This window comes from Pecten maximus, chromosome 3 (genome assembly GCF_902652985.1).
Source record: "Pecten maximus chromosome 3, xPecMax1.1, whole genome shotgun sequence".
In the NCBI taxonomy this organism is placed as follows: Eukaryota; Metazoa; Mollusca; class Bivalvia; order Pectinida; family Pectinidae; genus Pecten; species Pecten maximus.
In genome coordinates, this window is record NC_047017.1 from 25,768,958 (window position 1) to 25,879,926 (window position 110,969).

Sequence of the window (110,969 nt, forward strand, 5' to 3'; positions counted from 1 at the left end):
GACCGTGTTCTATACGTGGTATCTCTGTAGTGACAGTGTTCTATACGTGGTATATCTATAGTGACAGTGTTCTATACGTGGTATCTCTGTAGTGAACGTGTTCTATACGTAGTATATATGTAGTGACATAGTTCTATACGTGGTATCTCTGTAGTGACAGTGTTCTATACGTGGTATATCTATAGTGACAGTGTTCTATACGTGGTATCTCTGTAGTGACACGATTCTATACGTGGTATCTCTGTAGTGACATAGTTCTATACGTGGTATCTCTGTAGTGACATAATTCTATACGTGGTATATCTGTAGTGAACGTGTTCTATACGTAGTATATATGTAGTGACATAGTTCTATACGTGGTATCTCTGTAGTGACAGTGTTCTATACGTGGTATATCTATAGTGACAGTGTTCTATACGTGGTATCTCTGTAGTGACACGATTCTATACGTGGTATCTCTGTAGTGACATAGTTCTATACGTGGTATCTCTGTAGTGACATAGTTCTATACGTGGTATCTCTGTAGTGAACGTGTTCTATACGTAGTATATATGTAGTGACATAGTTCTATACGTGGTATATCTATAGTGACAGTGTTCTATACGTGGTATCTCTGTAGTGACACGATTCTATACGTGGTATCTCTGTAGTGACCGTGTTCTATACATGTTATCTCTGTAGTGACATAGTTCTATACGTGGTATCTCTGTAGTGACAGTGTTCTATACGTGGTATCTCTGTAGTGACCATGTTCTATACGTGGTATCTCTGTAGTGACCGTGTTCTATACGTGTTATATCTGTAGTTACATTGTTCTATATGTGGTATCTCTGTAGTGACATAGTTCTATACGTGGTATCTCTGTAGTGACCGTATTCTATACGTGGTATCTCTGTAGTGACAGTGTTCTATACGTGGTATCTCTGTAGTGACAGTGTTCTATACGTGGTTTCTCTGTAGTGACCGTGTTCTATACGTGGTATCCCTGTAATGACATAGTTCTATACGTGGTATCTCTGTAGTGACCGTGTTCTATACGTGGTATCTCTGTAGTGACCGTGTTCTATACGTGGTATCCCTGTAATGACATAGTTCTATACGTGGTATCTCTGTAGTGACCGTGTTCTATACGTGGTATCTCTGTAGTGACCGTGTTCTATACGTGGTATCCCTGTAATGACATAGTTCTATACGTGGTATGTCTGTAGTGACCGTGTTCTATACGTGGTATCTCTGTAGTAACGTGGTTCTATACGTGGTGTCTCTGTAGTGACCGTGTTCTAAACGTGGTATATCTGTAGTGACAGTGTTCTATACGTGGTATCTCTGTAGTGACATAGTTCTATACGTGGTATATCTGTAGTGACAGTGTTCTATACGTGGTATGTCTGTAGTGACCGTGTTCTATACGTGGTATCTCTGTAGTGACATAGTTCTATACGTGGTATATCTGTAGTGACCGTGTTCTATACGTGGTATCTCTGTAGTGACATAGTTCTATACGTGGTATATCTGTAGTGACGTGGTTCTATACGCGGTATCTCTGTAGTGACCGTGTTCTATACGTGGTATGTCTGTAGTGACGTGGTTCTATACGTGGTATCTCTATAGTGACAGTGTTCTATACGTGGTATCTCTGTAGTGACCGTGTTCTATACATGTACGTGGTATCTCTGTAGTGGCATAGTTCTATACGTGGTATCTCTGTAGTGACATAGTTCTATACATGGTATCTCTGTAGTGACATAGTTCTATACGTGGTATATCTGTAGTGACGTGGTTCTATACGTGGTATCTCTGTAGTGACATAGTTCTATACGTGGTATCTCTGTAGTGACAGTGTTCTATACGTGGTATCTCTGTAGTGACATAGTTCTATACGTGGTATCTCTGTAGTGACATAGTTCTATACGTGGTATCTCTGTAGTGACTGTGTTCTATACATGGTATCTCTGTAGTGACCGTGTTCTATACGTGGTATCTCTGTAGTGACATAGTTCTATACGTGGTATCTCTGTAGTGACTGTGTTCTATACGTGGTATGTCTGTAGTGACAGTGTTCTATACGTGGTATCTCTGTAGTGACAGTGTTCTATACGCGGTATATCTGTAGTGACGTGGTTCTATACGTGGTATCTCTGTAGTGACGTGGTTCTATACGTGGTATCTCTATAGTGACAGTGTTCTATACGTGGTATCTCTGTAGTGACAGTGTTCTATACGTGGTATCTCTGTAGTGACGTGGTTCTATACGTGGTATCTCTGTAGTGACAGTGTTCTATACGTGGTATCTCTGTAGTGACAGTGTTCTATACGTGGTATCTCTGTAGTGACAGTGTTCTATACGTGGTATCTCTGTAGTGACCGTGTTCTATACTTGGTATATCTGTAGCGAACGTGTTCTATACGTAGTCTATATGTAGTGACATAGTTCTATACGTGGTATCTCTGTAGTGACATGATTCTATACGTGGTATCTCTGTAGTGACCGTGTTCTATACATGTTATCTCTGTATTGACATAGTTCTATACGTGGTATATCTGTAGTGACAGTGTTCTATACGTGGTATCTCTGTAGTGACCGTGTTCTATACGTGGTATCTCTGTAGTGACCGTGTTCTATACGTGTTATATCTGTAGTGAAATTGTTCTATATGTGGTATCTCTGTAGTGACATAGTTCTATACGTGGTATCTCTGTAGTGACAGTGTTCTATACGTGTTATCTCTGTAGTGACATAGTTCTATACGTGGTATCTCTGTAGTGACCTGGTTCTATACGTGGTATCTCTGTAGTGACATAGTTCTATACGTGGTATCTATGAACCATAGCGATCTATATCTACTGTGGGTATCACTTGGGTCACGTGATATTTTACCTGTATTTCTTTGACGGTCGCAAGATTAAGCCGCATCATATGACCATCGGATGAACTTATAATACAATAATACGTCGTCTAATATGATGTGCATGCTGTTTGCATTAACAGTAATAATATTCTCCCTATACCTGTACAGGGCGTTATAAAGACAAGTGATCTTTACAGGGAAGGCAGGTGTCCTTTATTAATGTTCCATGAATAACATTGGGTGGAGAAACAGGAGCTCTTTATAGGAGAGTTATATATATTTTTCTTTTGAAACAGGTTCGACTGTACGTACATCAAGCGTTATTAATTACAGAGAAAAAAAAGTCATTGAACTTATATTTCCGGATGGAAAAGCAACAAAGGAAACCATATCATTATAACGAAGTTTTAACATTTGATTTTTTTTCGTGATGTTAAACTTTGTCTTCGAAACAACAATGGGGTAATTTCATTGCTATTCAACCAAGATTCATTGTCATTTTTTGTTCAATTAAGACACCTTATATGACATTTCTGTTCCGTAATGGAATGACACTTGATCGTCGACCAGTCTTCTAGTAGAAATGTAAATCAATCACATGTCATAAACAGGAGATGATTAAACCCATACGAAGCTCTCACATTTCCCCTCTCCCCTCATTATTTAGTGTTGACTTCAAATCTCATAGTTCCTGTTGATATAGTTTTGTATAGAATCCTGCTCTAGGATTGTTTTTTTTATTGATTTCCTCGAGGTTTAATATCCATTTTCTCAAGAAAAATAATTCACTCTATTTTAATGGATATGCATTGCATTGCATTTGTTCTTAATTCAAGTTGAACGGCCTTGTGAGGATGCTAATTCTTAAAACTTCATCTCGAACTGTGAGCACTGTTTAAAAAACATAGAGATATGTGTTATATAAGAACATTTTGACTGAGAAAAGCAAAAAACGATGCAAGTAAGCGTCTGAACTACATAGAAACAAAGCGAGAAGCAATCATTTACAATCACATTACAATCATGTTAATTAAGGAATCGTCAATGACACTTGATACCAAGGCATATAATTACATGTCTTCAGGATTTCGAAAGATATGAAGACACGTCGTAAAATAGGAAATATTTGTTTACAAACCTTCAAAACGCAAAAGTGGTTTGGTTTCTTCATGCCAGTCAGATCATATCAAAGCTGTAAACTACTGACAAACCAGGACATTATATTCCGCCATCAAAATAAAGGTGTAATGTATAGGAAATTTAATTGATAAAGTTATAGTTTACAACACGTTATTACCTACTTTATCTATATAAATGGTGGCAGTTTTAGATAAGAAATGGCTTTTAAATTGTTGTTAGATTGATTCCCAATTGTCGGGTAAATGTATCAGAGCATTCCTTTACACTACCACAAAATCACAGTGCACTTTCCGGATATTTTGGACGCATTTTAATGCTTATTACGAATATCGAGGACGATAAATCAGTCAAATCGCCACAGCTCAGTGTTGTGTATCAGCAGCATGTCATATACTGGTAAACCACGTGTGTACGTTGTTTGTAATTGGGTGCTATGGCAGAATCAATAAACAGGTTTGTGAATAGCGGAAGGACTAAACTCCGACAGGTTTCTATAACATGCTATCTGTTTCAACACATTGCTAGTACAGAGAATTGCATGTTATTTACCATTTGTTTTACATGAAGCTGTATTCGCTAATGAAACTTTAACCCGTTGGGTAATTAGTTACATACCTTTAATAGTTGTAGAGATACCGGGTCACGACTCATAGGGGCATTTCGAGAGTTTCCAATCGCAATGGCATCTAAATTGTGGATTCAATGATAACACTTATATACATATATATTTTTGTATTTGTGTTGTTTAAAAAATGATAATTTTGATATCACGTTAATCGAGAATAGCATTAAGCAGATAGGTTAATAATAAAAAAAAAACAAAAAAAAACCAAACTTTTACTCATATTGGACAGCTTCCATTGCAAGCTTAAATATATGGGAAATACCTATACATGTACACAAAAGTCGTCATCCCTCCATAGGTTACCAACTCTTGACTTTATATTCAACCATCCCCCTATTTTTTTGTAACTAAACAGACAATATCGCCGTCGATCAAAATGTTAGCGTACTGCATGTCATTCTCTATACCATTACCTAATATTTCTAATAAGTTTCTTCCCCAAATCATCCCGCCGGATATTAAGCTGATTAATGTCGCACAAACAATGCATTCGATGATATCAATATTAAGAGAATATCTGCCTTTCACTTAACTCCTGAAAAAAACCCACAGTGATACACCAAAGTAAGATTTAACATATGAGTGGGGTTAATGTTACAATTACGTGGAGCGGTGAGATTATAGAATTGTTACACTGGTGTGGAGTGGTGAGATTATAGAATTGTTACACTGGTGTGGAGTGGTGAGGTTAGGGAATTGTTACACTGGTGTGGAGTGGTGAGATTATAGAATTGTTACACTGGTGTGGAGTGGTGAGATTAGAGAAGTGTTACACTGGTGTGGAGTTGTGAGATTAGGGAATTGTTACACTGGTTTGGAGTGGTGAGATTAGAGAATTGTTACACTGGTGTGGAGTGGTGAGATTAGAGAATTGTTACACTGGTGTGGAGTGGTGAGATTAGAGAATTGTTACACTGGTGTGGAGCGGTGAGATTAGAGGATTGTTACACTGGTGTTGAGTGGTAAGATTAGAGAAGTGTTACACTTGTGTGGAGTGGTGAGATTATAGAATTGTTACACTGGTGTGGAGTGATGAGATTAGAGGATTGCTACACTGGTGTGGAGTGGTGAGATTAGAGAATTGTTACACTGGTGTGGAGTGGTGAGATTAGGGAATTGTTACACTGGTGTGGAGTGGTGAGATTAGAGAATTGTTACACTTGTGTGGAGTGGTGAGATTAGAGAATTGTTACACTGGTGTGGAGTAGCGAGATTAGAGAATTGTTACACTGGTGTGGAGCGGTGATATTAGGGAATTGTTACACTGGTGTGGAGTGGTGATATTAGAGAATTGTTACACCGGTGTGGAGTGGTGATATTAGGGAATTGTTACACCGGTGTGGAGTGGTGAGATTAGAGAATTGTTACACTGGTGTGGAGCGGTGATATTAGAGAATTGTTACACCGGTGTGGAGTGGTGATATTAGAGAATTGTTACACTGGTGTGGAGCGGTGATATTAGGGAATTGTTACACTGGTGTGGAGCAGTGATATTAGAGAATTGTTACACTGGTGTGGAGCGGTGATATTAGAGAATTGTTACACTGGTGTGGAGTGGTGAGATAAGGGAATTGTATCACTGATGTGGAGTGGTGAGATTAGAGAATTGTTACACTGGTGTGGAGTGGTGAGATAAGGGAATTGTATCACTGATGTGGAGTGGTGAGATTAGGGAATTGTTACACTGGTGTGGAGCGGTGATATTAGAGAATTGTTACACCGGTGTGGAGTGGTGAGATTAGAGAAGTGTTACACTGGTGTGGAGCGGTGATTTTAGGGAATTGTTACACTGGTGTGGAGCGGTGATATTAGGGAATTGTTACACTGGTGTGGAGTGGTGATATTAGAGAATTGTTACACTGGTGTGGAGCGGTGATATTAGGGAATTGTTACACCGGTGTGGAGTGGTGATATTAGAGAATTGTTACACTGGTGTGGAGCGGTGATATTAGGGAATTGTTACACTGGTGTTGAGTGGTGATATTAGAGAATTGTTACACCGGTGTGGAGTGGTGATATTAGGGAATTGTTACACCGGTGTGGAGTGGTGAGATTAGAGAATTGTTACACTGGTGTGGAGCGGTGAGATTAGAGAATTGTTACACTGGTGTGGAGTGGTGAGATTAGAGAATTGTTACACTGGTGTGGAGTGGTGAGATTAGGGAATTGTTACACTGGTGTGGAGTGGTGAGATTAGAGAATTGTTACACTGGTGTGGAGCGGTGAGATTAGAGAATTGTTACACTGGTGTGGAGTGGTGAGATTAAGGGAATTGTTACACTGGTGTGGAGCGGTGAGATTAGAGAATTGTTACACTGGTGTGGAGTGGTGAGATTAGAGAATTGTTACACTGGTGTGGAGTGGTGAGATTAGGGAATTGTTACACTGGTGTGGAGTGGTGATATTAGGGAATTGTTACACTGGTGTGGAGTGGTGAGATTAGAGAATTGTTACACTGGTGTGGAGCGGTGAGATTAGGGAATTGTTACACTGGTGTGGAGTGGTGAGATTAGAGAATTGTTACACTGGTGTGGAGTGGTGAGATTAGGGAATTGTTACACTGGTGTGGAGTGGTGATATTAGAGAATTGTTACACCGGTGTGGAGTGGTGATATTAGGGAATTGTTACACTGGTGTGGAGCGGTGATATTAGAGAATTGTTACACCGGTGTGGAGTGGTGATATTAGAGAATTGTTACACTGGTGTGGAGCGGTGATATTAGGGAATTGTTACACTGGTGTGGAGCAGTGATATTAGAGAATTGTTACACTGGTGTGGAGCGGTGATATTAGAGAATTGTTACACTGGTGTGGAGTGGTGAGATAAGGGAATTGTATCACTGATGTGGAGTGGTGAGATTAGAGAATTGTTACACTGGTGTGGAGTGGTGAGATAAGGGAATTGTATCACTGATGTGGAGTGGTGAGATTAGGGAATTGTTACACTGGTGTGGAGCGGTGATATTAGAGAATTGTTACACTGGTGTGGAGTGGTGAGATTAGAGAAGTGTTACACTGGTGTGGAGCGGTGATTTTAGGGAATTGTTACACTGGTGTGGAGCGGTGATATTAGGGAATTGTTACACTGGTGTGGAGTGGTGATATTAGAGAATTGTTACACTGGTGTGGAGCGGTGATATTAGGGAATTGTTACACCGGTGTGGAGTGTTGAGATAAGGGAATTGTATCACTGATGTGGAGTGGTGATATTAGAGAATTGTTACACTGGTGTGGAGTGGTGAGATAAGGGAATTGTATCACTGATGTGGAGTGGTGAGATTAGGGAATTGTTACACTGGTGTGGAGCGGTGATATTAGAGAATTGTTACACTGGTGTGGAGTGGTAAGATTAAGGGATTGTTACTCTGGTGTGGAGGGTGATATTAGAGAATTGTTACACTGGTATTGAGCGGTGAGATTAGAGGATTCGTGAATACATCATTTTAAAGTTAATCCAAACGTAATAGGTAATTCAATGTGATCAAAAATACAATGTGTAATTCTGATTTTGAAAACATATGCGTATTTAAACGATGTTCCATTTTCTGCGTTAGATAAATTTCGCATTAACATTAAATTCATACGTGAATACTGAGCTTAAGGATTACGTTACAATTCTAACCGTCATTCACATATACGCCTTTACATTAGACCGCGTACAAACATATGTGTGAGCATGATTTATCTCAGATATGACAGCCATTTTTCTTTTTTTTTCTTTTTATCGATAACCATCTCCTTTTAAACCCACTCTCAGTCACGCTGAAATATTATCGTATTCGAAACAAAATCATGTAAAATACAATCTATTTAATTCCGAAAGACTTTTACTGAACCTGATAGATTATCTATGTATGCGTTACGTTTCTGTGATGATATAGTTTTTATCTTAGTAAACCATACGGCCATTATGATCAGATACTATAGCATTATCGCTTGTTACATCTCGCTCCAAGTGTACCTGATAACACGGACGTGGGGCGAGACTGTCTCCGGATTTGAGGATTTCTAGGCGGAAGTCAATAGCGGGAGCACGTGTCCGTGAACATGCATTTACTGCCACTCATAAATCTCGCATCCAGGACGGAAACGGTCGCCATTTTAACACAAACAGTTTTATCTGTGCTCTAGATTTCGTCGAGAAATCGTTATCAGACATCTTCCTTATCCAACACCTCCACTTCTCATTAAACATGTAGCATCCTTCCTGTGTGTGAGCAAGTTCCGAGAGCGCTCTATAACAGCCTTCTCGTCTTGTAAGTAGTGTAGGCCATGTAATGATAGTAGTATTTCTACGCCGCTTTTTGCTATCTTGAAAGATATGTGAGATGAGAAAAACTAAAATTGTTCTTCCACGCAGGGTTAAATAATTCTTCGTCAGAGTATCTAAACTCTTGGCATTAATTCAGTATTATACGTGTATGGACCAAATTCGATCGATGTCCATAATGCCGATCTACATGCTTTCATGTCTATCTTGTTTCCTTCAAAGCGATAATAACAATATATGTGCGTCCCTACTCTAAAATTAATGTAACAAATATGACAGTAGAGGGTATTTGATACCGATGATCAGGTGTGGATTGTCTTCAGACAGACGTTTGGTGTACGTGACAGTCGGCATGCTTGCTTGTTGGACAGCATGTTATCCCTTCCGTCCCCCTCCCAATAGGGGAGGACGATGGGCGTACAGACTGCTGGTGTGTTTACAGTCGATAAACACATTAACATCTCCTTTCGATTAGTATCGTCTTTTTAAGTTTACTGATTTCCATGGTCTTACCTATGCCATTTCTTTCATTCATGTGGATTACTAATTAATTAAACGCAGCGTAAAGGAAACCCAGTCTATTGACCGAGATACATGTTTTTTTTGGTCGAAAAGTCGAAAAAATTAACATAATCTGGGGAAATCCGAAAATTAAACAAAAACATGAGGTAGCATTGCATGTTTTTCATGCATGTTTAAATCTTTTCCTTTTTAACGAGAACACTGTTTTGTATATTATTTGGCCAAACTACTGACGGAGAAGCACACCTGGGATCCTTGTGTTATGATCTAACATCTATAGAACTGTGTATTGCAATGATAATACAAAGAGTCAAAATTCCAATATTTTGATACAAAGGGCACTTGCCGAGAAGGAACATTTCGCATGCCAATGGAATGTTAGGAACCTGTCAGAATCAAAGCATATGAAATTAGTCTATACATTTTCTTATCTCTACACTACTGATAAAAAACCATTATACAGGGATAGCAAAATGCTCAAACTGGACCTGCTTCATGTACAGCCGATACGACTGTTGATCTACACGCAGCTTACACATATCGTCTACCAGAATATCTGCTCTGTCTTTGCACGATGGAAATGCCAATCTATGAAAAAGGGTAAAAATATGCCCACAGTGCATGTTCTGTTAAATAACAGACATTTCTTTTTTCATTTTCATATAGATACGAAGAAATATTTACCAACGTGTCCTTGAGAAATATATTGATGTACGAGTGAAATTAATTACAGTCTACACGCTAGTTTGCCAGGAACATATCATATTATGAATATTCTAAAACAACGCTATGCTTGTCTGATTAAAAAGTCATGATAAAAGCATGCCATTCGCATATTTCGAAATAAATAATGCCTGTCTAATTGAAATTCCGTCGTAAAGTAATAAAGTCATACCTATCTATTTAATTTTCCGTAATATAACATACCTGTCAGATGTCTGTGAGATGCCAACAAGGTAGGTTTTTGGCGTTTATGATTATCATTCATGCCTCCAGCTCTGCCACTGCTGGAAGTGGTTCCCGCGAAAAGGACATCATTTCGCAAAGAAGAACTCTTGTGACCCAGACAATGAACCCTTTCTGAGGTGAGAGGCCGTATCTGGGGATTGCCTGGCGATACTACAAGGTACTGGAGGAGGTTTGACCTCTAGAAACACCGCAAGTTTAACATGGTCTGGTGGCGGCATATTCCCACAGCTTCATAACAATCCATAACTCAGACAGTATTCACTAACGAAGACGTATATCTCCATATATTACTACATATTATATCACTATACATCTACTTACAAATCAAGTTTACCCTTTGCTATTAAATTGGGATATGAAAGGTCCATTCCAAGATTTGAGTGTCAACATAAACACCGACACCGGAAGTAACCACATCGTTAAAGTGATCAAGATAATACCGAATATTCACAAAGTGGGGAAACGACTTCACGTTACGAAATGTGCAAACCAAATATAGTTGAGGTAAAAAAGAATATATACACTAGGTTTTCGATGTTCTGTACAAATGATAATAAAGATGATGGCTTCAAGTTCAATTCAAACCATCTATAGTGAAACCGCGAACGGCATATTTTGACAAAGAAAAGAGGTTTTTCGAATATACATAGTAGAATAATCTGTAAATCAAAAGACTAGGGGAAGGTCTTAAAGCCTGACAGTAATGCAGCTATGGAGGTTAAGAAAAATATGAGAAAAGAGAAAGGGTTGACCAGCTATCAAATAAAGACGAAATACTAGTGTTTTGTTTAATGAACAGAAATGGCTGGCAGATCGTGTGAAAGACAATGGAGGGAAACTCTTCACATATAAAAAAGGGTGCAAGCAAAATGTAGAAAGTTCTGACCATTGCTGACCCCCTTTAATTAACAGATGTTGATATAATGTAAATTCTCTAACAAAGAAGAGTATTGGTGTAACATTATATCCTATTACATATGCATACTAATAAAAGTGTATCCTATAAGTAGGCAATTAGAATTACTTCACTTGAAACAGATTTCGCCATTTTAAATAAAGCTGAAAAATGTGTATGAAGCACATCCATTGAGTTCCGATTGAGATGTCTACCATGTCGGACATGCTTTGAATGGGAAGAAACAATGGAAAGTGCCCGACCAGTTTATGTATTATGCGGAAACAGGTTAGGGATCAGATATCGAAGCGGAAAACGAAAATGAGATGAACTAGACTACCGAGGCGTAAATGCTACGTTTCTGTTTTTTTCTCTAAAGATTGTCAAAAACGTTTTCAAGCAAATGTCGTAAATTAATGACAATTGATTAGTTGACAATAAAATAATGTCATAACGAAGGCATGCGATTTTATATATTTTGTATAAATTTTGCATAATGAAATAAACACTGTATGTATATAAAAAAAATAAAATAAAATATAAAATGAGGTTTCAAGATTTGTGTGTATACATTATAACATATGTAATACAACTATTTACTGGTCAATTCTCGTTTCTTTAGGTTTTCAGAATGCAATAGTTATTCAGGAAACTTCAATAACTTGAAACAGTACAGATCAGAAACGACTCAGCAAGACAGGAATAGGAAAAGGAGCTTGGAGAAGGAGCAAAAAGGAAACAGGAATAAAATAAAGAAGGATTTATTCGCAGAATTCACGGGCCTCCATTGACAGACGAATAATCCGTCTTGAAAAACAGCTTCAGTTTTTGACTTTATGAAACGGACAATGGTTATCTAAGGAGGCATCTCTTAACGGCAAATCCAGTCACAACATTGATATTTTACAAGCCTATACATTCCTACTATAATGCAATTTATCAGAAATAACTTTATGAACTTTTAGTATGTATCATGGCAAACCTTGGGACTTTCTGTTGACATATAATTGATTTAGCTTTTTGCGTAACTCTATAGAAGAAACTGATAGCATCTATAGCAAATTTTTGATGATTGCAAGAAATTACATGTCCAAACAAACATTATGGTATGTTACATGACTATCTTTGTGCAAATCTTAAGATATTTATTCGTGTTTGAAATTCAACATTATTTTGTTTTATTACATAATGCGTTTGATTCTCCTTAGCTATACGCATAAGGTATATCATGAATTATTATACATTGTACCTTTCCTTATTTTACACTATATAAAAAGTAGACAATAGAAATGGAATTTGAACTACAATCTCCAAAAATGCTATTAACCAGGTTAATAGTCAAAAGTGCTATTTACCCGGAATGAGCGCATTCATATTTTCGTGGGGCTTTTTGCTTTATTCACTCTGATTGGACAATGCACAAGCGTTTTTGAGACCAAGACAAAGCAGACACAGTTTGTTTACTGAAATCGTTCAAGGGAATGCTATAGGAACATTTCGGAAAATGGTTTCATCTACATGTTTCGATAATCTGGAGCATGCTGAAAGACTATCTTCGGGCAAAAATCATTAGGATAAGTGGAGGATATGAACAATGGTTCTAGAGAAAAAATCGAATGATTTAAATGCTGGTACAATAAAACAATGATTATATGGGTATTTCTGGATATAGCACTTCGCCTCGGAAAATAGCTAATGTCTCGGGGGACAATAAAAGTGCTATTCCCCTCACACCCATACAATAACTCTATACTATTGCTAAAATGACTATTATACGATCACGTGCGAACTATTTAACATCTTTGACGCTTCGGCATTTGGTCACGTGCGAACTATTGAACACCTATGACGTTTCAGAATTTAGTCCATGTAGAGTGCATGCTCATCATTAACCGCTTCGTGGTTTAGTTTAGAGGATACTTCCTTCTTGTGACCTTACAGTTCTATAATAAACAATACGCGTAGATTAACTCAAGTCTTCCGTACAATGCTTTGAAATTATATAGGTATTATATTTTTAGTCAATCAAAAGCGTCTCTTATTTGCCTTTTTGACAGTATGTATTTGCAAATTGACCAGGCAATCGAAACAGTGTTTAACATGTTACTTAGCCTCTGATCCAATTGTTGTTTTGCTTCTTCCTTTCTTCCCGGGGCATTGTCCGTTACAACAATGGAAAATCCATAGACTACGCATTCTTTGTCTACTTTATACATCGTTTTAAGCGTGAAATGGTTGGCGATACGCACAGTCATTATAGTTTGGTTAACATTTGGGACACTCGGATATTATCTGTTCAATAAGGACCGACCATGAGGTTACCGAGAGGAGGCAGATTCTGTCAAAATTTGGCCTTATTGAGTTATGAATGATAGTTTGAAAGGTCATATGAACACGACCCCTTACCAGCCACCGTCAGATCTTCGTATAACGATGATATATATTTCAATCAGATTGGGGACACATTTACCATTGCAAAGAGTGTCCGATGTCTCACATCTCGCATTCGGCGTCTGTACAATTATTACCCCGAAGATAAAGGGAAGTCAAACAATTTATAACAAGAGTGGAAGTCAAAGTTTGTTTTCTACCTTGAATAATGTTGCCTTTGGCTTCACATTCAGAAGATATGATTCATACCTTGATTAATATAGGTATCATACTATTATATTATGTTTTACTACATGTACATAATTGGCTTCATTTCCCTTTACTATACACATATGCTATATTTTGAATTGTTATATTAGTGTGTAAAATTCCATATACAAACTCTAATAAAAAAATCAACAGTTTTGCTAGTAAATTTTGCAAACAGAAAAAAAACTTTCCCGGCCCGGTCTTTTAATTCTACTGCCCTGTCCACGCGTGATTGTCAAGGTAGCATTTCGATTTTCCCGCCATCCGGGGTAAACTTGCAATTTGACTGATTTTTCAAGAATCTCTGGGACCTTGCATGTAATGTTGAAGTCTGCCAGCTGGTTTCCGATTCCGGTGTAAACAAACATGGAAGGCTCATCCCAATTTGCTTATGATTAAGAACAGCTGACAAAAAATATTGAATGACAGAGACAGAAAAAAACACTGCCAATGTAATCTAGTTGCTGTTATAGGATACTGGAAGATTATTTGGCCAATTCCAATACATGTACGCCTACAACATTGTATGATCTGCGATCTTCAAGCAGTTTTTCGTTTAGGTGTTTTGTTCTCAACATTCCAGCTGATAAAAGTAAGAGTCTAATATCACAAAATAATTATTGACTAGGGCTGAGGGCAACAGCGATTGTGCTAGCAACCTCTACCCTAACTATTGCCTTCCGATTCGTGTCGGGCAATAGTCAGGATCTTGGGTGCTAACAAAATCGCTGTTGTCCTCAGACCCAATAAATTATTATTGTAAACTGCTGCACAGCAAAAATGACTTTTAAACGGTCACGTGCTGACTATTGAACATCTGTGACGTTTCGGAATTTGGACACTTGCGAGCGAACTATTGAACACCTGTGACGTTTCGGAATTTAGTCCTACCCTTTCAAGCGTCTAAGTCACTCTTATTAGATAAAAAGAATAAGATGTCGACACTACCTGAGCCCCACTCGATTTGCACTCTTCTCAGAAGAGAAGCTTTCTAAGAAGACCGCATTCCGTTATATGTTAATCGAGTAAACCGGGAGAATATAACCCATAATAAACAAGTTTTTAAGTTTTCTCAAACACTATGACAAAAACACATGCATGTATGTGTCATAAATCCTTCTCTAGTGAAACTAATCACTCGCGCACTCAAAACATGGTCACCACCATCTTGGAAGATAAATCTTCCAGTTTCGAGACGGAAAGAGGAAGAAGATCTTCCAGAAGCAGAAGAGCTACAAATCGAGTAACCGGAAGATATATTCTAGAAGAAGAAGAGTGCAAATCGAATGGGGCTCAGACGACAGTGACTTCTAGGCCTACAGGAAAGTCTAGATTTCAGTGATTCTAAGTGTGTTCGGCCTAGTGCAATAGAACATCGGTCGATTACCAGTACCTCGTGTCAAGTATTCCCATGATATATTTGTATTATAGTTAATATGATGTAGAAATTAATACCATAGCTGGATAGGTATATTTCACTCTGTATTCCTCTATTACTTTCCTATATTACATTCTTCTTTGTCTTTTGATGTATGATACAGTTCTAAACCTTGGTTAATCGTGTGTATCATTTGAATGTCTAGTAGTTATATATGGTGACACAATGACCAATGATCGACCTTCTAACATCTTGTATTGGACGACATCAGACCTAGAAATGTAGGTATTTAATTATCTACTATCATCCTATACCTGAACCACGGGGAAGTCGTTTGATACACCTGAGATATCTGTGGATACAAGAAATAATCGCCGGATGAACTAATTAAATCAGTCTATGTTGTTTACTTTACCAGCTGTCCGGCTTAAACAGTGACTAATTCTTCTTGTATTTCGACTTACATAGGAAAAACTACACATAGAAATACGTAAAAGTTTGATTGATAAAAGTTTTGTTTTGTTTTATGTCCTATTAGCTTTGGTCATTTAAGGACAGCTGTCTGTTTTTTGGAACATTAATGTACGTCAAGCATATTCAAGGATCTGGTTTGTACGTGTTTACATATCGTACAGTTTCATGTAGTTAGAAAATATAGATTGGAGGTATAAATTAGAGAAGTTGTATGTTATCCCAGTTCATGTAAGGTGGACACGTATCTCAGACGCATCTATTAGACCATGGTCGATGGCGGCTAGTTTATGAATTTACAATATATACGGACTTTTGATGTCATCCATTATTATTTTGCGCATCGCCCCTCAGACTCTTCAATATTTTACATAATACATTTGGAGGCTCATATCATTAATTCAATACACGAGATTTTCATGGTCTTGTACAACATGTGTTATATACTCAGTGGAATCGTCTCGCCCCTTGGCACCAAGCCAATTAATGAAATCTATAGATTGAATCCATAGCTTCAGGACAGTGAAACAGTCTTCAGAGTGTTAACATTTCCAACACCTGTGACGTTAGTTTACAGTCAGTTTTAACTGTTGGTACAATAATCAACTCTTTTTAGAATTAGTTCATCAACTTGATTTGGAATCGCCACGTTTTGGAGGTGGAGGAAAACCGAAGCACCCGGAGTAAAACAACCGGCCTACGGCCTTATTTAGATAAAAAGAATAAGACAAAGTCTACAATATGAGATTGTGAACACATTGTTTTTTCCTGATTCCAGGATTGCTCTTTAAGTTTAGATCAAAGGTCATGACGACGTACACTGTATCTGGTCTGTAGTCGAGGTCAAAGATCATGAAGCTGAACCTATTTTACGGTTGATGTATAATATCAGGTAATGTACCAGGTGCGCTGGTGGGGGTCTAATATAACAACATGTATAAGATTAGTAAGTTACTGAGGTAAAAAGTTCATAGGACGGCCTGATGTTGGAGCAACATCTGTTGTGTTATCTAGCCACAGGCCAGAAATGAAGTTAACACCTGTTTCAATAGTGATTGGTGATCGTGGAAACAAGATTCAAGCAGGTATTGTTTTAACACAGCAGTCGGTAGTCCTGGTTTGTTCAAACAGTTAAAGGAGAGACACGTTCCGTAGTGACGTCAACAAGCTGAACATATTTTACGGTTGTCGTGTTGCCACGTCATCACTATTTGTGTAGTTTACAAATAACAGGCCTGGGTTGACAATCTTCTTTTATTAACTTATTTAACATAATAAAAGAAAATTGATAAAGGAAACATCTTCCCTATCAAATAATTTTCTTTAAATCCTTAACTTCTGTACTAAGCTTTAGATTTTTATGTGATCTGAGATAGATTGTCGGTGGATATTTATGGTCCGAGATAGCCGAAATTCTCCATCTCAATTATTCCAATGGGAAGTAAATTTTGAGGCATTTCGCATGACCCTTTACTAGTGGTGATCACAAGATATACCAGTAATAGATAAAGAACAGTGAACTTCTGGTGTGACCATGTGACGTACGGGATAATCAGAGGTTAATATCTACACTGTACATGGTACCGTTGTAATGAGATTTCAAAGAGATTACCAAAGGTCACTTTTATACAGTGCAGTGATTCACGTATTCTTAAACATTATAAAAAAAGCATCTTATTGTGTACGGTCTTGACACATTAAGCCGTATTGTTATCACCCAGGCTAGCCAAAGGTTTCCACAAATAGTAATAATTATAAAGAAATAAAATCAAACTAAATGGTATATTTTGGAATTCAACAATTTAATAAACCAAATAATGTTTTCAAAGAGCAGACACATTAACGCGTCTCACAGCATGAGCTGAAACGGTATGGATAGACAGGGTAACTCTATCATCGATACAGACACTGTAAACTTCTATCATCAGTGTGAATAACTTATACGTGTGTCTTATATAGTCCAATATGTGGTGTCGATACAACAAACTAGAAAGGTTAAAATATCCTCCCGATCCAGGTTTGGATATTGCTTGTTAATTATTTCCATGCGCACACAACATTCGTACAACTTCCGGTACCAATAGTTCCAAATCATCTACATTTCCTTCTGTTCTCTATAAAGTAAAAATGTGTTGATACTTTTATGATTATTTATAATTTTCTCATCGTTATCAGTAATGACAATATGCGGAATATGTTGTAGCTTTTGACGATATGCGTTCTATTTGTTGTCCGCAACGACGAACAAGCCCAAACCTACAAAAGTGTAAGGCCACAACCTGCCACAGCTAAAAAAAAAAAAAAAACAACAACCCAAAAAGCGCGAAAAAAAAAAACTCACGCGAAATAACACAAAACCAGCCTAAAGGAAATGACAATCATCATATGGTATAAAATGTTTTCCTACTACAGTTAGGAATATCAGGTATCGGGTCTCATGGACTGATACTGATGGATGGGTATCGATATACATGTAATACACATTTTTTTCAGACATAAAGTAGATTACTATATTTACATGTACATCAGATAATTCTATTTGTTTGTTAAATATAATTATACAAAATGTTCTGATTAAGAAACACAATGCACAGATTTGTAAATCGATTTAGGTAATGATAAAGGTCGCGAACCACCTGTTACAGTTAAATACTTCGTATCTAGTTCGTTATTGGCTGACAATTTTTACTTACAAATAAAACCCCACAGAAGAACGCCTGCTGTTTGTAGGTAATATTGACGAAACGTCTTTGTTGTTTTTGTCGTATCGGGGTAATTAACGACAATAACAGCCTTCTGGGCAAAAACTGGTCCAATGTCAATACAATAGTTTAAACATCGATGCTTGTTAAAATATTTGTAAATTTTTGAATACACTATTGAATATGTACATATAAAAATTGATATTTCTCGCGGAGATATAACAAACAGGATGCATTGTCTATAGAATTTTCTGAGACGAGGACGAGGTCGCTACGTGTACATATATAATACGTACAATTATAGGGGCAACGGGATCGAAATTTGGTCTTGAAAGTGTCATTCAAACTCTGCTAATCTCGATCGATACTATATTGACAACACGCTCTAGTGACCCGTTTTCCAGCCAGTGAAACTTGCCTCATCTATTGCTATACATCCATTCAACCCTCTGTGACGTCGAAGCACTATATAGTACCAAATCAACGACCGACGCCGGCTTTACAGATAACGCTCAGCTGGTGGATCAAGGCGCTTGTAAAACACAAAAAGAGGAGCCGGGTGTGGGATCGATCCGTACTTCACGCTATAGATCACGCTGTTCCGTATATTCTACAGATGAGTGCTTCAGATGCTGGAGCGAGGCTATGACGGATCACTCAGTCAGTAACGAAGACGTCGAGCATATCACTCGTACCCTCATATCGTAGTGTCTCTCACTCGGAATTTCCCATAATTTTATTTTACTCTTAACAGAGTTTTAAAGTGGTTTTAGTGATAAGACAATTAGTTCTTTTAACAAAATAGTTAATCTTTCGTGATGCTGTGTTGGAGATTTATACGTGTTCAGTTTTGATATTGCTGTGACGGATACCTTTCTATTTGTGATATGTGTATATGTATGGAGGTGTAATTGTGCTATAATAACCGTCAAAATGGGATGTAGACAAACCAAGGAAACCAGTTGTGTTCAAGAAAGCAAGGAGTTCGACCCAATCACGGATAACGGTGTCACAGACATTGTTAGTGTTGACCCACGTTTGCCCCTTAATGCTCGACAGACTTTTAAACTTAAACAGTCTTGGAAAGGTATCAAACGAAAGATAGCCGAAACAGGGGTAGAGATGTTTGTAAGGTAAGTCCTTGGCGATTTAGATAATCTATTTCTCATTTTTGGAACTATTTGTTTTGATCATATGACATTTCTTGTTTGTCATTGTCATATTTAATTGAAACATATACACTTATATTGATTGTAATGGCGAATCATACAATGGACAACGAACGTTTATTGACGAGTGAAACACTATATGATGTGGTATTGAACAATAAAAGGTCATTTTAAGAAATAAATCATTATTTCTTTATTGACCATTGCAACATTGATGGGCCAATGGAAGATCGTTTTAGATAATAAAATGTTATCTTTTGTTTATTTAAACAAAGCTGTATTGACAAAATGTAAAAAAAAATCAATACTTGAAGTAATGACGCACTTTTGAATTGGATAATGAAAACACAATTTTACCGACCAATGAAAGATCGCCTTATTTGACGACCAGAGACTATTGACTATTCTAAACAGTAAAATCGTGCTCTGTGAAATAAAACGAGATTTATGCACCAATTATGTACCATTGTTTTAAATACAAAAACAATGTTTTAATGACTAATGAAGCAGATGTTATTATGTCGACCGTTAAAGAAGCCTCCATTTAGCGATTGGATTTAGTTGTGTTGACATATGACAATGCACATGTATAACCTGTAAAAGATATGTACATATTATGTCTAACCTAATGTAGAGACACTTGTGACTTCCGTACGAATATAAGGATGGATGGTAAGGCGATTTCTGCCGTTAAAACGTATTTATTGTGGGCAAGGGACGCATGATGCTTAGTTTATTTGCTGTGTTTATCGTCCTGTGAACAACATGGACTATTTTGAGGCGGGGGTCTCGATGTAGTAGCTGGCGAATACTACACCTAACAATAAAAGGAGACATACTATCCAGAACGATTGGGAAAAAAAATGTTGTAGCCAACTAAAAAGCCATAACCAAGCCCGCACTTTGGCGGTTTGTATGCTCAGCTTACTCAGGTTTTTCTCAGCTTGAACAATACAACTTAGAGGGTTAAACTAGAGACCTTGATTGATCATCTGATATTACAACGCCCAATGCTCTACCGCCCAAACCACCCTTCTCACTCATTATGAGTCGGCGTTTCCACATTTAATAGCGAAAAAAAAAAAAAAAAATGGGACAGAATGTGGTTTGCATCCTTGAACAAGATCCTTTAGCATTGTTGCTGAAACTTACATGGCAATAAAGGAAATTAATTTGGTGTTGATTGGGTAAACAGTTTCTACGTTTCAGCATTCAATGTGTGTCTAATTATATATGATCAGTTAGAAATACTGACACAGAAAGAGGCCATGTACAGGATACTTCCGTTCTATAGACAATGTAGCTGGGGGAAGTCTTCTTACCAGTGTATACTTTGACGCTCAAATTTAAGTAATTATCTTTAGGCTACAAAATGGGGTTTACAATTGTTTTACATAAATGATAAACAAATTATAACTTTATCATTAACAAAGGTACCAGTGAATCCCACTAATCAATAATCATAACATAGACCAAAATGACCTATACACGTACAGAAGTAGTTCTCAATTAGATTAATTGAATTCATCCCTTTGTTTCGATAGTCCCTTAGGGACTTTTTTCTATTTGGCCTGTATGTAATTGAAGTATACCAGATATATTTAATCCGAGCACTGGTTGAATTGTTTCCGTGTCGTATTTAACACTTATTTTGTTCTGGACGCTATTTAAAATTCAAACGACAGCTGGTACGCGATCAGCTCTTCAAGTGTTGATTGACTGCTGGCTTGACTGTGATTCTGTCGGTTTGGTAATGCCACACGCTAATAGGGGAATGCCACTTGTTGATGGTAATCTTCACAGCAATACTGATATACAATGATATATTTACATCTCTCCCTTCTTCAGCTTAGTTAACACTGACTGCGAATAAATTAGCGTATACGCAGTGAAAGCGGATTCAATAACGCGGGAATCGGTAACATAATTATGACGTCATCTAGTTGTTACGTTACGGATACGTCACTCTGGACGGCGCCATTTTGAAAGGACTGATCAACGCAATTTTAGCGTTTTCTCCTGTTACACCTGATGATCTAGCTAGCGTCGAGAGAGTATTTTGTCAAAAACTAAACTGAATATTGCGGAAATGGGTGCATATTTAACTTCTCCACGAGGCTAGCTAATGACAAATGGCTGAAGCCTACAGTTCCTTGAGAACACTGGACCACGTCACTACTAACTCTGTGTCAATGCATTCTGTGCATTACAACCATATTTATTCTGAGATGGAAATTGTGGATTGTGAATATATAAATTAATCAAAAACGTAAAGGTCCTAACCATAGGAAATGTTCGTTACCGACTGCGGGCATACTACCGTATACGCAGTCAAAATGAGATACAATCATTAAATATATAAGTTATATTCAACTTATTTGATGTTACTTTACCCCGAAATATAACCACAATGAACCTCTATATTCATTGTATTCATTGTAGCATTTCGGGAATTTTACCTCCTGTTTACATTTACCCGAACTCTTTATCGAGTCAAGATGTTTAAATAATTAATAGATCAATGATTTGAATTAACCTCATTTCAAAGTAAGTTTTAGGGGGAGCTGAAGGATTTGTTTGTTGGGTTTATCGCCTGGGCCAGGGTCAGTTTGAGACGTGGTCTCATTATAGTAGTTTGTGACCTTATCACTGAAAAACATATCAGAGGCCCGTCGCATGTCATCTTGAGGAGCAATTAGGGTCAAGAATCTTGCCAAAGGAAACAACCAAGACAGTACATACCCACCCATGTATCAGCTTCCCGAGAAATTCAAACCGACACGGGTAGGGAGAATCTAACCACTCACCTCCGAACCTCACCTCAGGCTACGTGGCCGGCACTCTAACCGACTGAGCTATTCCGCCTTTTCCCTTTAAAACAGATTTTGAGGAATATCAGAGAACTAAGCAAATTTATCGAACCCTGAGAGTAGAGTTTTTGAATTCTATAGAAGAACGTATTAGACCATTTTCAAGATAGTTTTGCGAATTCACTAAACCCCTTGATAATGTTGCGTATACAGAACGTCTATTAACCATCAATATACGACAACCTCCAACAATGGTACCAAGTAACACGCTATCCCATATCATTAAATGATACCAATTAACACGCTATCCCATATCATTAAATGATACCAATTAACACGCTATCCCATATCATTAAATGATACCAAGTAACACGCTATCCCATATCATTAAATGATACCAAGTAACACGCCATCCCATATCATTAAATGATACCAATTAACACGCTATCCCATATCATTAAATGATACCAAGTAACTCGCTATCCCATATCATTAAATGATACCAAGTAACACGCCATCCCATATCATTAAATGATACCAATTAACACGCTATCCCATATCATTAAATGATACCAATTAACACGCTATCCCATATCATTAAATGATACCAAGTAACACGCTTTCCCATATCATTAAATGATACCAATTAACACGCTATCCCATATCATTAAATGATACCAAGTAACTCGCCATCCCATATCATTAAATGATACCAAGTAACTCGCCATCCCATATCATTAAATGATACCAATTAACACGCTATCCCATATCATTAAATGATACCAATTAACACGCTATCCCATATCATTAAATGATACCAAGTAACACGCTATCACATATCATTAAATGATACCAAGTAACACGCTATCCCATATCATTAAATGATACCAAGTAACACGCTATCCCATATCATTAAATGATACCAAGTTACACGCTATCCCATATCATTTAATGATACCAAGTAACACGCTATCCCATATCATTAAATGATACCAAGTAACACGGTATCCCATATTATTAAATGATACCAAGTAACACGGTATCCCATATCATTAAATGATACCAAGTAACACGGTATCCCATATCATTAAATGATACCAAGTAACACGCTATCCCATATCATTAAATGATACCAAGTTACACGCTATCCCATATCATTTAATGATACCAAGTAACACGGTATCCCATATCATTTAATGATACCAAGTAACACGGTATCCCATAGCATTTAACGGTACACAGTAACACGGTAGCCCATAGTATTTAATGATACCAAGTAACACGCTATCCCATATCATTAAATGATACCAAGTAACACGGTATCCCATATTATTAAATGATACCAAGTAACACGGTATCCCATATCATTTAATGATACCAAGTAACACGGTATCCCATAGCATTTAACGGTACACAGTAACACGGTAGCCCATAGTATTTAATGATACCAAGTAACACGCCATCCCATAGTATTTAATGATACCAAGTAACACGTTATCCCATAGCATTTAATGGTACACAGTAACACGCTATCCCATAGCATTTAATGGTACACAGTAACACGCTATCCCATAGCATTTAATGGTACACAGTAACACGCTATCCCATAGCATTTAATGATACCAAGTAACACGCTATCCCATAGACTAAATTATACCCAGTAACACGCTAGCCCATAGTATTTAATGATACCAAGTAACACGCTAGCCCATAGACTAAATGATACCCAGTAACACGCTAGCCCATAGTATTTAATGATACCCAGTAACACGCTAGCCCATAGTATTTAATGATACCAAGTAACACGCCATCCCATAGTATTTAATGATACCAAGTAACACGCTATCCCATAGTATTTAATGATACCCAGTAACACGATATCCCATAGAGTAAATGATACCCAGTAACACGCTAGCCCATAGCACTTAATGAATAATAGGCATCAAATCCATCGAGTACTAGAATACACGGACAGAAGGTGCAAAGTCCCTGTAGCCATTGACGTATAAAGTGCAACATATACTGGTTGTTAGTGCTAAGGCAATATTTGAAGACATATTTTACGTAAATCTACCATCCAATCTTCCAGATGTAAAACTGAAGTGGCTTATAAAATTACCCAAAGTGGAATTGGTTCCGTAACACTCTACTTTCTATGTCTATTTTTTTGCGGATAAATCGACGACCCAACATTATTTTTTCCCACTATCCTACGCTAAATCGGCCTCACTTTTTACATATGCCTATAACACCGGGCGCCTCCCCTGTGAGCGATTCCGTATGAAACTATAAAGTCCGATGTCGTACGGGAGGTTCCTGGGTAGCTGGTCCCGAAACATAAACCGCATAAATTATGATTAATGGCGCCTGATTACACACCTTTTGATCCTTAACGATGATGGAATGGCAATATGTCTACTCCCTGAGAGTGGCCATGTTTTCACGGATGTATATATAAACAATATATGTGGAGGTATAAATCGTCAGAGTTTACACTAACGGCCCCCAATGGCGGCGGGATTTGATTCAGCACACTGGGGGTAGGAGATCTAAAGATAATAAACACAGCCTCATTCATCGTCCAATTCACACTTTGTCGTAATCTTATATCTATTCGCCAGCCTGCTCATCAATCTTTAACAAATGCTCGTGTACTTGTAGCTCCGTTGATGTGTTTCTGGGACTAAATCAGTGTTATTTCTTTGGTGAAAGTGTAATTAATTGTAATTAGAATGCAATAATTTGACAACCTTTCATATTGTCAAATATATTTCAAAACTGTAAAGTAGAAGGAAGGAGCTGTTTGCAGCCACAGGAGCAAGACTATAAGTATATCATTTAGCGATATTTATTCATTAACGAGATCCGTGAAGTCATATTATACACGGATACTATGTTAACGTCACAGGAGAAGAACGGCCACATGCTCATCGTGAAATATAACAGCATAATTTAAATTATGCATGTAAAAACGCTATAAAAACCGACAAGGCAACTAATCAGTATATAGTAGAAACAGTACTACGGCCAATCATTTTTCCCGAATCAAATGACCTCTATCAAATTGACGGATAGCATAGCCAGAACCCATATTCATCAATAAAACTCCTTAACTTATATTTCCCCGTAGGAAAGCATTACATAATTCCTTAGCTTAGAATTCTCCCTTACATACAATAATGCTTTCCTATGGACAATTTCAAGTTAAAGAATTCCCTTAAGTTTGGTAATGTTAATGAAGTCGGGGTTTGCAGTAAGGAATCGGAGACAATATGTACAACCAATCAGGTAAGCAGCCAACAGCTGTTTCGTTATAGAATATTAACTGTGTAAAAGTAATGTAAAACCAATTAAAATTTGGCTTTACATAATAAAGCAAACATATATATATCAATGGTGCAGCTGTTCCCGTCTGTGGTGTTTGCAGGACAATAGTCACGTGACAATGGTGTCTCTAGTCTATAGATATGTTATCGACTGCTGTGTACTGTCTTTCATCTGGTGTTGGTTCTCTCTGCCCTTTTTGCATATGTATAGATTGGTACGTCGTATCAACAGGTTGTCAATATCAGAAACAAAGTATACCATCAGTTGTAAATAAACTACGGAGGACAACTAGATAACACACGCATCTTTATGACTTGAGTGACAATTCGTAATTTATAACAATCCAATTTCCGCACGTCATCAGTAAGATAACCCTATTAACGTCACAAAGTTGTGTATATATGGTATTGGTGATGGGTGTAACTCTAAGGGATAGGGTTTAGTCACGGAATTCATCAACGACAGCTGTGCCAATTCACATTGAGGCCAATGAGCTAGTTAAATGTTGTCATAATCGACCCTCATAACACGACCTCACTATACTCGGGGCTAAATCCCGGAAACCATATATTCCTGCTGATCCCTACTGCGCATGATCATTACAACGATCGTCCTTCCGGGCATGGTCCCGGCATCCATCGTTACTAGCATGATACTGAACTGTGGACTGAAAACTACAATATATGTCTTACTTATGATTAATACATAGTATTATGATATTGCATTGCAAATTGTTGTAACCGATATTTAAAACTTCCAAAGAATTGCAATGATGTGAACAGTGTAATATTTCGCGCTTCCCTAATCTGAACCTGTTCCTCAACTAGTCCAGCGATAAACTGTCTCTCCTACATTCTATAAGCTCATTCATTTCTGATAGATTTTTGAATGGACGGCGAACACGTGATTGCTGTTCAATAAAGTGATGCAAAGTGCACGCCTGTATTTTTTTTTTGCTTTGTCATAATTATGTAGAAATCAATGACACCGCCAGTAAAACATTTTTGAATGAACAATGTATGTTTATATCATTATTGAACGCGTGAAACATATTGGTCGTGAGAATATGCAGATTTTTGAGAGCTTTAGTAGACGTTTGTCAGTGGGGTATGACTTATGACGAGTTCTATTACGTCATGGTCGGTGTGATAGTTTGCCTTGACCATTGGTTGTTCTTTACCATATTTAGTTCCAGTTCACATTGACCAGTTTTATTTCCTGTTGAACAGTATTGCAGTACACCTTGACCAATATTGCAGTACACTTTGACCAATATTGCAGTACACCTTGACCAATATTGCAGTACACCTTGACCAATATTGCAGTACACCTTGACCAATATTCCAGTACATCTTGACCAGTATTCCAGTACACCTTGACCAATATTCCAGCACACCTTGACCAATATTCCAGTACAGCTTGACCAGTATTCAAGTACACCTTGACCAGTATTCCAGTACAACTTGACCAGTATTACAGTACGCATTAATGAATGATTGACCTTTACCTTTTTAGTTTCTGCTGACCAGTATTGAAGAACGTCTTGACCAGTATTACAGTACGTCTTGACCAGTATTACAGAACACCTTGACCTGCATTCAAGTATGCCTTGACCCTTAATTGCCTTTTACCAGTTTTGGTTTTCGCTGACCAGTATTGCAGTACGTCTTGACTAGTTTTGCAGTACGTCTTGACAAGTATTGCAGAACACATTGACCAGTATTCCAGTATGGCTTGACTGGTGATCAGTTCGTCTAAACATCTTTCTATACATTACACATCGACATTTTTCTGTCCATTTTGACCAATATTTCATAGACTGTTACGAGTGTTTCAGTCCCCCTGTATACATGTATATGATTTTGTAATTGCTTAGCACATACAAATCATGCTATAGAAACATTTTAAGTTCAACAAGACGTTAGATTTCGAGACGAGATCGAGAGCAATAACAATAAGGTAATATCGTATTGGAGATCTGATAACTACCAAGTATGAATTATGAAGGAATTAATACGTGAAGGTATCCTGGTGTCGACATGACTATGTTTGCAAAACCGTCGTTGGATGACGATTACGAAATCTAGGTAGACTCTTAAAACATTAATAATGTAGATTTACCATGGGAACACCACCACGCCGTGTCGAAATAGGTAGGTAAAGTGTACTGATAGAGCTACTATGAAAAGGTGTTCAAATGATCAGATCAAATAAAATAAAAGAATTTCCCTATGATATCGCTGTTGTTGGTACAATTCCGGTGATGATGCTTTCATATAACTACGAGTTAATTTAAAGGAGAATGATAGATTGTATCTCTAAAACCAGACTCTATATATAGGACTACTGATCCCATATTGATAAATAGTTAATTGTCTTCAAGGTCGACAGAACCTATCTAACTCAAGATTAGCATCGTCTGATTGGCAGAACACCCATGTGTATACCTATTGGAAATGTAAAGAGATAAGTTGTTATTTCACCGGGTAAAAAATAAAAAAGCCTAGTACTACATGTCGGATGTTTACGTAATGGTGATAGATTCTCTCAGACTGTAGACATGTCTTTGTTATATTTCTCCGGTTTGTGTTCTCATACACTAAACAATATTTTTCAACTACGTCATAGTAAAACTAAAATTTAATGCTCTTTTCTTTCCATGTTTGGAGAGAGCTTACGCCTACTGAATATGCAAACATTGGGGGACCCTTATTTGGTGTTCACTGCAATTTATGTCTCTATGATGACATTTAAAGAAATGTACTGACGCCCTTTTCCTCATAACACATGTCTTCCTCTAACACTCATGTTCTTTTCGAGAGTGTTTCTCTATGTAAAGTCTTCCTATGACCAGATGCAGTGCCATGCTGGTACGTCTAGGATATGACACTACAGTGAGAGGTTATTTAAAAAGGCAGTTTGCTTCATATGAGGATGGTTAAAAAAAATAAACAAGCGGTGCTGTTGCTGAGCCACTATTTCTGAGCCACTGTCTCAACCACTCACTATCTGTACTAAATGGATCTTTTCTGGAGATTATGGTTGTAACCATGGCGATACATTTACAGCGCTTAACGAGTTGTTGAAAAACTTCCCAACCAATCCAAAACAAAAGAGTGCATCTCCCTCTTTTAAGGGTTAGGTGACAACAAAAATGTCGGTACAGGGATTATATAACCTCTGATAACTGTCAAAGGAGGCCTCTTGTGACAACCCCATTATACTGGACACTGTTGATAGGCACTATTTCCTGCATCACCAACACGCGGGTGTGGACACAGACGCGGCCATACGCTGTTAGCAAATAAAATGGATGCTTTTCTACGGCTTTTCCGACGTGTACTCTTTAGTGGGTATCACTTTTGACACATACTTGTGATAATCTAGGATTCGTTCTTTACAATCTGGAGTGGTTAAGCGTAATGTGTGAATTGGCCCTTGGCCACGTACTTTTTTGATGGATTGGGTATAGTTTTACTGGTACTACGTAAAACTTGAACAGTTCATATCGATATTGCTAGTACATATTGTGGCTTAGTGGTGTTTTGTCGAACAAGTTTTAGGGTTCTTCTTCCATGGTATCCTACTTTTACACCTCAGTAATATACAGTGCATACACAATGGACTATGGCTTTCAACACTTTGCAAGAGCTCAAATAGAGCATTATCTTTTAGGTGTTCTTTGTTAAAACGATTTTTTAAACTACAGTCGGTGAGTCAGGGGATACTTGACGAAAAGTTAGTTTATATATTGAACTCAAAATGTAAGAATATTTATTTTTTTTCGAAATCGGTTTTTATTGACGCTAAATGTCCAGAAAAATCTGGACGATACAGACCATGTATCCTTTTGGAATGCCCCCCCCCCCCCCCCCCCCCCGTTAAACATGGAAAAATGAGGGGAGGCTTTGACCAATCATGATGTAGACCCATCCTTAATAACCTTTTTCTATTCTTCGAGACCACCCTTCCAGGGCATTCACGTCTGTGTTGATATATATGACGTATGGTATATAGCGGTCGTGTTGATAGAACTAACAGCTTGATCTAAGACTTATTGATTGGTTGTTTATATTATAAGTCCTTTATCTGTGTCATTTAAGGAAGTTGTCTACATGAATGGTACTAACTTAAACGAACTTTTAAAATGTCTTTTTCACAGGAATATTGGCAAGCATCTCTGATATTGACAGCGGAATTGGACAGTTCTGATTCCTCGTGTATCTCCCTTTCAGTGTCGAAGTCTTGTATGGAGCACAAAGTACCATTTTAAATTAATTTGATTTGGTATACCATGATCTGGGGACAGGAATAATATCCTTTCTTACATTGGCGGATAGTCAACTCAGAGGCTTACCATATAGCAGTGACAGTCAGTGCCAAGATTAGCGAGATATATATCACGCCTTGAGTTGTCTCTTGAGACTCGTACAATGGAACAACATATTCAATTTTATGCGCTACCTGCAGAGAGAATCTTAGGATGAAAATCAACACCAGCAAATTGCAGCATTCATATAATCAGATATAAGCTTTAATGTTTTTACCTTAGGTCTCTTGACGTCAATATCTTCTATAACGAGCATAATTACCCCCTGTTGTGACTCTTCCTAGGTCATTCATGTCTATTACACATCTGCTTGCGTCAATGTCCTTACTGCAAAGTTGCACCACATATTTACTCGATATTAAACACGTAACGTTGACAAAGTGCATCAGACACGGCGTACACCTGTGTGTTACTGCCATTGTTAACAGGCTACGCTAAGTATCTCGTTACCATCACTAATCACAAACCACCACAGATAATATATCATTAGTTTACGTATATACGATCCTTGTACTGATCATTTTCTGAATCCATAAATGTCCTAGATTTGCATGGAGGAAGACGTCAATGAAGCAGGATACGCTTACTCTGTCGGAACACCTGGTCTGGTTATCATTGTACCTTTTCAATGGTCTTCATGTTAATTTATGTTTGTTCATATCTTACCCTCGTTTTATCCATATTGAGTTATCATTATGGATTCGTTGCATGTCGGTATTCTCTGTGGTAATGATATTGACCGGAATCTCGCGAACTTCGCGATCTATTATTTGTAGTGGATTGGATAATGTGTATTTCGAATACGTAAGTTGTAAATGAAATCGAGATATAATATAACATGAAGATGGACAAAGTCTAACAAAAACACTAAGGGGCTAATATTAAGTCTGGTTGAATTACCTGTAAAATGGTTAACACAAACGCTAGAAATAACGAGAAAGTCTCGTCAGACTGAGTAAATTGTATATGACAAATAAGACAACGATGACGCAAATTAATATGCAAATGTATTTATACACTTTATCCAATCCACTGTCCGTTTAGACTGGCTACCAGTACCCGAAGTGATTTTGTGAAGAATTGCTAAATTCTAATACTAGATTATCTGCCCTAGTTTAGAATCAGACATATCATGGAGACCAAAATCATAAAGCTCAATTTTATCTATAATTTCAATATTCTGATACAGGAGGCCAGTCTATTGTCCGCTTAGCGACATGGCATTGGTAAAATGGGATCATGTATACATCCTAGGCTAGTTCACTATCCATTTTACCTAACTCTCATTTGAGCGATTTAATCCGGATTTGTCCTGGATTTGTATGACGGGTGTCTTCGTGACTTTGATTTGTATGGCGGGTGTCGTCGTGACGTAGATTTGTATTGCGGGTTTCGTCGTGACCTAGATTTGTATGGCGGGTGTCGTCGTGACCTAGATTTGTATGGCGGGTTTCGTCGTGACGTAGATTTGTATGGAGGGTTTCGTCGTGACCTAGATTTGCATGGCGGGTTTCGTCGTGACGTAGATTTGTATGGCGGGTGTCGTCGTGACCTTGATTTGTATGGCGGGTGTCGTCGTGACCTTGATTTGTATGGCGGGTGTCGCCGTGACCTAGATTTGTATGGCGGGTGTCGCCGTGACCTATATTTGTATGGCGGGTGACGTCGTGACCTATATTTGTATGGCAGGTTTCGTCGTGACGTAGATTTGTATGGCGGGTGTCGTCGTGTCGTAGATTTGTATGGCGGGTTTCGTCATGACGTAGATTTATATGGCGGGTTTCGTCGTGACGTAGATTTGTATGGCGGGTTTCGTCGTGACGTAGATTTGTATGGCGGGTGTCGTCGTGACGTAGATTTGTATTGCGGGTTTCGTCGTGACCTAGATTTGTATGGCGGGTGTCGTCGTGACCTAGATTTGTATGTCGGGTTTCGTCGTGACGTAGATTTGTATGGAGGGTTTCGTCGTGACCTAGATTTGCATGGCGGGTTTCGTCGTGACGTAGATTTGTATGGCGGGTGTCGTCGTGACCTTGATTTGTATGGCGGGTGTCGTCGTGACCTTGATTTGTATGGCGGGTGTCGCCGTGACGTAGATTTGTATGGCGGGTGTCGCCGTGACCTATATTTGTATGGCGGGTTTCGTCGTGACGTAGATTTGTATGGTGGGTTTCGTCGTGACGTAGATTTGTATGGGGGGGGGGGGGGGGGGGGGGGGGGGTCATCGTGACGTAGATTTGTATGGCGGGCGTCGTCGTGACCTTGATTTGTATGGAGGGTTTCGTCGTGACCTTGATTTGCATGGCGGGTGTCGTCGTGACCTAGTTCTCTATGGCGGGTGTCGTCGTGACCTAGATGTGTATGGCGGGTGTCGTCGTGACCTTGATTTGTATGGCGGGTGTCGTCGTGACGTAGATTTGTATGGCGGGTGTCGTCGTGACCTTGATTTGTATGGCGGGTGTCGTCGTGACCTATATTTGTATGGCGGGTTTCGTCGTGACGTAGATTTGTATGGCGGGTTTCGTCGTGACCTAGATTTGTATGGCGGGTTTCGTCGTGACGTAGATTTATATGGCGGGTTTCGTCGTGACGCAGATTTGTATGGCGGGTTTCGTCGTGACGTAGATTTGTATGGCGGGTTTCGTCGTGACGTAGATTTGTATGGTGGGTTTCGTCGTGACGTAGATTTGTATGGAGGAGGGGGGGGGGGGGGGTGTCGTCGTGACGTAGATTTGTATGGCGGGTGTCGTCGTGACCTTGATTTGTATGGCGGGTTTCGTCGTGACCTTGATTTGCCATGGCGGGTGTCGTCGTGACCTAGTTCTCTATGGCGGGTGTCGTCGTGACCTAGATTTGTATGGCGGGTGTCGTCGTGACCTATATTTGTATGGCGGGTTTCGTCGTGACCTAGATTTGTATGGCGGGTTTCGTCGTGACTTTGATTTGTATGGCGGGTTTCGTCAATGTTTATATTTCCCCCCTTGTGTTATCGATTTTGAATTTGAATTATTGCTTCCTTATAATGTTAGTTTTCTATTTTCTTGTTATCATACCTAGCATAGATATATGACATAATCAGATTATAATGAAATAGGTTGATTAGAAATGTGTTATAAGCAACAACGATTGCTTTACTTCCTAAGCGTTGTGTTGTATATATCTTGGTATTAATATACTAATCTAAATATGTTTTAAATGGAGAGAATGTTAACAATTTACAATACTCGACTGTAATAGAAGTACATGTAAATTAATACAAAAATATCTTGAAATTAATAGATGTTTAAAATCGTATCCATGTGATCTAGGTAAAGCACGGAATAGTCTATCTTCATCGCTTACTCTATTCGTATTGTATTGTATGTTTGACTTCTTGTAACACACGCATCCGTGTGGTCTGAATGATTTAATAAATCTTGAAATCTTAGAGGAAGTTTGATAACAAATAAACGGAGAATAGTAATGTTGTTTACCTAACGTTTGCGAAATTCGGATTGCTTGATAACGGAGTGTTAATTCCGACACCTCCGCTCCTTACTGATGGAAATAAAGAGCCACACTTTCGTTACTGGTCTGATTTAGCGATTCCGGCTAATCACATAGTTAAGATGTTTTGGCTGACTATTATATCGCTCTCAATCATGACTTGTTCGCTATCAAGCCCTCAAACTAATTCGGCGAAGCGAAGGTCATTGCTCTGTGATACAACCACACTACCGCCGTCCATACAACAGTAACTAACACAGTAAGGCTGAACGAGTAACACAGATACAGCTGAAAGCTAACTTGTTGTTTTACTGTTTTCTAAAATCGCAGTTGATAAGCGTTTTAACGTCAATTGGGAAGACCTGGCATGCTTGTACTTCTAATCGAAGCCATGTCCTATATATAGATGAGGGAATATCGATTGTTTTTTCCATATATATTTCATCTAACATTCTACTTTATAAAGAATTATTGAAAGAGGATGACATATATCATTTTTATGTTGGAAATAGTGTTACAAAATACAAACGCAATCTCAATCTTTCGCTTTGAACACTCTGACCTAGTTACAATGACAAGGCGGTAATTGGGTGAAGTGTGAACGAATCCCATCGCTGTCATAGCAGCACAGACGTTCTTTCTTCTGGCGATACCCCCTGACTTTGGTTCTGCTTGATAAAAGTATTTTAGAAAATATGCACACGAGACTATCCGGCTGGGACGTGTTGTTTACTGTACATAGTCAACACGTCCGATGGTATCAGTTACTACAACACACTGTAACCATTGTGGTCTGGTATTGAATTAATCATTATGTTTATTCTGCAATTCAATGCTGAACCAGTTCACAGATTTGTGTTTATTTTGCAATTGTGAGCACAAGCATGTGCGCGTACATGTACCTGCTGGGCAAATAAGATAACCACATCAAAACACATGGGGATTCACGCGAATTATCTACCAGCATCAAAGATCCCTGTCGAGTTTAAATCATATCAGATCTGCTTCGAACATCAATGTAAAGAATTTTGAATCTTCCTATCAAGCCATAAATCTGGGAACCCATGACCCGTGCATGAACACGTGGTTGTCCTGTCAGTCCTTCGACAGTATATATAGCCCACAGATGTTGTTTGATTGTCAGATGTTAAACTATTAAATACATAACCCTGCATAGTCGTTTTATTATGTTTTATTATGAACATCAAGATAGACAAACCAGAGCCCTACTAACTATGTAAACTAATACAACACGTGTTTCCTATGTGATATTTCTGTGGTATTTTATTACGTCAGGAACAGTAAAGTGCTTTTTTATCGCTCATCAAGAACAGTTATTTAAAATTCTGGAATTTGTCTCTCGTTTCTGTAAATTGTGAATTCTGTGTTATCATGGGTATTCATGAGATATCAATACACTGAACACAGCATGAAAGCAATGAGGATAGATTCACACTTCGGTGTAGAAAAAGAAGGCGGATATTGATGAAATGCATTAGTGCAGTACACATTTATATACATTATGTACATGAACGACATGGTATTGGCTGCTGTAGTCCATTTACACTCCAAGGCAATGCAAGTTCACTCTCTTTCTACAGCAAGTAATGAACTGTTTTAGCAGAAACAAGCTTAATTAAGATATATGTAATATACAAATAGCGTTTTACCTCTACAGCACAGTGTCCATGGGAGGTTTTTCTTTCACTGAACTATTCAAAACGAGAGCTCTGCAGTTAGACACCAGTGTCAACCATATTCTATTGAAATCTATGACAATCCTTTGGTATAGCAAGTGGTTGACACTGAATGTGGACTCAGTCCCCGAGCTTTGTCGCAACCGATGTGTCGTGTTTTAATTCCTTTGGGATAGTGGCTTTATGAATATGTTTTTTCGACATCCAATATTAAAAAAGAATAAATTATTTATTGAATTATGTGGTTATTGAATCTCCCAATCTATATTTTACATTTATATCTACCTATCTTGAGCTTCCTTAATTAACTTCTTAGCATCAACACTTGAGGCCATTAGCATTACGGACGAGTCCTGGGTTGACGGAACAGCTGCATCTATTTCATGTAGCTATCAATTTGTTTGGAAAGATGCTAATATCATATGTGTCTTTTCGCGAATACCTCAGGTAATTCTGTCGATCAAACACAAGTCAATGCATCTGACTCGTAGGTTTCCTGTTTAATACAAGATTTTAGCATTGAATAGTAACACCACTCGAGGATAGATGTATTATGTCTGCAGCTGCTCGGAACACCGTCGTAAAATAACATGCACACATGGTAGCTTGTTTCTCTGCAAGTGATTGTCAAGCAAATTGGTTACGGTGTGTACAACCCATACAATTTTATGTATTATATACGTATATGATATTAACTGTCTATAAAAACTACTTTCCAGGCATTCTAGAAATAAATGAATTTTATTTTTTATGCTTGTCTAGTAATATTAAACTTTGTTTTTACTTGTGAGAGAGTGTTTTTCTGTAATATTTAAAATATAGTTACAATAGATCCCTCGAAAGTTAGCTACTAGAGGATGTGCACATAGAGTAAAAACCCTTGAATGTCTCGGACAATCTTAATCAAAATTGTAATGAACATAGCAACTAGACTAATAGTAATAGTGTGCGCTAAGGTTTTCTGCTGACATAAGTATTTTAGCCTTATTGAAAATTTTCTTATAGTGAGTCAGTATTAACCGAATTCAAATAGAATAATGTGTATTCAGTTTATCAGTCTTAAGAGACCTAGCAGTTTTGTAGTTTTAGCTCACTGTTCCCCTATTATTTGGTTTGTTTGTTTTTGTTTAACGTCCTATTAACAGCCAGGGTCATTTAAGGACGTGCCAGGTTCTGGAGGTGGAGGAAAGCCGGAGTACCCGGAGAAAAACCACCGGCCTACGGTCAGTACCTGGCAACTGCCCCACGTAGGTTTCGAACTCGCAACCCAGAGGTGGAGGGCTAGTGTTAAGTGTCTGGACACCTTAACCACTCGGCCACCGCGGCCCCCTATTCCCCTATTACGTAATCAGTATGTCAAAAATCACCCAAACACAGCCTAATGAATATATAATGTAACAATGTACTATCTATCTCTAACTTAATTAAGAATTTCAGTTTTTTCATTCAATGACGAGAATATTCAGACACGTGCGCGTATAATTAAACTGCTTACCTATAACAACGTGAATAGATATTCAGACACGTGTGCGCATCATTAAACACGTTTCTTTGCTGACGACTGAACAGTTTCCCAAATGTAATTATGCAGTATGTTCACAACATGTAGATACTCCCTAAATGTGGGTTTGATTTAAAATATCTCTCTTTGCTCTTGACAAAAAACAATCGTTTTATTTTCCTCAAAGCATCCCAGTTGAAAACACCAAAATATGTTTCGGTTGCATTGAAAAGTACAGTGTAAAACGAAATAATTATTTTTGTTCATTTTGATCTCACTGATCAAAAGGCTCCAAACATACCTATCTAAAAAAATAAGACATTCTCCTCGAACTTTTGATGGGTATAAACAGTGAGAATAATTAAGATGTATTTTTTTTAACTTTTTTTTTACATTAAAAAACCCCCAAAAAACAACTCATTATCGTGTCTCTTTGCTACCAAATATTAAGTAAATGTTGCCCCCCAAGTATTCGACTTCAAGTTAATAGTACGATTCAGTTTAAATATCAGTACCCCTTATTGTTTATGTTTCTGTGGGTTTGTTTTGGTGACAGAAGCTGAATGTTAGGAACAATCGGTAATCTCTTTTATTACTCGTTATTGGTTCTTAACTTTAAAATGTCAGGTCATCGACCAAAAAATCAAAATGTGCACTAACCCTCACTCAAACACCCTTATATTGAACGAAAAAATTGAATTGATTATTTAAAAAATTGTGTAATTGGGCGCTAATTCTTTATTCTAACTACAGCATGCAGGTACTTTCGGCTCCAGTTGTGATGTATACGGTGAGCCGATCGATACTATCATTTGAGGCGCCTCTCGTATTGTGATGAATTATGTTTACATTTCATTAACTCGGAAAAGTAATTGGAATAAATTAATGAAATCTTTGAGCAAATCGTATATTTTTTTCTTCTGTTGCAAACCTTCATCATTCATTGCATATGGCAATACCAATCCTCTGGTATAAATTAGTTTGTTTTTTTCAGTAAACACGTATTACATCAGACGGTGTTTAAAGATCTTGATCAATATTGAAAGCAAAAAAGAAAACAAAAACCAAACAAACAAAATGAACACTTGTTTTTGACAACTCTGTGGAACATTGATTTACAAAACAGCGCTTCGTTTTGGTGAGTTATGTCTTCCAGTAATATCGAAAAATACTTTTTTCCCCTGACTATTACTATTCGCTTAACTTGGGAAGTGCTGGGACGCACTCTAATAATGTTTGTATATACAGTAAAAGGGATTTTACAGGATCAGAGGAAAATAAATCGGTTATATCCGAAATTCATTATAGGTTTTAAAAAAACAGGGTTGAGTCAAGTTAGGTTTTATAAAACGTACTTCGTATCAAGCCATTTTTACTGTAGTAACCCCCCCCCCCCCCCCCCCCCCCCCCCCCCAATCCTGCTTTTTCAAGACGTCATTTCAACCTATTCCTGGTGTCGATATTGAATGACGTCGATATGACAGTCCCACGCCTAAAAATAGCATATTTGTGTATTAATATTCTAACACCGTATCAATGGAAACTTCCGTTTGTTTATACTGCGAATGGGTTTAAATAACAATCGATGAATTCTTAAAAGACGGATTGCAATATTGTTTTGAGCTTCCGGAAGAGATTTATCAATCTCTTATATCCATCCATCCATTGAAGGTTGAGAGACAAGGGTGTTGAATTCGGCATAATTAAAAACATACTTCCGTTTAGTATTTTTACAAGTGTAATGGCACAAATATCATTTAACAAACATTACTCACAATCAACATTAGACCAAACCCTCTAGAATTTACTCTAAAATCACCCCAGTGTGGTACCTTTTACAGGCCATTATTCAATTAATTGACTTCAAATATATAAAGAATCAACTGGTATTATGAAAATAAACGTTATGTGTGTGTGGTATAGTGTTTGGTTATGTGTGTGGTATACAATGTAGTGTTTGGTACATGTGCATGGCTAAGGATAGGTAAAATGTGGCGTCCATGTTTCTCTGTAATAATGTCATTGCTGAATTGTTCACCAGCATATGTACACACGATAATGATATATAAATAGTAACCAAATGTGATTACGTTTTCTTTGTATCAATAGATACATAATATGACGCATTAAAAGCGAATACCAGGTGGCGGCAGTTCTCAGCCGCCTACCATGTCTCAAAACAAACGTTCACTCACATTTCGAGATGCGTCTTGCAACGAAATAGCATGAAAAAGGCTAATTTCCACGAGCTTGATTTAAAACCGTAAATCCGTTTGAAGTAGGCGTTAGACTTATTGCGGTTTCGTCTGATTTCCGATACAAGTCTAACGAATGATGCAGCTTCAGGTCTTGATGATCTGGCATCGACTGTATGATCGCTCTAGTAATCATTGTGCTTGACGCGGAGACTGTTTTGTCAGCCTGATTATTTATCCAACATCGCACGTGCGTTCCTAATATCCCCAACAGACAACACATGCATGCCAGGGCAGATGGGATCACGTGACATACTAAAATATCCCGACTGTAACATGGAAAACAATCGACATGTGCTTCACCCCCAAAACGCTGCTGTATCTCGTTACGATACAAACAATCTGTATTTGAACATTTTCCTATAATTTTTGTAATAATTATAGTCAAAGTATTGCTACGGAAAGCAATACGTCTGCAGACATATATCCTCCTAGGGAATATTGAGGTGAATTTCTTGTACATCAGCGATGAAGTCTTCCTTAAACGTAATAACATTTCAATGCTGACTAATATAAACGTTAAGACACCGTATCGTAGGGGATGTTTTATTGTATGATTATTTTTTAAGTGTAAATCCATTGACTATTCTGAAGTTATTTCAATATCGATTTCTTTTAAAACCTGACATTGTGTAAAACGATAACCGACATAAACGTTACCTTGGAGACAGTTCCCGTACGGTCAATTACATGGCTGAAAACTGCTCCACGCACTGTAATCTACTCCTGAGCAATCTACCCGAATTATCTCCCTTTACGATACTCTAAATCTGGTCAAATCAACCGAGTTATCTTATTTACGATACTCTACATCTGAACAATCCAACTGGATTATCTCCCATTACGATACTCTTCATCTGGACAATCCAACCGGATTATCTTCTTTCACAATACTCTACATCTGGACAATCCAAACGGATTATCTCCCTTTACGATACTCTACTTTTAAACAATCAAGTCAGATTATCTCCCTTAACGATGGGGCCGCGGTGGCCGAGTGGTTAAGGTGTCCCGACACTTTAACGCTAGCCTTCCACCTCTGGGTTGCGAGTTCGAAACCTACATGGGGCAGTTGCCAGGTACTGACCGTAGGCCGTAGGTTTTTCTCCGGGTACACCGGCTTTCCTCCACCTCCAAAACCTGGCACGTCCTTAAATGACCCTGGCTGTTAATAGGACGTTAAACAAAAACAAACAAACACACAAATCTCCCTTAACGATGCAAGCAGGAGACTGCTGATGTCGATACGAAAACGAAAGTTATGAAATATCGATAAAACGATGAGACTTTTTGGACATATATGTATTTTGTTTTCATTGACGTCAACCGTCATATCTATACTAAATGCAGAGAATGTCATGTAAAGAACCGAGGTACTGACACCGGATATGACGTCGATGGCATTTACTAATATCGAACAAGTCAACTTTATATCATAAAAGAATATTTCCTAAATGGCTTATTATAAATATCATAATGTATGTCAATAATCTTCAGCAAAGTGCATCTCGAATTTGGGAACCAGCCATAACCTTAAAATTCAAATCTTTTTGATTAAATCAGGAAATATGCTACTACTTTATATATAAAAAAAAACCAATCTAACAATGAAACTGATTATGAGACTGAGGCTATCGAATGTTAATTCAAGAATATTAACTTAAGGATAGACTTAAGTTTAGCGCAGATTTGTTGATTTATAAAATAGCCAATATCCTACTCAGACATATGGAAGATATAAAAAGTCCCATTTTTGTTATAACGCATCAATATTCTAGAGACAGTTGCCGTTGTAATAGGTCTGATAAAACGGGGAAGTCCTAAGTGTTTGGGATGATAAATATACCAAATTAATAATAAAGAGTTCTCTTTCGAAGTAACTTGGAATGATATCTAAACTTTGAGTACATCTTCAAATATACATTCTACTGAAACGTGGACCTCTGTAGAGTTATTGTCAGCGTGTCACATAATATTACCCAAAATATGGTAATTTGATTTGGTCTGATGTAATTTGTCAATGTCATGTTTGATGACAAAACCGCACAAGTTTATGATCAAATGTAATTGAATTTTCATTGCAGTAATTGAACATGTTTGATAGAGCCGTGCACGCGCTTATCAATCATAATTGTATTGTTTTCCGATGTACAAGTCTTTTCCATATCGTTCCCCGGATACTGCCCTATCGAATAGGCCTGGCAGTTAACCCGGACCTTATTACTGCTATCATATATTTGAATGATCACAACGAAAAGAATTTTCCTAACGTCGACATTTTTTTTCCAAGCCTCATGTGATCTCGTCGTATCATCGATTGTGCCCGTAATAGCTTTCCATCGGCAAAAGAGTGAAGGAGCCCAAACATTGGATGGCGATTTTCCAAGAAAAATAAGTTACAGCCTAAAAGTAACGCGCAGATTATGATATGGAAGCCAGCCATGCTTTCGTATTTACGTTGTTGCTATCGAGGTGGCATTCCCTGGCGATGCCATAGGAGATGTGGCTTAGATCAAACACAATAAATAGATCAGGATAAGAACTTTTCAGGATAAAATAGATACGTACAAATTCCCAATCGGGTTTTAAAAGAGAGCCTGTGTCTTGGTAACATAACATCGACACCACATGGGGACATGTGCCATACGGACTTGGCACTTGACGACAAATAACGGCCATTTTATGACTCTGTTGAGTTTTTGCTTGCACTATGCCTTGTGTCCTGGAACTGATCTTGTTTTAATTCGTAGGTTTGAATTCGTTCGTTAATTAAAGCCATTTCTTTAAGATTATCAAGCGATGTCTTACTACCCAGTTTTTTCCAGGAAGGAGTGTATTGTAGTTTTCGCCTCTACTTGCCTCAAAAACTAAGGAATATGAATATTGATGAATGACGATTTTGAATCCGTCACTTCTGCTTGCTCTTGGTCTCACACAACTAATTTAGCCAATCAGCTGGTGTTTCTCCTTAACGAAGTCCCAGAAGCAAATGTGTTTCTTAGGTTGGTAGCTGTCTTCCTGAATAAATAACATATAAAAATGGGTACTTTCTAAATATCAGGGTAACTGTCTTCCAAGTACTGGTGTGCTCTTATTATATGCTATTAAACCTATCCCATAACATCTTTTTTCAGGTAAAGAAATCTTTTAACTTTAATTTGATATATTTCACATCATTTGAACTTCAAATGAGCGTTTTAGGGGATGGAGTCACTGGTAATAGCATTCAGTGAAATAATAAGTTGTGTAAGACCTTAAAGGAAAGCTTGCCAAATATTGTCCATTAGAGGTATATCAAGTCCATTCAACGATACTTTTTATTACAATTTTGTTAAATAAAGATATAGTTGTTATTGTAGTTACGATACATGGACAAGTTTACAAACAGCAAGAAAATACTACTTTATGTTCCGAAAGAGAGTTGCAATTTCTTACAACTTTTGTCCAAAGATTTTATATATGAATGTAAACTTTTTTTTCAAAACAATTGCGAAACGAGTTATACCAATTCACATTTCTTGGTCCGTGGAAGTGCGTGAGGGGTCTTAATGCGGGAGGAAACCGGAGTACCCGGGGAAAACCAAGATGCCCGTGCATGTGATCCATACCTATTCACGTCCGATCGGGGAATCGAACCCCGGCCGTTTCGGTGAAAGGGAATGCACTGTGCCGTCCGCCCACTCAATGATATTTTTTATAACTTTCAAGTCTACTGCTTCATACAAAATCATTCACCGCCCATGCCAGAATAAAATAAACGCTTCAAATCTCTGGTTTTGACAAATAAGAAATATCAACAAGCTAGGTATTAAAACTGTTTATAAATTATATACATTGTACATGTACATACTTATAAGATGATAATTTCATCGGTTGCATTGCTAAAAGCTAAGACTTATTTCAGGCGGAATAATGACAATTTGACTTACATATTAAAAATATCGTATGATTCCCAAGTTTGCCTCATACGGTATTAATGCTGATTATTCTGACATTTTTTCTCGTTATCTGATGAAACTTTGTTGTGCAAAAAGCTACTAGTAAGCTTAATTTTCAAATGAATCTAGAATGTATCAATGGCTTTTTGTTCAATATATTATCTATACAGAATAGCTGAAGATACAAATATCGATGTATCATAAATAAAGAGAGCTACTCGTTCTACGTTAAATGGGAAAAAAATACTGACAGTTCCGGGATGTTCTGTAAACAACAGATATTAGGATTATATATATGCATCAGATAATTTCTTTTAATCAAATACTTCTTTTGACAGAATTGGCAGAGATAAATCAGACAAGATACATTTAGTTTTCAGCTAGAAGCTAGAATACCACCACCTTATGCTAGCGAAGACCCCTGGTACAATGTAACTGGATAAACAATGTTAGACTGGACAAATAAGATACGGAGGCATCCTATCTATCGCATCGTAAGTTCGTGATTTTGTAAACAGCAGGCTACATTTAACCACAGTACTGGGAAAAAAGTTCCGTACTGGATTGGCTCGTACTACACTCGGCAATAGCGAACGCGGCTTGTGGAATTATTGTATTTGCATACACAATAAATCTGATTAAAATCACATGCAATACAGGGTATATTTGTACTTGCTACGCTACACATAAAAATGTAAGGATAATAAGTCTGTTTTTCCATTCCTTTTCAAATTAAAGTCGCCTTCTTGACGTGCTCGCTAGGCGATGTGTTGGAATTTTTGTGGTTTTGTGATAAAAGTATTAGTTTTTTGCGACGCTTTCTGGTTATATCTCATTAAAATCAAATAAATAGCATGCGAACACTATGATGATGGGAAATTCATTTTGTACGCGGCAGCATCAGATCCCATCCGACAGTCTAACTCGTGACAATGAAGTTTGTGTTGATTGCGGCAAGCTTCAAATGAGGCTTTCTCTATATATTTCCTATGCATGTTATCCTGATATGATCGAAGGATGCAACCAATCTGGGTGGGTAGGCATATAATCGAGGACATTTTTTTTGCGTTTTCTGAGCCCGTATTTGAAATCAAGACTGATCTGCAAAGATCACTGCCACTAATGGCATGGATGCTATTTCAATAAAATGGTTCGAACCTGGGGCATCAAAAATCTCTCGGCAATGCATGAAGAAGATCGTAAACGTCAGTGTTTAGCGATTTTGTTGAATTGGTAAAAGACTGAGCTTAACGTTGGATCTTTTGTACCTTTCGATGTCACGTGTACTATACGGATGTAATTATTGTATAACATGAAAAACGGACACGGATAATTGTTCCGGAGTATCAATTATGGCATGACTCATTAAAATCACATCATCACGGAGACACGTCTAAAGGGATATAAAGTTACTGGCGGTATTTCGTAATACATGGCGTATTTGAAATGGATATGAGAACTTGTCCCAAATGGCAAACTATTTATATATCATCTTAGAAGCGATCGTAAACATTGATTGATTTAAATAAAATATTTTCTAATCCTACTCAGAAAGGAAAATATACAGTTCACATGTATGCTTTTCCCTGTGATGGGGCTGCGTGGCCGAGTGGTTAAGGTGTCCCGACACTTTATCACTAGCCCTCCACCTCTGGTTTGCGAGTTCGAAACCTACGTAGGGCAGTTGCCAGGTACTGACCGTAGGCCGGTGGTTTTTCTCCAGGTACTCCGGCTTTCCTCCACCTCCAAACCTGGCACGTCCTTAAATGACCATGGCTGTTAATAGGACGTTAAACAAAAACAAACCAAACAAACCAAATTTCCCTGTGATTATCAAGCTTTGGTTCAGGTGGTTTTTCCGCCATGTATTGTTATCCCTTACCGATATAATCTGTCGGTTTGTTTAAGCTTTAACACAATGAAAGTGATCTCAACAGTTTAAGGAATTGAAACCTACGTGTTCAAAAGAGAGACTTTTGAAAGATCTATAATTTTCCCAAATGTTATCTTTAAAAAACCATTGTCCATCCACGAATCCCTGTCGGACCATCCGCGCGAACAAGTGTAACTAACGTATACTAATGTGAAACTTTCGAAAAAAAAAATAATACAGCTAAGTTATCAGCTTTCTCTGCTGGTTACGTTGTAAATAAAGAAGGAAATAAGCGGCTAACTTTAAACAGCTTGTTGTGTCCCTGCTTTCAAGATCTAGATTTAATATAGGAAGGGTGTGTTAAATAATCATTTATATTTATAAAGATACTATATACCTGTAGGCGAAAATTAAGGACATTGGGAAGTCTCTGTTGCCTGTTCTGATAAACTCGTCAATATATTCAGCCACGCATTAAAACAAAGACAAGTCGGCCAATAAAGGTGTGTTTAGGGTATGCCAATTGAAGATCTGGTCACAAACCCAACAGAGATGTTTCATTTTGTGTGTATTTAACGAAACACGCTCCCGTAAAACGCCGTTCGCTTTGCTTGGAAAATAAAGCTCTCTCTCACCAAAGGAGAACGGAGACGAGTGGGAGATGGTAGAGAGTAAACAAATCAAAAGTTAAAATAACATAAACTAGAAACAACATAATAAAATAGATATAGATAACCAAACCATAATACAAAATCAAAGCGACACGACAAACGGAACAAATTAGAAACCCTGTTTTGTTCTCTGAACAGAAGCTCAGTATACCTTCATATGTATCGATCTGACTGTGTATTTTATACATGAGTTGCAGCATTTGTTTTGTGCAGCCAGATAAACCAGTTTTACAGGAACTCCTTACATCGGATGAAAAATTAATTATTTGAGTCAATAAGATTAATTTACAGTATTGACCGGTCTAACAAGGATGCGGGAGGTTTAAATATCATATTGTACAAAACCAAACGATGAGAATACTTATTGTTAACTATCAAAACAGAAACATATTTAAAGAGAATTGATTTTGTTTATCAAATGCATAATTATAAAGATCAAAATATAACCTCACGTAACTGTCATTTCAAGCCAATATTTTGTAGGAATTACGAAAACTCTATGCCGGTATTGTCAATTGTAACGCTGTTGTTTTGTTTATTGTATATACATATATAGTAATACTCTTAAAGATGTATAGGGAAATGTTGTATTAGCGTATTCATAAGCTAACCACACTTTTAGTTATACGATCGTCTTTATTCACTAACATTCTCAGTTTGTAATTAATCGGCCTCTCACCATCATATCCAGTCCAGCGTGATGTGGGTCAATTTAACTAACCGCTACATCTGATACTGAATTACGGTGAGTATCGATTGGACAGCGGTTACTGGATCACATTAGTAGGTACAGATCGTCCAGGATTAATTAGATTTTATACTATCGCGAGTTGTAGCTTTAATTAGCATTAACTGTTTACGTAGATTCCATGTCTGACCTAAATTTCTCTTGGATAAATATCTGATAGGTGTTATCAATACTTCTAACAATACTCCAACTTGGTGGCAACTGGTGATGGTTGACATATCTACTCATATTGTTCATATAAACAAACATGTGATTTGAATATTGCATTAGCCTATGGTGATTAACGATTGCTACCTTCGGCTCCCTTTCATCCAGTTGAAGCAATTGGAATCTCTATTGTTTCGGCTTTTCTCTCTTTTCTATCGGCTCTGTTACTCGTCCGGCGATGTCCTTCTGTTTATTCAAAGTACGAATCATGTGAGACTTGGTGAGGTATAGCAACATCTATGTTAATATTTCAGTTTGATGGAGAAGTGGCCCCTAGGTGGCCCAATCATTATTAGACCCATCGGAGAAAAACAATGAAATACACGTAGACTTACAATGTTTAATTAGGCTTACATTATTTACTTTGGCCATTCACGCGCCTACTGTATTATTGTGTGAGTTCAAGCCAGACGCGTTTGTTTTTAATTTTGTAATTGAGAAATTTTGTTTTCAAGAAATACTAGTCTGTAAAAGACATATCACGACAATACTGTTGATGTACCAACCTACATTAAATTGTCAATGGCTAATGTGAGTTCGGTGCAATGGGATCTTCTGCTAAGTGAAGACATAGTCATCGAGCGCACCTGTCGTGTTAATCCAAGTTCCCAACATGAAAACGGGTACTGACAACGGAATCACATAAACCCATATAGCTCTCCTATAGCTTAGTGGGGTTTCCTTTAAAAGCAAGGACGTGCCTAATTTTACAATGACAACTTCTGCACTTGAATTGATTTTAAAATCGCTTATTTTGTATATCATATCAATATTATAGGGAAGTTAGTTTCATGATGTCAGGATTAGAAATTGGCAGACTCTCGAGAAGATATTTAATTTAACAAACTTGGTCTCCACAGCTACGAATTTTAGGACACAAATGAACAGCGATTCAAATGCCGCATTCATGTGGGCTGTATACGTGATTCTTGAAATTACCCAAGAACGTCTGCATCTTTTATAAACCCAACGTAATGCGAGAAGGTATTAAACAGTATATCAGTGTAATGTATCAAGTAGACTCTTGTTCACCATATTCTTTGTTCGAGACATTTTTAGATTAACACTTTAGGTATGGATTATCTTAACCGTGTCAAGGATTTGAAATAACATTTCAAGAATGTTTTGTATTATCAAATAAAAGTGATTATAATTTAACCTATTATCAAGTGATTTTAAAGTGATACAAAAATAGCTGCTTATTTAAATGAAAAATATTTGTTTGTTAAAAAGGATGTTATTTATTTATTTATGTAACAACGCCATGTACAATCAGGATTTTAAACACTCTTCGTAAAAAGTTATATATATACATATATAATTACATTGGTCGACATGCAGTAGATGTTACATGCCAAAATTGATTTTTCCATAAGGCGAGGACCAAAGTTGGTCTCTAAATAAACAAGGTATTCAGACATGCGTATACCACTGCAGGTCGATCTGATCTGACAGTCAAAGGTCTGTACAGTACTATTTCAGGAGGGGCACATCTATACCCAAATGACCACGGAATTGGAAATAAAACTTTCGATCGTAACCGAGCCTCAGCAATGGACATAACATAGCACTACACTTATAATAATATTCCCATTTCCAATTCTAGTCCCATTCACAGAGACGTAATTGCCACAATCCACAGACAAAATGAGATTAATGTTACGTTCTCTCACGATTATAAGCAGTAACTTCTGTGAATATCTCGTGTACGGAGCCCAGGCACGTGAGATATCTCCGGATTGCCAAGGTCACGAATGAGGAGTAAACCAACCACGTAATCGGACTTCCAACTAGGACGTGTTAAAATACAATAAACACGTACCGAGTCCATGATAATTACATTCGAACCGAGAATAGGCTTTTTATATACAATTCCAAGGGGTGTATTTATACCTAGCAACATTATATACCTTGTTATTTGTAGGTTTATATTATAAATGATAAATGTATGGAAGAAGCTATTTTGACTCCCCCTTTTTATTGCAGTCGTTAGTAATTGGGTGTTCATCTGACTCCTGAATATCTTTTTATTGCTTCATTTGAGATAAGAGTGTCTGTTACTTATCTATAGGGTTTCCGGTAATCGACGAAATCTGTCGTAGTCTAGGAAATAATCAGGATATTCTATGATGTAAATATGCAAACATGTTTATGTGGTTTGCATGTATTATTATCTCTTATTTAGACATGAAGAAGACTATCTTTTTTCGTTGCAAACTAACACTATTCTTTTATTTACGAGCAAGTGATAAGTGGTGTTCTCTACAGTTTAAGTACATTACAATGGTTTTCGTCTTTTAATAAGTGTTTTTTTTTGTCAAATGTATTTCTACTAGTTTTTTTATAAATTACTTTTAGGTTTAGAATTTTAGGTGTTTACGTTTAGTCTTATGCATTGTACATGCAATAAAATATAATTTTGTTTTGTTCTCCTTTGCATAGAAAGCTATAGTTTCTGTACTTATCTTAATTTGTTTTAGAGTTAAATTTGCGAATGCAAAATTGAGGACACCACCAGAATTCCAAGCATTATTGCAATGTTCTCTGCAGATTTATATCAACGTTGAATGATTCGTTCAAACATCTGACGCTGTGTAATGGATCAATGTCGCTTAGCAGTTGCCATAGTTTTGTGTGTTTGCGTCTTTTACTAATGAATCACCATATATGGCGTTTTGGATTTGGTTACATGATTATGTCATCTTTATTGCACTGAACATTTTGCGTCATATTAAATATTGTCTTGGTATTGCATGGATTCATTAACAAATGAATCAAAAGAAGTAACTTTGCAGATGCTTTATTACTTCCAAGATTGCTGTTAAAGCATGATCTGATAGCATTAAAGAGATCACCGATGAACTATTGCATTCTTTATGGTTTCGTTGGTAATCGGGTTTCCAATTATTTCTGATGATCATTTATCCTCTAATTGTAGAGTTAATGTTTTCCCCTTTATTGCGATTTTATATTATTCGTGTGGTTTATTACTGAATGCAACAATTTATTTTAACTACTTTTTATTGTTGAATTAATTTTAATTCTTAGCATGCAAATACTCGAATATGTGAGAATATTAAATTACAAAAGTATGCATTCGAATGAATCAGTATATTTCCCTCTTGGTCTCTGTCGTTAACATATGCTGGGTCAGAGTAACATCCAGACGAGTTCAGTAAATCAATAGGCCTGTTAGAGGCGACTTCCTTTCTGTCCGTGTTTCCGACACGTTTTCATATGACGTTGCGTTGCGAGGATGTTTGACCTTCAACCAAATGAAGTTCACAAGATAATCTTAAGGACATTAGATTTACATTTCAATCCTGATGGAAAATATGGCATTAATAAAACATAATAGGTGACGTCTATAGCATGATATGTGATGTCTATAACATGAAAGTTGATTTCTATTTCTAAACATGATACATGTAAGTGATGTCTATAGCATGAAAGGTAATGTCTATAACATGATATGTGATGTCTCTAACATGATATGTGATGTCTCTAACATGATATGTGATGTCTATAACATGATAGATGATGTCTATAACATGATATGTGATGTCTATAACATGATATGTGATGTCTATAACATGATATGTGATGTCTATAACATGATAGATGATGTCTTTAACATGATATGTGATGTCTATAACATGATAGATGATGTCTATAGCATGATATGTGATGTATATAACATGATATGTGATGTCTATAACATGATATGTGGTGTCTATAACATGATATGTGATGTCTATAACATGATATGTGATGTCTATAACATGATAGATGATGTCTATAACATGATATGTGATGTATATAACATGACGATGTCTATAACATGATATGTGATATCTATAACATGATATGTGATGTCTATAACATGATATGTGATGTCTATAACATGATATGTGATGTCTATAACATGATATGTGATGTCTATTACATGATATGTGAGGTATATAACATGATATGTGATGTAGATAACATGATATGTGATGTCTATAATATGATATGTGATGTCTATAGCATGATATGTGATGTCTATAACATGATATGTGATGTCTATAACATGATGATGTCTATAACATGATATGTGATGTCTATCATATGATATGTGATGTCTATAACATGATATGTGATATGTGATGTCTATAGCATGATATGTGATGTCTATAGCATGATATGTGATGTCTATAACATGATAGATGATGTCTATAACATGATATGTGATGTCTATAACACGATAGATGATGTCTATAACATGATATGTGATGTCTATCATATGATAGGTGATGTCTATAATATGATATGTGATGTCTATAACATGATAGATGATGTCTATAACATGATATGTGATGTATATAGCATGATATGTGATGTCTATACCATGATATGTGATGTCTACAACATGATATGTGATGTCTATAACATGATATGTGATGTCTACAACTTGATATGTGATGTATATAACTTGATGATGATGTCTATAACATGATATGTGATATCTATAACATGATATGTGATGTCCATAACGTGATGATGATGTCTATAACATATGTGATGTCTCTAACATGATGATGTATATAACATGGTGATGTCTATAACATGATATGTTATGGACATAACATGATAGATGATGTCTATGACATGATATGTGATATCTATAACATGATATGTGATGTCCATAACGTGATGATGATGTCTGTAACTTGATATGTGATGTCTCTAACATGATATGTGATGTTTATAACATGATATGTGATGTCTATAACATGATATGTGATATCTATAACATGATATGTGATGTATATAACATGACGATGTCTATAACATGATAGATGATGTCTATAACATGATATGTGATGTCTAAAACATGATATGTGTTGTCCATAACATGATATGTGATGTCTATAACATGATATGTGATGTCCATAACGTGATGATGATGTCTATAACATGATATGTGATGTCTATAACATGATATGTGATGTCCATAACGTGATGATGATGTCTATAACATGATATGTGATGTCTATAACATGATATGTGATGTCCATAACGTGATGATGATGTCTATAACATGATATGTGATGTCTATAACATGATATGTGATGTCCATAACGTGATGATGATGTCTATAACATGATATGTGATGTCTATAACATGATATGTGATGTCCATAACGTGATGATGATGTCTATAACATGATATGTGATGTCTATAACATGATATGTGATGTCCATAACATGATGATGATGTCTATAACATGATATGTGATGTATATAGCATGATACGTGAAGTCTATAACATGATATGTGATGTATATAACATGATATGTGGTGTCTATAACATGGTGGTGTCTATAACATGATATGTGATGTCTATAACATGATATGTGATGTCTATAACATGATATGTGATGTCTATAACATGATATGTGATGTCTATAACATGATATGTGATGTCTATAACATGATATGTGATATGTGATGTCTATAACATGATAGATGATGTCTATAACATGATATGTGATGTCTATCATATGATAGGTGATGTATATAATATGATATGTGATGTCTATAACATGATAGATGATGTCTATAACATGATATGTGATGTCTATAACATGATAGATGATGTCTTTAACATGATATGTGATGTCTATAACATGATAGATGATGTCTATAACATGATATGTGATGTATATAACATGGTGATGTCTCTAACATGATATGTGATGTCTCTAACATGATATGTGATGTCTATAACATGATAGGTGATGTCTATAACATGGTATGTGATGTCTATAACATGATAGATGATGTCTATAACATGATAGGTGATGTCTATAACATGATATGTGATGTCTCTAGCATGATAGATGATGTCGATAACATGATAGATGATGTATATAACATGGTATGTGATGTATATAACACGATAGATGATGTTTATAACATGATATGTGATATCTATAACATGATATGTGATGTCTATAACATGATATGTGATGTATATAACATGATAGGTGATGTATATAACATGATATGTGATGTCTTTAACATGATAGATGATGTCTTTAACATGATATGTGATGTCTATAACATGATAGATGATGTCTTTAACATGATATGTGATGTCTATAACATGATGATGATATCTATAACATGATATGTGATGTCTATAACATGAAAGGTAATGTCTATAACATGAAAGGTAATGTCTATAACATGATATGTGATATGTGATGTCTATAACATGATATGTGATATGTGATGTCTATAACATGATATGTGATGTCTATAACATGATATGTGATGTATATAACATGACGATGTCTATAACATGATATGTGATATCTATAACATGATATGTGATGTCTATAACATGATATGTGATGTATATAACATGATATGCGATGTATATAACATGATATGTGATGTCTATAACATGATATGTGATGTAGATAACATGATATGTGATGTCTATAACATGATGATGTCTATAACATGATATGTGATGTCTATAACGTGCTATGTGATGTCTATAACATGATATGTGATGTCTATAACAAGATATATGATGTCTATAACATGATATGTGATGTCTATAACATGATAGATGATGTCTATAACATGATAGATGATGTCTATAACATGATATGTGATGTCTATCATATGATATGTGATGTCTATAACATGATATGTGATATGTGATGTCTATAGCATGATATGTGATGTCTATAGCATGATATGTGATGTCTATAACATGATAGATGATGTCTATAACATGATATGTGATGTCTATAACATGATATGTGATGTCTATAACATGATATATGATGTCTATAACATGATATGTGATGTCTATAACACGATAGATGATGTCTATAACATGATATGTGATGTCTATCATATGATAGGTGATGTCTATAATATGAAATGTGATGTCTATAACATGATAGATGATGTCTATAACATGATATGTGATGTATATAGCATGATATGTGATGTCTATACCATGATATGTGATGTCTACAACATGATATGTGATGTCTATAACATGATATGTGATATCCATAACATGATGATGATGTCTATAACATGATATGTGATGTCTACAACTTGATATGTGATGTATATAACTTGATGATGATGTCTATAACATGATATGTGATATCTATAACATGATATGTGATGTCCATAACGTGATGATGATGTCTATAACATATGTGATGTCTCTAACATGATGATGTATATAACATGGTGATGTCTATAACATGATATGTTATGTCCATAACATGATAGATGATGTCTATGACATGATATGTGATATCTATAACATGATATGTGATGTCCATAACGTGATGATGATGTCTGTAACTTGATATGTGATGTCTCTAACATGATATGTGATGTTTATAACATGATATGTGATGTCTATAACATGATATGTGATATCTATAACATGATATGTGATGTATATAACATGACGATGTTTATAACATGATAGATGATGTCTATAACATGATATGTGATGTCTAAAACATGATATGTGTTGTCCATAACATGATATGTGATGTCTATAACATGATATGTGATGTATATAACATGATATGTGATGTATATAACATGATATGTGATGTCCATAACGTGATGATGATGTCTGTAACTTGATATGTGATGTCTATAACATGATATGTGATGTCTATAACATGATATGTGATGTCTATAACATGATATATGATGTATATAACATGATATGTGATGTCTATAACATGATATGTGATGTCTATAACATGATATGTGATGTCTATAACATGATATGTGATGTCTATAGCATGATATGTGATGTCTATAGCATGATAGGTGATGTCTCTAACATGATATGTGATGTCTATAACATGATATGTGATGTCTATAACATGATATGTGATGTCTATAACATGATATGTGATGTCTATAACACGATGGTGTCTATACCATGATATGTGTTGTCCATAACATGATATGTGATGTCTATAACATGATATGTGATGTCCATAACGTGATGATGATGTCTATAACATGATATGTGATGTCTATAACATGATATGTGATGTCTATAACATGATATGTGATGTCTCTAACATGATATGTGATGTCCATAACATGATGATGATGTCTATAACATGATATGTGATGTCTCTAACATGATATGTGATGTCTATAACATGATATGTGATATGTGATGTCTATAACATGATATGTGATGTCTATAACATGATAGATGATGTCTATAACATGATAGATGATGTCTATAACATGATATGTGATGTCTATAACATGATATGTGATGTCCATAACATGATGATGATGTCTATAACATGATATGTGATGTCTCTAACATGATATGTGATGTCTATAACATGATATGTGATGTCTCTAACATGATATGTGATGTCTATAACATGATATGTGATGTCTATAACATGATATGTGATGTCTATAGCATGATAGGTGATGTCTCTAACATGATATGTGATGTCTCTAACATGATATGTGATGTCTCTAACATGATATGTGATGTCTATAACATGATATGTGATGTCCATAACATGATGATGATGTCTATAACATGATATGTGATGTCTATAACATGATATGTGATGTCTATAACATGATATGTGATGTCTATAACATGATATGTGATGTCTATAACATGATATGTGATGTCCATAACATGATGATGATGTCTATAACATGATATGTGATGTCCATAACATGATGATGATGTATATAACATGATATGTGATGTCTATAACATGATATATGATGTATATAACATGATAGATGATGTCTATAGCATGATATGTGATGTCTATAACATGATATGTGATGTCTATAACATGATAGATGATGTCTATAACATGATATGTGATGTCTATAACATGATAGGTGATGTCTATAACATGATAGGTGATGTCTATAACATGATATATGATGTATATAACATGATAGATGATGTATATAACATGATATGTGATGTCCATAACGTGATGATGATGTCTATAACATGATATGTGATGTCTATAACATGATATGTGATGTCTATAACATGATATGTGATGTCTATAACATGATATGTGATGTCTATAACATGATAGGTGATGTCTATAACATGATATGTGATGTCTATAACATGATAGGTGATGTCTATAACATGATAGATGATGTCTATAACATGATATGTGATGTCTATAACATGATATGTGATGTATATAACATGATATGTGGTGTCTATAACATGATATATGATGTCTATAACATGATATGTGATGTCCATAACATGATGATGATGTCTATAACATGATATGTGATGTCCATAACATGATGATGATGTATATAACATGATAGATGATGTCTATAACATGATATGTGATGTCTATAACATGATATGTGATGTATATAACATGATATGTGGTGTCTATAACATGATAGATGATGTCTATAACATGATATGTGATGTCTATAACATGATATGTGATATCTATAACATGATATGTGATGTATATAACATGATATGTGGTGTCTATAACATGATAGATGATGTCTATAACATGATAGATGATGTCAATAACATTATATGTGATGTCTATAACATGATATGTGAGGTATATAACATGATAGATGATGTGTATAGCATGAAAGGTAATGTCTATTACATGATAGATAATGTCTATAGCATGAAAGGTAATGTCTATTACATGATAGATGATGTCTATAACATGATACGTGATTTGTATAACATGATAGGTAATGTCTATTAAATAATAGATGATGCCTATACTATGACAGGTGATGTATATAACATGATAGGTGATTGAGTCCTCCTGTTGCTCGCGAATGTGTATGATAATAAAGTTTTTACCTTGCAGTTCTGACTTGAATTTGAATATCTAAAGCATCTAAAATGTTTGTTTAATAATATGAAAACGTGCAATGACGTCAATATTTCAGAAACGTAAACTATCTTGGCTAATTTCCCCTGATTCAGGTTAGGAACATATTACAACTTCCGTAACGTGACAAAAGGTATTATATATCTGGTTGTGTTCCACGTCACTGGTGTATAGCACATAGTTTTAAAGTTTTAAACCAAATGTCAACAAGGTGAAAAAAATGTTTAATTACGTGGATCATTCTACCAACTGCTACTTCAATCTGAATGTTTCTATTTCTGAAAACACTTGATATCCGTCCTAAAAAGATTAAATGCGTTTGAATAAACATGAAACTGTTGGCAGAGTATGTTAGACATACATCTACGTCCTTAGGTCTAATCACAAAAAGGAGTTCTTTACTAGTACACAGGATGTAGACATATGTATGCGCCTTTCATCTACTAGTCTAACACGGAAAGTAGTCTATAACATTACAAGAGATAATCTATCAGTGGAAAGAAGATAACGATATCAAAAGTAAGGACACTGTTCACGTCATAGAGACGTGATCTGTAAAAATGCAACATATGTATAAAATGATGCACATTAGTTATATCGTTTTGGTTTGAGAAAAGACGTTTGTACCTGCGTTTTATGAGCTATTTATTGAAATTTTTGTGATTGCTTATATTCTGATAGCTCAGCGGAATTTTCGGAAGAAATACGGTATTACGTATTACGGTATTATCGATGAGAGGTCGTCAGTATTCCACATATAGCCACCGCAACATCAACAAAATAAATTAGAAATGTCTAAAATGGATACTCGCCGAAATGTTGTTTTGTTGGCCTTCATTGTACGCAGTGTGTATCACGACTAGCTATCAGATGTGCCAGATGGCCGTCAGAAAAAGTCGCTGGATTAATGTCTCTCATGGGTTATATCAAATTTTAATCCCGCGTAGGAGCAATCTTAAAACGCAGACGACAGTTAAAGAGACCTAATCTGTGCGTAGAAGAATTGTCTGTCGTAAAAGTGGCGCAGAAATCTAACCAAATATCACTTTTAATGATAACACGTTTTGGCTTCTTTTGTCAATGTCAGGAAGCCGCTATGATATTTCCGGCTGTGGCTTACTACATGTTGATTTGCACTTCCACTTTCTGGAGTGTACATGTGCTTGTCTTTGGTGAGATATCGGCTGTGACTTATGTTCTAGGTCTTGGTTTATCGTGTTGTTCAATGTTTTGGATTCGATATCTGGATAACTTGCTTGTATGGTTTTGTCACGAAGACTTTCAACTACTTCCGGGTTTGTGCGGGATGGTTGATTGGTAAACGGCCTCGTTTTGAGATAGTCTTCTCCTTCATTGTGTACAGTATGGTTTCGTCACGGAAACATCTGATAACAGGTCACATAGTTTCATTTGTTCATTCATGTCGCCCCATAGATAAGCGATATCCTATCAATATATTTGAAATTGTCTAGGACATCGATATAACACATGTTGCAAGCTTTGCCGGATGTCTTAATTTAATTCCTTACACTAACAGTTGTATCCCTATATTTATAATTCAATTCATATACATTTTCGTTTCATTTTTGGTCCTGCTATTAATTCCTATATGAGTGTTTAATCCATACTACATTGAAGTTCGGCAATGTACGCATTATAGTAATACTAAAAAGGTCGTGGACCATACATTCATATCACATTGGCTTCTTTTTGTGCACATCAGAACTATCATATGCACGCAATAAACATATGATTTAAACAGACAATGAATACATTTCAAATGACAAATATTTAATCCAAACTATTTATCAATGACGGGAGTAAATAAGTAGTTTTTAATTTACGTCGCGTTTCCTCTGTTGTAATTTTGTAAATCTAATTGTATTTGGTTACCGGCGGGAGATCAGACAGAAATTGATTTTAAACATACATTATATCTCGATTGTCATGTAAGGCAGAAGCAGTTAAAAGTGGATATTGAGCTGTCTGCCACTAATTGCTGATTGGCAGGCGTGTTTACTATAATACATATCTGTAGTCTGAAGCAGTTATATCAGATAATCAATACTTAATGCAATTCTTTATTGCTTCCGATAGATTACAGCCCATGTAATAGCCTTTATTTACATCAAAATGCTTCCATTAAAAGTTCCTCGGGAGCTGTTAATTGTGGTTAAGCTACTGGTCTGTAAAGATTCTCTAGTGCATCACATATCCGTCAGGCTAGGCATTCATGCTTTGTTGTTATACCTGAAATCGGAACAATAGAACCCACCACAATACCTAATGGCATTGTTACTTCAATCATATTTTTTTAATCAATTACGTGTTTCGTTATAATGCGAGACATAATGTTCTTCATTCAATCCAGTTTGATTAATTCACGTCATCATTTGCATGTCGCTATCCCCAATTGTTTTTAAGCACATGGAATAGAATTTTTTTTGCATACATAAAACATACATGGCATTAAAATATGTACGCATAGCTATTGATTAACTTCGAACCATGAACTGAAAATTAACCTTACATTACATTTAAGAAATATTCTGTTAAAATCAGTCCTTCAACCTAACCGATTGGTAATGCTACTATTTATGAGGCACTTATATAATGTCAGAGACTTCCTTCATAGGAATGGGGGCATAATAAACGTATTTCTTAGTGAGGACTTTAATAACGAAAAATCAAGGGAATGTCATTTATATGTCTTTTCGAGAAAAACACGTGTGGAATGGGGTTATCAACGGTCCATTAAATCTACAGGTTAGACAACTAGCAGTTTTTGATTATATCATCATTTATCTCCTCCTACATATATCCCATTAACAACAGTAAGATTATCTAATTGGTTTCTGATTTAACCTGACTTTCTTGGAAGTCTGTCGATCTTCATTGGAAGCCTAATGCACCCTTTCGTTTCCGCTTTTGTCCGGCAATTGCAGCTTTTTAGAATATCTTACACCCCAAATTATTCACTTGTTTCTATGTTTAGCATTGTTTTGGTTTTGAATATGACTATGAGAGACAATTCTAGAAGGTTTCGGATACTTAAATCTTGAAACGTGACGTTGTTCACTTATACATATGACGTTATTGCACATGTGTCATATGATATGTATATACCCATGTGGTAGAAGGGTCAGTTATTAGATAACAACTGTCAGTATAATTAATCAATATTACTATCGTCAGACATGAGAGAAAGAACTTACGGATGTCTTCGTGACAAAAGACTGTCAGTGTTTCCAGAACGAAATTAGAAAATAATCACCAAGTCTTAAATCAGTTTGAATGTTACGTTTTAAACAGTTTGACATTGATGTCCATCGTAAAACTAACAAAAGTATGTCATCTTCTCTGTAATGGCCTTCAGTACTTTTTGATGTTGTAACGAAATCTATAATCAACAATTACAGATGATCGTGTTGAAGCAATAACCGACTTGAAAATGTCGTTATAATCGGTATATACTTGCATGCATATCAAAGCGGACTATTTGTTAAAAGCTAATGGCCTCAACAAATCGAGGAAAGATAATGTTGCACGCAATGTTATTCTTAATTTGATATTGGACATATGCAGTTTGCATTTCATGTTTTAGATTTTAAAGGAACATGTGATTTGATTGTTAGCTGTGCTTTTCCTCTGCGACGTTATGTAATCCATAATATAGGTAATATAGGTAAATTTACTTAAATTTATATAAAAAGTCTTCGATATCATGAGATTACCTGGGTTTTATGCTATACATTTTAAGTTGTTCGATAATGCAACAACATGTCAGGTTTATCAGTCCTATCAATTTGATAAACGTATATGTATTTCCAGCTGAGATATTTCTTTTCAATATGGCGTCTACTAATATTCACAAAATATTTTATGACCTTTCTAATTTACATTGAGTTGGTCACAACTTTTTTTATATAACATGTAGATGATAAGCAAATGTAAACTTCGATAGGTGTGAATTTTTGCCTGTATATATCCGTAAGGAAAAGATTAGCTTTATCAAGAAACTCTCAACGTGTCATTTAATTTCAACCCGACATCAGAAACAATGATGCCGTTGGTTGACATAGTAATCGTCGGAGCCTATTAATAAGTGAGTGTTCCTGTTCACCACCGAGATATTTACTGATGTTTCAACACTCGACACTTGGAAAATAATCCCGATTTGTATCATTTGCCACACACTGCCTAGTCATTTATTTAGTTTCAGCAAATAATGCCCAGGTGTTTCAGAACAAATGTGTTATGCGAACGGACGAACGGATTAAGTGATTACTGTATACCAGATATAAAAGATGTAATGTACAAATCTAATCAAGTTAAAAGAGATCCGTATCTCCTTCGGTATGCTCTTGCCCTAATATCATTTTATGATAGGCTTTTTGTTAATATTTTTTACAGGAAATTGCATTTTCAACGGCAGATGTTACGTTCCATTAAATTCCTATTTAACTGCATTAATTTCATATTGAGTTTATTTCTATATTACCACATGCACCTGTCAGGGAATATAATTATATACTGTAGGTATGATACTATCACGATGTTGTAATACTAGATTCCGGTGTATACAGCTATGTTATTAGCGCAGAATTATCATATCAATAACAGGGACTACCTTGATGCGCTACCTTATATATTTTTCAAAAAAATAATCTCAAAATATATCAATTTGTGGAAATAGATCGAATTACAAAGTGCATGTAGCTTTGGTTACGTCATAAAAGGTTTAATTTCAATCGGAACCTCTCGTCACTTAGGCGAGGAGTTCCGATTGGTTTTGTTTGTATTAGTCGAGCAGTAAGATCGAGTTTTATTTTTATGAAATCCACAGGAAATACGCCTTACAAAGCATTGAAATTTCGATCCCAGCAGAAATTATAAGTGAGCAGCGTACGTACATGTGTATTAACCAAATATTTCATAAAATATATATCTCCCTCTGAGCGAAATTAAGTCAGTCTAATCATAAATTGACCTGAGGAGGTATTCCCACCAATTTCACGTATCAAAATTTACCGCAGGAAACAAAATTCTTTAGAGAGTGGTTTTTCTTAAAAGATACAGAACAACCAGAAATTTTTGCAAATTTTGAAATTTAAGATTCAATTTTAATTTCTACTCTAACTATAACTAATATATGTTGTTTCTTTTATACAATCCTGTCAGAAAATTCAATAATTTTATTGTAATTTTTATATACGCAGTGCTCTCTTCTCGACAGGACTATTAACCATGTAAACTGTATTCGCACAATAACGGTGTTTCAGTAATTCAGGGTCGTGCAAGTCCTTTTTAAAGCAAACCTGCTTATCGGACACTGCAAAATAATGACATGGACAGCCTGTCGACATATTTAAATCAACCCCATCCGTCTGTGCCATTAATTAAACTAAATTAAGGTTAACCATCAAAATATGCAAACACATGTTACATTTTACAAACGCTTATTTTCTTAACGTTTTCATTGCTGTTATATTGTTATGTCAGTTAAACTTTAAAGGGTTTTGATTGAGAACATATTTATCATATACAATTTTAGATATCAATCATAACAACTATGCAGATAAATACTGTTTACCCATCTACTGTAATTTGGACCATAAAACAGACGTGCCAGCATTGCAGACTAGTTTCGTTTGAGGTTCGTTTATAGCGTATCGGGTGTGGATCTTATTCTATCGTTTAAATAAACAAGAACATTTCCAAAGTCTAGATCTGCTAATGCAAATTTAATGTTCGTTTCTACTGAGAACCTCTAATTTGTTAATTGTCTATCATCGATGTAAATTGGACTTGAAAAAGATGGGTGCGTTTTCTGTGTATCTGTTGAGTGCAAAGGCTTCTTCTCACGTATTGAAGCAAAATAGAATTCATGTGTAGAAAGCTCACCCCTGCGGCTATACAAGGCAGCAATCAGCCTTATCAGACATGCAAGATAATGAAAAAACGTAACAAGTTGTTAGCTATATTATGAAATACGTCCTAGTTGTTCGTTGCACACAATTTACTCATGCATTTTGATACAATGCAATATTTGCCAATGCTTTGAACAAGTTTCATCACAAAACTGAAACGGCTATGGTACACATCTGTGTGATCAACGAATCGATATTTATTCTCCCTATTTTACAACACCGGGAACCAATACTTCCCTAAAACCATTTGTCTTTTGTTGAACGAGAGACCTACTAGATTCGTCGGTGACAATTATGTAAAGAGATTGTTCAGAAAGGGTTGACATTAATTCACAGAGCTTGTTACGACCACATATAGGAAATATATCCGTCTTACTTGTAATGCGCCAATACTATCCTGGAGGAAGTAGCATTAGACGGGGGTTGAACAGCACAGTTTCTCATCTAATTCTACACCTACCACGAGGCTCGCATGAATAACTGTGTCATGGGAGGTTTCTCTGATCAATCTTACTTGTTTTCCCTTTCCTTTATCTATTAAACCAACCTGGAGTACATATGCCCTCCCTACGGTGTTTAGGAAAAATTAGGCGGTCTGCACATTCTTCCTAAATTAAAGTCAGACCCTAAGATGGATCTTGTCGTCGTGGAACAATAGTGGCCAGGCCTGGTCCACAGACAGCAACATCTTGCTTTGACACCTGTCTGGCCCCGTGGCCGGATGTTCATATGGTGTTGAAAGGATTAGCGAAGACGGCTGACTGTTAAGTGCTCTCTAGTGACGACAATTGATTCGATCTTTATATTTGCTGATTTCATCAGATTCAAACCTGATTGTGACGTCTGTATGCTCCCCGGCAATGTCTTCTACTTCAACACAGACTTCTGTAGAACACGTGCAAGCGATCGCCACTCCTGGAATTAGTTATACTACATTACATGATATCGTGTCGTTGATTTAGTGTACAGACAGACGGACGAGACAGGTGCTATGGTGGCCAGCAAATATAACAATATTTATAGTCAGTAGTGAATTGGTAGCATAAACTCTACTGATCAACACCAAAGGCTACTTAACTTTATTTTTTCGATATCATCAGTAGGTCACACGCAGTCGGATCCATTCCAAATATCGATACCAATTTATCCTATGATAAAACCACCAGAACGACACTTTTATCTTTTAATAGTTGTTTTATAACGGCCATAAAGCCTATGAAACATTGCATTTGATGAATCTATACTTACACTTCACGTTTAAGTTCCCGTTTAAGTCTCCATTGAATTTACAGGACCGAAAATGAAATATAGTTATATAACAATACAATATTAATTGGACAGCACAACGACTTCAACATATGTTTTGTGTTTGTATGAATTGATGATTGATTTTCAGTAAGTCTTTTCTGTAAATATTTTCTTTTATATTGACCTCTGATCAGTTAAACACGAGTATGTATCAATATTGTCTCTGAAATCATATACACCTATTGAACAGTGTCATATCATATTTACATTTTAATACGAATACGCAGTGGGGTTGGTAAATTACTTTATTGACAGTAAATGCAATGCACAACCTCATAACATTGCAATGTTATCATGGTTTCAACATAGATTGTTAGCTACACTGTGGATGATACATATGAGTTTGTATACATAAGGATAAATACCCTGTTACAACGTGTCGTTTGTTTTGTTGACAGGTTGTTTAAGTCTAATGCCGATCTAATGGCGATATTTGAGAAGTTCACGAACATACAGTCGGAGGACGAACTACGTCAGAACGAGTACCTGGAACAGCATGCCACACTCGTCATGAACACACTGGATGACGCCATAACCAAGATTGACGATTACGACTACGTGAAAGGACACCTTCACATGACGGGCGCCACACATCAAAGATTTGATGTCTTCCGTCCTGAAAACTTCTGGGTAGGTACATGTAAACAGATTCTTAAAAACCAACTGTAATATATTGCTGATATTCGCATCACCCTTATGAGTCGGTGACTGAGAAACGAATAATTCAATTTATTCTTACGAATTGAATATACTTTATATGGTTTATATGGCGATGAATGTAGAAAACCCTTGTAGATCTGGGGATTTACCTTCTTGCACGCTAAAAAGAGATATACATTCTTCTGCAGTCGATTCAGGATCTACACGTTTCTTCCCTGACGCCTCACTAGGCAAAGACGCTAGCTAGGACGATGATTTTGGGTTTTGCCCGAAGACAAACCAAAATCAATAATATACAGTGTTGCCGCAGTTAAAGAGGTCGCATAATTCGTTTGGCCTTCTATGCCTTTAGTGTTTGATGGACGTATAGTCCCAAAACAATCAAACAAACAACTTAAAATCTGAATGTAAAAACCTATTTCTCTGGTAAATTGTCGATATTTCCATATCACAACATTTTTAAACAATAATTTTCCAACATTGAATTGTTGTACTTTAAGATAAATTGCAGGGGCTTCCTTTTGATAAGTTGTTTGTCTTTCCAACCTCTTAGACAAATTGTTGTTAACCCTCTATTGGACAATTTACTTTTCTACCTTCAAGAAAACTTTATATTACTCTAGCATGACCGCTTGTCTACCTAGGTAGGTAGCTGAACCTCCAACACAACACCAATGTGTAAAGGAATCCTGCTGATATTCCGCTTACACTACACGCCTTTCGGGGGTCAATAAAATATACATGTGTTATCCGGTAAATATTCCCTATTAAACAGTATTTCTACACATCGATTTTTATTGTTGTTGAATTAAGCACATGTATCACGTGCCATTCACGTGATTAATGAAGACATATTGGCATTTCTGGTGACATTTACATGACGGACACAAATTTACATAGTTGACACGCGTTACTGAGAACGTAATGCATAATTTATCAAGGAAACATCGATGTTGACCTTCTATTAAATGAACGTACGATGCATATGTGCAAAACAAAAGATGACTTAATATTAAATAGCGAAAAACACGTGCATTTAAAAAAAACCCACAAAAAAACCCCAACAGATTGCTGCTTGAATCAGACATTAACATAATGATAATACATTCAGAAAGAACCAGAGCATGTCCTGACAATATATAAATCTAGTTACCCAATGTGGTACATTTTATTATAATCGATACCATACAATAAACTTTCTAACGACGAACAGGCTTGATACGAGTTTCAGCTTAGTACTATTATTCAAATCCTCGATTTGGTTCATCCTCATACATCTTAAACCATTATAACTATCTCCTGTGATCTCCTCTGGTCTGATTGGATTCGTTTTAAACAAGTTTTATAGTCCTCTGGTCCACCGGGATTCGTCATCAACAGGTTGTACTGCAACTCCTCAGGTCCCGTAGGATTCGTTATACAAGTTTTATTGTATATCTGTCACAATTTCTACATTGTAACGGCACGGAAAGGAAAAATATTAGGACCACAAAACATTGATCTCTTGCTACTCGTGTAATGCCTGTTAAGTATCTGTCGACCTCATATCTTTGTTTAGAAACTCGATAATCTACACAACCAAATTGGTTCCCCTGTCCTCTTCCGTATCTATTTAGCGTTAACCACAAATAATTGCGCTTGACATTAAACCAGCGACTAGAACACTTCATATCTCTACACGAACCGTTTTTGGGCTAATGTTGGCCTCGAAAAGCCTGCAGCACGCGCTGGAATCGATGTCAACCGGAAACGAACATTCGTCTATATCTGATAGAATGCCTTTACATTTCCCAACCTCATTCGGTCGAAACAAGCATCTTTCTATAAAACATTTTAAGTAATACATTAAGAATGAGGGATATACATTAAATCGTCGTTCAGGTGGAGGATCAGAGTGAAAACTAAAATAGCGATGGATTAGTAGGACATGGATCGGCTATTTGGCTGGTGGTAATTGGGTATTCTCGTATCGAACGAGACCCGTCCATCCTCCCTCCAACACAAAAGGTTTTGGTGTAGAATTACTCGAATGCAATGAAGACAAGCTTTGGCCGTATATGTATCCCATTCGTCTACAGCATTATGCTTTTTGCTAGATCGATAACTGTTGATTGATCTGAAATGAATCCCTAAGTAGATTTTCTGTCTCATTTAATAACTTTCTTCGATAGATATAGGATACAACATTCATTCCTGCCGTATTAGAGGGCTTTTGCTGCAATGATTTTACGGATTGATAATTTGTTCCCAAAGCTAATTACACGCTTTAGACTAATATTGGAATTGAATATGTTAAAATGACATTCCCTAGAGAGCCACGTGACACCATGTGGTCAAGCGTACATTGTAGGTGTCCATCATGCGGTATGGCTTTATCTAGTCTTCTCGTGTCACATAAAGATTTCCAGTTGTATGTTGTACGTACGTGTAATTCACTTAACCAAAAACGTGACTTTTCAACAAAATTATGTGTGCAGGTATTTCACAACTAAATATGTGGGTAACAAAACATTACGTCGCAACACAGAAAATATACCGGTGGAAGTAGCACATCTTTGTCGCAAAATACCAGTGAGATCTGGTACAGACACAAGGATGATGGCTTCTATTTGTTTAGACCTGAATACAGAAACGTAACATAAGCTTTTAACAAAAAGGTTTTCAAGATTCAAGATTTTTTTTTGCAACTATTTAGTCCAAACCTACTATAAATTAATAATAAACAGAACTTCTTTAGTTATGAGAAAAGCGTTATTGGATCTTCCTATCCAGATCTGAAAATTTCTTTCGACCTATTTCTGATTCGTCTGTCGCCTCAAAGGTATCTATACTAGGATCATTGTTGAGTCTTTGAAGGTCGAGACAGTTGTATGATGTCCCTAATATCACTGAGGAGTCCTTGAAGGGAGAAAAAAGCTGTATGATGTCCCTAACATCACTGATGAGTCTTTGAAGTGCGATTTAGCTGTATGGTGTCCCTAACATCACTGATGAGTCCTTGAAGGACGAAACAGCTGTATGATGTCCCTAATATCACTGATGAGTCCTTGAAGGGCGAAATATCTGTATGATGTTCCTAACATCACTGATGAGTCCTTGAAGGACGAAATAGATGTATGGTGTCCCTAACATCATTGATGAGTCCTTGAAGTGCGAAACAGCTGATATTTCTGATGAAGCTTAACTCGTATTCAATTTTATCATCTATTTATATATTAGATTTAAATATCTCGCGTTTTTTTTTTTTTTTTACATATGTGCAGTCCTTTGTTAGCATTTTGCAATGTCTGTCACAGTCGCACGGTCCGGACCCAACTGTTGACTTATTTTGTCGCCTTTTGTGCCACTCTGTACACTAAATAGCCTATCGCAGAGGGCCGGAATTACGGGGCCTTCCGTTTCGTAGTTTGGTTTGAAGGTGTAGACATTGCACCGACTGCTAGTATATTAGATTTCTGTGGTTTTTTGTTTCGGGATTAAAACGTCTATTTTTCTTAAAGGTGCGCGTGCTAAATAAGTTTTAATATTTTGCTTGCATTTCCCACTTTTTTACCTAGCACTTCGGCAATGAAAGGTTTTATTTTTCGAAATAAAGCATTGTAAAGATCATTTAATCTGAAGATACAAACAGAAACCGTACTTTCTGAACATACTCTTCAAAACTATGAATGCTCATCTATTTTCTTGGTTTTAGAAAGTGCTTACTTTTTTATACCAACAAAATTTGCTAATTGGCACAGAAGAACGATCACTTGCTTCACCAAAACAAGACATGTGTAAGTTCCTTAAGCTATACAACGGTTCCATGTATCAATGTCAATTCCTAAAACATATCTTCCTTCAAGTTTGTTTCGCAAAAACGAATGTTTCATTAGTTTTCAAGCAATTAAATTTGTCCGCATGGAATGATTTTTTGGGAAATGATTGAAAAGCTATCAGACTTTCATCCAACAGACATATGAACAAACAGACGTAGTTGCCGGATTCATCCGTTCAGCGCTTGTCCGTGCTGTAAACTTTTCTTCCCATTGGTGTCAGGGAGACTATCAGCTTGTTGTACCGCTGTCCTGATCCGTACAGAGACAGGCGCGTGCGGTGATATCCGTACAGAGACAGGCGCGTGCGGTGATATCCGTACAGAGACAGGCGCGTGCGGTGATAGCGGGGGCACTATATCAGTAAAAGCTTGTGCATGAATGGCTACGCGTGTGTTTTAGGTGGAAAATTAAAAGCAAGAGGGGACATTTATCTATAATGTTGCCTTTTGAAAGTTTGTTCTTTATTCACCCTAGGGATGCATGAAAGTGTTAGAATGTTTGTACAAACTCCTATATGAGATATCTTTCAGTCTACATGGGATTGCATATCATTCAAGATTCGTGTATGGCAACAAAACGTATTGCACAGAGCTAGCCAAGCAACGACTAGGTCACTCTATTCCAGTTGTATCAGACGGTTTGATTGCATTTTAATCACACTTGTACTGATCCAGATTATGGCATCCGACAATATCACACAGGTATGGCACCAAGTACTCCTCTCCTGTCGATGTGTTATGTACCAACCAAGATTCAGACTCCTGTCCTGTCGGTGTGTTATGTACCAGCTAGGATTCAGACTCCTGTCCTAGTGGTGTGTTATGTACCAGCCAGGATTCAGACTCCTGTCCTGTCGGTGTGTAATGTACCAGCCAGGATTCAGACTTCTGTCCTGTCGGTGTGTAATGTACCAGCCAGGATTCAGACTTCTGTCCTGTCGATGTGTTATGTACCCGCTAGGATTCAGACTCCTGTCCTGTCGGTGTGTTATGTACCAGCCAGGATTCAGACTTCTGTCCTGTCGGTGTGTTATGTACCAGCCAGGATTCAGACTCCTGTCCTGTCGGTGTGTTATGTACCAGCTAGGATTCAGACTCCAGTCCTGTCGGTGTGTTATGTACCATCCAGGATTCAGACTCCTGTCCTGTCGGTGTGTTATGTACCAGCCAGGATTCAGACTCCTGTCCTGTCGATGTGTTATGTACCAGCCAGGATTCAGACTCCTGTCCTGTGGGTGTGTTATGTACCAGCCAGGATTCAGACTCCTGTCCTAGTGGTAGCAAGTTTCAATGATATTTCGTCTGAAAAGGATGAGTAACATATGATGTGATAAAGACAACGATACACCCCCTGTTAATGGAATAGTTTACAAGATTACATACATTGGCAGTAGACTGGCCCATGTGTCTAGAATATCAAAATTATAAATAAAATTGGGCGTTATGAATTTGGTCTCCTAGGATATGTCTGATTCTATGTTTGAAAAAAGGGGAAGATAATTCAGTATTAGAATTTAGCATAGTAATTCTTAAAAAAAAACAGAGGCTGGCGGCCAGTCTAGTATTGGAAGTCGAACAATGATTTTCTTCAAAAACAATTAAATGCATATTAATTTTGTAAAACACAAACTGTCAATTATCGGACGGAAAACAAGCTATAACACAAAGACAAAATGAACAAGAACAATATGTATCAAGTGTCATGATGTTATGGTTTAACATATTTTTATACGTGCGAAGCTCGGGGAATATTCTCTTTGTCAATCTAAGCTGGATCACTAATTGGTCACGCGCATTGTGTGATTCTCTAGAGGCGACAACATGTATGTATTGATTTTCCATTCAATTTCATGTTGTGTGGTATTTTTCTTTTTTGTGGAATTTATTGCGGGTGTAACATAAATATCTTACGTCATATAACACAATAACATGCTGTCGAGTAAGTCTCTATAGATCTTTCAGTGGCGTATCGAAAACCTCAACTAAATAACCAAGTATGTGTTGTATTGTAAAAATGACACAATCAAGGGATGGCATTGTACATATCACATATAATGTACAAAACCTTTGTATTAATACAAACCGATTTCTGCCAAGGATCATGATAAACACAGTATACTTAATTTCGGGCGGACAAAAGTCTGTACAGGTCATCCGATAATGCTTTTCACTATCTCGTTAAAACAAGATAACGGATTTATGTTGATCAGTGAGATTGCTGTCGTGTATTGACAAAATCCGCATATCGCATTAACGAGATCGCTCTGTCGCATCAACCAAATCCGTATCCGGAAATCACGAGAATAGATAAATGGGAGCTTTAAAGTACAGAATATATTATATCAACTTAACCGTCGGTCGACTGTACCGCTAAACCGGTGACGCGTGTCATAATAAACACGAAACCTTCCGAGGGTTAGAGACCTTCCGAACAATTTTTAGTAAATGTCTACATAAAAACGAATTTTGAAAAAAAAACATAAATTTGGGGATCAGGCTGGATATCTATAACACGTACTTGTATTCGATCGTGGTAAGGTGAGGTGTCATATTATTCCGCTGTCGTCACCAAATTTGACACTTAGCCGCTATCGACACCAAACTTGGCACTTAGCCGCTATCGTCACCAAACTTGGCACTTAGTCGCTATCGTCACCAAACTTGGCACTTAGCCGCTGTTGGAACTCGTGCTTCGTCAATGAAATGCCACATTTGTGTCAAGGCAGTGTTCCTTAAAAGGAACGGCTTAAAATACCTATCGATTGTTATACACTACTTTATATAGAATGGACTATATATTGGTCTAGACAGAAGCATTTAATTAAATGTTTGCATAATTGACTTCCAAATATGGCTTGGTGCTTGTGGTCACATGGCATTTCCCCAGCATTTGAAATTTTCGCTTTCAAAATAAGACGCAGACAACATGGTCCGTTCATCATTGGATAAAAAAATAGAAATATCTTAAATTCCCGTTTTTTCTAAAAAGCAAAATGTTTGTTTTAATACATAATGGTAGGCAATAAATCCCACTTCAACACCTCAACATTTTCGACGATTATAAAATGGTGTATTACGTGTAAACGTCAATTGATGCATAAACACGAAAACGCAAAAAACATAAGATTCTACAGAAATGTTGTAAACTAAGTTGTTCGACGTGAATTAAGATATTTTTTTCTGATTTATGTTAAGTGTCATGCCATTTACAATAGAACCTGTTAGCATAGCTAAGATATCATAGGGGGCGTTAAACAAACTATGCCTGATGTACCATTAAGTTTATATAGGAATCAGATAGAGCAAACCCTCCCGAGGCGTATGCAGACAAAAAACACTTATTCTTGAATCCTTTTTTGTCACGTGAGAAAATCAATTCATCATTTAAAGTAGTGTTAAATACATAACATTTTTTGAAAGTTGATTGGGAGCGCAATGGGAAAAAACAACGATTATTTCAATTCACAGTCACACTTAAGTTTTGTACAGATTTTTAAACGTTTTTATTATGAAAGATATCGTTAAGATATTTATGCATTCATTTATCAATATTTCAGCAAATATATAGAGGATATCTAACAGTGTCTTCAGTAATACCAAATATTAGCCACAACGAAAACCCTACCCCGTATGCTAACTAGATCTATAAGACAAGCTAAAATAGACTATTATAACAAACTTACTAACAAACTCAAAGAAAAATCAGTTAACACTAGGGATTGGTGGAAAATTGCGAAGAACTTTACTAACTTTTCTAACAAAGAATCTTTTATTCCTGTCTTAATCGAAAATAACACCTACTACACTAATGACGTTGATAAAGCAAACCTACTTAATAACTACTTCATTGAACAAACACATCTAGACGACGATAACTTGTTTCCCCCTCCACAAAACGACCCACCTAACGAAACTCTACGCAATATTATACTAACTATCGAAGATGTCAAAGATGCAATAAGTGTTTAAGATTCCTCTAAGTCTTCTGGTCCAGATTTGATAAGTGTTAAGTTTCTAACTGAAGGTGTAAACCAGCTTGCTGAACCATTATGTTTGCTGTATAATAAATCTCTCCAATCGTCTTACTATCCTGACAAATGGAAAAATGCTAATATAACCCCTATTTTTAAAAAAAAGGTGACAAAAATAATACTGCCAACTATAGGCCGATATCACTTATCAGTATTCTGGGCAAGTTGATGGAACGATGTGTTTTTAAATGTGTATATAACTTTCTGCACAGAACTAATTTTTTTCACGAAGTCACAGTCCGGTTTTATCCCTGGAGATTCTGCTGTAAATCAATTAATTTCTATCACTAATGATATCGGTAAGGCTCTTGATAATGGTAAAGAAATTCAGGTTATATTTTGTGATATAAGTAAAGCTTTCGATAGAGTTTGGCACAAAGGGCTACTTTACAAATTGCAACGGGCGGGAATTTCTGGTAAGCTAATCGATTGGTTCAAAAATTATCTATCAAACAGACATCAAAGGGTTGTTATAAACGGGAAATCATCATCTTACAAAACAATTACAGCAGGAGTTCCCCAGGGATCCATTCTAGGACCACTATTATTTCTTGTTTACATTAATGACATTGTTAATGACATTAACAGCACAATTAAACTCTTTGCGGACGACACCACTCTTTATATGATGATAGATAATCCCATACTAACAAATCAGTTGATAAACAACGACTTAGCGAAAATAGATAATTGGGCTAACAATTGGCTGGTTACCTTTACTCCTACTAAAACAGAGTCTTTGTTAGTCAGTAAAAATTAAACAGGCCAAACCATCCTCCAGTATTAATGAACAATACAGTTGTATTAAACGTAACCTCTCATAAACATCTTGGTGTATATCTTTCTGCTGATTTTAGCTGGACTGAGCACATTAATTATATTCTAGGTAAAACTTCCAAGCGTCTAGGAATACTCAGGAAATTAAAATTCTCTCTCGACAGACACTCTTTACAAACTCTATATACATGTTTTATACGACCAATCTTAGAATATGCGGATGTCGTCTGGGATTCTTTACCGCTATATTTAATTGAGAGACTAGAACATGTTCAAATAGAGGCCGGTAGAATAGTAACGGGGGCCACTAAACTTGTAAATATACAATTATTATACAACGATCTATGCTGGGAAAAATTATCGGATAGAAGGAAAAAACATAAAATTATTCAGTTTCACAAAATGTTTCACAAAATAACACCAGAATATCTCTGCTCACTTGTTCCTTCTCAACATTCAGATTTGCATGATTACAGAACCAGACAAGGCAATCAATTATTAACTGTTCATTCTAAATCAAATTATTATAAAACATCCTTTTTACCTTCAACAATCGAACTTTGGAATTCTATACCGGCAGACATCAGAAACAACCCCTCTCTGATTATCCTAAAAAAATACCTAAATAAAGACATTAAAACCCCACCATGTTATAGAAATTTTGGCACACGTAACTTACAAATACTACATACTAGACTTCGTTTAAATTGCAGTAACTTGAAAGAACATTTATTTAACAGTAATCTAACGGATAGCCCTTTCTGTTCATGTGGATATATTGAAGATAATTTTCACTTTTTATTCATGTGTGAAAAATTTATTAATCAGCGTAATCAGTTTGTATTTAGTTTAAATTTTGATCGGAATACTGATATTCTATTATCAGGAAACCCAGACTTGTCAAATGAAGAAAATTAAATAATAATTGAAGCTGTACATAATTTTATATTACATTCCAAAAGGTTCGACTAAATATTTATGAACTACTTAGCTTCATCGTAATTTATCCACATCCTCATCGACATCATTAATTAACATAAATAATTTACATAATTATATATATCCAAGTATTTCATTCTCCAATTAGATTGCTATAACATAGATTTATTTGTATTCCACCACTGTTCATCACTTTTCACCATAATTTACCTTTTTTTCAAAATAATCATTTTCTGTTTATTATTATGAAACAGTATTTGTACCACCATACTAATCACCAATATGCCGAACCTTAGAGGGAAATGGATTAATATAAGCTTTAAGCTTGTGTCTAAATCCCTCACCAATGTATAATTTGCAATGTATATGTACACTTGTCTTGAATATAAATAAATATTGTTTAAACTAACTAGGCCTACAGCGATAATTTGTAAACAAAAAAAGTAGTTTCCCCTGTCCAGATGCTGACATGTATGTCGGGCTTTCTGATTGGTCAATTATTTTGGTATTTTCTAATCATTAATTTGATTGGTCAAATCAGCAAAAGTGATATTTTTCACTTTTCACTAGTGAAAAATATGATATTTTACACAAGTGAAAAATATCACTTTTATAGAATGAATCATTTTTGATATTTCTCTGGTAAAAATGTAATAAAACATATTATTTTGTTGTTTCGGTGGATAGATACAAGATATAAATTGTGAAACACAACAAATGCATACGTGCTAATCTAGTGTTTTAATATTAGCGAAAAGGGAAGTGAACATTTGGTAGTTTTACTCACAGTTGCTAAGAAAAATGATTTTAATTGCGATCTTGTTTGTTCGATCAAACTAGATACATGTACCTCGTCCCTGTATACAACAACGCGGACACGACTGTACAGAATATGTAGCAAACAAACACATACAGAAAACATGAACAGAAATTTCTTTAAATACACACATGGTCTGGTGAAAAATGACAAGGCTGCATGGACATTTTCAGACACTTATTTGAATAAATATCTTGATAAGTCTCTTTTCACTTTCCTGCCTACAATTTAACATACAATACCTGTATTATTTCTCTAAAGGGGTATGTTACAGAGCCTTTTTTACCTTTTAATTGTGTCATCAATCAAGCATTAAACATTCCCATAATTCGTCACAACTCTAGAAGTCCTAATGGCACTGGTATATCCAAATTAATCAATGCGCGCAAATTAACTGTGAGTGCAAATTACCCCGTAATTTCAAATTTTCCTCATCAGCGCAAATTACCCTTAAATCCAAATTACCCATAAGTGCATATTGACCATAAATCTAAATAAACCCGTAAATTCAAATGAGCATTCATAAAGCGTGCTTTACTCTTGGACGTCAGGATTCAGGAATGATAACTCTTTAAATTGTTTTCATACTCAGCAAACGTAAGTGGAGTTACAAGGACGACTGGCGTGAAGAGGGAGATACCGACAAGGTTAAACAGCTGATTATCTCACTAATTCAATTGTCTTTTTAACAAAATGGTATAAAGTTGGTTCCACTGGAAGAAAAAGTATGGTTTTATTCTTTATATTTCCCCGGTGAAGCTGTTATGTGTCACAGTAAATTGGATTAGACACGGACTTTAGGTAACTAACCCTGTGATTGCCACTATACTGGTGTCCAGACAACGCTCTGTTATCTTACACAATACGTCATACTAATTTAACACGGTATATTTATGCTCTTAATGAGACATACTAATGGTCTAGATAAAACATGGTTTTAAATAAAAACAAATCAGCATCATTGTTTATATAAAAACGACTAAAATGCAAAGTAAGCATTTATAATGCCGCATGTAAAGCTATTTGGTCTCGGAGCTCCTATATGACCTAATTTGTGGAGACAAGTTTCGGATTCGCGTGAGGAAATGACATCCTTTGGGACCATGTGTCCTGGAAATTGAAACCTTGAGCTCGGTCCGTGTGAATCCTTCGTTTGACCTTGGTGGTGATATATAGGTGGATATTTATATGAAGTCGTCAAGCAATGATCTTAGGTGTTGGTTACTAAGCACCTTGTATAAATGTGTATTGTACAATTCCGTGATGTTCTCCGCTTTGTTTTGGTGTATCATCTATTCCTGCCTCAGCAGGTCTATTGACGACCTTGCATGTTTTAGCATTATTTGATCATGCTGGCATATCATATAGGGAACTTGTCTACAGAGTTGTCACATTTTACAATATTCGTTTGTAAGTTGAGATTAGGGGTTTCTGGAATAACAGTTTCGCTTCACACTTAAAGCTTCTTTCAGACGTTCTTAGAAATTCATGAAATGAAAACAAGTCTATTTCCCAGATGGTAAGCCTACGAAGGCTTAATTTGGTTTGCATTTCAGATCTACATTGTATATTCAATAATGCATGCGACATATTACGATAATTATAATACCCCATCCGCTTCCGTCACTCCCCATACTACAGAGCTTGTGATGAAGCCCGAAATAAATAAAAGAAATAATGAAAACACTATCGACAATGATTGATGAAATGTTCACGCCCGACCAAAAGGAAACAAACGTAATGAGAAGATAAGACTAAATGGATGGCTTTGTACAGGAAATGGCCTTAATTAAACATTCTCTGTGTTTCTCATTTGCTTTGAGAAACATGTCCCAACGCTCGTTATGAGTTTCACACCAATGTGAGTTAGCCCAGGCGTGGCTATCAATATAAATCCACTTGATGCGCCTCGTTTCGGTACAAGGTTTCTACATCTAAACAATCACTCTCCGGTTGGATACATTGAAGCAGTGCTCTCTAAAATATTTTGTGTCTTGTGTAATGGATATGAAGATTCAGCAAATCACGTTCTCGGGCGTTCTGAATCACATCCTTGACTACCAAGGCACCTTTCATGTAACCGGTTAAACCACTACAACCTGAAGGGAAACGACAGGCGCAGATCAGGACCGATAAAGTTCCCTTGAAAATTCGGCACGTGCACATCACTGATTCAGGTCATGCGTAACCAAAAATAAATATCTGACTGTTTCTTGTTTGTGGTATTTCTACATAAAAGCGTGCATATTCTGTAGTTAAACTCACAGAAAGTAATGGCAATTCTTCGCTTATTAGTATTCATCTAAAGCAATTCAGACACATGCATTTGTGAGTGCTCCGACCCGTTTCCGGTCGACGTTTGCATTGACGAGTTCTTTAAGTGCCAAACATTTGTATGTTGCATTTTAAATCAGTTTTGACTCAACTCATATGTTGTATTGAAAGCTCCTAATAGCTGGTGTGCCATTTGCATAATACTTTGGCCTTGAATGTGCGAAATCAGCCAAACATTTGTCTTTACAGTCGGAGGTAACCTGGTATATTTTAGATATCATAGTCTAACCGCCGGAACTGAATGTTTATTTCGAGTTTGAGATAACGAGGTTTAACTGTGTATGTAGAACTAGCTTCCACCAGAAAAAAGTAACAAAACGTTGATATGGAATCTTCCATGATTTTAAAACAAAAAACGTGATTGTTCCAGTATAGATCAGTTTCATCTGTCGCCTCTATAGAGAGATGTTATAACCATACTCTGTTTTACTACGTCTGTATTGTTACAATGTGTGTCTGTACCTATTAATTTATAACGCTCTTGTCTGGGTATTCCCCAGTACTGTATTTAATTGTCTCTATCACGCCTACCTATTAACGGTTATTGTACAATAATTTATTTCCCACTGGAGAAAGAACTTCTGGTACTGTTGATTTCTGATTATACAAAACAGAAAAGGCTGGCATCAAACATCATGCCGTAAATATTTGTATTGTTTCCAATAACGCCAATGCCAATGAGAGGCGGCAATGTTCTGAGAGAAAGCTAGGTCATAAACCACTCGTGTTTCTCGGATTCTATCTCAAGATAAAACTATAAAACAGGTTAATTTAGTTCCGAATGATTAGAATTTTTTTACGTTTAGAAATATTTATCGATAAGTTATTTCCCCTAATCACATAAATATAGTGAAACGAATGAATACACCACGTGTTGGGATAAATATATAATTTTAAACACATATAAAATGAACAAGTCAATATCTGTCAGAAATATAGTATGTAACACCTGCATTCTTAATGGTCACGTGGAAGTTTCTCAAAAATATACTTTGTAACACGTGTGTTCTCAAGGTACGCGTGAAAATGTGTCATGAATATATAATGAAACACATGCGCTCTCTATGGACACTTGAATGTATAATGAAACACGTGTGCTCTCTATGGACACGAGAGTGTCTGTCATGAAACATAATGAAACACGTTGGATCTCTATGGCCATATGAAAGTCTGTCATGACTAAATAACCAAACACGTGGGCTCTCTATAGACACGTGAAAGGCTGTAATGAATATATAATGAAACATGTTCTCTCTATGGCCATGTGAATATCTGTCTTAGATATGTTAAGTTCAGCAAGTTTGCTATCTATGGAAACTGGAATAACTGCCAGACATATATGTATATATCATGAAACACATGCGCTCTCTATGGACACGTGAGTGTCTGTCATGAAATGTAATGAAACACATATGCTCTCTATGGACACGTGAAAGTCTGTAATGAATATATAATGAAACACGTGTGCTCTCTATGGATTAATGACTGACTGTCATGAATATATAACAAAACACGTGCTCTCTCTTTGGACACGTGAATGTCTGTCATGAATATAAAATAAAACTCTTGCTCTCTCTTTGGACACGTGAGTGTCTGTTATGAAGATATAATGACACACGTGCGTTCTCTATAGACACATGAAAGTCTCTAATGAATATATAATGAAACATGGTACATGTATCTCTATGGCCGTGTGAATATCCGTCTCAAATATATAAACTTCAACAAGTATTGACTCTTGAATAATTGTCAGACATATATGATGCATCACAACCGTTTTATAGAAATCGTTATGATACAGTATACACGTGTATTATCTAGGGAGATACACTATACACGTGTGTTCTCTTGGCACATTTGAGATATGACATGCATGTGAAGAGTAAAAAAGCAGGTGAAAATAGGAATGGAGGCTGAATCTGTCTATGTGTAAAACTGGATATCTTCCCGTTATTTCATTACACCGGCGGCCACTTTTATCACATAAGATATTTACAACTATCCTATCACATTAAGAAAGGACATACTAAAAGAAAGAATATATCTTAAAATCAGATCTTCCTTATGGAATATTGAGAATATTGAGCTATTCTATAGATCGTATGCAGCCTGTAAGAACGCTTTATAACTATCGTAACAACACATGTAAGAGGTGTAAACCAGGAATGTAGCCATCCCCATGAAACTTTTCTTCGTGCCTTTAAGTCTTGACCCTCATTTGTTTGCAGTATGAGTAATGATGTCTTTACTCACTAATGAAGATTTCCGTGGAATTCCTGTCCCCGGCGGACGGGATAATTGCTTTCCCGGTCAGGAGACGAGGAAAGTGATCATGGCAAATTGTTTACGACATCGACCTACTATACCATTGTTTCTGGACTCATAACAACACAATAACTGAAGACTAAATCACTTTAAGTTGACGATTTTCGCAGGCAGCGTAACGCTTTGACGCTACTTTAGAAAGAGTATACTTCGCTAAACTGTACCATAAAGCGAAACTAAACTTTTATCAGGAATATTGGGTGATTGATAAGCAATAAAATAGTATGTGATATTTTAAACTTTATCCAGACAGATTCTGTCTTTTAGGATGAACAACCATGTCTCAGAATCCTCCTGTTTGTGAGGCGAATGGTAATATCTTGGAAACTTAATGCCATCTTAACTAAGCTTCAGTGACAGTGGAATAACTAAAAAAGACAAAAACTATCTTTCATTGTACAACAATGCAAATTATTGTTTATAATAGATCTAAAACAATAATTTAAACAAGGTTCTTTCTTTATGTAATATGACAGATGTTAATGTCGTAAATAATAAAGGTGACCGCTCGTGTAATAAAATAAGGAAAAAGTTTCTTTCACACATTACATTTTTTTGGGAACTAAATGTCACGTGTAATCAGAGATGTAGACAATCATGAAATTTGTGATTTGTTTTGCCTCAAAATGTCCATTCCTACTTTCACAAACTTTAAGCGTGCTATTCATTTTCGCGTTCATATGCGAGGAGAGTCAATTTCCAAATAAAATCATTCGCGCTTATTTGTACGAAAATATCACCTTTTTTATTTCAGTCTTGTGGAGTCCATTCGCAAATTTAGAGATATTTCTAGATCAGCGTTGGTGAAATAATGTATTCACGATTATGTCTGAGGAGATAAGTTCGCGAAATCTAAAACATGTACAGTATGTCCCAACAAATCTCTTCACCCTATATTAGTCCTCTTCTAGAAAAGCTTCAGGTTAGATCTTATGTTCATTCTTTTGATCCTAAAGTATAATTATGAACTATAAAAATTAAATGGATATACAAGAGTGAAGTGGAGAGGAACAATATACGCCCTTCCAATACCTAAATAGAAGGTTTAATTTATCAAATAGACCAATGGCAAGTAGCATTAGTCTTCGGTTAAGTGAAAGCCCAGCATCTTTCTATAAGGCCTTTAAATGATGACTTGTGTGTAATAGAATAATAAGAAATCACTCACACATTCATTCACACATTCATACTAGAATGTTGTTACAATTTACAAAGATAGAATTATTTATCTGTATGTATAATACTACCAATAAGCAGTTATGTATACATAAAGAAATGTTTAGAAGATTTGATATATACATGTACGTTAACACGATAAAGTATAGAATTATTTAAATGGTCACATGCATCGGGGATACCGTATAATAAACAGTGGAGATTCATTTAACCTAAAACAATAACAATATATTTAACATGGTGTCTAAAGTTGGAATACGGGGGACATTGAAATAGAAAATGCAAAGTACCCTCTCTAGATGCACCACACGCACAGGAAGCGTTATCAACCAGTAATCTTGGATTTTATCTTAATAAAATCACCATTGAAATCCCTAAGCTGACATAAAATTATGCTTCCTCGGAATGGAATTGATAAAAAAGTCAGATACAGTCAAATCGATATGTTTAAAAGAATGCTCTCTATTCCATAATTGTTTTTTTTTCTCTTTTCTTTTGTAATGAAAACGGTTGTTTTCTTTCGATCACAATTTCCGTTCTGCCATTTCTCAGAATACGATTTCGAGATAAGGGAGCCTCATTTGTACTGGAGAAGGATTTCTATAAATATTTTGTGCGATATTACACATTTTTCGGAACAAAATGTCATGGAAAATCCAGGATAAAGATTTTTTTTTCACTTTATGATTTTTTTCTCAATTTTATCGAGAAATTGTCATTTGCTTCAGCTGTGATCACCTTTTAAGTATTATAATGAAAAAACGAAACAGAAATAAATCGATCCGGATAACAGCGACAAATCATTAGACAACCATTCCTTTTCAACAAGAACAAGGCATGAAAAGGTTATCAACCAACATTTAGCCTTAATTGCTACTCAAATGGATTGTGAGTACTTGTACCGAAAACATTGAGTAATAAATAATTTTTGTGTCACCATTCTGAGTCTATGATCTGTAGGTATATCAAATGTTTTATTTTTTCTACATTTAAATCCTTTTAGGTGTGACAAGTATACCATCGACACTAAGTTAAGGAATAATGAACACATGTATGTATAATAGGTTGAGGAAACATTCGAAACGTAAAATGCAGGTTTGTGACCCGAGTAATTGGAAGTGTTACTAGTTTACCAAAGATCAGGTGAAAAAAATCCATTGAGAGTGTCTATTCTTTAAAATTTCCAAGAATATCTGTATTTATTTGCACACCACTAGTGTCTTAAGTTGAAGTTTCCGTCAAAATGTAGGAATCAATTTTGCTGCTCTGAGATACCGGAATGTACGATCCAAGAGAGATAACTCAGAGTGAAGCTAACGTATTTCAGAAACACGATGAAGGCATCGGGCAAGATCAAGGTGTTGTTTTATTTATTAAAACCCTGTATAGTTTATAGAGTTTGTGAAACAGATTTGATATTTGTACCTATCGTATGCATGAACAATTGATGGTTAATTAATTGTAATGTATAGAAACCGGTCAAGTTGTGTTTTGTTTTGTTTTGTTTTTGCTTTTTTAAAAGAAATTTTTATATATTCCTTACTACAATCAAATCCCCATCCAAGCACTTAACTAAAACCGAAGAATTCAGTTCGGCCTCCGACGGCCTGCCTTCGGATTTAAACATTTAATTGAAAAACATAATGTATCCTTGTATAAGCAAGCTCACTTAAGACATTTGCTTGAAATTCGAACTCATTGAAGTGTCAGCTCAAATGTCGAATCCATCTCTTTGTCACGTCGTTCGTGTGTTACCACAGGTTTCGTGAGATCGTTATATATAGTTTTGATATACATGTATAAAATAAAAACATTTAGTAAGTCCGCTAAATGATATCCAATTTAATAACAGCTAAGTGATTATACAAACTTTAGGATAAGGAAAGGGAATTGGCGAGGAGACGTCCAGACAATGATACCATTTATTTGAATCTGATTATTATCTTTTCAAATAATTTTGATTATAAAATTGATCAACTAATCTTAAATGCATTACAGGGGTATGATGCTGGATGTACAGTTGGTTTTCATTAAAAGGGAGGCTACTCCTACAGACGTGCAATGTCCTTACCCGACCAAGACAAAGAATTCTTATCAGTCCGGGCAAGTCTATTGGAAACTCGAGAATCTGTACTTGTTTCCAGTTATTTTTCTGTGTACCACATAGTTGTCGTCTTAATTGAGGCAAAACTGATTTTAAGGGAGTTTTGCCTCAAATGCGGGAGATTTGTGCGAGACATACATTTGTATCGACATTTTTACTCAATTTTAAAGCAATGAATTCGTTTTGAAAATGATAAAGAATATTTATATTTATTTGAGGTATCAATCATACCATATGATAACAACCAAAAGTTGTATAGGGTAAAATGCAATTAGTATACATTTTGTACATTTTGACAATATACAATTATTTTTCATTTTTTATTTAACACAAAAAGTTTCACAGTTTTATGCATATCACATGTATAAGAATTTGAAAAGGGTATATTATAATTACATGTAGCTAAAGATAAGACAAGCAGGTTCATTTATCAGTTTGGATGTTCCTAAAATGAGAAAGCTCCACTCAGACGGAAAATATCAGTTGTAAAAATCACCATGATATTTCTTGTCGGATCCCTAATGAAGAACCATTCAAAAATAAAATATTCCAAGTGTACAAGTGTATGTGGTCATACGAACTGAAGATGTTCATGGTAGGATGTAGGCAGTAAATCTTATCATGAACATTCCAGATTTTGTTTATTGTCTCTGTAATGGGCGGTACAGTCATTGTAAACATCATGGTTGACCACTACCACCAACAGATGCCCTACTTTTGATATTTTTGTAAAGTATATGATCGGATTTTATCATGCTATCACTGATCCACGAAACACATTTTATATGAAAAACACGTGTTATTTTGCGTCTGACCAGGCTCGGTATCGATTACCATCAACAATGTATGGTCCTAAAAGTAAACAAACAATAATTCAAGTCTGTTAACAAAGAGGGATACAGTTGTTTGTAAGCAACTTGCCTATAATTCGTGGTGATAGATATCGTAGCGCAAACATTACACTAGCCAGAGCTTCGTGTGAAGGCCGTGTCCAATAGACGCCATTTTGATTGAGTGATCACGTGAACAGATGGATCACGTCATCGCTAAATTTAGCCAAATCTCAAAAAATCTCGTGGGGTTGGGTAGGATCACAGTCGATTATGAAAATTTTTTCAGCTTCCCCTCAGGGATGCTTCTCAAAATAACTTCATATCTTCGCTAGAGGGATGGACTCATGACGTGTGAACCACTGGGATATAGCACGGCAAGATCAAATGCACGCGACTAATATCAAATATTTCTTTTGAAATTACAATCAGCCCGTAGTAATAAGTACAGAGATATACCACTAGTACTGGCTACGGTTGTTTATATACTATGTTTCTAGTATATAGATTGTATCACTACTTTATTACGCTTGAAATTACATTCTCTTTATCAATATCTGGAGCGAGATTATTGTTATTTATATCCTACAATGCCTTTAGTATACATGCATATCATTGCATAACTACTCTAGTACACTGTGGGATTAAACTTTTAATCTCTTTATTCATCTACAGCGAGATTGTTGTTATTTATACCTACAGTGTATTTGATATATATCATTGTATTACCACTCTATTACATTGCCTTGAATATATTGTTTTCTATATTGACCTCTTGTAGCGCACATAACAATGTCGAGAGAGTAAAAAAGGATCTAAATATCTTACAATCAAGTTCAAAGTCAGTCAATTCAACAGCAGGGTGACCTTGAGTTTTTTGTATTGATTTACATCATATCATACTAATCCTCACTGTTTCTCTACAAAATGGCGGCGATTGAGTCTTCGATTTGTCATGGTATATTACATGGGTGCGGGGAGTAAAAATTTGAGTAAAACGTTGAGTATCTTTGACCGAGTGAGAAATCTTGCAGTCGTGTCTAGGTGATGACATTTCAATGTGATGACACTATAAAATCTTCACGTGCTGCCATAAGCTATTACGAGGACGTAAACCTAAAACAATATGGGTACCGGTACTATGTTTTGTTCTATTTACTTAATATGTTATTTACTGGTATAATACTACTTACTAACGCAATCAATATTAATCTAGTTTGTAATGATAATCAATACCATATTGTTTGTCGACGTAAGGTTCATTTAAATAGTAAATCAAGTGATATTTATCCAGATTAAAAATCACTATTCTGTTGCAATTAAACAGAAGTAGCTAGACCAATTGTATCATGGCTATCCATGGGTCTTGATTTTGACATTTAATTTGTTAAGCTACCTGTTAATTTCAGCAAAACAGACATTAAAAACATGTTTCAGGAGAACAAATAAAGCTCATGTGGATCAGTGGTATTGCACAAAATAACCATGCAGTTGTGGTCACAAGTGTCTATGGCAGGTAGTGCTAGCGCTTATTTGACCAGCTTTTACTTTATCAAGTCATAAACGTCGCTTCTCTTTTGACTTTGAAATGCAAATGGCGGCTGGTCAAGTTACTTCTGTTTAATTGCAACAGAATAGACATTAGTGATTTTTATTCTGGATAAATGTCACTTGATTTACTATTTACATGAACCAGACACGTTCGCGAATTGTAACAAAAGGTGTTGACACATGAAATTATGCGAGAGCCCGTGATCATGCTATATATGCGCCACCTAGCGTCAAATCGGATCAATAGGCGAAACATTTAATTGTCAAGGTCATCTATCCTCAAATACTTCACGCGCAAATCACGAGTATCATATTTCTTTTGTATACGTGAATAACTAGGATTTGTGTGTTTTGTAGGCCCCTGGGCACGTGACGGGGAATAATAAGAGTATAAATGTCTCGCATTGACCAACCGTGCGCGCATTGATTACTTGTACGTTTGAGATGTGTAAATAATTTAATGCCATGCGATTGCAGACAGTGATACCAGTTGCGAGTTTCTGTCGTAAATCTGAAAACTAAGCCTGGTTTTATAGATTTTCCTTTAATCCACTGGGTAGTAATGAATAGTTCTATACAGCCAAGTGAGAACTCAAACCAACTCAGTATTTGTATAATTATACAAATGTGAAATAAATGATTGAGTTACGTCGACAAACAGATCACAACAGCAATATAACAGAGCACAATACCAATTTGTACAGGTAAAATAAAATAACCAAACATCATGACTATCTAGAGTGTACATAACGTCGATGGCCGTACATAACGTCAATGACTGTGCATAACGTCAATGACTGTGCATAACGTCAATGACTTTACATAACGTCAATGACTGTACATAACGTCAATGACTGTGCATAACGTCGATGACCGTACATAATGTCGATGACCGTACATAATGTCGATGACTGTGCATAACGTCGATTACCGTACATAACGTCAATGACTGTAAATAACGTCAATGACTTTACATAACGTCAATGACTGTGCACAACGTCAATGACTTAACATAACGTCAATGACTGTACATAGCGTCAATGACTGTGCATAACGTCGATGACTGTACATAACGTCGATGACCGTACATAACGTCGATGACTGTGCATAACGTCGATGACCGTACATAACGTCAATGACCGTACATAACGTCAATGACTGTAAATAACGTCAATGACTGTACATAACGTCAATGACTGTGCATAACGTCAATGACTGTACATAACGTCAATTACTGTACATAACGTCAATGACTTTACATAACGTCAATGACTGTACATAACGTCAATGACTTTACATAACGTCAATGACTGTACATAACGTCAATGACTGTGCATAACGTCGATGACCGTACATAACGTCGATGACCGTACATAACGTCGATGACTGTGCATAACGTCGATCACCGTACATAACGTCGATGACCGTACATAACGTCAATGACTTTACATAACGTCAATGACTGTACATAACGTCAATGACCGTACATAACGTCAATGACTGTACATAACGTCAATGACCGTACATAACGTCAATGGCTGTACATAACGTCAATGGCTGTCCATAACGTCAATGGCTGTACATAACGTCAATGGCTGCACACAACGTCAATGACTGTACATAACGTCAATGACTGTACATAACGTCAATGACTGTACATAACGTCAATGGCTGCACACAACGTCAATGACTGTACATAACGTCAATGACTGTACATAACGTCAATGGCTGCACACAACGTCAATGACTGTACATAACGTCAATGGCTGTACATAACGTCAATGGCTGTACATAATGTCAATGGCTGTACATAACGTCAATGACTGTACATAACGCCAATGGCTGCACACAACGTCAATGGCTGCACACAACGTCAATGACTGTACACAACGTCAATGACTGTACATAACGTCAATGGCTGTACATAACGTCAATGACTGTACATAACGTCAATGGCTGTACATAACGTCAATGGCTGTACATAACGTCAATGGCTGTACATAACGTTAATGGCTGTACATAACGTCAATGGCTGTAGATAACGCCAATGGCTGCACACAACGTCAATGGCTGCACACAACGTCAATGACTGTACACAACGTCAATGACTGTACATAACGTCAATGGCTGTACATAACGTCAATGACTGTACATAACGTCAATGGCTGTACATAACGTCAATGACTGTACATGTGTAGCCATCAACACGTGAGCTCCGAAATCGCGGGAAAGTCGGCTTACTTAACGTTAATAACTAGGCACAGATTAGTACAAAACCTGTAGGAGCAAATAGTGATGTACCGATACAACGTTATATTGAGTCCAACATAACTTATTATATGTAGACTTTCGATACATTGGAATGGTAAATTTATATACTGTTTACCAATAACAATAATCTTTCGATAGGCATAAAACCTTTGGGAACAGACGTTGTTCTATGGAGCCAAATTAAAGCAGACTGATGGGGCTCCGTGACCGACTGTAGAGAGACAAAAGCCCGCATGAAATCGAATCTCCAATAACTGTATTCGACGTCTTGGGAAACATTGGGAATGTGTTTAGGTTTTAGTGGTATGTATTTGCCTTAAAATGAATTTCATCGGAATCATGAAATCTTGACAGCAACCTAATAAAAAATAATCATACGATTTCTGAGGCTGCAACAGAATCAATACCACAAGCCGGTGAATACACCAGAATACAACTCCAGGGTAACACCTATTAAAATCTGCAGCCAGTCAATAAAACAAACGGCCACTGATTACAGGTATCATTAGGGACTGTTTAAAACGTCATGATGTGGATCATCAAAGTTTCCTTCACCTCATCAGCTGAAATAATAGGTCAAAGGTTACAATGCCAGGCACCTTTATAGTTTAAGTGTTGTCATGGTGATTAACTGTTCGGGTGGCTTAGAGTTTAGCACTGTCGTCTATCACAAAGCGAGCCCGAGGTTCATTACTCATTTATTGAGAGTTTTTGAATCACTTGTCATCGACAACATGGGTTTCATCCTAGTTGCTCGGTTTCTATTTATAGCAATACATGTATATGACTTCAGGTACATCCAGTTCAGTCAACAAGTATAACTTATTTCACAATTGTTTTGAAATTAATTACCATTTTCATTAAAATTGTCATCTATATTTGTATTAGTCGAGCAGGAGATCGTTATCATCCCATTATCAACATTAATTAACAAGCATACTTGAATGTGTTAGGTTTAATTTAGAAGGAAGGGGTTGGGGGTATGTAGTATAATCTCAACGTACGTGGAGGTGTGTATTCCAGGTCAGGGATATATATATATATATATATATTGTCACCAAGCTCGTTAGGAGTGACAGCGACGGTACGGTTCTAGGTCTCCTCCCTTGGGGACAGCCTATCGTCTCAGTAATTTAATATACAGCGTGTCGCTACGGAAGTAGGGGTTAAAGGCAAGATGATTGTAACTGAAACGCACCTGTTCCAATTAGTAAAGTGTTGGTGTCCTTAGATTCAGTTTGGAAGATGACTAAACATATACTGAATTTACATAGCACGTATTTCATGAACTCTAGAGCTGATTCGTCAGTTTTGTCCAGTCAGGCACCTAAGATCTTCAAAACGAATGTTACGAACAAACAAGTCGACAAGAATAAAAATAAAATGCAAAGACTTGTGAGATGTTAACTGTCCATACCTTAGAAAGGTAAACGGAAGTATTTTTCTGTAGTTCGATATACTGTTATCTACACTATATTGGAGTCGGCGTTATAATGAACAGTTTACTGACGATAATCTGTAAGGTGTTGATGATATACAAGCCATCATGCATACGAATGGTGTGTTATGGAGAATACTGATTTAGACAAGCAATGCTGTCTTTGTGTGCATTGGAATCTATGTTTCAGTGTTTTGCTAACCTCTTTTTCATCTTTCCCTCTCAGTCTAGTCCACTCTCCTGGCCTTGACCTGAAATTATACACTAGTCCCATAATACCATATCGTGATAGAATCTTCGACATATGAATACCCATTGTGATAAAAGAAACAAAACACTGGCGACAAAGGTCAATTGAACTTTTAGATATGCCTGAAATCCATTAATCTTCGGTCACATACATGATAGATATAGATATTATGTATATGAGTTGAATATGTCATTATTTATTAATTTGTATTTCTTTGTATTCGCAGAAAATCCGGGAGCCGTTTATTGAGGCAGTGAAAATTACGCTCGGGGACCGATACACCGAATACATGTCAAACGTTTATGAGATCACTATTGACTTTATCCTGAAGGCGCTTGAGGACGGTTTTCTCGATAACAACAACCCCGTCGAACAAAAAATCATAGTAACAGATCATTCAAAGGAGCAACCGGAAGTGACGAAAATAGAGCATTGTTGTGTGCGTGAGAGTGATGTCAAAGATATTGAACAGGCGAAGACATGAAAACAATTTCAATAGCAAAAATAATAAAAACTAATTACTCAATGAAGTGATTTTATTGAGACCAAGTGCATTAACACAAATTAGTGAAATGGTTGAAAAATTATCTTAGCACGTGTCTTGACGTTGCATGAAGTTGAAACATCACGGAATGTTTTCAACCGATATAAACAAGATTCCTGTTTTGTGGTCGTTCTGCGTCAGATGAGACAACTACGTATATTTGCTACGTGGGTGAATATTCTATGGTACTGTGTTATCGGAATTACTATATTCACAACATATATATCTATATCATCTTCATTTGTCATTGTCTCATTAAGTGTCGTGTTGGTGAAAATGCCTTATATCACAGTCAACGATAGCAGACTTTCAAACATCTGTGTATATCCTATTGTGTGTTGTGGAATATTGATAGTGTGTGATTGTGATGGGCGGCTATCAGGCCCTGGTCGACAGACTGTATGTGTACCGGGCCCTGGTCGACAGTCTGTATGTGTACCGGGCCCTGGTCGACAGTCTGTATGTGTACCGGGCCCTGGTCGACAGTCTGTATGTGTACCGGGCCCTGGTCGACAGTCTGTATGTGTACCGGGTCCTGGTCGACAGTCTGTATGTGTACCACGTTTTCACACATTGCTGCATGTCTTTGTGGATTTTGTTCAGATATCGTTCTATACACTCCATCTCGATCTATGTCAAGGAAAGATGTTAATCTGCGCTGTATATAACTATGTAATTATACTCTCTGTTTTATACTGATGGTGTTGTTTAACTGATCGGGATCAATTGTCAATTGTGTTGGGGTTATTGTAGATAATGTTATGCTTATCTACTGTTTCACAGAAGTGTGAATAACTCAGAGCAATTATCTGATTAACCGGAAGTCGCGGGTACAAGAGGGCTATTGCAGGTACATGTAGGTATGGGATAAATCAGTCAAGCAAGTGAGAACAGAGCATTTTAATCTGATTTCTGCTACAGAACGTGATGGGTGGGATTATCACAAAACTTCCACATTAAAATGTTATGTATTCGTTTAAATCAGAAAGTATTTTTTATCCTTATAAACAGATTTTGTTTTGCCTTACGGTTCACTGTTTTGATTAGTGGTGAGAAGTCAGGTTTGCCGGGACAAGATTGTTTTTCTATGCAGTTCTGCCAGAGGTTAAACGTCAATCAGGAGCATTCGGTAGAATCCGTAATAATTTAAACATGACGTCAGTTAATATAATTGAATTCCTATTAATGTAATGGTACGAAGGCAATAAATGGAATGGATTTCAGGTTAGTTAAATATTGTTCATTTTTATAACATGAAATTGTTCTTTTCTTTTTTGATAAATGAGAAAATTTATGTAGGTGCTGACGAACAGTAACATGAATTTATGTATACATGAATGAAGTAATGACGTCCTAATCATGATTATAAGCATACGTCATAGATTACTACCTCAAGAACATTGTAATGTTTAAAAGCTTTAGTGATATAAATTACAGAACAATAGTTGCCTTTCGAGATAATCTTTTCCGGAATCGGTTTTGTGATTAGGTTCTCCCTCCTTACATCCGGTTTACGAATGCACAGGCTTGATCAGAATTACTCACCAATTAACTGGTTGTAATTGTAGCGTTTTGTTGCAAAGACAGTTCCACTTTAAATCAATAGTGCCAAGGATTTCTTGCTTTTTTCTTAGAACCATCGTTATGAATCATCATAACTGGAAGATCTGAACAACTTTTTCCCTAACCGCTTGATTGTTTTTTTCTGATTTGAATTGAAACGATATTTATTGCCATCATTACAGTAGCTATTTGAGGGTTCAGTATTACCCCAACACTTTAATTTCCTTCGTTTGTAAATAATGACTCCGTTTAACGGAAATGCAGCGGTGAAAGTTTGAATTTCATTTCACCTAATGAGCACATTTTTTTTCAAACCTGATGAATTGCCTTTTAATGCGTTATAAAATTATATAACTGAAAATTTATATAAAGACTTAAAAAAGTGACAAGAAAATTTGATTATGCTTTAATAACGTTACGATCTACTGAATCAGGCTATTTTTTTTTTTTATAAATACTTGGTAAGACTAGGCATAGATCTCCTTATTCTAGGGTTTTTAGTGTTTACAAACATTCACGGTATTAATGGCTCGAAAATTAATGTAAGGAAGTTAAAATATATATTAATGCATAATAATCGTTGTTATTTTGTAAAGGCAATATACATCTTATTCAAAAAACATCGTGTCATTTATTTCTGCAATGGATGTACGTTTCGATGTATCACTCGAGTTAAAACCCTTCTCAAATACATCCGAAAGGAACAATAAACACTGGACTCGGAGACGTGAACACGTATGGGTTACTGTCTCTTTTTGTCATGAGTAAGACTAGATGAATTGTTCATCGGTCATTGAACGCTGTTGTCATGGACAGATATGATAAAAAGAGGATGGATATCTTGTTTCCGCCTTGTGGGCGTTTGTCTGTAGTGTTTACGAGTATGGTTACATATCAGACGAACAGCTCAGGAAGAGTAATCAGAAGTTCCACATCCAGCACTTATCGATCTGACATTGGTTTATCACGTTAGGACATCATACTTCCGTAAATCAACACATCTTTATATACAAATGGACAAACAGAACAATATGTCAGCACCAGCAGTATCACCAGGACCAGTAACATCAACAGAGTAACCAAGACCAGAACCACCAGCACAAGAACCACCAGCAGTAACACCAGCACGAGAACCACCAAACAGTAACACCAGCACCAGAACCACCAACAGTAACACCAGCACAGGATAACCACAACGTAACACCATGACCAGAACCACCTCATTAACCACCCCATAACAATCAACAGTAACACCAGCACAAGAACCACCAGCATAACACCACAACCAAACCACCACAGTACACAAACCATGACCATAACCAACCTACAGTAACACCAGCCCAGAACCACCAACATCACCAGCACTAGTACCAGCCACCGTACACCAGCACCAGAACAACCACAGTAACACCGAGCAACCAAACCAACAACATATAAAACCACATCAGAACTCCACCAACATTAACACCAGCACCAGAACCACCACATTCCACAGCACCAAACCCACCAACAGTACTACCATGCATCAGACTCACCACCAGTACACTAGCACTAGTACCACCAACAGTAACACTATCATCAGAACCACCAACAGTAACACCAGCACTAGTACCACCAACAGTAACACCAGCACCAGAACCACCAACAGTAACAAGTACCACCAACAGTAACTCCAGCACAAGAACCACCAGCAGTAACACCAGCACCAGAACCACCAGCAGTAACACCATGACCAGAACCACCAGCAGTAACACCAGCACTAGAACCACCAACAGTAACACCATGACCAGAACCACCAGCAGTAACACCAGCACTAGAACCACCAACAGTAACACCAGCACCAGAACCACCAACAGTAACACCATGACCAGAACCACCAACAGTAACACCAGCACCAGAACCACCAATAATATCAGTATCAGCAGCAGCAAAAGCAAAACAATGCGTATTGCAATATTTCATCTTTATCTGTATGTACTTTTTGTTTGCTGATTACATTCTACATAAATTGATTGATCACTGTATCGACTGAGAAGTTGGATTTTTTTTTATATATCTAATCTTTGTTATATCTTATATGCTTCAAAACGTCATTCAGAAAAAAAATGAAACAGAAAAACAGCCTCTCTTGTACATGTGGCAAAATTAGTTCTGCTTATAACAAAGTGAATTAAAATGCTAGCAATGGATGACACATTTTCAAAAACCTTATTGAGTGTCAGGAATAGTCCAATATTTTCTCATGATTCAGCAAGACTTTGATAAAGAAGTAAAAATATTACCGAAACAACATTTACTTGGTAAGAGATGTATGCCTACAATCATTGACATAGTAAAACATGTGTGAGTAAAGGGATAAATATATGAAGCGAAGTTATGAGTTACTGAACTAAATAAGATATCCGAAATCATGGGTTAATGAACTTAATAAAACAACCGAAGTCGTGGGTTGACGAAGTCATGGATTGGTGAATTCAACAAAATAGCCGAAGTCGTGGGCTTAAATGAACTTCATGAAATTACTTGGTGTGGCGACGGTGATGCCTTGTATTGTGTAAAATGTAAATTTAAATTATCATGTATGTTAAATTGTTTATTATGCTATAATAGCTAATTAATTACTTCTTTCCTCTCTTATAAAAAGAAGAAGAAGATAAAAAAAAAAAACAAAAAAAAAACAACAATCTATAGGATGAGCGTTATACAACATACGTATGCGTTCAGACAAACAAGTAACTGTGTTTCCTGACTGATTAACAGTTGTCTCCCATTATATTGACCACTCCACTAATGCAATCAAACGCAGACAGACTCTCGAACAGGGTCTATGGTGACAGGAGTTGTTCATCAACCATATAGCACTTTGCTCTTGAACATTTTTGGGGTGGGATATATTATTTACCTAACTTCAAATATTTGCCACCACGAACTTAGTTTTTGTTTTAAATTTATATTCTGTCAGCATTGAAGGCATTAATAATTTAATATAATTAATTAGGATTTAAATGTATTTTTCTTCATACCTTCACATACCTTCTTTGTAATCTATTTAGAACTATTAGTAAGAACAAAGACATGATTCCACGACAATGATTTGTATTCAGTCTATATCCATACGGTACTGTTAGATATCATCTAAATGTTTGTTTTGTACGATGGCCTTGTGTTTCGCAAGGTTGGATGAGAAGCGTCAAAATCACATTGACATCATTGCATTCATAGCCCCATGTGTATGGCTTCTCTTGTTTTAAGACAGGGGATCTGCAGCAGAAATGTAAATATATGCAAACTCATTGTAAAATAATGTATTGATCTAAAGGTGAATATATTGTTCAGTATATGTTTGACATATATTCATGTATGTGTATATCATTGAAATGATTAAATATGTATGTAAAATCTCTTGCATTTGTGTGATTATTTGATTTTATAATTTAACAATTACATGCACTTACACACTTTTTAACCCTATTATCATGTCATAGGAGAGTGAAACAACTGTATAATGTACTTAGCCTCATGCGGTTGAAACGGGAGAGGATTCAAGAAACGATATTGATGTTAAGATTTTACGTGAAAAATAGTTATGGTACAATGTAAAAGATATATTCTCCAATACATTTCTTACGAAAGGTTAAACCATTTTCTAATCGTCAGTAATACTTAATATATAATGCGTACAATGTGTATATGCAGAAACTTGCTCTAAGAATTGAAATATCTTCTTACATATGCTTTCATAATGGCAGATAATTACAAACTAAATGTGAAATATATATGCCTGAGTACATACCCCTATAGTCATAACCGACATCGACTACTACGAGAACCCCGCTTGAATTGACCCTAGCAGTTCACGAGGCGACACATCCAGCAAATAAACAAAAATGGATATCGCTATAAACGAAGGGAAGTAACTCGGATAAAACAGATTGGGTAATTTCATCGTTAGATTTATAAATAAAAGTTTACACTTATATTTGTGCACGACTATACTGGATCAATATCATATGTGGTAATAGACCACAGTGGGATAGCCTGACCTATGGGTAAATATTCATGTTAAGCAAATTATTCCTGGTTAATGATATGCATTAAAAGACAAAACAAAAAATACAAATACTCATTATGTAAAAAAAAATCCGGGAAAATGCTAAAATATCAATTCTTCAAGTTTTTAAAAAGAAAACTAAACATGAACATGCTGATAATAACATGTTCGATATCATATATGCAAAGCAGAAAGTTACAATTTTGAAGACATTAGGAACAGGAGATCACCTGTGATGCATTTTTAGTAAGAACATGTTTTTTTTTTTTTTATTCTGAAGGTCAAGAATACAACTTCCTATTGCAGTTAATTCGTAATCATGTTCTAAATAAAAACCTTCAAACAATTTTAAATAAATTGCCCAAAAATAGTAATTAGGAGTTTTGTGCAAAGTAATAAATATTGCATGACGACATTGCTGTGTGATTTTTAAAAGAAATACGAGCATAGGGGAAAATGTGTTCCCTCATTGAAATATTGTAAAGTGAACTGACTTAAAAATGTTTTTACTTGGTTTCATTAGTACACAGGGGACTGACACCTACACTAAAGTGAAATTTCCATTTTCAACATGGCTATCATTTCCCCTGATAACCACAGATATTAAATGTTCCTAAAACTGCTGAATCAATTCCTGAGAAGAACGCGATAGGATAGATTTATGTTGGTTTAGACATAAAACTATGTAATCTGGATTCCAGTATGGTTTTCTAGGTCTATAATCTGATTGCCCATGTCAGTGTTTGTCTTAATTGTAGATCTAATTTTCCAAGTCGACCATATATATTACCTTGACGATGGCGGTTAGTAGCGAAATCTACATTACTTGAGTTTTGTCTTAAACATTTTGACTTTTCGATGCAAGGGCTGACTGGTTTCCAAATGCATTTAGTATCTGAATTAGTAAAGGATACTGGGTACGTGGGCGCATATCCCCCATGGCTCTGTCCAGTAGGACACTGGCAGTAATGATCTTTTATGGGATGGATGGTGTCGGAGCTGTCATGCTGGATTCTAACATTGTACTTTACACTGCTCATATGCCTCGAGTGGATCTGATATCGTACCATGTCCGGTGATTCAGACTCAGATCTCATAGTCACTATCATCACTGAGGTGCTCACTGATGTATCAAGCTGCCAGTGATATTTGGTATGTGCCACAGGTAATTGTCCGTATATATTCCATGTCTAATTTTGGAAAGTCACAAATATCCGCAGTTGCGTCTAGTTTGACCAATAATGACTTGACCGAGTCTGTTAAGATCTTGCTCATCTTTCACTCGCTGAGCTAAGGTGCTGTGAACACTACGGTAGGTCAACCAGCTCCCTAGCCGCTGCCGATGCATCTCGCTCTGGTGTTCTAACATTTATGGGTCATCGGATTCCATTCAGACAGGATGTTACAATTTTAACCAGTGTCTCAATGACATCAATGCAACAGATGAAGGCAAATTGTTTATTAAAACAGTCATTCAACTGGATTTAGATATGGATCTATCAAGGTTAGCTTGTAGGTCGTCATGTTGAGTCTGCCCAGGTTTCAGATAAGACGGCATCTTTGTTGTCAAACCACGTGATTCCAACTCTGACACAGCATCCCTAAACACTCAAGCAAAAACGACATTGTCATATTCCTTATGCCAGGAAAGACTATCTATGATAATATTTGCATCATTATCGTTTTCTGGAAAAGGTGATACTGTGTTCAGAATGTAACCATTAGGCAAGGCTATGCTGACGAACTTCAAATAGTTCCGTTCCTTCTGGACACAGAAGGAGATTCTCTTGAGCTTGTGATCAGAACTCAGGAATAAAGATGTATCGTCAAATATGACAGTCGCATGCTTGCCAAAAAAAGCTTCGGAGAACACTGTGTTGTGCTCTAGAATATTTATTCATATCCAAGGAACAATGGAAAAATAGTTATGTCAAATGCTTTTACTATCCATGAATGAAATGTTTTCCATATGCTGGATACTGACGTGTAAAAGAATTTCCAGAAACTGTGTTCTTGTCCAGCTTGTCCAGCCTATACAATCTACATCATCCAGAGAGGAGAAACGCAGAGTAAAGAAAAACTCCAAAAGTAAGAATAAAAAGGAGCATCTTCAAAAGATCATTGCTGATTTCCTTTGATCTGGAAGGAAGCCTAGACCTCAATATTTCTCTTTTATCAGCGCAAATGAGGGTTAAAATCTTGATGATGTGAACAAACACTTTAGGACCAAGGACACTACAGTTTGTGATGGAAGATGAGTTGGTATTTTGCGCGCTTCGGCAAAATGTTAGAGTTTTGATTGAAACTATTTATTCATAGTGTGCATTTGGCGTGGGAAGACTGGCCATAACATATCTTCTACGGATGTTATGGCTGATAATGTTCCGCCATGTATCATTATCAACACCAACGTTCTGATCTTTAGGCTGCGGCTGTAGTTTTTGATAATTCTTGGAACACTTCGCACAAATGTCAATCTCTTGATCATCAGTAAAACTGATGCCATCTGCTTTTAAAACATCAATCGACCAATTGTGCTATGGAAGTCTTATATTTCTAGCAGATTTCTTTTTTTTATGTCTATCCTAAAGCCAACTTCACAACACACACCTACACAACTATCTCTGATTATTATAACGGTACCGTACTAGGCGTTTAAATTCTCCGTCGGATGTGATTTTTAAAATAGGATAGAAGCGATTTAATATAATATTTCAAATGGACATAAAAGATATTTACTTTAAGAATAGGTTTAAAGTAATGTCAAAAGACCAATGAGATTGGGGTATATGAGGTATGTTGTTGCAAGCTTTGTTTAGTCCATATCGGTCATGTAATATATCATATTTAACATCCTTATCATAATTAACAGCGATGGCCATTTAAGGACGGTACCTACACATGTCGGCATTGTATGCGGTATGTTATATGTATATAAGCAAAGGCACATGTATACATTAGGATTTGGAGTGTTACCGGCTGGTCTGTTATGTCCACCATCGTTCAACAAGTCACTGGGGTGACACACATCAAAGCCAAAAAATAACACTCTGAACAAATAATAAAGTTTTGATCTTTGGGTAGGATTAGGGTACGTAATAAAGCTATCTATACGTGAAATGATTTTGAATGGACTGAACATGGAAAACATTCAAAGGGCCTGTTTCCAGTAATGTTAATTCTCCATAGGAGCCTGCCCCCGTATAATTTCTTATCCAGCTCAACTACAGTTTTTTTCTTTTCCGAAGAATAATTTTACACCTTTCCGACACCCAGATTTCATAATATCAGTGAAAATGTATTTTTATAAAGTTGTCATTTTGAGCATCAAAGACATAAGGTCGTAAATAAAAGAAGGTTATCTCGAAATTGTAATTCGCAACATAGTATAAATTTCTTTTGATAAATATTTCCAAAACATCGTGTTTATTCATAAAACATAAAACAAAAATTTTCTCGCATGAAAATGCACTTGCAGAGACACAAATATGAAGAAAAATGCCATAAAATTGCAATTTTCTCCCGTTATATAGTTTTGGATGCAAATTTTCATCACAAAATCGGATAGAGCTTTACTTGTTTCATATGTGTACCAAAAACCAGCTAATTCCATGTGGTGGAACGTTCTCATATCGCCGTCTGAATGTGGTTGTAAATTGAAAGAAAAGGGGAAATGAGTAACAACCTTGTCTGAAGCCCTATTATATAGCTTATTATATACAAAATTTTATATTGAATATCAGAGCGGATATTTTCATGACAGTTTTATGATATCTAACGACTAAATAAACAGTATCGATATAAAGATTTACACTGAGGACACCCTGATACATGAATACTGTTCTATCTCAAGTTGTCCTCTTTTGAATTTTCTGATCGTGTGGCCTTGTACATTTATCCGTATATTCTTGTCTTTGTCTATACGTTTACGGAATCATTGACTCGACGCTAGCTATTCTTGTCTCACTTTCCTTGTTTCATTGTCCCATCTCCAAAGCGTTGTGGCTCTGTCAGGGTTGGGACCCTGACTTGTCTCACTTTCTTTGTGCCTGCCGACCACGCCATCGTTCTATTGCGTTCAGGTTCAGTGTGCCAGATAGATCAGGGACAGAGCTAACTTTTCTCCATGCCATCTTATCAGAGAATATGTCAAGGTCATGACCTCGCTATGGGATAAAGAAAATGTCGAAAAAAAATTTCTCGATCTGAGAATTTTCTTCACTGTAAATAAAAGAGTATGATGCACTGAGACGGAATTTGAAATTTTTTTGATCATCAGATAAAAAATGACGGAAATATGGCACTTTGAAAATTTCAAAGTTTTCCCCGCCAAAATTAAAAAATCGAGCAAAAATGCCTAAATTTTTTTCAGCTCCTTCATTTAAACACATACAGACTTGATATTTGGCACAACCAAAGAACGTAAGAGTGGCTACAAAAGAAGTTATTTTTCACTGACCTTGAACTTCATTCAAGGTCAAATAATAATAAAAAAAAATTAAACAAAAATTCTTTTGAATCAGGTTCTTGGTTCGTTCGTTTGTTTCCTTAAACAATCAATGCATCTTGTAGTTCATTGGCGGGGCTCACTTTTCTCCGCGATATGTTATCAGAAAATATGTCAAGGTCAAGGTCTAAGCGCGAGGTCAAATCAAGAACAAAAATTCAAAATTCAAAATGAGTTAATTTTTTGACTGCATTGCAAAGTGCATGAATAATGAAGTTTTATGGTTGTGCGATAAAAGATGAGGTAGAAATGGCACTTTGAAAATTTTTTGTTTTCCCGCCAAAATTCAAATTTTCCCCAAAATGCACTTAATTACCCTCTGCTCCAAAATCTTTACATACACAGATATTATATTTGGCACAGTGATAGCATGTACGGATGCCTACAAACTTGATTGCTTTTCAATGAGCTTGACCTTCGTTCAAGGTCACAGAGGTCAAATGATCAAAAATCGAAAATTTCAATTTCTCTTTCAAACGGTTAATTTTTATTGTATATTTAAGAAAACGTTTGTTTGAAGATGTTTGCAACGTTTCCAGGTCAAAACGTCAACTTTATCTCAGAAAAAATACATAGGAAAACATTTAACTGCCAAAATTAAATATTATCCTACAATTACACTTGAAATGTTTTTCCTTCAATACTCTGACACCAACAGACTTGATAATTGGCACATATAAAGCATTAATGACTGGCTACAAAAGGTATGCACATATTTGACCTTGATCTTCGAAGTTCAAGGTCACAGAGAGGGTTGAAAGTCAATTATCGGTTAAAAAAAGGGAAGCGAAGAGAAAACGAAGAGAACTCGTAGGTAAAACGTACAAAAGCGTTCGTCAGAACGAGAACATGTCTGCAATCATTTTCTAGTTGGAAATCCCGAGTTTTGATCTTGATCAAATCTAGTTTTGTTTGTTGTTCTGTCTATTTGTCAGCCAATGCCTTCAACCACGGGGACTTGTGAAGTAGCCATCTTAGATTTTTTTTATGAAAAAGTGTTTCTCTCACTTTTTTTCATATCTGTGTACATATTCTCAACATACCGAGCAAATACTCTCGTGTTTTTGTTAATTATCTAAAGAAAGTCGAAAATCGGCAATTCAACCATAGGCTAATTCAACTCAAGACTTGAAAATGTTCCACCACTTACATGTTGATGATTTTTCCTCTCATCAATAGCATATTACGTACTGTTTAAAAGGATAAAAATTGGTTTGCATCCAACGCCCATAAAAGGGTGTATTCTCTAAAAAACACAGTTTTTGTGTCTAAAATGTTATCAGCGAAAATGGCATTTTTGAGATTGTTTCTTCCATAAAACAGCCAAATGGCGCGATGGAAACATGATTTTTTGTCACAATCATGCCATGAATGTATTCTTTACGGTGACCATCATTTGATTAGATTTTCATTAATATTTTACATAACATGCACATTTTATCAACACTTAGACAGCTTCTGAAAGGTACAACTTTGAGGAGCCATAAAAAACAAACCAAGTGACCTAAATCTTTATACTTTATAGATTTGTGACCACAACGGCATGGGCAATGCACCACCAACAGGAAATTTGAATCAGAGAAGGGGCTATTTTGGAAACAGGCCCTTATCATTTGTTTACAAAAAAATACGTTTTTTCCGTAAAATGCTTAAAAAGTAAATATTATCGGCGGTATATATTTGCTGTTTTAGCATTTGGTATTTAGTTTATGGTTCAAACTTTCCTATTTCGTTAAAACAAATATTTATTTTTGATCTGTTTTGTGGAAATCTCCGTTATTAATTCAGTAATTAAGTTACGTAATTTGTTAATTAGGCAAGTTCATCATCGATTTATGTAGGTTAAATGAATAGTCAAGGGAACCAAATTTGATTGCACAAAGTAATGCATCAGTGATTGGTCTCGAAGTGTAAACAAAAACTTCAGTCCTACACGTATGGGAAATTAACATTGCTAGAAACACCAACTTACCGGATTTTTCGAAAGTGTGCTTACACCGGGAAATTAGTTTTTCTTGCATAAAAAAAATATGTATAGCATTCGAGGTAAGACAGTAGAAAACCCGCACTGATGAACATATGTCGAAACAAGGTAAATTCTGCCTTTGGGACAGAGAGATGTTATTTCAGATAGTTAAAAAAAAGTTTTTGGTAAAAAAAATCACGATATTTTAAGGTTTTTGAAGTGGTTTCCATGGTTTTCACAGGTTTAAAAATAGAAAAAATGAATTTACTTATCCTTCACAACTGTATTGAAACTGCCAATTCTGTGTAGATTACAAATATATATACTTTAGTATAGGTGGTATGTTGTGTTAACTGTACACTGCTACCTGTGTACAGAAAATCCACGAACTCTACCGCTGTGCATTCGCACAGGCATATTCCGCCACACCTCCTCCACTTCATTTAGATATCATGTGACACCACAATCAACCGTCAAACAGATCACATTTCTTGTAAACTCATTTATTGTGGTACGATGAGGTAATATTTAGTTATAATGTCAGCACTGTAGCAAGTGCAGCTTCCTATATCACTTCATCACGCACCTGCACTGTCAGGCTTGAGTATCCCGCAAGCAGAAGCAATGCAAATGTTCCTCGTTCGACTCGACGGAAGCGGCCTCCTTCGCTCTCTTCATCTGTCCATGTGGTTGCCGATATGTATACCACTTTATATGGCGTTCGCTATCTTGTCGTGCCCTTATTTTCGCGTTGATTCCGTTTTCTGTGACCAATTCGCTAATCGCTATCGGGGGAAGCCGCGTCCGTCGCTTCTCTTTTATTCGTTAACTTGCGCATGCTCGCATTGTTAGTCATTGGCGTCGATTAATTTTCGTATTTCGGGTCCAGGTTATATTCTCAAAAACTGTTTAAGAACGTTTGGTTATCTTTGGATTTAAGCGTCGTATTACGGTGAAGTTTATAACTTTTACTAGTTGAGAAAAACACAAGATTTCCGTTTACTTTTATTGAGTAAGTTGGAAAGTTTTTGGCGTATCTCTAAGAACAATGTTTGTATTAATATTGTGATTTTTAACTAAAACGCTATTAGTGTTTATCATCTAATTGTTAGGTGAAATTCTCCATTCTATAACATTATTTAAGCATTGAAGTGTTTTTGTATGGTATTTATGATCTATTTGAATGCCAGAGCTTTTCAAGCAAACAACATTATGATTTGTTTGCTTGCAAAGCTCTGGCATTCAAATAGATCATAAATACCATACAAAAACACTTCAACGCTTATATTTACATTCCTTTTACTTTTTTTAAAACTTTTACTGTTATAATTCATATTTAAAATTCATAATTCCCGCCTTACCGACAGTCAGCAGATTTTTGCCAGTCCTTGGAACAGCCGGAACATGGTCGCTTGCTTTTTGGCAAACAAAATAGTACATGGAAAATGAAAAAAAACTCAATTTTGTTAATAATTTTATTATCAACGGAATGCGCAAATGGCATATTTTTTATAACAAATAATGTAGACAAAATAATTAGTCGTTAAACGTAATTATCCTGGATATTGTAGTTCCGTTTTGTGTTGTATTAATACGCTGATAAGTGTAGCGCGTGATGGATGGCATTTAAACGTACATCAATGCCAGAGCTCTGAAACAGACTATATAGTGACAATGCCAGACAAATGTAAATGTATAAGCATGCATACATATAAATTCAAACAATTTGTATTGGCTCTTCATGTCGGTGCATATCCTGTTAATTACATGCACCCTTTTTCTTATTTCTTGCATATTTTCTTTAGATTTTGCATCTTTTGCACAATCCTTACACTACATTATTATTGATATATATATAATATTCGACATGCATTGCATGTGAACCACGGAAAGGAAAGTGCCAAGTCCCTGTGCATACCACAAGGACGCGAGTTTTATATATAAAACTAGACAGGATGCATAATCAGATGGTGCATGGGTAAATGCCCATATTAAATGTCATTATACTCTCTACATAGTAGGAAATAGACAATGCCCCAATTCTCAGTTCCCAGTGTCTTGCATGCACGTGGCTCTAACGTAGGCGGATGAGGTGTTGACTACGTTAATCGTGTGATCCCCATCACTCTAGCCCAATCATTTGGACCTTAACACTTCAGGCCTGCGATCGATATTTTATTCACACCGGGAATTCAATCAAGACCGACAGGCTGTTGCGAGACTGGTGTGACGGCTGTGATCCAGTGGTTCTCCTAAAGTCAGCAGTGCAATGATTCCAAGCATTCAATCATTTGTATTAAATTCCTGAATGACTACAGCGCAGTGATATGTGTTATGGCTAAAAATCCCGGTCGGATCCCGCCGGTACACACTTACGTAATCTCCTTAAACAATTCAGCAGTGCATACATCGAGTCTATAGTATGTAATCGCTGTCACAGAGATATTCTGTGAATGGCAACTGTCTCTACTCACATGTAAATATATACCTTTAATCCAAGAGCATTGATTGACACTGTGGTTTCTCATAAAACACAAACACGTCTGACTGGTGTTATCTAACAATACACAACAATGCTAGAGTCGCAAAAGATATGATCACCAAATAGCCTAAAGAATGACACGAATGTGTGTTGGCAAAGACCTTTGATATACAAGTATAAACGACTGGTTATATACCAATTGTTCCCATGCATTTCAATACTTACGATTCACTTATTTTTAGTAAGCCAACCCCGTAGCATGCTAAAGTTCAACCTGATATGTAATTTTTACCAACTGGTGTATGTACGTGTCTGGAGGAAAGGTCGTGTAAACGTGTCATTCTCTCGCGAAATAAAATTAAAGTTTATCGTTGCATAGTGCTCAATCGTCCGCATGTCGATCTCTCACTTCTCGATGGTTACATGGGTTAGGTGCCTCAAGGGATAAGTTACACTGGTTCGTGGGGGAAGTATTCGTGTTGTGTTACAGGATGATACCGGCCTATCGAATTTAAACTATCAATTAGTATTCAAAGGTGCTGATATCTTGTGAAATCTTGTTTTTTTTCAAAATTCTTTCATCTTCTACGTTACCTTCCACAATGACACATTGGTAACAGTCACCATGGTATGATTACTGCTAACCTCGTATACTGCATTGACTCATCGCCGAATGCCGTCAGCAGGAAAAGGGGTGACTAGGAACCAATCAATGACACATTTCATACCTACATATGTATGACCGCAGAAGAAGCTTGGAAGTATTTAAATGGTACATACAATTGAGTGAGACATTTAAGCCCTTCAAGCGTCTATGCGCCCCAGAAGCTGTGAATTCAGTTAAAAATAAACACAGAGCATTGAGATGATTCTACCACTGTAAGACGGAGAGTAATCACCTTAAATACAAAAGAATTAGAAATGAAGCAGTGTCTGCTATCAGGAGATCTAAGCACTCCTGTGAGAAGAATCTAGCCGATAACATCAAGCATGACCCGAAGCCTTATTGGCGAGACGTACAACTAAGATGAAGACGTGTTCTAGCATCAGCTATGTGGAAAACCCTAATGGAGGATACACAGACAAACATGGCCGACACCCTCCCCCATCTAGAGTACATTTCTTGACTTAGCTTCTGTCTGTATCATAAATTAAAAGGTAACGATTCGTCCATCTGACAAACCAGGGTTTGATTCGACTTTACGTGAACACTGTCAAATGGAAGACTAAGGGAAAAGGCTACCAATACCGAAAACCTTATCGATTGCATAAATGATAAAAGAATCTAGATATAAAGTAAAAAAATATGAAAAAAGCAAACGTGATAGATCAAGGGATTTCTATCATTGATGATTCTTACGTAAACTTACCAGAATTAGTTTTGAATTGTGCAAATTATTGAAGTGATATTGTTATTAGCGAAATGAAATTTGTTTTTTTCTGGATATTGAAAAGCAGTGGTACAAACAGGGTTATTGATAACTACTTTATTTTTGGAATACCAGAATCAAGATAGTCAAGATGTTTTTAATATATTTATAATTATTTAAGGGACAATGATGTTTTTTTTTTTTACAAATACCAATCTGGGTTTCTCCCAGGTCATTCAACAGTGTACCAGTTAATCTAACTTTTCATAACATGGTTTCTGCCATTGACAGAAAATGATATTCGTGCGTTGTGTTTTGTGACCATTCAAATACATTCGACAAAGTTAGGCATACATGATTATTCCAGCTCCGCAAGTATATTTCTTCTTTGAACTACATTTCTGCTGATCCCAAAAGGATCAGTTCTCTCCCCCTTTTCTTGTTATTCTACATCAATGATCTTGTTAACCCAACGAAAACTATCAGTAAACTTAGCCGACGACTCTTTTCTTCAAGAGTCTTCGGCAGACTTGAACGTCATAGAACAGAACCTAAACCATGAAATTTACGTTGACAAGATTCGGCTGTTCAGGAGCTAATGCATTATAATCCTACAAAGACCAGCTGTAATTTTTTCGACCTCCTGATAAAAAATAAAATCTAACCTATAATAACGAACCACTTACTTTCACTGACTTTCATTGCCATCTTGGTGTCTTTCTTAGTAGCAATTGTAAATGATATGACCATATTTAAAATATCATCAAAATAGCTTTAAAGCATCTAAAAAGAGATCCTTAATACCATATATGTGTCTGTTTATTCGACGCACTATTGAATATGCCTGCTATGTCTTGGATGGTTGTTTTGACTTACTGTCATCTGCCCAGGAAAGAGTTCAATTAGAAGCTGTCAGACGTGTGTCTGATCTATCATCTGTAGCCTCCTGTGAGGCACTATACCTTTAAACTGGCTGCATGCCTTTAAAATCTAGATGCAAGAAGTCTAAACTCTACCTTCTTTAAGATTCATAACAGACATGTAACACATTATCTTCATGGCTTGCTTCCCTAAATTAGAGGTGCTCTTCATCACAAATTCCGCAACCATGATAACTACCAGATGCAAAAAATGTAGATAAGATGTAATGAAAAAATCTTTTCTGCGATTAGTTTGAGGAATAATCTAGATAATTCGTTATAAGTTATAACTTCATTATCAGCATTCTGAAAGAAAATATCGCCTGTACCACCCTTTTACCTGAATGCCGGAAACGCTTCTTAACGGCTCTTTTAGCACGGATAAGACACAAGTATATTCGTCTTCAAAGTGATTTCTTTTGTGTTGAAATATGTCAGTCACTTATTTGCTGTTACGATCACGGTAATGACGAGATGAGAATCATTATCCACGATTAGCTTTATCAAATTATCTAGAGGATATTGGTATCCAGCAAGTTGGTTTAACATATTTATTGTCAAAAAGGTTAGGCAAAAGTGACTTTGTTAGCCTTCTCCTAACTTAGATATATTTAACATACATCATGGCTGTCCTAACTCAAGAGTATTAACCAAGTTTTTTTCACACAAAAACATGGTGTAATTCATAATCAAGACTACTAGATTCTGATGTATATATTCCCCAGTGGGGAGATCTGATCTTCCATTTAAAAACAAATTTACTATTGTACTGGCCGTACTTTCTTTTATCAAAGCAACGTAATTATTTGAAACAACTTAGCGGGAAACTATTACAATCAATCTTGCCCGGACGCATTCTAATTAATAAACCACACAAAACACTGTGTACATACATTGGTCAGAAAAAAAGTAGAAATTTTCAGTAGCTTCTCCGACGTGCGGGATAAATGTCTTTCTGTGGGGAAGAAATTTTAATATCTTGTGAAGACATTTTCAATCTCGATTTGGCGGTTTTTATTTGGTTATCCAAACATTGGCTTATCATTTCATGTTTGATCAAAGTGATATTTTAAATGTATTAGGTATATATAAGTGATTTAATCTCACAAGCTTTTATTTTCACTTTTTAGTAATTAATACCATTTTGTCACCCTTTGTGAGGTTAGCCATATCCATTTAAAACAGTTGTTGAGTTGTTTATTGTAAGTGTGTAGATGCATAAATGTCTTTTTGTAATGCGTCCGAATGCGGTTTCATAATGCTTGGGCTTCGGTCTGACTAGCGAATCACGCAACAACTTGCGGTTTAAGTATTGCATATACATCACCATCAATCATGTCAAAATATTCTTCAGAATTTCACTGATATGTATGCTATCAAATCGAAAAAGCCCCTCTCAGTAAGGATTTTCGTATCTCAATGTTCAGCGACATCCTGTATGTCTGTGTGTCCGTATCATAACATTATTGGTCGCCATCGGCTGCCAAGCTTACAACACATCATCCGACAGAGAAGCGAAAGAAAGTAACTCCTGTATATTAGAATGGTATATAAAACAGTCCGTGGGTCAAGTACAAGTACATTACACTGTTGTCCCAGCAGTTCCTATCTATAACTGGCTAGACGTAGGGTAAGCAAAACGTGACTTTGTAATAATAAAAAGATAAACATATCAAAACATATTATATCACACAATTACTCTTACGCAATTTCACCTGTAAAGACGTGACCATGACAACGGGTTCAACGACCGTAAAGAGTCTTTTCTAGCGTAAGTATACTTAGCTTCAGATCTTCTTGGTCACGGAAACTACGTGATGTAGTTATTCCGTTTCTATTTTTCATTAAATTTAAATCTAAATATACTTGTTTAAATCTTCCTTTAGAATTCTTGTATTTTTTGCCCTTTAAAAAACTAGCAGCAGAATTTGACAAGAAAAATCCATAGGTTTGGATTTCGTACAAACAAACCGGAAATATCAAGCTTTAAAACTAGATTGAAATTTTCATCCGATAGATCTCAATCGAAGCATAACAAGGCTGAGAAACTTTGAATTTTATTAACAAAATAGCTGTTTGTTTACTTTTTAACTGAATTTTACATCTCAAAATCAGAAGTTTCGTCATGGGTTATCCTAGTTTTTTCAATAGTTTACTGATACATGTGCAATAGGCGGGTTAATTCACAGTTACAGATATGTGGTGCCGTTTGTCAGCCTTTCGTTCGCTATGTATGCAGTGTACAGATTTTGAAATCAGCAAGAACGATACATTGGCAGCAGATAATTAGGTCACGTTAAGGAAATACCCAGGTTTTAACCAATTTTTTTTTTGTATAAGTTCAATATTCCCTTTAAAAAAAACTCGCACACAGCAATCCTTAAATGACCTTAGCTGTTGATATGACGTTAAACGTTAAACAACAAAGAACCAGACTCTGCAATATGGTACATGTAATGTCACATTCAATATAAAAAATACCTGAGTGATGGTTTTGATATTGCGGGTGTAGAAAACTACCGGAAAAGGGATTTGTGATGTGGTACATTGTATTCTTGTGCAGTTTGGACTGCTGCTGCAGCTGCCGTCGTATTGTTCGGCTCCAAAACCGACAAATAATTAGCTTAACCTTTCTTTCTATACTCAATGTCACCTTTATCACCGAGAAGTTGTTTTGTAATATATGGGTGCAAATTTTGTGCTTTGTGCTAACACAGCCCAACATAAGCCCTACAATACGTTATAAGTACGTTTTATCAATAAGTTTCTGGTTATAGGTGGTTCTTGAGTTGGATAAATCGTCTGCTGGAGTTAATGAATTATTCACGTTTCTGTAAACTTGCGATGTTTCACTATGTGTCAAAGTTTAATTAAGGAAACTATTGACTACATGTAGCTAGTGAACGTGGTGTTAAGACAGGTATATCTTCCGACGTTATCTGTACTGGATGGAAAACCTCTGACAATGCACTTTTCTAAATTGATCAAGAAATATTGGTTATTTTTTCCGATATTTTTTTCTTTAAAATGTTCAAATAAGCATGTTTATTAAATTGAACTCAAAACATCACACAAGTGAAACTAATATTCACGAGTTGTCCCCCCTCACAGAGACAAAAAATAAAACTTCAGCTGCCCATACGCGCAACATATTATAGCAATGCAAATAGTTACCCCTTTTTCAGATTTGGAGTTAAGCGTTCATATACCTCTGAAATATTGCTTTTATAATAATCGATTTCGTGTTCATTGTCGATTGATATTCTGAGGATTTATAGAGCACCAATCAAACTGTAACACCCGATACCCATTCTTTGTGATATTCCCAGACACCCGTCCCATGTTGCATACAAACAAGGAGGTACATGGCTGCATGTCAGAGAAAAACACGTTCTGTAGAAACTAATCAAATAACGTCAGTTGTTCGCATGCATTTCACAAACTGCATTTTGTTTTATTTCGTGTTTTGTTGTCCAAGTCACAGTAACGAATTTTAGAATAATTAGACTTCCCTTCAGCATTTATAGAGTAACGTTTGTAAACATATACTGCTGTTGTCTAGGTATTATTTTACAGTCAGTATTAGGCTAAGATACATATACTTGTAACCGAGCTATTTGTGAAACATCAATAAAGATAAAAAGGAAAATTGAGGTAAAAAATAGTCTTACATCAAACAGATTGAGCCTTTGACGAGATCTGATTAATGAAGTTGTAGCAAATTGGTCGATATATGGATTATAAAGATCGATACGTAAACCATCAATGATTGATTATATAATTACCCTATACCCCTCTCCTACTCAGCTTACACATCAGAAATTTCTCTTGGCTATTGATTTGTTCAACATTATATAATACATTACACGTACATGTACATTGTGCACGTGACGTCACACGTATATGTCCAAAAGGGTATGCATATTTCGGTTACCATAACAACCATTTATAATAAGTTATATGCTGAGCTTCAGTGACACGGTATTGAGTTAACGTCACCTGATACCCGGATGTTGGCTGACTGGAGCCAATCCCCCAGGAGGACAATTTAATGATTTTGTCTTTGTATCATTTGTATTGTTTAGTTTGTCTGTAGCAGTCCCTGAAAGTATCCACTCCACTTACACTCATCCGCAATCGTTCTATGGGCCAGGGGTATTTCTCCTTTTGAAATACTGGCTAGCAATTTGGGTATTGCAGCACCTTGTGCACTTCTGGGAGCATACCTTTTCCGAGAGAGTATTTGTTTTGCAGCAAAGGATGCAAGAAAGAGTCACATGAACATGGTCTGGTAAATAGCATGGGTTGGCAGTTTGTTCTACTTTCTCTTGTTTCTGAAACGCCATTACAATAATGTTTATGTAGGGCAAAGCATTGTCGTAGATAAGCTGTGTGCCTTTTCATATAGATAATTTTTAAGCACGCCATACAGACTATCAGTGCACTTGAATTCAAAACAATAATGATAAAAACTTGTTTATGTTTTTTTATGAATTTTTCGGCAACATTGGTCATTACATTTATCTTCGCCTTTTTGTAGTAGTAGACCAAGGTCTCGTCCTGTGAAAATTCGTATCGTTTAATATACTTCG

General features: G+C 36.3%; 1 protein-coding gene across 1 annotated transcript; it reads left to right on the forward strand.

Annotated features, from left to right (window-relative positions):
- Positions 1-18,959: 18,959 nt before the first annotated feature.
- On the forward strand, positions 18,960-90,213 carry LOC117323711 (neuroglobin-like). Its single transcript, XM_033879127.1, has 3 exons — positions 18,960-19,594; positions 64,053-64,284; positions 89,201-90,213. Exons 1-3 carry the CDS (start codon positions 19,395-19,397, stop codon positions 89,456-89,458), a joined length of 690 nt encoding a protein of 229 aa, XP_033735018.1. The 5' UTR covers positions 18,960-19,394; the 3' UTR covers positions 89,459-90,213.
- Positions 90,214-110,969: the final 20,756 nt, after the last annotated feature.

Bases quoted from the DNA above. Each gene is read 5' to 3' on its own strand.
- LOC117323711 (XM_033879127.1), top strand. From the start codon at position 19,395: ATGGGATGTAGACAAACCAAGGAAACCAGTTGTGTTCAAGAAAGCAAG. The intron at 19,595-64,052 runs GTAAGTCCTTGG...TTTTGTTGACAG, and splicing joins GGGGTAGAGATGTTTGTAAG to GTTGTTTAAGTCTAATGCCG. The intron at 64,285-89,200 runs GTAGGTACATGT...TTGTATTCGCAG, and splicing joins TCCGTCCTGAAAACTTCTGG to AAAATCCGGGAGCCGTTTAT.